General features: G+C 42.0%; 2 protein-coding genes, 1 non-coding gene and 1 pseudogene across 6 annotated transcripts; 2 read left to right on the top strand and 2 right to left on the bottom strand.

Moving 5' to 3' along the window:
• Positions 1-31,103: 31,103 nt before the first annotated feature.
• Positions 31,104-31,160, bottom strand: LOC116374263 (U7 small nuclear RNA). The gene has a single exon (XR_004210132.1). It is a non-coding gene; the product is annotated as a U7 small nuclear RNA (small nuclear RNA).
• Positions 31,161-50,531: 19,371 nt separating this feature from the next.
• On the bottom strand, positions 50,532-66,428 carry LOC109891374 (WD repeat-containing protein 1-like). The gene is made up of 15 exons (XM_020483861.2): positions 66,184-66,428; positions 65,321-65,442; positions 65,018-65,108; positions 64,467-64,614; positions 63,592-63,772; positions 59,151-59,228; positions 58,056-58,136; positions 57,141-57,374; positions 56,548-56,635; positions 55,978-56,134; positions 54,798-54,885; positions 54,518-54,628; positions 54,019-54,192; positions 53,611-53,755; positions 50,532-51,435 (listed from the first exon to the last, which is right to left on the bottom strand). Exons 1-15 carry the CDS (start codon positions 66,197-66,199, stop codon positions 51,329-51,331), a joined length of 1,821 nt encoding a protein of 606 aa, XP_020339450.1. The 5' UTR covers positions 66,200-66,428; the 3' UTR covers positions 50,532-51,328.
• Positions 66,429-68,042: 1,614 nt separating this feature from the next.
• LOC109891375 (isocitrate dehydrogenase [NAD] subunit beta, mitochondrial-like) lies at positions 68,043-78,803 on the top strand (annotated as a pseudogene).
• Positions 78,804-79,791: 988 nt separating this feature from the next.
• LOC109891373 (receptor-type tyrosine-protein phosphatase alpha) lies at positions 79,792-143,151 on the top strand. Of its 4 annotated transcripts, none has more exons than XM_020483860.2 (23): positions 79,792-80,245; positions 117,958-118,004; positions 118,271-118,361; positions 118,578-119,001; positions 119,206-119,226; positions 121,617-121,701; positions 122,669-122,742; positions 123,337-123,473; positions 125,457-125,547; positions 126,311-126,387; positions 128,632-128,668; positions 128,828-128,925; positions 129,291-129,410; positions 129,730-129,896; positions 130,111-130,246; positions 131,953-132,099; positions 132,450-132,543; positions 132,675-132,751; positions 134,689-134,823; positions 136,260-136,385; positions 136,787-136,938; positions 137,020-137,155; positions 139,551-143,151. In XM_020483860.2, exons 4-23 carry the CDS (start codon positions 118,710-118,712, stop codon positions 139,623-139,625), a joined length of 2,277 nt encoding a protein of 758 aa, XP_020339449.2. In that variant the 5' UTR covers positions 79,792-80,245; positions 117,958-118,004; positions 118,271-118,361; positions 118,578-118,709; the 3' UTR covers positions 139,626-143,151. The 4 variants fall into 4 exon arrangements, with proteins under 4 accessions (XP_020339449.2, XP_031681476.1, XP_031681477.1 ...); XM_031825616.1 differs by having other exon boundaries at positions 129,255-129,410; XM_031825617.1 differs by having other exon boundaries at positions 80,110-80,245; positions 118,276-118,361; positions 129,255-129,410.
• Positions 143,152-144,179: the final 1,028 nt, after the last annotated feature.

The raw sequence follows: 144,179 nt of genomic DNA, 5'->3' as shown, positions 1-144,179 counted from the left end.
TTACCATTCAGCCATCAGATTTGCCACCAATGCTCCTTATAGGACACATCACATAACTCTATACTCCTCTGTAAACTGGTCATCTCTGTATACCCATCACAAGACCCACTGGTTGATGCTTATTATAAAACCCTCTTAGCCCCCCCACACACACACACACTATCTGAGATATCTACTGCAGCCCTCATCCTCCACATACAACACCTGTTCTTCCAGTCACATTCTGTTAAAGGTCCCCAAAGCACACACATCCCTGGGTCGCTCTTCTTTTCACTTCGCTGCAGCTAGTGACTGGAACGAGCTGCAAAAAAAACACTGATACTGGACAGTTTAATCTCCATCTCTTCTTTCAAATACTCAGTCATGGACACTTTTACTGACAGTTGTGGCTGCTTCGCGTGATGTATTGTTGTCTCTACCTTCTTGCCTTTGTGCTGTTGTCTGTGTCCAATAATGTTTGTACCATGTTTTGTGCTGGTACCATGTTGTGCTGCTGTCATGTGGTGTTGCTACCATGCTGTGTTGTCATGTGTTGCTGCTATGCTATGTTGCTGTCTTAGGTCTCTCTTTATGGGGTGTTGTGGTGTCTCACCTTGTCCTAAAGAGATTTACACGGTTATCAAGACGTCATGCCAGTGTAAGCCTACACAAAACACAGCCCTTATTTTAAGTGCTTGCAAAATCCACCATGGGAAAAATGAATGGTGGAAAAACAATTGCCAAAAACAGGATAAACCTCCGGAACAGAGGAGTGATGCAACTGGACTTCTCCTGAGCCCTCTGTGTTGTGTGCACACGGGGACAGTGCTCGTAGCCACACCCCAACACCCTGCTCACTGTCCCCCTTCCCCAGGTACAGACCTGGCAGGGCATCTAACAGAGCACAGGACTGCAGTCACAGCGCCAACAGGGACTCGCACAGCTCCAGGCCCGCATTGTACCTTCCCAGCAGGCTATAGGCAGGTGCTTCTACACCTGCATTGCTTGCTGTTTGGGGTTTTAGGCTGGGTTTCTGTACAGCACTTTGAGATATCAGCTGATGTACGAAGGGCTATATAAATAAATTTGATTTGATTTGAATTTGATTTGATGAGGTTATGTGTGTAGAGGAAGACAGGCCAAGGTTATTTCACTGGGATGCAGAGTCTGGTCTGTGCACTGATGCAGTGCATCTTCGAACACAGCCATGAGTATGTCAGGCTCTGTGCAGACGTTGAGTGGCATTCTCCCGGGGAGGGTGAAGGCCTCGGTGCTGACTGGCCGGGAGGGGTTGGAGTTAGCCGGGTCGTACAGGCTGTCCGACAGGCGGTCAAACTCCGTCACGTGGATGAAGGACAGCCAGACCAGCCAGACCAGACTAGGCAACTAGTCCAGGCCATTTTGGGCTTTGAAGTGAAAAATCTCAATTTCAGTTGTGATTATTTATATATTTTGGTCCTGTGTGCAGTTGTAAATGAAACAAACCAAACCAACACCAAAAAAATGGATTTGAACTTATTTTAGAAGAAAGAATCGTGCAAGGGTGCCAATATGCTGTACTTGACCGCAACAGTATATTGTGCTTAGCCCTGTATCACTGTATCATGCTGTAACCAAATTGCATGTTTATGATTAGTTATGTTAGTTTGACAGTCATGTCTTCTCTGTGTCTTTTAGAGCTTGGTAGTATAATCTAAAGGTACATTTTCTCAAAATCACCCTTATGAAACACATGGTTATTGTATTGGATTTTTGGCACTGATTCAATCACTTATCTTTTCTTATATACTTACTATATACACTATATATACACAAGTATGTGGACACCCCTTCAAATTTGTGGATTTGACTATTTCAGCCACACCTGTTGCTGACAGGTGTATGAAATTGAGCACACAGCCATGCATTCTCCTTAGACAAACATTGGCAGTAGAAAGGCCTTACTTGAACAGTTCCGTGACCTTCAACATGGCACCGTCATAGGATGCCATCCAAAAAGTTGGTTCGTCACATTTCTGCCCTGCTAGAGCTTACCCGGGTCAACTATAAGTGCTGTTATTGTGAAGTGGAAACGTCTAGGAGCAACAACGGCTCAGGCGCGAAGTGGTATGCCACACAAGCACACAGAACTGCACCGCAGAGTGCTGAAGCTCGTACAAATCGTCTGTCTTCGGTTGTCCAAACTGCTTCTGGAAGCAAAGTCAGCACAAGAACTGTTCGCCGGGAGCGTCATGAAGTAATGAATCACACTTCAACATGTCCCAGACGAATCTGGGATTGGCAAATGCCAGGAGAATGCTACCTGCCCCAATGAATAGTGCCAACTGTAAAGTTTGGTGGAGGAGGAATAATGGTCTGGGGCTGTTTGTCATGGTTCGGGCTAGACCCCTTAGTTCCAGTGAAGGGAAATCTTAATGCTACAGCAAACAATTACATTTTAGACAATTCTGTGCTTCCAACTTTGTAGCAACAGTTGGGGAAGGCCCTTTCCTGGTTCAGCATGACAATGCCCCCGTGCAGAAAGCGAGGCCCACACAGAAATGGTTTATTGAGATCAGTGTGGAAGAACTTGCACAGAGCCCTGGAACGCCGACTGCGAGCATCAGTGCCCTAACTCACTAATGCTCTTGTGGCTCAATGGAAGCAAGTCCCCGCAGCAATGTTTCAACATCTAGTGGAAAGCCTTCCCAGAAGAGTTGAGGCTGTTATAGCAGCAAAGGAGGGACAAACTCCATATTAATGCCCGTGATTTTGGAATGAGATATTCGACAAGCAGGTGTCCACATATTTTTGGTTATGTAGTGTGTGGTATAATAGTATGCCATTGATGAGCCATCTAAGAGTCTTGAGAATATGCTGGTTGAGACTATTTTTAGCTAGTTGGGGGATAATGGTGAGATTTCTCCAGCCTAGCAGAAAGAGCACTCACCAGAGTCTACCCCCATGACGAAACGACCAATTATGAGCATCTCGAAAGAGCCTGCCTACTCCCCCAGGGCCAACAACAGAGCAGCTATAACTGCAAAGCCGTTATTCAGGAGCAAGGTGCCCTTCCTAGAGAGAGAGGTGGGGAGGGAAAGAGTGAGATAAGGAAGAAAGGATGAGTTCAGAATAGTCACTGGTGGAATTTTTACTCCACAGAGCATTTTGCAATATTGAAACAGCTTCTTATGATCGAAGAAAAAGGATTAAATAAATGAATACACCTTATTTCCTTCAGTCAGTCAGTGAGACAACCTGTACACTTACCTCAAACCCTACAGCTCACTGAGCTTGGTGTCCTTGGATATTCATAAAAAACTGGTTAAAAACTATCCAGATTGTAGCTTTAATGAATTGACTACTTTATCATGACTACAGGCTGAAGATTTCTACTCTGACATTATTAATTCAATAAGCTAGACAAATGACCTCATCCATAAAGTAGCTGTCAATAAATGTATCAGGGTAGTTGAGATGTATTGTCAATGAATTCCAGGAGTAAACACACCACGTCAAATAGTTTGACAAAACAATGACGTCTGCACACTTTTTCATCTACACAGATGACAGTGAAGTATTTGTATAATTTGCCTCAGTGTCAATTGTGGCATGATAGCAATGACATGCAGAATCCTAATGTCAGGTGCAGTAGGATTGAATGCTATTACAATCCCTTCTGTGTAGATAAGAGAATAGAGCAGGGACGATAGCTCATTAGATTTGTCATGTCATTTCCCATGCCTGCTTTAATGCCTGCGCCTCAACTAGTGAATAACATTTTGCACACTTGACCAAGTCCATCCAATCTAATGACAAACAACACCACAGAAAAGGAAACAGTTCTTGTGCCTTTGTTTTGATGCATTTTTTGAGTGGGAGATGACATATCTCTGATGTGGGAGAAAAACATATCTTGAGTGGGAGAAAAACATATTTCTGGTGTCCCTTGATCTCTGCCTTCAAATGATCCCTTCTGAATGCACAAGTGCTCAATGCAACATTTTTCCCCAACAGTGGCTGAAACCGTCAGCCCATGATTACTTTTTATTATTGAAGTCACAGCTGCTTTAGTGACTTCCTTTTTCAAATAAAGCACATCTCTCCAAAATGTTTTGAGTTGTTTACAGTCTACATGACTGAACTGATAATGTATTGGGCAAAATGTTCAAATAAGGTGTATAAGCAGGTGTAATAACATCCTGTTCACTCAAATCTGGGTCAAGAGGACAGCAAATTCAATTAGAATTGGATTTATACACCCACTTCGTTGGAAATAAGAAATGTGGAGCAATTCATTAAATAAATAAAAATTAATAAAATAACAGCCACCTTTATTCACTTGGTAGAAATGAACGGAAATAAGACTCTCGTTTTTTTATGAATAATTCTCAAAGTAGGGAAAAGTAATCTTTTAATGAGGCTGAAAAAGGCCTTTGAAAGGCCGTAATGGATTCCTGGCGGAGGAAAGGGAAAGAACATAGAGGTTATCATTAGTCTGTTCTCTCATCACACCATGGGGCCATTTCATCCCATTAGTCAAATTAAACACAGTCACTGGGATTCCATAATCCTTCTTCAGTCTGTGGAACCACAGATATACAGTACGGTTCGTTTTCTTTTTTACTTCTGTGTCTGCAAGGGGAGATGTCGGAGAAACAGACTTAAGACACTGTTATTGAATGAATCGTCCAAATTTGACCATTTCATGGCCTACTGAATGCAATGCTTCCCTCACTTTATGTCACCCTTCAACACACAGAGAGTGTGATGTCTGCCGGTCTGCATATTATTCCACACAATTGCATACTATTTTCATATCGACAACTGGATGCACTGACAACACACAAAACAACTACAACACAACGAGGAAAAGTGAGAATTTCGTTTTCTGGTTATATCCCTTAAACAAATTAACAACAGTCCCCAGTGTCAGAAATATACTGTAAATCTCTTCATTACAATGGTCACTACCTCTATTTACCGTAAAGGATTTTCCACAAGGCTCTCATCCAACCTTTGGTATGAGGCTTGCTAAATTTCATCTGGTTAGGTTTCCTTTTCTCAACCTTACTTTTCCTCTCAAAAGGATGGAATTACAGTTGGAAACTCTCACAAATGTGCAATGTAGCACTTGTTAATCTATTAGCATCAAAGTCTTTCTGGCCGAACGGTTCTTTGAACACAAATACTCTGCCAAAAATGTAAATTGTCTGCTTTGCTGAATGCAATTCAAAGTCTCTGAGCCTCAAGTCAAGGACCGTTAAGTAACACACGAAAAAAGTCCCTTTTGTGCTACAGTATTGACCACAACATCATTTGTAACTTTTGTGCAAAAGAAGACTGCGATAGTGCATATCTTAGAAACATTACTCATGTTGTTGATTTATGCCTCTGTGATTTCATTTTCTACTCCATTAATTTGAGCCTTAACTTGTCTGTCTCAGAAAACGTTCTGTCCATTCTACACACAATATCAAATCATTTCTGAGGTTTTTTCAAAAAAAAAATGGTCAAAAAGCTTCTTAGCAAAGAGCAATTTCTCAAGCAAGAATTTTGAGTGGAGAGGGGAAAACTGAAAGATTGCTGTTATTGGCAGAGAGTTTTGGAACTCTTTCGTATTGGTCTATTAAGTAATTTTCTGCATGGTGATGCCATCATGAAAGGCCAGAACTCCCTCTCACCGATACAGGCTGAAATTTCAGGGGGTCTTTTCATAACAGTTCGTACACTATTATCATCATTTTTACAATTTCACAGTATCATTCCAACTTCATAGTGTGGAAATATACATAAAACACAAGAAAGAACATTTTTGACTGCACTGGACCTTTGATCTTTAAAAAACAAAAAGTAATCTGTATATCAAGGCTATCTTGACCTTCGGCGAGTCCAAGACCTTGATTTTGTTATTTTAATATGATGGTTTAGTTTGAACAAATTATTTGGGGAAAGGATGAAAAAGTTGCACTTGCACAGGCAGATTGACAGTCTGATCATTAGTAGAAAATTGATTCTTTGAAATGTACATTTGTTGAAGGAATGAGGTGAAAGTGGGTAGCAGGGGCATTGACACTGCAGTCGACGCACTGTCTGACAAAATGACACTGAGCACAACAATCCCTAACCTTGCTAACTCATCATACTTTCACCTAAATTAGATATGAGGGACTGGAATTGGTCTACAGATTTCTGAGAAAGAAAATTACTTTTCACCCCCAAAAACATGATGTTCCAATCTGCCCTTGAGTGAGAGAGCTTGTGTTGAAACTTTGTTTTCCCTAATAGAAGAACAAATAATTATCCTAAGTTTCGGTCGATTGCAAGGATTTTTTCCAGTTGATGATGTCCTATTTATTTCTAACTTCAATTTATATCTTCCTGGTATACTTAGTTAGCTAACGTATTGATCCTGCTTCCTGTCATACCTTCCGGACGAAAAAATAATCAGTCACATGTAAGCTAACAGACCCCCCTGCCTCCTTTACCCACATAAGCTTCCTTAGCAGGAAAACAGGTTGGTTCTTATTAACATTATTTGAGCAACCAGAAAAATCTGGTTGTGTTCTGGTTATAAAATGTCTTCTCTACCCCAAAACGGGTGTACAACCAGAAAATAACAATGTTAAGATGTCAAGTGCCATATTTTTCCACTGGGTCCATTCACATGGCCATCACACTTGATTTTCTCCGTTCCAATTCTGTCTAGACGCAACCTTTTAGTTTTCCTAATCGTATATTGCTGTCTCGTAAATTTACTCATTTTAGGCCATGCAGAAAGTAATCAACCTGTGTTTTAGTAGTCGTATGTTAAATGAATGTATTTATGAATCTCATCCTAAAGCTATTTATTACCACATGCAGTAGGCTTAACAGCTCATTCACTTAGCCCACAAATCACAGAGGGCAAACAAGGAATGATTGCTTGGCGATGTCAACACACCTCCAGAGTCTACATTATCGCTCTCCAACAATGTCAAGAGCTGCAATCGGACTCTCAAAATCATTACTGGCCGCAGTGCGCGACTAATTCCCAAGTGTCTGCACTGGGAAATCTGCTGTAGCTGCATTGCTATGAGCCACATAGAACGAGTTGCCAAAGTTAACTTTTGTTTGTGCTAAAGTAAACTTTTGTTTATGAACAGGCAGGGTTGAAATGACAGAATAAAGAGGAAAACCTTTACTATTCTAGAGGTTCATTATGACATTTAGAGAGTAGGCAATGTACTGTCACATAATACTGTCTGTGTAATTGACTTGGTTAAACTGGAGCAATGGAACATATAGGCTATAGGTAACTTACATTTACAAACCTTGATTCACTCTGCTAAACATTTCTGAATTTGTTCATTTCATAAAATGCTCATTTGCTATACTTTTTCCACAAATTGAGGAACAAAACTATAATCAAGGGTCAAGCGAAAGGAATGTCTCCTCCCACACTTTCTATGACGTCGTAAAATGTCTGGTGACAAATTCCCTGACCCGGCGTATTGGAACAATGAATATCACAATAATTCCCTGCTATTATTGTTGACACATGCACTAAACACTACCTGAATACAGTACTGCTTAATCATTACAAGGGGTTTTAAATGCTGGAGCTGAAAGGTGGATCACATGTTTGCCCCTGCGTCACGTACCATTTCTGTCAACAGGCCGTTAAGTCATGTTCAGCCTCACACCCACTAGTATCTCCGATGAACTAAGAGAGGGAATGGGGGACTGAGGCATGAAGCTGTACAGCTCAGTTAATGGAGGCTTCGTGTTAAATTGACTTTACACTTTACTCTTCCCGGGGAGGGAATATTGACTCAAAGTCTGTTTATTTTTGTGTGTGGCTATATATTTGTGTGGCTATATACAGTATTTATATGTGTAAACTTGCCCAATTTAGACTTGAAATGTGTTCCTCTCGCTCTCCGAACACATTATACAAAAACAACAACACATATTAAAACACATAAAGGTGCAGGTGTCTTACATACACTTGCTAACATACATTGGTCAAAACTGAAGTCTTCACACAGTCAGCGAAACAGAAGTGTATGTGGACCAAACTGTGAATCATTTTCATTGCTTTCACACAAAATGCATTCAATGACCACATCCTCCAAAATCCATGAACTCTTTTTGCATTCATACTCCACCACCTGCAAAACTATATATTTGTAGCACATGTTTTCAAATGCTAACACGCTGTTTCCAAAACTGTTAAAAACACATTCAAAACAGAATGATGGCAAATGTTGTGCATTTCTGCAGTAACCAGATTGAAACATATAGAAAATCTCAGCAGAATATTTAATCATTCCAAACACAGCTGATTGCAATTTCATCTGAAAGCCTACCCACGTGTCAGGTTTTTAGTCCCGTTACCAAACAGACAAAAGAGGACGGCTTCGGAATGATTTAGTTTGGAAACATGGCTCAAGGAAGACAGGTTGGTGGGGAAAGAAGAGTGGCAGGGAGAGGGAGACAGGTTGGTGGAGAAAGAAGAGTGGCGGGGAGAGGGAGACAGGTTGGTGGGGAAAGAAGAGTGGCAGGGAGAGGGAGACAGGTTGGTGGAGAAAGAAGAGTGGCGGGGAGAGGGAGACAGGTTGGTGGGGAAAGAAGAGTGGCAGGGAGAGGGAGACAGGTTGGTGGGGAGAGAAGAGTGGCAGGGAGAGGGAGACAGGTTGGTGGGGAAAGAAGAGTGGCAGGGAGAGGGAGACAGGTTGGTGGGGAAAGAAGAGTGGCAGGGAGAGGGAGACAGGTTGGTGGGGAAAGAAGAGTGGCAGGGAGAGGGAGACAGGTTGGTGGGGAAAGAAGAGTGGCAGGGAGAGGGAGACAGGTTGGTGGGGAAAGAAGAGTGGCAGGGAGAGGGAGAATGCGTGGCGGGCAAAGGAGGGCCACAATTATTGGTCATGTTGTAAACCATGGTCTCTCTTTGAGAGAGGCCGGTTTAAGGGTGCAACCAAATCTGCAGCTTTGAACAGTTGCATCAATAGTATGAATTTTCCACCAAAACAACAGGTGAGATGTGCATCCTTCAATGATAATTGAACGACATATTACAGTACAATACAGTATGTTCACATTTTTACATGTACATTTTTAAATATATTGATTGTTTTGTGTTTTTCAGAAGGATCCAAAAGTTGCCTCCTGCTGGAGGGAGAGGCAGAGTATTATCAGATGTGCAGGAAATTGCCATTGTTGACATGGTAATATAGAAAACAATAAAGACTTTTGAAGCAAATTGCTGCATTTCTGATTCATTATTGTTATATACTTTAGTACAGTCAATAAAGTGAAAAGTTGTTATTCTTATTTTATAATTTTCTGAGTGAGAATTGTTGCCAGTGTTATGGTCGAACAAGCTTATTTTGAGACATGCATGAAGTGTTTTGGTGGTTTGAGTGAGTTTGAGGTGAGATTAACTGTTTGGCAAAGATGCTGTTGGTAATGCAGACTGAAGAGTTTTTAAAAAGTGGTTTCAGTATTGACCGATGCTTGTTAGCGATTGAAAAAGTGTAATAGTGTAACTGTAATATGTTTTTTTTTTAATAATGTTTTGGTCATTCTTGTGTGTCCTGTCCTTGTAAATCATTGATGCATGCTGTGATAAAACAATTTCCCAAATTGGGATTAATAAAGTAAAACTCAAATTTACTCTATTCAACTCGCTCTCTCTCTTATCCTACAACCACCTTGGCCATTGAAGCAGATTACCAGCTTGTCTCTGGAGGCCTTTTGGTTTATCATCAGTGGATCCTATTTTGACAAACTCGCACACACAGTCAGGGCCTACAGGGATAATGAGGGGGAACAGCATGCAAGTTGGTCTAACACTCTGAATCTGAAAGTGTAACCAGCCGCCCCAGTGATTTATTTTGACTGTGTGCGTCCGTGCGTGCATCATGCGTGTCGGTCTGGACTATGATTAACTTAACTATATTGACTGATATTGACTGATTTGTGAGTATATGTGTGAAAGAGAGAGACAGCTAGAGAGAGAGACAGCTAATTGGATTTAGATACAGAGTGGGAGACCGAGACTATGTGTCTCGGGACTATCAAGCTGCTCAGGATCCAATTAGCAAACTAATTTGTGTATTTTAATTGGGTTCTGCAATAAATGAAGAAGGACGAATGCCAAAGCAGTCCTTTTGAGCTCAGAACCTGGAGTTATGAACAACTGCTCAGAATGCATGGGTGGCAGTATCCACTCACACTTGATGTGTTAAAATTCTGTAAAACATACAGGATCATTTTGATTATTTCCAAATTAATTAGATTATGACTGTAAACCTTAGTTACCCTATTCTTGAACCCTCTATGATAAGACCTACAGTGGCTTGGGAAAGTATTCACCCCTTTTGGCATTTTTCCTATTTTGTTGCCTTACAACCTGGAATTAAAATAGATTTTTGGGGTGTTTGTATCATTTGATTTACACAACATGACTACCACTTTGAAGATGCAAAATATTTTTTCTTGTGAAACAAACAAGAAATAAGACAAACAAATATAAACTTGAGCATGCATAACTATTTACCCCCCATAGTCAATACTTTGTAGAGCCACCTTTTGCAGCAATTACAGCTGCAAGTCTCATGGGGTATGTCTCTATAAGCTTGACACATCTAGCCTCTGGGATTCTTGCCCATTCTTCAAGGCATAACTGATCCAGCTCCTTCAAGTTGGATGGGTTCTGCTGGTGTACAGCAATCTTTAAGTCATACCACAGATTCTCAATTGGATTAAAGTCTGGGCTCTGACTAGGCCATTCTCTGATTGGCTTTAATTGCATCATGCACCTCCCTGCCCTGCAGAATGTTGTCACAGCCTGTGATCCTGAACAACTATAAACAAACCCTACAACTGTAAACAACCCTGCCTGCCTCCGTGACTAACTGGGCATCTTGTACATTTAAATGTTTCCCCTTAAACCACTCAAGTGTTGCTTTAGCAGTATGCTTAGGGTCATTGTCCTGCTGGAAGGTGAACCTCCGTCCCAGTCTCAAATCTCTGGAAGACTGAAACAGGTTTCCTTCAAGAATTTCCCTGTATTTAGAGCCATTCCTTCAATTCTGACCAGTTTCCCAGTCCCTGCCAATGAAAAACATCCCCACAGCATGATGCTGCCATGGGATAGTGTTCTCGGGGTGATGAGAGGTGTTGTGTTTGCGTCAAACATAGTGTTTTCCTTAAAGGCCAAAAAGTTCAATTGTAGTCTCATCTGACCAGAGTACCTTTTTCTATATGTTTGGGCAGGTCTCCCACCTGCCTTTTGGCGAACACCAAACGTGTTTGCTTTTTTGTTGTTGTTGAGCAATGGCTTTTTTCTGGCCACTCTTCCATAAAGCCCAGCTCTGTGGCGTGTATGGCTTAAAGTGGTCCTATGGACAGATACGCCAATCTTCGCTTTGTTGCCTCTCTGATTGATGCCCTCCTTGCATGGTCTGTGAGTTTTGGTGGGCGGCATTCTCTGGACAGGTTTATTGTGATGCCATATTCTTAAAAAATTTTCCATCTTTGGGATAGGTGTCCCTTCCACGCGACGGTTGAGCTAACGTAGGCTAATGCATTTAGCATGAGGTTGTAAGTAACAAGAACATTTCCCAGGACATAGACATATCTGATGTTGGCAGAAAGCCTACATTCTTGTTAAACCAGTTATGCATTAGGGGGCGCTATTAAACATTTTGAATGAAAAACGTTCCCGTTTTAAACAAGATATTTTGCCACGAAAAGATGCTCGACTATGCATATAATTGACAGCTTTGGAAAGAAAACACTCTGACGTTTCCAAAACTGCAAAGATATTGTCTGTGAGTGCCACAGAGCTGATGTTACAGGCGAAACCCAGATAAAAATCCAACCAGGAAGTGCCACATTTTTTGAAACCGCCTCATGCCAATGACTCCTTATATGGCTGTGAATGAGCTACGAATGAGCTTACGTTTTCCACGTATTCCCCAAGGTGTCTACAGCATTGTGACGTCGTTTTAGGCATTTCCATTGAAGAATGGCTGTAAGGGACCATATATAGCATGTGGTCACATGATGTCTCCCGCAGAAAATCTTGCGTAAAATACTGAGGTAGCCATTTTTCCAATCGCTTCTTATAAGAAACCAATTGCCTCGACGGATATATTATGGAATATTTATTTAAAAACACCTTGAAGATGGATCCTAAACAACGTTTGCCGTGTTTCTGTCGATATTATGGAGCAAATTTTGAAAAAAGTTTGGCGTTATAGTTGCAGCATTTTCCGGTCGATTTCTCAGCCAAGCATGATGAAGAAACGGGAGCTATTTCGCCTACAAAAAATAATATTTTTGGAAAAAATGAACATTTGTTATCTAACTTGGAGTCTCCTGAGTGAAAGCATCCGAAGTTCTTCAAAGGTAAATGATTTAATTTGGTTGCTTTTCTTATTTTTGTGAAAATGTTGCCTGCTGCCAGCAGAGCTAGCATAGCATTATGCCATGATAAACTTACACAAATGCTAGTCTAGCGTTGGCTGTAACGCATATTTTGAAAATCTGAGATGACAGTGTTGTTAACAAAAGGCTAAGCTTGTGTTTGAATATATTTATTTCATTTCATTTGCGATTTTCATGAATAGGAAAAGTTTCTAGGGGTATTTATGTCCGCTGCGTTATGCTAATGCATTTGAGGCTATGATTACGCTCCCGGATACGGGTTTGCTCGTCGCAAGAGGTTAATCTAACTGCACTGTCCAATTTACAGTAGCTATTACAGTGAAATAATACCATGCTATTGTTTAAGGAGAGTGCACATTTTTGAACATGAAAAGTTATTAATGATCAAATTAGGAACATTTGGGCAGTCTTTAATACAACATTTTGAACAGAAATGGAATGGTTCATTGAATCTGTAAAAACTTTGCACATACACTGATGACATCTAGTGGCCAAAATCTAAATTGCAACTGGGCTGGAATAATACATTATGACCTTTCTCTTGATGATGGTACAAAATAAATACAAAATAATGTTTTTTTCTTTGTATTATCTTTTAACATATCTATTGTGTTATATTCTACAACATTCCTTTCACATTTCCATAAACTTCAAAGTATTTCCTTTCAAATGGTACCGAGAATATGCATATCCTTGCTTCAGGGCCTGAGCTACAGGCAGTTAGATTTGGGTATGTCATTTTAGGCAAAAACTTTTAAAAAAGGGGGTGGATGGGTTTAATGGTGCTCCGTGGGATGTTCAAAGTTTCAGATATTTTTTTATAACCCAACCCTGATCTGTACTTCTCCACAACTTTGTCCCTGACCTGTTTGGAGAGCTCCTTGGTCTTCATGGTGCCGCTTGCTTCCTTAGTGGTTCTCCAGACTCTGAGGACTTTCAGAACAGGTGCATACATACTGAGATCATGTGACAGATCATGTGACACTTAGATTGCACACAGGTGGACTTTATTTAACTAATTATGTGACTTCTGAAGGTAATTGGTTGCACCAGATCTTATTTAGGGGCTTCACAGCAAAGCGGGTGAATACATATGCACACACCACTTTTCCATTTGTTTATTTTTTATTTTTAATATTTTGAAACATGTTGGAATGAATTGTTATAATTTTTTCACTTCACCAATTTGGACTATTTTGTGTATGTCCATTACATGAAATCCAAATAAAAATCTATTTAAATGACAGGTTGTAATGTAACAAAATAGGAAAAAATGCCAAGGGGGATGAATACTTTTGGAAGGCACTGTATAATACAGGACAGTCATTATAATGCTGCTATGATATTGACATAGTACTAGTAGGTCGGTGTCATAAGCCATACTGTATACAGCTGAAATTAGTTTTAGCGACTGATTTTACATTGTCAAAACACAAAAAGAGGGTGTGCTTATGCCGTATTTGGTAGAGAGAAGGCAGTTAACAAAGCCAGACAACATAAAAAGTTCAGACTTTGCTTCTACCAATTACTACTTTGTTGTGTGTGCCATTTTCTTCCCTCTATGATACAAGCCTGTAATCAAGGCTGACACTCTGATCTTTGGTTTTCTCAGCTTGTCCACAATAGGGCCAATTATCAGAGGAACCCCACTGTTCTGGGACAATCAGGAGGTGCCTCTTGGGCTTTCTTTCATACTCCAGTCTAATTACTCTATGATCTTTCCTGTTATCAAGGAAATCAAAAGGCATGTTTGCAACACTGTATCTAAATTAGCAGAGGGAAGCTGTTAAAAGTGGTAACACAGCGAATTACATAATGGTCTTTACAAGTTCCTCTCTAGGTTTAGTCACTGGCCCTTTATTGTGAAACCAATTATAAAGGTATGTGAATCATTGGAAATTGCCTAGAAATAGGCCTGAGTGACACAGCAGTCTAAGGCACTGAATCTCAGCGCTAGAGGCTTTCCTACAGACCCTGGTTCGATCCTGGGCTGTATCACAACCGGCTGTGGTCGAGAGTCCCATAGGGTGGCACACAATTGGCCCAGTGTCATCCGAGTTAGGGGAGGGTTTAGCCGGGGTAATCCATCATTGTAAAATAAGAATGTATAATTATATATTTTTTCATTGAATATCTGAAACATACAACATACTTGCAGTGAAGCTGCTCAACAACAACATCATACCAGTCATCCAACAGACTCCCATTCAGAACGACACACAGAAGCATCCAGGGTCAATGCCCTGCTCAAAAGGGCACGTTGACAGATCTCCCACCAGGCCAAAAAACGTGAACCCAAACCCTCCCAAAACCCTCCACAGTTCCCTAATAGCTGTCCCTCAACCATTCGAGACCGCTCCCACACACACCCCCCTCCCAAGAAGAAAAATAAAAATAAAAATGCAATTCATTCCATTTCCCACCCACAAGAACCCCCAATGCACCAACAACCAAGACAATGAACTAAATAGAAAAGAAAAAGACAGAAGAAAACAGCAAACAATGCAATTGTTGCTATTTTCTAACCTAAATAAATAAATACAGTGGGGAGAACAAGTATTTGATACACTGCCGATTTTGCAGGTTTTCCTACTTACAAAGCATGTAGAGGTCTGTATTTTCTTTTATCATAGGTACACTTCAACTGTGAGAGACGGAATCAAAAAAAAAAATCTGGTATGATTTTTAAGTAATTAATTTGCATTTTATTGCATGACATAAGTATTTGATACATCAGAAAAGCAGAACTTAATATTTGGTACAGAAACCTTGGTTTTCAAAAACAGAGATCATACGTTTCTTGTAGTTCTTGACCAGGTTTGCACACACTGCAGCAAGGATTTTGGCCCACTCCTCCATACAGACCTTTTCCAGATCCTTCAGGTTTCGGGGCTGTCGCTGGGCAATACGGACTTTTGGCTGCCTCCAAAGATTTTCCAGGACCTTGAGATGCTTCTTACGGAGCCACTCCTTAGTTGCCCTGGCTGTGTGTTTCGGGTTGTTGTCATGCGGGAAGACCCAGCCACGACCCATCTTCAATGCTCTTACTGAGGGAAGGAGGTTGTTGGCCAAGATCTCGCGATACATGGCCCCATCCATCCTCCCCTCAATACGGCGCAGTCGTCCTGTCCGCTTTGCAGAAAAGCATCCCCAAAGAATGATGTTTCCACCTCCATGCTTTACGGTTGGGATGGTGTTCTTGGGGTTGTACTCATCCTTCTTCTTCCTCCAAACACGGCGAGTGGAGTTTAGACCAAAAAGCTCTATTTTTGTCTCATCAGACCACATGACCTTCTCCCATTCCTCCTCTGGATCATCCAGATGGTCATTGGCAAATTTCAGACGGGCCTGGACATGCGCTGGCATGAGCAGAGGGACCTTGCGTGAGCTGCAGGATTTTAATCCATTATGGAGTAGTGTGTTACTAATGGTTTTCTTTGAGACTGTGGTCCCAGATCTCTTCAGGTCATTGACCAGGTCCTGTAGTGTAGTTATGGGCTGATCCCTCACCTTCCTCATGATCATTGATGCCCCACTGGGTGAGATCTTGCATGGAGCCCCAGACCGAGGTTGATTGACCGTCATCTTGAACTTCTTCCATTTTCTAATAATTGCGCCAACAATTGTTGCCTTCTCACCAAGCTGCTTGCCTATTGTCCTGTAGCCCATCCCAGCCTTGTGCAGGTCTACAATTTGATCCCTGATGTCCTTACACAGCTCTCTGGTCTTGGCCATTGTGGAGAGGTTGGAGTCTGTTTGATTGAGTGTGTGGACAGGGGGCTTTTATACAGGTAACGAGTTCAAACAGGTGCAGTTAATACAGGTAATGAGTGGAGAACAGGAGGACTTCTTAAAGAAAAACTAACAGGTCTGTGAGAGCCGGAATTCTTACTGGTTGGTAGGTGTTCAAATACTCATGTCATGCAATAAAATGCAAATTAATTACTTAAAAATCATACAATGTGATTTTCTGGATTTTTGTTGTAGATTCCATCTCTCACAGTTGAAGTGGACCTATGATAAAAACTACAGACCTTTACATGCTTTGTAAGTAGGAAAACCTGCAACATCGGCAGTGTATCAAATACTTGTTCTTCTTCTCATTTTGTCTGTCATAGTTGAAGTGTACCTATGATGAAAATTACAGGCCTCTCTCATCTTTTTAAGTGGGAGAACCTGCACAATTGTTGGCTGACTAAATACTTTTTTGCCCCACTGTATATATAAAATAAAATACAAAGGACATCAAGGACAATTAAAATCAACTGTATATGTTTGTGTGCACAATTGGCCCAGCGTCATCCGGGTTAGGGGAGAGTTTGGCCGGGGTAAGCCGGCATTGTAAAATAAGAATGTATTATTAACTGACTTGCCTAGTTCAATAAAGATTGGGAATGATATACATTTCAACATAACAGAGAGCCATAACTGTATGTTGAATAAAATATAAATGGGAGCAAGTCTCCCATGAAATTGTAACGGATTTCCTCCTCTTCGTCTGAGGAGGAGTAAGGATCGGACCAAAGAGCAGCGTTGTAAGTGTTCATGATGATTTTAATTAAAGAAAGCACTGAACACTGAATCAAAACAATAAACAATGACGTGAATTTACAAAACCTAAACAGTACCGTGTGGCCCAAACACTCACAAGGAAACAAACACCCACAAACCAAAAGTGAAACCCAGGCTACCTAAGTATGATTCTCAATCAGAGACAACTAACGACACCTGCCTCTGATTGAGAACCATACTAGGCCGAACACAAAAACCAACATAGAAAAACAAACATAGACTGCCCACCGCCAACTCACGCCCTGACCATACTAAAACAAAGAATAAAATAACAAAACTATGGTCAGAACGTGACAGTACCCTCCCCCCCAAAGGTGCGGACTCCCGTCGCAAAACCTGAACATATATGGGAGGGTCTGGGTGGGTGTCTGTCCGCGGTGGCGGCTCTGGCGCGAGACGTGGACCCACTTCACCATAGTTTTTGTCCGCCTCCTCAACCGCCCCCTTGGCCTCTTATGAGCGGCGACCCTCACCCCCGACCTCGGACTGGGGACCCTCGCCACGTTTCCCGAATGGATGGGAGATTCCGGCAGCACCGGACAGGCGGGAGACTCCGGCAGCGCAGGACAGGCGGGAGACTCCGGCAGCTCCGGGGTGAAGGGCGATTCTGGCATCGCCTGGCTGACGGCTCCTGGCTGACGGCTCTGGCAGCTCCTGGCTGACGGCTCTGGCGGCTCCTGGCTGACTGACGGCTCTTGCGGCTCCTGGCTGGCTGGCGGCTCTTGCGGCTCCTGGCTGGCGGCTCTGGTGGCCCCTGGCTGACTGACGGCTCTTGCGGCTCCTGGCTGACTGGCGGCTCTGGCGGATCCTGGCTGAGTGGCGGCTCTGGCGGCTCCTGGCTGACTGGCGGCTCTGGCGGCTCCTGGCTGACTGGCGGCTCTGGCGGCTCAGGACAGACGGGAGACTCTGGCAGCTCAGGACAGTTGGGAGACTCTGGCGGCTCAGGACAGACGGGAGACTCTGGCGGCTCAGGACAGATGGGAGACTCTGGCGGCTCAGGACAGACGGGAGACTCTGGCGGCTCAGGACAGACGGGAGACTCTGGCAGCTCAGGACAGACGGGAGACTCTGGCGGCTCAGGACAGACGGGAGACTCTGGCGGCTCAGGACAGACGGGAGACTCTGGCGGCTCAGGACAGACGGGAGACTCTGGCGGCTCAGGACAGATGGGAGACTCTGGTGGCTCAGGACAGACGGGAGACTCTGGTGGCTCAGGACAGACGGGAGACTCTGGTGGCTCAGGACAGATGGGAGACTCTGGCAGCGCTGGGCAGGAGGAAGGCTCTGGAAGCGCTGGACAGGCGGAAGCACCTGTAGGGAGAAGACAGAGAGACAGCCTGGTGCGGGGGGCTGCCACCGGAGGGCTGGTGCATGGAGGTGGCACCGGATAGACCGGACCGTGCAGGCGCACTGGAGCTCTTGAGCACCGAGCCTGCCCAACCTTACCTGGTTGAATGCTCCCCGTAGCCAGGCCAGTGCGGCGAGGTGGAATAGCCCACACTGGGCTGTGCTGGCGAACCGGGGACACCATGCATATGGCTGGTGCCATGTACGCCGGCCCGAGGAGACGCACTGGAGACCAGATGCGTAGAGCCGGCTTCATGGCACCTAGATCGATGCCCACTCTAGCCCGGCCGATACGAGGAGATGGAATGTACCGCACCGGGCTATGCACACGCACCGGGGACACCTTGCGCTCCACCGCATAACGCGGTGCCTGCCCGGTCCCTCTCGCTCTCCGGTAAGCACGGGGAGTTGGCTCAGGTCTCCTACCTGACTTAGCCACACTCCCCGTGTGCTCCCCCCAATACATTTTTGGGGCTGCCTCCCGGGCTTCAAGCCGCGCTGCTGTGCTGCCTCCTCATACTGGCGCCTCTCCGCTTTCGCTGCCTCCATCTCTGCTTTGGGGCGGCGATATTCCCCTGCTTGTGCCCAGGGTCCCTTGCCGTCCAAAATCTCCTCCCAAGTCCAGGAGTCTTGTGTTTTCGGCCGCTGCTGCTGCTGCCCGTTACCACGCTGCTTGGTCCTCTTGTGGTGGGTGTTTCTGTAACGGATATCGTCCTTTTCGTCTGAGGAGGAGTAAGGATCGGACCAAAGCGCAGCGTGGTAAGTGTTCATGATGATTTTAATTCAAGAAAGCACTAAACACTGAATCAAAACAATAAACAATGACGTGAATTTACAAAACCGAAACAGTACCGTGTGGCCCAAACACTCACACGGAAACAAACACCCACAAACCAAAAGTGAAACCCAGGCTACCTAAGTATGATTCTCAATCAGAGACAACTAACGACACCTGCCTCTGATTGAGAACCATACTAGGCCGAACACAAAAACCAACATAGGAAAACCAACATAGACTGCCCACCCCAACTCACCATACTAAAACAAAGAATAAAATAACAGAACTATGGTCAGAACATGACAGAAAGTCTGTTTAAAGTAGCCTCACTTCCCAGCCTTATATCAACACTATGATTTTTTTTCTGTGGTTTGGTTCCATTTAGAATACATGGTTAAATCTCTGATAAAACCTGGTACAGGCTGTCTTGGAGGAAAAGTGATGTTGCAGAACTATACCTTGGTGATGTAAAAAACTAAAACACAGTTAGGATAACTTCAACCCAAGCTAGGCTAGACAATAGATAATCTCAGTTAACTCAAAACAAAAATCTCACGTAATTTGGTCAGATGCTCGATTATGTTTTTTCTGATGCATAGGTTTATTAAAAAGCTGATGTGTTTCGAACTAATTCGGTCTTTGCCAAACTTGCCTTTTTCACTTGCTTCAGTCTGCTAAATTCTAACTATTTGTTAAACCTCAAAAGAGCTCCCAATGGACAGGGAGATTATTTTCTCAACTTTCCTTCTGTAGATTAGATTTCATTAGAAGAAATCAAGAAACGTGGAAGAAACCTTCCAAAGGAACATTTGTGGGAATCGTGAACATTAAAAATCCACATGAAAGGACATTACGTTCAACAATAAAGTGCATGTAGCTATTAGACTCTATTAGCATTCATGAAAGGAAGTGAAAGGAGCTCAAGGGGGGTGACTAACAGGACAGGGGTAACAAATTGGCAATCCTCATTAAGTACCACATCATATGAATGTGGGTACAAACCTAGAAGCCCACCGGTAAGCCCATTTGGTTATCATGGACAGAGATTATATAATGCTCGTTGATGGTATAAGGGTAGATCATGAGTTGATTAATCAGGTGAGTGTCAAAAGATAAGATATTATCCTTGCCCTTTTTGTGGCCCAAAAAAACTATGCATGGGGCTCATGGTTTATAGATTTTTGAAGAGTGCCAACAAGGTTTCACAGGTGATAAATCAATGTTAGATGGCACCTTTAGCTACAGGAGTACATCCGAATTGATACAATAAATCTCACTGGTGCAGGAGCGTTGACAGCAGACAGGTTGTAACCATAGAGATAAGTGGTTTCCTTTTTGTTTCAATGGAACTGATTGTCAAGGAGTACAGAAATCCATTACCTTAGTGTGTGTGTGTGTGTGTGTGTGTGTGTGTGTGTGTGTGTGTGTGTGTGTGTGTGTGTGTGTGTGTGTGTGTGTGCGTGTGCGTGTGCGCGCGCGTGCGTGCGTGCGTGCGTGCGTGCGTGCGTGTGCACACGTTTGGAGAGATGTGGCAGCCCCAATTAACCAAAAAACTGTGATGATTACTGAGCTTTGTCCAATTACTTTTTTGAAGTGGATGGATGGGCAGTCTGATCTGGTCTAATCCCAAATGGCGGGATTCCCTTTAGATTTCAGTGTAAAGCTGAAAGTTTTACACCTGTACAGTAATGGGCTAAAAGTTGAGCCATTAAAGTACAGCTTGTCTTCATGGTTTATAGGTTTTCGAAGAGTGCCAACAAGGTTTCACAAGGGAGTACATCCGAGGTGACACAATAAATTGACTCACCAGTGCAGGAGTGTTGACAAAAGACAGGTCGTAACGATAGAGATAAAATGAGCCAAGGGCACCGAAGAAGGCTACATTCACCAGACAGGCTGTGATGCGCTGTGGCTAAAAATAAAGACACACACAAACCACATGAAGCCACTTCAGAGGTCATGTCATTGCACAGTTGCATTTCATGTGCATGTACAATCCAATCAAGGTCATGGTGAGACACAGGGCTATTCTGTCAATGAAAATCCATGTATATATTTGGTCCAGGGCCTCCCCCATATGTCCTAGAGCAGGGTTTCCCAATCTGTCCTGGGTGCACGTTTTCATTTTTTGCCATAGCACTACACAGATGATTCAAATAATCAAAGCTTGATGATGAGTTGGTTATTTGAATCAGCTGCATAGTGCTAGGGGAAAAACCAAAATGTGTGTGTGGGGGGGGGGGAGACTAGAACATTGCACTATTATATTACTGTCACTGTGACAGAATGCAGTGTATCTCCATAGGATGATCAAACTTGGCAGCTTTTAAAAATTTAACCAGTTATAGCTAAATATAGTACAGTTATAGCTCTTCATTATGTTGTTTTCTCAATTTAATCAGTCAACCATTACATCACAACCTTTTGGTTGCGTATTCATTCTGGGTAATCCACTCCTCACAGCCATATTAGAAATCCCCATAGAGATTAAACAACTAAAAACTATACATAACAATGCATGTGGATAAATCACTCTTTTGATTATAGCACAGGTACAATAGATTTGTGGTTATATATTTGTCAACAAATCAAACAAATTACAAGGTTTCTCACAGTTATCTGATCAAAAAGTGAAACCCCAGAGAAATCTTAGCAGGAAAGCAAATCATTGCCCCTCTCTGTTTTTGGCTGAATGCATTTCCGACACCTTCTTCAACTCCAAGACCAATACCCATCTAGTGTATGTGCAGAAATGTATCTGAATCTCAGGAGGATGAAATGAGGAATTACATCCGAGGTACAAATGTAATGTACTATTCCCCAGGCAACCGGCCTCTACTGTGGGTGACTCAACAAGACCAGTGCAGTACAAAGAGCCTTTGTCAGCATCACACTACACCTGGGGAAAAAGGGAGGAAGCGAAGAAAAGGGAGAAGAGGGGTTGGCCATGAAGAGGGGATAAAGGAGGACCACTAACAAGTGCGCTTGGGCTAATCTTTCAATTGGATCTGACAGAGACTTTGTAGGAGTGTATGGAATATAGAATCCCATTACATTCTAATAGTTGGTTTAGAATCTGTTAATGTGTTTTTCCACATTACAGTGAACTCATTTCTTGTGAAAATGTTGCTTAGTTTTTGTGGTTACAACTGAGTTAAGCTTAGGGAAATTGTTTCACTGCAACATGGGAATACATTTTTCAAATAAAAATAAATAAACTGCTTGCTGAGGGAGAGAAATTCAAATACACTATATATACAAAGTATGTGGACATACAGTACCAGTCAAACGTTTGGACACACCTACTCATCCAAGGGTTTTTCTTTATTTGTACTATTTTCTACATTGTACAATAATAGTGAAGACATTGAAACTATGAAATAACACATATGGAATCATGTAGTAACCAAAAAAGTGTTAAACAAATCAAAATAGATTTTATATTTGAGATGTTTCAAAGTAGCCACCCTTTGCCTTGATGACAGCTTTGCCCACTCTTAGCATTCTCTCAACCAGCTTCATGATGTAGTCACCTGCAATGCATTTCAATTAACAGGCGTGCCTTGTTAAAAGTTCATTTGTGGACTTTTAATGTGATTGAGCCAATCAGTTGTGTTGTGACAAGGTAGGGGTGGTATACAGAAGATAGCCCTATTTGGTAAAAGACCAAGTCCATATTATGGCAAGAACAGCTCAAATAAGCAAAGAGTAATGACATTGCATCATTACTTTATGAAAGGAAGGTCAGTCAATCCAGAAAATGTCAAGAACTTCAAAAGTTTCTTCAAGTACAGTCGCAAAAACCATCAAGCACTATGATGAAACTGGCTCTCTTGAGTACCGCCACAGGAAATAATACCCAGAGTTACCTCTGCTGCAGAGGATAAGTTAATTAGATTTACCAGCCTCAGAAATTGCAGCCCAAATAAATGCTTCACAGAGCTCAAGTAACAGATACATCTCAACATCAACTGTTCAGAGGATACTAAGTGAATCAGGCCTTCAGGGTCAAATTGCGGCAAAGAAACCACTACTAAAGGACACCAATAAGAAAAAGAGACTTGCTTGGGCCAAAAAAACATGATCAATGGACATTAGACCAGTGGAAATCTGTCCTTTGGTCTGATTTTTGGTTACAAATGCTGCGTCTTTGTAAGACGTGGAGTAGGTGAATGGATGATCTCCGCATGTATGGTTCCCACCATGAAGCATGGAGGAGGAGGTGTGATGGTGTGATGGTGTGGGGGTAGTTTGCAGGTGACACTGTCAGTGATTTATTTAGAATTCAAGGCACACTTAACCAGCATGTCTACCCCAGAATTCTGCAGCAAAATGCCACCCCATCTGGTTTGCACTTAGTAGGACTATGATTTGTTTTTTAACAGGATAATGACCCAACACATCTCCAGGCTGTGTAAGGGCTATTTGACCAAGAAGGAGAGTGATGGAGTGCTGCATCAGATGACCTCACAGCCAACAAGTGCTCAGCATATGTGGGAACTCCTTCAAGACTGTTTGAAAAGCATTCCAGATGAAGCTGGTTGAGAGAATGCTAAGAGTGTTCAAATCTGTCATCAAGGCAAAGGGTGGGTACTTTGTAGAATCTAATATATAAAATATATTTAGATTTGTTTAACACTTTTTTGGTCACTTCATGATTCCATATGTGTTATTTCATAGTTTTAATGTCTTCACTTTTATAATACAATGTAGAAAAAAATAGAAAAAAAGGATAACACTTGAATGAGTAGGTGTGTCCAAACTTTTGACTGGTGCTGTATCTTCAAATTGGTAGATTTGGCTATTTCAGCTACACCCGTTGATGACAGGTGTATCAAATTTCCCACACAGCCATGCAGTCTCCATAGACTCTGTGTTGTTGTTTTTGTCACACTGCTTTGCTTTATCTTGGCCAGGTCGCAGTGATAAATGAGAACTTGTTCTCAACTGGCCTACCTGATTGAATAAAAAAATAAAAAATAGACAAACATTGGCAGTAGAATGGCCTTAATGAAGAGCTCAGTGACTTTCAACATGGCACCGTAATAGGATGCCCACTTTCCAACAAGTCAGTTCATCAAATTTCTGCCCTGCCAAAGCGTCCCTGGTCAACTGTAAGTGATGTTATTGTGAAGTGGAAACATCTAGGAGCAACAACGGTTCAGCCCGCAAAGTGATAGGCCACACAAGAGAATAGGAACGCAGAGTGCTGAAGCTGGTAGCGCTTAAAAATCGTCTGTCCTTGGTTACACTCACTACCCAATTCCAAACTGCCTCTGGAAGCAATGTCAGCACAATAACTGTTAATCACGAGCTTCGTATAGCTTCACCATCTGGGTTTGGCGTATTCCAGGAGAACTCTACCTGTCCCAATGCATAGTGCCTGCTAACTGTGAAGTTGGGGGGAGGAGGAATAATGGTCTGGGGCTGATTTTTATGGTTTGGGCTAAACAGTAGCTACTACTAACAAAGGAGCTAAAGAATAATATAGTATAATGCTTCTAGAAAGAAATGGAAAAATGCATAACGGATATAGGGCCTAATTTCAGATTTGACAGTGTGTGCGTTCGTGAAGAGTGGAGAGTGGGAATAAATCCACATTAGTCACAGATTAAACATTTTTATGGCCTTTGTTCTTAACTTTTTAGCCACAGTTTATAGAAACACACTGTTTTCACACATGTAGACACTGGTTTGGTGCTGGAGATAATGAATACATTTTGTTGTTTTACAGCCTGAATTCAAATATTTTTCACCCATCTACACACAATACCTCATAATGACAAAGTGAAAACATGTTTTTACTTGAAAATGAAAAGCTGAAATATCTCATTTACAAAAGGTATTCACACACCTGAGTCAGTACAAGTTAGAATCACCTTTGGCAGCGATTACAGCTAAGTGTCTAAGAGCTTTGCACACCTGGAATGTAAAATATTTGCATATTTTATATATTATACTTTTTCAAATTCTTTAAGCTCTGTCAAGTTGGTTTTTGATCATTGCTAGACAGCCATTTTCATGTCTTGCCATAGATAATTCAAAACTGTAACTAGACAACTCAGGAACATTCAATGTCGTCTTGTTAATCAACTCCCGTGTATATTTGGCCTTATGTTTTAGGGTATTGTCCTGCTGAAAGGTGAATTTGTCTCAGTGTTTGTTGGAAAGCAGACTGAACCAAGTTTTTCTCTAGGATTTTGCCTGTGCTAAGCTTTATTCTGTTTTTACTCTAAGAAACTCCCTAGTACTTGCCAATGACAAGCATACCCATAACATGACGCAGCCACCACCATGCTTGAAAATATGAAGAGTGGTACTCAGTGATGTGTCATGCTGTATTTTCCCAAACATAATGGTTTGTATTCAGTACATAAAGTTAATTTCTTTGCCACATTTTTTGCAATTTTACTTTAGTGCCTTATTGCAAACAGGATGCACGTTTTGTAATATTTTTTATTCTGTACAGGCTTCCTTCTTTTCACTCTGTCATTTAGATTAGTATTGTGAAGTAACTACTAGAGGTTGACCGATTAATCGGAATGGCCGATTAATTAGGGCCGATTTCAAGTTTTCATAACAATCGGAAATCGGTATTTTTGGGCGCCGATTTGCCGATCTTTTTTTAATAATTAAAAAAAAAAAATTATACCTTTATTTAACTAGGCAAGTCAGTTAAGAACACATTCTTATTTTCAATGACGGCCTAGGAACAGTGGGTTAACTGCCTCGTTCAGGGGCAGAACAACAGATTTTCACCTTGTCAGCTCAGAGGATCCAATCTTGCAACCCTACAGTTAACTAGTCCAACGCAATAACGACCTGCCCCTCTCTCGTGGCACTCCGCAAGGAGACTGCCTGTTACGTGAATGCAGTAATGCAAGGTAAGTTGCTAGCTAGCATTGAACTTATCTTATAAAAAACAATCAATCATAATCACTAGTTAACTACACATGGTTGATGATATTACTAGATATTATCTAGCATGTCCTGCGTTGCATATAATCTGACTGAGCATACAAACATCCAAGTATCTAAGTATCTGACTGAATGGTGGTAGGCAGAAGCAGGCACGTAAACATTCATTCAAACAGCACTTTCGTGCATTTTGCCAGCAGCTCTTCGTTGTGCGTGAAGCACTGCGCTGTTTATGACTTCAAGCCTATCAACTCCCGAGATGAGGCTGGTGTAACCGAAGTGAAATGGCTAGCTAGTTATCTAATAGCGTTTCAAACGTCTCTCGCTCTGAGCCTTCTAGTAGTTGTTCCGCTTGCTCTGCATGGGTAATGCTGCTTCGATGGTGGATGTTGTCGTTATGTTGCTGGTTCGAGCCCATGGAGGAGCGAGGAGAGGGACGGAAGCTATACTGTTACACTGGCAATACTAAAGTGCCTATAAGAACATCTAATAGTCAAAGGTTAAGGAAATACAAATGGTATAGAGGGAAATAGTCCTATAATTCCTATAATAACTATAACATAAAACTTCTTACCTGGGAATATTGAAGACTCATGTTAAAATGAACCACCAGCTTTCATATGTTCTCATGTTCTGAGCAAGGAACTGAAACGTTAGCTTTCTTACATAGCACATATTGCACTTTTACTTTCTTCTCCAACACTTTGTTTTAGCATTATTTAAACCAAATTGAACATGTTTCATTATTTACTTGAGGCTAAATAGATTTTATTGATGTATTATATTAAGTTAAAATAAGTGTTCATTCAGTATTGTTGTAGTTGTCATTATTACAAATAAATAAATACAAATCGGCCGATTAATCGGCTTTTTTGGTCCTCCAATAATCGGTATCGGTGTCGGCGTTGAAAAATCATAATCAGTCGACCTCTAGTAACTACTATGTTATTGATCCATCCTCCATTTTCTCCTATCACAGCCATTAAACTCTGTAACTGTTTTAATGTCACCATTGACCTCATGGTGAAATCCCTGTGCGGTTTCCTTCCTCTCTGGCAACTGAGTTAAGAATGCCTGTATCTTTGTAGTGACTGGGTGTATTGATTACACCATCCAAAGTGTAATTAATAACTTCACCATACCCAAAGGCATATTCAATGTCTGCTTCTTTTTTTCTCCATCTACCAATAGGTGCCCTGGTCTTTGTGATTGAATCTGTGTTTGAAATTCACTGCTCGACTGAAGGACCTTACAGATAATTGTATGTGTGGGGTACAGAGATGAGGTAGTCATTCAAAAACCATGTTAAACACTATTATTGCACACAGAATGAGTCCATGCACCTTATTATGTGACTTGTTAAGAAAAAATGTACTCCTGAATTTAGGCTTGCGTTAACAAAGGGTTGAATACTTACTGACTCAAGACATTTGAGCTTTTCATTTTTAATTCATTTGTAGATATTTCAGAAAACATAATTGAGATGACATGTAAACATATGAAACCATGACCCACATTTGTGTCAGGATCACCCATAAACTCACACATGAATGATTGACAAAAATGTATTGTGATAAGCCACCATGTGACAAGCCATAAAAAAAGATATTACTTATTCTGAAAGATCCTGAAATTACCCACTAACCTTTTCAGGGTGAGAGTCTATTGACTTGCCATTTTGATCTTGTGATCTGGTTCAACATTTTCAATGTTAGGTTCCATTTCTTACTTATAAGACATTGTAATATAAATGAAAAAGTCACATTACTCTCACAGAAGGACATCCATTCAGGTCCAAAATGATTAACATCCGTGATAAAGATCAACAAAAATGACTGTATAAAATAGAGGTCGACCGCTTAATCGGAATAGCCGATTAATTAGGCACGATTTCAAGTTTTTATTTAAAATCAGTATTTTCTGGGCGCCGATTTCCGATAAAAAAATAAAAATAAAAAAAATGTATAGCTAGGCAAGTCAGTTAAGAACAAATTCTTATTCTCAATGACAGCCTAGGAACAGTGGGTTAACTACCTGTTCAGGGGCAGAACGACATATTTGTACTTTGTCAGCTTGGGGGTTTGAACTTGCAACCTTCTGGTTAATAGTCCAACGCTCTAACCACTAGGCTACTCTGCCGCCCCATGAGGGAGGAGGATGTCTTCCCTGTAACGCACAGCCTTGACATTGCCTGCAATGGCAACAAGCTCAGTCCGATGCTGCTGTGACACACCGCCCAAGACCATGACAGACCCTCCACCTCCAAAATCGAAGTTTAAACCCTTTACAATGCAGATCTGTGAAGTTATTTGGATTTTTACGAATTATCTTTGAAAGACAAGAGCTGCTGCTGAGTTAACTTTTTTTCTCAAAAAGGTAGAGGTCCAAATTATTGGCACCCCTATTTTTAATACCTCACCTTGTGAGGATAACACCACTGAGCCTTTTTCTAAAATGTTTTATGAGTTGGAGAACACCTTGGGAGGGATCTTATACAATTCCTCCAGACTTAATCTTTCCAGATCCTTGATATCCTTCGTCTGATATCTTTTGTTTTCATTTCATCTGACCAAAGCACCGGTTCCAATCCAAGTGCCAATGGCGTTTAGCAAACTCCAGACTTGTTGGATGAAATTAAAATAGAGCTCTTTGGCCACTCACACCAGTGGTGGGTTTGGTGTTGAAATGAGAATGCATGAGCAGAAAAGAACCCTACTGTAAAATATGGTGTTGGATATTTGATATTATAGTGCTATTTTGCTTCCCCTGGTCCTGGGGGCTCTCTTTAATTTCAACAGCATCATGAACTTTAACCAGTACAATGATATTTTAACCAAAAACCAGGTTGTCTCTGCCAGGAGGCTAAAACGTATCTTCCAGCAAGACAATAACCCAAGCACACATCAAAATCCACATAGAAAGGGTTAATTGGCCACCAAGTCAACATTTTGCAATGGTCATCTCAGTCTCTGAACATTGAAAACCTGTGGTTTGAATTGAAGAATGCGGTCCATAACCACAGACAAAGGATATCAAGGATCTGGAAGGATTCTGTATGGAGGAGTGGTATAGATCCCTCCCAATATGTTATCCAACTCTTTTTTTTAAATCATTTTTTAAAGGCTCAGTGCTGTAATTCTCGCAAGGTGGGGAATTGAAAGGTAAAATATAAATATATATATATATATATATATTACATGTTAAACAACATCTCTTTCTCTGAGCAATTGTATTAGTTCACAATTCTATAATTTACCTCAAAACTGTTTTACATACAATATTGCTCAGTATTTAAATTGTTTATTTTACACAGTAAATTTTTGCTCATTTTTATCAAGGCTGTCAATAATTTCAGACCCTACTGTATGTATGGAGACAAGCAGTATGGTAAGGAAACTTATTTTAGGGAAACTAAACATGGGAGCTTAAATGTGGTGGATGAGTGCAATATTAGGTGCAAAAAGTTTCTATTCAATCAAAGCTGGAAGTTTCCAGGTGAAGATAAGCTACAAGCATGCACAATTTAATCAATGTTCTTCTAAAATAAATTATTAGTATGTGCAAGAGGAACAAAAAGAAACTCAACTGAATACTAAACACAAACATGATCGATCACAGCATGGGCTGAATAAATAATATTTAGCTTCCCTCATCCTGGAAACGTCAAGAAGACATTTTTGATTTAACATGATCTGTAGTAGTGGACTGATGATGATCCATATCACACTACCTAAACTGCATTACACAGTTCTAAAAATAGCCAACTGAACCACACTGTCCTCTGTTACTCAGTGGTTGACAAGGAAAGGATGAAGAAATGGAGGTAAAGTAAGTCTGCCATCTGGTGGTTTACATTATATTTCACTTCTCACAGTTCCTTACTTTCTGATAGACTATGGGTGGAATTTATTCATTATATTGGGAGGTATAATATGACACCTCTCCCATGGGAGGTATAAGATGACACACCTCCAACCCTGCTTCCTATGAATTAATAATGGAAAAATGTATGTAATAAGTGTATCACTAGCCACTTTAAACAATGCCACTTTTATATGTTTACATACCCTACATTACTCATCTCATATGTATATACTGTACTCTATACCATCCACTGCATCTTGCCTATGTCGTTCTATACCATCACTCATTCATATATTTTTTTATGTACATATTCTCATTCATTCCTTTACACTTGTGTGTATAAGGTAGTTGTTGTGAAATTGTTAGGTTAGATTACTCGTTGAATATTACTGCATTGTCGGAACTAGACGCACAAGCATTTCACTACACTCGCATTAACATCTGCTAACCATGTGTATGTGACAAATAAAATTTGATTTGATTTGATTTGATATTACTTCACTGTAACCTGAAAAACTGCCATCTTGTGGGACGTTGGATTTTGATGCACGCCCACAGCTGTCTTAACACCCATGCTTATAAACAGCCTTGCATGTTTATTACAACTCTAAATGCAAATCGCTTTACATTGATACTCAGACAATAATTATTAACTGGATATAACGTAGGCTACTGTACGTCCCGTCTTCAAAACCCTGACAAGACTATTATTTAAGATAAGCGACAGAGGAAATACTTCAATATCTGAAACACTGTCTAAATATATGATAAGACTAGGAAAATAACTATGCAGTTACTTTGAAGAGACTCTGACCTACCTTAAACATAGAGGGAATGAGAGCCAATGGTAGCCATGTTAAATCACTCAGGAGGTTGAGTTACATGCATGGTGTATCAAATTAGGAATCAGCCCATCAACTGTATTAGAAAACCATCACTATTGGACAATTCAACATTATTGTAATTCAACATGTCTATGCATATACATATACATAAACAAGAATTGCAGTCAAATACAATCGAATATAACTGTATTGGTTTGTTTTACTGCTAAGATACCAGCTGGACTCAATTTTCAGAATGAGGTATGAGTTTTTAGGCTATGCACAACATTGGCACAATGTGGGCACAACCACATGAAAAAATACTATAGTATACTGTAGTATTACTATATTTATGTACTGTATTATTTACTATAGTGTTTTTGCTTTATTAGCTTTGACATAGAAGTAGGGGCTTTCTCCTTGAGGACACCTACTGGACAAATACTAAAAGAGCTAATGTAGTGTTTTTGCAGACATTACTGTAGTATTTACTACAGAGGTTTTTTGTAGGATAATACTGTAGTATTTGTTATAGTATTCTACAGTATACCACAAAATTAGATAGTATGTACTACACATGACAGAGGGATTCTACAGTGTGTAGTGTATTCTACAGTGTACTACAAAATTCTATATTAAGCCCTACCCGATCGAGGTACAGTGCCTTGCGAAAGTATTCGGCCCTCTTGAACTTTGCGACCTTTTGCCACATTTCAGGCTTCAAACATAAAGATATAAAACTGTATTTTTTGTGAAGAATCAACAACAAGTGGGACACAATCATGAAGTGGAACGACATTTATTGGATATTTCAAACTTTTTTAACAAATCAAAAACTGAAAAATTGGGCGTGCAAAATTATTCAGCCCCCTTAAGTTAATACTTTGTAGCGCCACCTTTTGCTGCGATTACAGCTGTAAGTCGCTTGGGGTATGTCTCTATCAGTTTTGCACATCGAGAGACTGAATTTTTTTCCCATTCCTCCTTGCAAAACAGCTCGAGCTCAGTGAGGTTGGATGGAGAGCATTTGTGAACAGCAGTTTTCAGTTCTTTCCACAGATTCTCGATTGGATTCAGGTCTGGACTTTGACTTGGCCATTCTAACACCTGGATATGTTTATTTTTGAACCATTCCATTGTAGATTTTGCTTTATGTTTTGGATCATTGTCTTGTTGGAAGACAAATCTCCGTCCCAGTCTCAGGTCTTTTGCAGACTCCATCAGGTTTTCTTCCAGAATGGTCCTGTATTTGGCTCCATCCATCTTCCCATCAATTTTAACCATCTTCCCTGTCCCTGCTGAAGAAAAGCAGGCCCAAACCATGATGCTGCCACCACCATGTTTGACAGTGGGGATGGTGTGTTCAGGGTGATGAGCTGTGTTGCTTTTACGCCAAACATAACGTTTTGCATTGTTGCCAAAAAGTTCAATTTTGGTTTCATCTGACCAGAGCACCTTCTTCCACATGTTTGGTGTGTCTCCCAGGTGGCTTGTGGCAAACTTTAAACGACACTTTTTATGGATATATTTAAGAAATGTCTTTCTTCTTGCCACTCTTCCATAAAGGCCAGATTTGTGCAATATACGACTGATTGTTGTCCTATGGACAGAGTCTCCCACCTCAGCTGTAGCTGTAGATCAGAGTGATCATGGGCCTCTTGGCTGCATCTCTGATCAGTCTTCTCCTTGTATGAGCTGAAAGTTTAGAGGGATGGCCAGGTCTTGGTAGATTTGCAGTGGTCTGATACTCCTTCCATTTCAATATTATCGCTTGCACAGTGCTCCTTGGGATGTTTAAAGCTTGGGAAATATTTTTGTATCCAAATCCGGCTTTAAACTTCTTCACAACAGTATCTCGGACCTGCCTGGTGTGTTCCTTGTTCTTCATGATGCTCTCTGCGCTTTTAACGGACCTCTGAGACTATCACAGTGCAGGTGCATTTATACGGAGACTTGATTACACACAGGTGGATTGTATTTATCATCATTAGTCATTTAGGTCAACATTGGATCATTCAGAGATCCTCACTGAACTTCTGGAGAGAGTTTGCTGCACTGAAAGTAAAGGGGCTGAATCATTTTGCACGCCCAATTTTTCAGTTTTTGATTTGTTAAAAATGTTCCAATAAATGTCGTTCCACTTCATGATTGTGTCCCACTTGTTGTTGATTCTTCACAAAAAAATACCGTTTTATATCTTTATGTTTGAAGCCTGAAATGTGGCAAAAGGTCGCAAAGTTCAAGGCGGCCGAATACTTTCGCAAGGCACTGTATATTACAGTGTGTAGTATAGTATTCTACAGTAAACTGTAGTATTTTTACATGTGGGCAATGCGGGATGAATTATTGGCCCAGTATCAGCAGCCCATATCTGGTTAGGGCTGCCCTCACTTTAACTCAATGAGCCCATACTTTGGATCTTTTATTAATTTTATTTTATTAGGATGCCCATTAGCCATCGCCAATGGCGACAGCTATTCTTACTGGGGTCAGACACATAACGAAAAAGACATTACAGGCAAATTACTTTACCATTTACATACAGTTAAAAACATTAACATGCAGTGTGTGTGTGTGCGTGTGTATCTATCAGTCACATATACATGTCAGTATAAACACACAAAAAGTAGGTCATATGGGGAGAGGTGTTGTGTCGTGAGGTGTTGCTATATTTGTTTTTTTGAAAGCAGGTTTACTGTTCGCTTGCGCTATATGAAATGGAAGGGAGTTCCGTGCAATCACGGCTCTGTATAATACTGTACGTTTCCATGAATTTGTTCTGGATCTGGGGACTGTGATTTAAACAGTGGAGACTGCTGAGGGGAGGACGGCTCATAATAATGGCTGGAATGGAGTCAATGGAGTGGAGTTACCATTCCATTGACTCCATTCCAGCAATTATTATGAGCCGTCTACCCCTCAGGAGCCTCTACTCAGTGGTGATTTTAGCATGTCTCACAAAAAAATGGTTTATGCATGCCAGCAAAGCCACTACACAACACAATACTAAACAATACATAAATTGCACTATAATCATGACAAAGGCTGCCCAAACTGTTAGGGCCTACAGTACATAAAGCTGTCCCAACAGCAGATAATTATTTTCAGCACCATGGAGTGAATCCTTACCACCGCTACACCTGGCTATCAGCGGAGCCTTGTCTGACATTAACGAGCGAGCTGGCATGCATAAACCATTTTTTTGTCAATATAACTATTTGTTCATCACTTTTGAAATGTACAGCGACAGAATTCACAACATGGACCGCTCTTACAGTATTCTCCCTTAACACCAAGTCAGAACCATATGATAAATATAAGAGGACAATGAAAGCTCTCTTACAATATTCAATGATGACATTGCTCTAAAACAGGATATAAGCTACATGTGCACCACCAATTCAGAACAGTAGGCTAAGTTATGAGGGGGGCAGGGACCAAATTATTAGGGTGAGGCACATTGGCTACTATCGGCTTAAAAAATAACTTACACTTAGTATTACTTTCTTAGCTACAGCATACATATCTCCCTGGCATATTACATAATTTATGCAGCTGCACACAAAACATTTCTGGACTCACCGTTGTGCTTTGCTCACTTGAACAGGAAGGTGGCATGGCGGTCCTTCTTGTGGGAAAATTTGTCATGAAACTTTGTCATCAAAGTCTGTCAGTCGCTGGATTTGTAGTGCTTTCAAGACAACTGGGAACTCGGAAAAAACAAGGATGAATAATGACATCAGGGATCTTCAGGTCGGAGCTATAGAAAGAGGGCCGAGTTCCCAACTTGGAATTCCGAGTTGGATGACCATTCAAAATAAATGTTCCCAGTCTGAGATCATTTTTTTCCAAGCTCCCAGTTGTCTTGAACTCACTGAATTCTGAGTTCTGAGTTTCCAGTCGTTTTGAATGTGCAGAAGTCATGCTGAATTGACAGCATAGCCAATTTATTCAACCTTTTAAGCTTAGAAAAGACACCCTTAAACCCAGAAATGGACCACACACCCTCTCTACGAATAGCATGGGAAGCAAAATAGTGACTGCTTTGCATAGTTTGCACTAGGGCACTAATTCCATCTAAACCACTCATTGTTGAATTTGCGATTTCCAACATATGTCCAATGGCCGATAAGCACCGATACATTTTATCTATAATTTCACTTCAGATGACAAGGATTGAAAAGGATTTGCCAGTAGATTTTGCAGTGACGTAGTGTCCTCATGAGTGACAGAACACTGAGCCAATCACAGCACAACTAGAGAAAATTACCAACCCCTACACTCTGTATTTTCTGCTGACTACCCCTCCACCACAGAAAACACTGAACTAGGCTGAAACACCTTCATTTTGGAGCTGTCTTACTCAAGAAAGCAAAAAAGAGACCATGTTTGTATGCGGCTTTATTAACTCAAATAGCTATTTTACATTGTTTGCGCAAAACAGGCATCAAAAAATAATACAAAAATAGATTTTTAAGCTAAAATGATGGGTCGCCACTTCTAAGTTGGTGTAATGTGTAGCTTGTTCTTTATTAAATGCCTTTATTATGGCTAATAATTAGACTAAGGAAAAGCCCGTAACACTTCATTAAGAAAACACAAATAAAGTGTTACCAAAAAGTAATTTGGCACAGAGACTGTACCACAGCAAGCCACAAAATACAATTTAAGACAAGAGGTTATTTTATAGGAAATCTGATTTGTTAGTAACAAGGGCATTTTTTCAATAATGCAGTGCTCAAGGCAAGTCTAGGTCCAAGAGGCTTCTAAACAGCTTCTACCCCCAAGCCATAAGGCTACTGAACATCAAATCAAATGGCTACCCAGACTATTTGCATTGCCCCCCCTCCCTTTTACACTGCTGCTACTCTGTTATTATCTATGCATAAGTCACTTTAATAACACTACCTACATGTATATATAACCTCAATTACCTTGACTAACCGGTGCCCACTGACATTGACTCTGTACCGGTCCCCCTGTATATAGCCTCGCTATTGTTATTTTACTGCTGCTCTTTAATTATTTGTTACTTTTATTTCTTATTTTTCTTTAGCCAACCAGCTCAGGGAATGGGGACCAGTGACCACCACATGATACTAATTTAGCCATCCGCTACATCTACTTTGTCCAGGTTAACAGAATATTTATTAGAAATGCTAATGTGTGCACTAGACGCATAGCGATGGACATTAGTCCTGCCCACAAAGGGGATTCAGAAGCGACAAACAGCTGCAGTTCAGGCTCTTCCTAGGTGGCATTTTCCATCTGTCTGAAAATGTATAATTTTATATAAATATTTGTTTTTGAAGGCAGTCTGAGATAGCATTTAAATGAGTAGTTTTTTTACATCTTGATGTTAGATTGTTTCTCAGCCTGAAAGTATAGGCCACGAGAAACAAATTCATGTTTCAGTTCTTTAAAGAGCCACCACAAACTTCAGCTAACCTTAGCCACCAAAAGCTAACAATCAATGGGAGTGATGGGGGCATGAGAGCATGTTTAAAAAAAGGTTGTCCAAATCACCTGAAATCAATTCATATTAACAACATATTTGGTTTGATGTTACTTAAAATGTGATTTGACCATTAAAAAAAGTATAATAATACATGCTCATATGCCCATCTCTTCCATTGATTGTTATCTTGTGGTGGCTAAAGTTAGCTGAAGTGTGTAGTGGATGTTAAAAGAGAAGGAACCATTGATTACAATTTATCCAGGCCCATGGACCACTTTCAAGGTGAGGAACTATCTAACATCAAATTGTAAAATCATGAACTATAACGCAAAAATCTTAATCGTTGCACAGTAATATGCACAGTAATATCTATAAAGATGGAACAAGATGGACTAGACTGGGCCTTTAAACCAAAAATATACTGCTGGTAAATGTTCAAGTACACATGTAATATCACACCCAATAACAAACCTAATGTAATATCATATGTCAATACTTTTGCTTGATTTAGCCTAGCTCGAGTACTTAAAAGTTGTCACGCCCTGGCCTTAGTTATCTTTGTTTTCTTTATTATTTTGGTTAGGTCAGGGTGTGACATGGGGGAATTATGTCTTTCGCCTGGTCTAGGGTTTTTTGTATGTTTAATGGGGCTGTTGCCTTTCTAGGTAGTTTATAGGTCTATGGTTGCCTAGATTGGTTCTCAATTAGAGGCAGCTGTCTATCGTTGTCTCTGATTGGGAACCATATTTAGGCAGCCATATTCTGTGGGTACTTTGTGGGTGATTGTCTTCTGTCTTTGTGTCTTTGCACCAGATAGGACCGTTACGGTTTTCACCTTTATTGTTTTGTATTTTGTAGTGTTCTCATTTATCGTCTATATTAAAGATGATGAACACTAACCACGCTGCATTTTGGTCCTCCTCTCCTTTAACGGAAGAAAACCGTTACAAAAGTGTTTACCAAATATTATGCATTTGATCAAGGACTGTATAGTACAGGTTTTAAACAACCTCTGCAGTAGTCAAATATCCTACAACCAAATCAATAAATATACGTCTCGAAAACATGACCTTTCAGAGACCAAACCACCTGAAATACATTCATAATTTGGTGGGTGCTTATATCTGTCCTATTTTACATGTATGAGTGTGTATTGATATGCATGCTTGAATTGGAAATAGTTTTTTTCCATATACCATATCTGAGAGTGGGGTCGCGAACAGGGTCTTCCATTATCAACGGCGACCCTGGCGCAATTAGGGTTAGGTGCTTTCGGCTCAGGGATTCAAACTAGCGACCTTTCGGTTACCATCCCAGCACTTACCGCTAGGCTACCTGCCGTCCTTCATGGAGATATTCAGATGAATACCCTCTACTAAACCACTTTTGCCAGTGTTACCACCCAAACAATCAAAGCCATAGTCAAAGGTTAACAAATAGAAAATCCAACTGAATACAAATACAGCCTCTAAAATCCCCATGCAATTTTTCAAGAATCAGATAATAAATGCATTCTCTATATTAGCAGAGAAGGAATGTGATGTCACCGGGTTAAAAGTCTCTTTCCCGGGGGCATATACACAAGGAGGGAACCTAATACTGACCCTTAAAACTATCCTCCTTGCAATTACAGTATTTGAAATACATTTGAAAACCTTAGAAGTGATTTAACAGGCACCGACTGAAAAAAAAATTGTGTAGCACATGTGAGGTCCTGTAAATGATCAAACACAAATGCACAGTATGGAAGTGTGAAAATCAAAAGTTGGACATTTCCATGTAAAAAGCCCCATAAGCACTAATGTGAAGTTCATAGGAGCACATCAAATTTGGTGTCAAATGAAATTTAAGAGTCTATATTTGAGAAATGATGGTGCACATAAGCAAAGGCTTTGATGTTTCTGGTCAAATGGATGGAAAAGTGTTCTTAGAAAACATCTAGCAGAAAAAGAGAGAGATACATCAACACAATGTTGACGTAAAGACTCCTGCCAACTAATGTCAATATTAGTTTTTGTTAAGGGAATTTTTATCAATAATGACTAATTATGTATACATTTCAATCAGGACTGACTAATCAGAATACTATTATGTTACTGTATATGTACTAATCAGAATACTATTATGTTACTGTATATGTATGAATCTTCTTTTTAATCCTAGTACTGAATATAATGTGTGTAAATATAATCAAGAATTAGAACAATGACTGTCTGTTCCTTGGTAGAAATGAATGAACTATATCGCCAGACTGGCTAGAATGCTTATCTACACTGGCTGGCCTTGGCTCTAGGCGAGGTGGGAAGGCTTGAGAACTATAGAGCCTTTCTACCAGTGTCAAGAAGAGACGGAACATTTAGAAAATGCTGACGTCATTTTCAGTTTATAACCGGTGGTAAAATGTGTAAGGAGCAGTACTCTCGTGAATAAAATCTTCTGTTTGACTTTAAGACTGGGCTCTGTCCATTTTTATAAAATAAGGGTCTTACAAATCCTTATGAATTGACAGAGTGTTACATTTTAATTGGGTGTTAAAACATAGAGCAATTTCATTCCTGCAACAGTTTTACAAAAATTATTTGCCTTCTGTATGTTCTGTAAGAAAGTGTCTTGTCATTATGTTACCAAAAAAACTCAGATCCTAGATATTTTCTAATTTCTCTCCCTCATGAGGGAGGATAATGACAGTTCACAGAAGTAACAAGTAAAGGTAGACCTACCAATTGGTGTTTTACTGCAAAGAATTGGGTTTATGATTTATTAGTGATTAAAATGAGTAATTCTGTTACCAAATATCCCTATTCTTTGCACTTTAACAATCATTTACACCAAACATTGTGACCAAACAAATAATGACTACACATGGCATTAATTTTAAATAAAGGCATCTTTATCAAATTGTTGCACACATTAATTGTGCAACAATTAAGGAAGTGGATGGCTGCAAACTTTCTACTATTAAACTCGGACAAAACAGAGATGCTTGTTCTAGGTCCCAAGAAACAAAGATATCTTCTGTTGAATCTGACAATTAATCTTAATGGTTGTACAGTCGTCTCAAATAAAACTGTGAAGGACCTCGGCGTTACTCTGGACCCTGATCTCTCTTTTGAAGAACATATCAAGACCATTTCAAGGACAGTTTTTTCCATCTACGTAACATTGCAAAAATCAGAAACTTTCTGTCCAAAAATGATGCAGAAAAATTAATCCATGCTTTTGTCACTTCTAGGTTAGACTACTGCAATGCTCTATTTTCCGGCTACCCGGATAAAGCACTAAATAAACTTCAGTTAGTGCTAAATACGGCTGCTAGAATCCTGACTAGAACCAAAAAATTTGATCATATTACTCCAGTGCTAGCCTCTCTACACTGGCTTCCTGTCAAAGCAAGGGCTGATTTCAAGGATTTACTGCTAACCTACAAAGCATTACATGGGCTTGCTCCTACCTATCTCTCTGATTTGGTCCTGCCGTACATACCTACACGTACGCTACGGTCACAAGACGCAGGCCTCCTAATTGTCCCTAGAATTTCTAAGCAAACAGCTGGAGGCAGGGCTTTCTCCTATAGAGCTCCATTTTTATGGAACGGTCTGCCTACCCATGTCAGAGACGCAAACTCGGTCTCAACCTTTAAGTCTTTACTGAAGACTCATCTCTTCAGTGGGTCATATGATTGAGTGTAGTCTGGCCCAGGAGTGGGAAGGTGAACGGAAAGGCTCTGGAGCAACGAACCGCCCTTGCTGTCTCTGCCTGGCCGGTTCCCCTCTTTCCACTGGGATTCTCTGCCTCTAACCCTATTACAGGGGCTGAGTCACTGGCTTGCTGGGGCTCTCTCATGCCGTCCCTGGAGGGGGTGCGTCACCTGAGTGGGTTGATTCACTGTTGTGGTCATCCTGTCTGGGTTGGCGCCCCCCCCTTGGGTTGTGCCGTGGCGGAGATCTTTGTGGGATATACTCAGCCTTGTCTCAGGATGGTAAGTTGGTGGTTGAAGATATCCCTCTAGTGGTGTGGGGGCTGTGCTTTGGCAAAGTGGGTGGGGTTATATCCTTCCTGTTTGGCCCTGTCCGGGGGTGTCCTCGGATGGGGCCACAGTGTCTCCTGACCCCTCCTGTCTCAGCCTCCAGTATTTATGCTGCAGTAGTTTATGTGTCGGGGGGCTGGGGTCAGTTTGTTATATCTGGAGTACTTCTCCTGTCCTATTCGGTGTCCTGTGTGAATCTAAGTGTGCGTTCTCTAATTCTCTCCTTCTCTCTTTCTTTCTCTCTCTCGGAGGACCTGAGCCCTATGACCATGCCCCAGGACTACCTGACATGATGACTCCTTGCTGTCCCCAGTCCACCTGGCCATGCTGCTGTTCCAGTTTCAACTGACCTGAGCCCTAGGACCATGCCCCAGGACTACCTGACATGATGACTCCTTGCTGTCCCCAGTCCACCTGGCCATGCTGCTGCTCCAGTTTCAACTGTTCTGCCTTATTATTATTCGACCATGCTGGTCATTTATGAACATTTGAACATCTTGGCCATGTTCTGTTATAATCTCCACCCGGCACAGCCAGAAGAGGACTGGCCACCCCACATAGCCTGGTTCCTCTCTAGGTTTCTTCCTAGGTATTGGCCTTTCTAGGGAGTTTTTCCTAGCCACCGTGCTTCTACACCTGCATTGCTTGCTGTTTGGGGTTTTAGGCTGGGTTTCTGTACAGCACTTTGAGATATCAGCTGATGTACGAAGGGCTATATAAATAAATTTGATTTGATTTGATTTGATTAATTCTACGATGTGTGCACGCTCTTAGATTTATATTTGCAACATTATCTTAAATCAGACAAACCATTTCAGTTTCTAGCAGCTTTCCTGGTGTCTTGTGTGCAGCATGGTGGCCAGATGTGATTGTTAGAGGGCTAGCTGCTAATTGGCATGTCCTCTCATCCTGAAATGTGGGGACGTGATGGGGGGGATTTCCCCAGTTTAAAATGTTATGCTATAATTCTATTTATAAAATAATTATATTTCAAACTAATCATGATAAGGGTAATATGTATGCTTAAAATCCTGTTTCTGATAAAAAAGGAATATATCCTCAATAAAAAATGATGTGCATCTTTGTAGTCCACCTGCCTCAGATGTGGGACTGGCCACTCCCTTTATTTTCTGTGTTCTAACTTTATGACTTCAATTAACCCTTGAGTAGTGCTGGTTCTGCTATGTAGACCTCAGTTATAAAAAAATTCTATGTTTGAGGTTTTAGAACATTTGTACTTTTATTGATTTACAGAATTGTAAGTACTTTTTTTACTATGCTTTTTTCTCTCTCTTTGGGTAAATAAAACTCCTAATATTTGCACCCAACTCAGTTGTCTCTCGTTGCCTGCTAGGTCATCCCTTACATATGATGGCAGTGGTGGGATTTGAACTAACGCCTCCAAAGAGACTGGAGCCCATCAGGCACCAGGAAAGAGCTGCAAGAAACTGTTACTGTAATTGAATTATTCCAATATGTTTTCATTAATTGAATTCCCTTAATCTATTTTATGAGAATTTGTAAGATTCTTGTTTGCATAAAATAGACGGAGACCAGTCTTATCAATAATAGGTAACAGAATTTATTCTCGGAGTGCGCTGCCACGTTACCACGAGAAACAGTTTATATACAATAACATGATGTAATTTCATTGCTTCTAGAATGAATCCCCTCCACCCGACCTAGAATTAAATGAGTTTAAAAGTTCATTCCAACTCACTAACACACTCACAGGTCACACAACGTAACTGAATTAACTCTTGTCCCCTCACCATTATCGATCACCACTTAGCAGACAGTTCTAATTAACAGAAAACCTAAGAATGCACTCACTGCCTTATCTAAAACACCCCAGAGCTAAGTTCCGTCGGTTCAACCATAGGTTAACGACCCTATCTGCTTACTTAATCCACAACCCATTCCTCCCTGCCTAGTTGGAATGGTGTTCATTAACTTGAATTACTCCTTGTCCGTGTCACATTATCCCTTCTTATGAACTCATATTGTTAAACAGATATAATAAAACAGAGTATAAGTTCACTTAGTTGCAGTTCTATTTAAAATTAGGATATTGTTTAGTCATTTATTCATAATATTCCTAACAGAAACTCAAATAGTAAATCATAGAAAACAGTTTGTTAGGTAAATATATGCAACAATTTAATAAAGATTTATTTAATATTTCAATTGAAAGCCATGCAAATGAAATGTTAAAGTGCAAAGGACAGGGATATTTAGCTGTACATTACGTGGCCGTCACAGACACACACTGGCCGATAGGTTTGACTGCATGTGGCTCCCTCCCCACAACATGTCATACACTGCTCAAAAAAATAAAGGGAACACTTAAACAACACAATGTAACTCCAAGTCAATCACACTTCTGTGAAATCAAACTGTCCACTTAGGAAGCAACACTGATTGACAATAAATTTCACATGCTGTTGTGCAAATGGAATAGACAACAGGTGGAAATTATAGGCAATTAGCAAGACACCCCCAATAAAGGAGTGGTTCTGCAGGTGGTGACCACAGACCACTTCTCAGTTCCTATGCTTCCTGGCTGATGTTTTGGTCACTTTTGAATGCTGGCGGTGCTTTCACTCTAGTGGTAGCATGAGACGGAGTCTACAACCCACACAAGTGGCTCAGGTAGTGCAGCTCATCCAGGATGGGACATCAATGCGAGCTGTGGCAAGAAGATTTGCTGTGTCTGTCAGCGTAGTGTCCAGAGCATGGAGGCGCTACCAGGAGACAGGCCAGTACATCAGGAGACGTGGAGGAGGCCGTAGGAGGGCAACAACCCAGCAGCAGGACCGCTACCTCCGCCTTTGTTCAAGGAGGAGCAGGAGGAGCACTGGCAGAGCCCTGCAAAATGATCTCCAGCAGGCCACAAATGTGCATGTGTCTGCTCAAACGGTCAGGAACCGACATCCACAGGTGGGGATTGTGCTTACAGCCCAACACCGTGCAGGACGTTTGGCATTTGCCAGAGAACAGCAAGATTGGAAAATTCTCCACTGGCGCTCTGTGCTCTTCACAGATGAAAGCAGGTTCACACTGAGCAAATGTGACAGACGTGACAGAGTCTGGAGACGCTGTGGAGAACGTTCTGCTGCCTGCAACATCCTCCAGCATGACCGGTTTGGCGGTGGGTCAGTCATGGTGTGGGGTGGCATTTCATTGGGCGGCCGCACAGCCCTCCATGTGCTCGCCAGAGGTTGCCTGACTGCCATTAGGTACCGAGATGAGATCCTCAGACTCCTTGTGAGACCATATGCTGGTGCGGTTGGCCCTGGGTTCCTCCTAATGCAAGACAATGCTAGACATAATGTGGCTGGAGTGTGTCAGCTGTTCCTGCAAGAGGAAGGCATTGATGTTATGGACTGGCCCGCTGGTTCCCCAGACCTGAATCCAATTGAGCACATCTGGGACATCATGTCTCGCTCCATCCACCACAGACTGTCCAGGAGTTGGTGGATGTTTTAGTCCAGGTCTGGGAGGAATCCCTCAAGATACCATCTGCCACCTCATCAGGAGCATGCCCAGGCATTGTAGGGAGGTCAAACAGGCACGTGGAAGCCACACACACTACTGGGCCTCATTTTGACTTGTTTTAAGGACATTACATCAAACTTGGATCAGCCTGTAGTGTGGATTTCCACTTTAATTTAGAGTGTGACTCCAAATCCAGACCTCCATGGGTTGATAAATTTGATTTCCATTGATAATTTTTGTGTGATTTTGTGGTCAGCACATTCAACTATGTAAAGAAAAAAGTATTTAATAAGAATATTTCATTCATTCAGATCTAGGATGTGTTATTTTAGTGTTTCCTTTATTTTTTTGAGCAGTGTATAATATAACTTACAGTACTATTTTCATAACCTTATCTATCCTACCCTGTCTTTCTAAGGTCTTCAAAAGCCAAGTTAACAAACAGATTACCGACCATTTCGAATCCCACCGTACCTTCTCCACTATGCAATCTGGTTTCAGAGCTGGTCATGGGTGCACCTCAGCCACGCTCAAGGTCCTAAACGACATCATAACCACCATCGATAAGAGACATTACTGTGCAACCGTATTCATCGACCTGGCCAAGGCTTTCGACTCTGTCAATCACCACATTCTTATTGGCAGACTCGACAGCCTTGGTTTGTCAAATGATTGCCTCGCCTGGTTTACCAACTACTTCTTTGATAGAGTTCAGTGTGTCAAATCGGAGGGCCTGTTGTCCGGACCTCTGAGAGTCTCTATGGGGGTGCCACAGGGTTCAATCCTCGGGCCGACTCTCTTCTCTGTATACATCAATGATGTTGCTCTTGCTGCTGGTGATTCTCTGGTACACCTCTACGCAGATGACACCATTCTGTATACTTCTGGCCCCTCTTTGGACACTGTGTTATCTAACCTCCAGACGAGCTTCAATGCCATACAAATCTCCTTCCGTGGCCTCCAACTGCTCTTAAAAGCAGGGAAAACTAAATGCATGCTATTCAACCGAACCCTGCCTGCACCTGCTCACCCGCCAGCATCACTACTCTGGACGGCTCTGACTTAGAATACGTGGACAACTACAAATACCTAGGTGTCTGGTTAGACTATAAACTCTCCTTCCAGACTCACATTAAGCATCTCCAATCCAAAATTAAATCTAGAATTGGCTTCCTATATTGCAACAAAGCATCCTTCACTCATGCTGCCAAACATACCCTCATAAAACTGACCATCCTACAGATCCTCGACTTCAGTGATGTCATATATAAAATAGCCTCCAACACTCTACTCAACAAACGGGATGCAGTCTATCACAGTGCCATCCATTTTGTCACCAAAGCCCCAAACACTACCCACCATTGCGACCTGTACGCTCTCGTTGGTTGGCCCTCACTTCATTCTCGTCGCCAAACCCATTGGCTACAGGTTATCTACAAGTCTCTGCTAGGTAAAGCCCCGCCTTATCTCAGCTCACTTGTCACCATAGCAGCACCCACTCGTAGCACCTGCTCCAGCAGGTTTATCGCACTGGTCACCCCCAAAGCCAATTCCTCCTTTGGTCATCTTTCCTTCCAGTTCTCTGCTGCCAATGACTGGAACGAACTGCAAAAATCTCTGAAGCTGGAGACTCATATCTCCCTCACTAGCTTTAAGCACCAGCTGTCAGAGCAGCTCACAGATCACTGCACCTGTACATAGCCCATCTGTAAACAGCCCATATATCTATCTACCTACCTCATCCCCATACAGTATTTATTTATTTATCTCGCCCCTTTACACACATTCATCTTCTGCTCATCTACCATTCCAGTGTTTAAATTGGTATGTTGTAATTACTTCTCCACCATGGCCTATTTATTGCCTTAACTAGTTATCTTACCTCATTTGCACTCACTGTATATAGACTTTTTGATTTCTTTTGTTCTGCTGTATTATTGACTGTATGTTTTGTTTATTCCATGTGTAACTCTGTGTTGTTGTATGTGTCGAATTGCTATGCTTTATCTTGGCCAGGTCGCAGTTGCAAACGAGAACTTGTTCTCAACTAGCCTACCTGGTTAAATAAAGGTGACATTTATAAAATAAAAACTTTTTTTTTTTAAACGTACTACTTTCATCTGAAATAAATTGCAATTACTGTAGTAATTCTGAATATACATTAAATATATCGATGTGATTGCAAATAAGAAATGTTATTTTGTAACCGTGTCAAATCCACTTACATAAATGGTCATAACACATACCAGTGTAACAGGGTGGATAATCCCTGTTACTGATAGCCTGTTTAAGTATTTGTTAGGACAGCCATTCTGTGTTGAACGTGATCGGTATTCCATTATGTTTGTTTTCCTGTTTGCAGATTAATAATCTGATTGAGCACACCTGTGCCCCTCCCTATAAATGAGGGGCACATTGTGTGCTCTGAGCACAAGTTTGCTGTCAGTGTTTTATAGAATTGTTTGTCGAGCATCATTGTTAAAGCCCCCATGCAGACTTTTTAATTATATTTTTAAATCATCACTCTCTCTAATAAATCAATGTTTATTTCATTTAAATAACTTAAAATATATGTTTAATTATTTATTTCCCTGAGCCTCAGTTTGCCATCACAATGCTCAGTCTGATCATGTGGGCATGTTGATACAAATGTAAATATATTTACATACACAGCCCTGATAGGCAGGTAGGATCATCTATACTCTAGAGCAGGGGTATTCAACCATTACTCTACGACACTCAAACTCAACTCTGGACCTCGAAGCCAGTTCCACTGCATTTTTTCAATGTCCAATCATCTTTTATTTGAAGGGGTTAGCTTGGTAGGCGCTAGATCCCTCAAACTCAACTCTGGACTTCGAAGAGTGATGTAGACCTGGCACACCACGTGGGTGCAGTTAATTATAAGGTAGAACAGAAAACCAGCAGCCTACAGACCTCATACGGTAAGAGTTGAGTAACCCTGCCCTACAAGGTTCGGAGCCTGCTGGTTCTGTTCTACCTGATAATTAATTGTACCCACGTGGTGTGACAGGTCTACATCAGTCCCTGATTAGAAGGGAACAATGAAAACAAACAGTGGAACTGGCTTCGAGGTCCAGCGTTGAGTTTGAGGGCTCTAGAGCCTACCCCGCTTACCCCTTCAAAAAGGAGGATACATATGCAAATAAAAGATGACTGGTCATTGGTCGGAATAATCGGATCAGATTGATGTCATGCTGTGGGCCAAAAACTCCACCCACCTGAACAGGTATATGTTTTTTTTCTCTCCAAATGCTCTTACACTTGAAGGGCATAAGCATCCTTTTCACAATTTGAGTTTTCAACATCAGTGTGTAAATATCATTACAAAAAACTGGTAAATCACATTTGACTGGACTACCGCTTTAAGGTATTTATTAAAGTAAATTGTGGTTTGTATCTTGGTGTGGCATCTTGGAGTCTTACTTCCCCAGCAAGAAAACCCAAATTGTCAAACAGAAGGGGGAACTAACAAAGAGTCCATGACAACAACCAAAACTTAACAGGTGGGGTTCTGCAAGACACTCATGGGGGTGTCCACCGAAAGTTGACTAGCAACAACAACTGGGACCTAAAAGACACCCACTAATTTTGTCCAAGAAGAGGCAAACAAAAGAAAAACCCACACCAAACTTCAAGACAGGAAGCAAACCAAAAAGTGGAGCAAAACAAAAACAGGGAAAATCAGACAAAGGTTAACCCTTCACATCTCTCAAGACAACTGGAGCACTGGGCCAGCCCAGGTGAAACACCTCCCCACTAACAAGATGACATACCGGCACAGGTGTAACACATACTGAGGAGGCTTCCAACCTCTAACTATAAATGGAAAAACCGAAGCCCAGAACAAGTCCAACAAGGTAAAGCACAACCCTATTGAATTGTTTGTTTCTTAATACCTATACTCAAAGGCGAAGGCTAACACTTTGTATAGAACATTTGCTTATTTTTGCTTATTCTAACTTATTATTGCAGCGTTGTATGGCTTCTCATTGTGTGCCGTTTGCTGTGCTATATACAGTGGGGCAAAAAAGTATTTAGTCAGCCACGAATTGTGCAAGTTCTCCCACTTAAAAAGATGAGAGGCCTGTAATTTTCATCATAGGTACATTTCAACTATGACAGACAAAATTAGGGGAAAAAAATCCAGAAAATCACATTGTAGGATTTTTAATGAATTTGCAAATTATGGTGGAAAATAAGTATTTGGTCACCTACAAACAAGCAAGAAGACCTGTAACTTCTTCTTTAAGAGGCTCCTCTGTCCTCTACTCGTTACCTGTATTAATGGCACCTGTTTGAACTTGTTATCAGTATAAAAGACACCTGTCCACAACCTCAAACAGTCACAATCCAAACTCCACTATGGCCAAGACCAAAGAGCTGTCAAAGGACACCAGAAACAAAATTGTAGACCTGCACCAGGCTGGGAAGACTGAATCTGCAATAGGTAAGCAGCTTGGTTTGAAGAAATCAACTGTGGGAGCAATTATTAGGAAATGGAAGACATAAAAGACCACTGATAATCTCCCTCGATCTGGGGCTCCCCGCAAGATCTCACCCAGTGGGACCAGGAGGACTGATCCGTGTAAAGGAAAGAATGAAGAGGGCCATGTATCGTGAAATTGAGTGAAAACCTCCTTCCATCAGCAAGGGCATTGAAGATGAAACGTGGCTGGGTCTTTCAGCATGACAATGATGCCAAACACACCGTCCGGGAAACAAAGGAGTGGCTTAGCCAGTCTCCAGATCTCAACCCCATAGAATATCTTTGGAGGGAGTTGAAAGTCCGTGTTGCCCAGCAACAGCCCCAAAACATCAATGCTCTAGAGGAGATCTGCATGGAGGAATGGGCCAAAACACCAGCAACAGCGTGTGAAAATCTTGTGAAGACTTACAGGAAATGTTTGACCTCTGTTATATAAACTTTGCTGGCAATGACAAAGTATTGAGATAAACTTTTATTGACCAAATACTTATTTTCCACCATAATTTGAAAATAAATTCATTAAAAATCCTACAATGTGATTTTTCTGGATTTTTTTTCCTCATTTTGTCTGTCATAGTTGAAGTGTACCTATGATGAAAATTACAGGCCTCTCATCTTTTTAAGTGGGAGAACTTGCACAATTGGTGGCTGACTAAATACTTTTTTGCCCCACTGTATGTAAACTTCTGACCCAATTTGTGATACAGTAAGTCAATTAAGTTCTATAAAATCTAACCATTTTTGGAAAAATTACTTGTGTCATGCACAAAGTAGATGTCCGAACTGACTTGCCAAAACTATAGTTTGTTAACAAGAAAATTGTAGAGTGGTTGAAAAATGAGTTAATGACACCAACCTAAGTGTATGTAAACTACCAACTTGAACTGTACACATGACCTCACACAGTTCCAACTCCATCATTAAGTTCGCTGAAGACACAACAGTAGTAGGCCAGATTACCAACGACGAGACGGCCTACAGGGAGGTAGGCACTCTTGACAACATGGTGCCAAGTTTAACAACCTCTCCCTCAATGTCAGCAAAGCAAAAAAGGAGGAACCAGGCTGTGCATGTCCCCATCTTCATCAACAGGGCCATCGTGGAGAATTCATCAGTGTGCATCTCTCTGAGAAACCAACAGTCACCTTCACCACAGACACTGTGGTGAAGGTGGCATGTCAACAGTTCTTCAATCTCAGGATGCTGAAGAAATTCAGCCTTGTGTTTTAGGTTATTGCTGCTGAAAGGTTCATTACAATTGGCGTCAGGTGTCGCAGGACGGCCAAGAAGATCATTCGGGACACCAGCCACGGCCTGATCTACCCGTTTCCTTTACTCAGACACGGGCAGTACAGGAACATCAGGGTGATACAGTGACGTCAGAACGTATTCAGTTCCTTATTTTGTGTTAGAGACGGAATTTAACATTTATTCAATTAAGATTGTATAGGCTATCAAAGAGGAAATGTGTTTTGGGCTGTTAAGTTACTACACTTCGGATGGTGTATCAATACACCCAGTCACTACAAAGAAACAGTCATCCTTCATAAACTCAGTTGCCAGAGAGGAGTTTTAAACCAGTTAGAGTTAAATGGCTGTGATAGGAGACAACGGAAGATGGCTCAACATTGTAGTTACTCAGGCCTCTCGAGTAGCACAGTGGTGTAAGGCACTTCATCACAGTGCTAGCTGTGCCACTCGAGATCCTGGTTTGAGACCAGGCTGTCGCAGCCGGGAGACCCATGGGGCGGTGCACAACTGGCCCAGCGTTGTCCGGTTTAGGGAAAAGTATGACCGGCCGGGATGTCCTTGTCCCATCGGGCTCTAGCGACTGCTATGGCAGGCCGGACGCATGCATACACATCGTCAGATGTATCCTTGTTGCGGCTGACTTCCGGGTTAAGTGGGCAGTGCTGCTCGTTTCGGAGGATTATATATTTAAACTTTAACTATGCAAGTCAGTTAAGAACAAATTCTTATTTACAATGGACGGCCTAGGAACAGTGGATTAACTGCCTTGTTCAGGGACAGATTTTTACCTCGTCAGCTCAGGGATTCGATCTAGCAACCTTTCGGTTACTGGCCCAATGCTCTAACCACTAGGCTACCTGCCGTCCCAGGGATGCACAACTCTTGACCTTCGCCTCCATACAGGAGTTGCAGTGATAGGACCAGACTAACTACCAATTGGATACCACAAAATTAGGGAGGAAAATTAAATAAAAATCCTAAATATTCAGTCAGCTGCACGCAGAGACATAGAAATGGTATCAACAATTAGTTGACAGAAACTCGCAGTATTAATTTAAACATGAGTAGCACGAAATGGACATGAGTTGCTAGAAATTAGTAACGTTTGTTTTATTGTCATTAATATCCACCCTTAGGAAAAAGTGGATGCATCACAAAAAGAAAAAAAGTAAAAAGTGTGAGACGGGAACATCGTGAGCAGTACAGGAGCTTCATTGAATAGACAGCATTTTGATTGTACACATGATTCATTTCTTTCTTGTTTTAAGTTCCTACTATTGCTTCCCCAATCACATTTGTTCCAACTAGAAATCATTCTGAAAGACATTGACGTTATGGAGTCAAAGAGGCAAAAAGAGCTAAATACCCACTCCCATACAAATGGTAACATCAACCTCGACTGAAAACATGAACTAACAGGCAAGCACAATCGGAGGGCCATTCATTCGCAACTCAATCCCATTCAGGAATGTAACTGAAATATACCTCCATTGTCAATAAGGATAATTCCCCCCCCATAAATGTTGTCATTCCCAGTTAACAGAGTTCAGATGAAACAACTCTCCAACCACGCACAGGCATTTCAGTTTGAACTGACATAAGGCTGTTGCCTCTGGAATGTTGAGCTTACAATTTGTTTCCTTGACCAGAAAAGCTTGATATCAATGCAGCTATTTGGGTTATTTTTCTTTGTTCGTGCATTAGTGAACCATTTAAAAGAATCAAAGAAAAAGACTGCGTTGGGATTCTTGCTTTAGATAAGCTTTTCTCTGCAGTGACTGACAATTTCAGGGGTTGCTGACAAGAGACCAATTAGATACATACAATATTATATGAGTAAGAGCGGTCTACAGTAGTCCTTGTCCCTAATGATCCGTTCTTGTACAGATCAGAATTTAAGAGTCCACTGCTTGATGCTGGCGTCATGAGAGGTGGTCACTAGCGTGTGTTCATCTATCCAGGCCAGGCCACTGACATGGTGCAACCTGTGGGCATCTGTGGAAAGGGATGAGAGAACGTAAGTGATGTCATATGGCTAACATTTAAAACATTGGGAGTAAATATACAGTATGTGTTGCTGCTAAAAACTTGAGCATGTGGTTTTCCACTGGAAAGTGTGAGCATTTTAATGTATCCCTAGAACAGGGGTTCTTAAACCTTTTTAGCCTGGGACCTAAATGAGATATTCTGTGTTTTCCTGGGACCCAAGCTTAGGAAAATATGCAACTATAAATAAAAGTCAGTACATTTCATTGCCCTTATGCCTAAAACAAAATGGAATATAGACAAAAACAACAATGAAGTTAAATAAACATGAATAGATATTTACATCGGTATTATCCACCATTAAAAACACTTACACATTGTCTAGGTTGGAACTGTTGCTGCTAAAATAAATCATTTTCATTCTGAACTGGAATAAAGAGATCGATCACATCACAGATGTACAACAGAACACACAGGCTCAGTTTGATAGGGTTGCACTAAGTAACAGTACAGATGAAAAATGACCTGGCCTCTTGTACATCTTACTGTAGAAAATGTTGAAAGTCTAGGTTGGAACTGTTGCTGTTAAAATACAATACATATTTCTATTCTGAACTGGAATAAACTGATTGATCACATCACACAGATATAGACAACACACTGAGTCCTAATGAGAGGTGTGGCTGGTTGAAGTTTTCAAAAAGCATGTATATTCTGGGCTCTGTTTTTGCAAGTGCAACACTGAGGTCATACTCTTCCTGTACTGGTTTTTAAGTATGTCAGAGTTGTGAACCCTGACTCACATAGGTATGTGGTGCCAAACTGGATCAGAACATCTACTGCTTTCTCAGTCAGGCAGGAGACCACTTCCTGCTGTAGATGAACAATCCACAATTGGGTGTTTGCCTCAAAAAGCATCTTGCCTTAGTTTATTCCAGTTAAGAATACAAATTGTATTTTAACAGCAACAGTTCCAACCTAGACTAGTTTAAAATAATTTCTACAGTAGGCCTGATCATTTTACTTCCGTACTGTTACTAGGGTTGCACTATCAGCAACTAGCTTGCTTTGGTGAATGTTAGCTACTACCTGTGTACAAGACCAGGGGATTGTTTGAAAAGAGAAACTCACAGCTACGATGAGTTTGTACTCCCTTATTTGTGCTCATCACCTGTTATAAAATTACAACAATGCCTTGCTAGCAGACTTAAATTTTCCACTGTCGAAGCACTGTTTCCTGAAGCATTCTGCCGGGTTCTTAAAGAACTCCCTGGGTTTACCATCATGCTGTAGATGTTTGGTCAGGACGTGTCGTTTTATTAATTTGTTCGTTTTGAGAGCCATTACTAAGCACTTCACCGCTCAAAACACATTGTGGGAGCTCCTCGTTATAAGTTTGTATGAAAGGGAGAGAAACTCATCACTGTATATCCGTTTCATAACGATTGAGCTCAGTCAGAACTTGTGGCTAGCATGAGTCCATTTCATAACAGCGGTGAGTGATGGCGAGTGGGAATGACAAGTCATGGCTGACAGCGCTGCAGTGTCGCGGAGTGATCAAGAAAACTGCAGGGGAAAAAAAATGTGATAACCCGTGAAGCACACGGGCATCCCCCTCTCACTCGCGCAGCTGCCAAACTGAGCAGAGACCGTAGATGCACTTGGCCAAATCAATTCCAATAATTAATTAAATAGTTATAAATTTACTCTGACACATCACGACCCACCATTAACAGGTACATACTTTAAGGCTGCCCTAGAATGATGGTCTGGAAGATACTGCCATCTAGCGGTGGTGAAAATAATTACATTTGGGAACATTGGGGAAATTCTGCAGTAATGGTACTACAAGATACCTCCCTCGCCAGTTAGCACACACTGAAAATTTGATTTTTAAAAATTATCCCAACAGCCCCCCCCCCCCCCCCGTACTTTTTGTAATGTTAACATTTGTTGTCCTGACAAATCAAACTACCAGCTCAAAATGGTTGCTACAGAAAGATCAGCAGTTTAAAACCCCACCCCTGTCGAGAGTGGCAACACATTATCCAAGCAACATCTTCAGTTTCCATGACTTCAAATATCTGAATACGATAACAAAGAGAGGATTTAAATAACTCCAGACACTTCTCTCTGTGGGTGTGTGTGTGCCACCTTCTCTCTGACAGCTATTTTGGCCCTCACCTGGGATCTTCAGCCTCTTGTCTGCATCATTCACTGTCCAAACGTAGACCATCATGTCCATTCCACCGCTGGCAAAGTGCTCATTGTCAGGGGACCAGGCCAAGGTAACTACTTTAGCGTGGTGTCCATAAAAATCATTTTTGACCTGTAGGAGGGGGATAAACAGAAATGGATACAGAATCCAACATGTAACATTAAGTCTCCACTCATACTCAAATTGATGGGATGATTGTATGCATTACCCTACCCGACTGATATTCACAAACCCAAATTGCATTTGCTGTTCATCGGGCTTTAGGAATATATTTATTGTACATAATTTGAGCATTCAGGACAATCAATATGGGACATGTTAATAGGTTATTTTTGCAAATTTTGCTTGAGATGGATGCGTGGGAGACTGCATACCGCGTAATCATCCGCCACGGTGAAAACTGTGACGACCTTCTTCTCATCAGTGACAGCCAGGTAGGCTCCGTCTTTGGAGTAGGCCATGTCTGTGACTGGCCCTTTGGCCTCCATGCTCTTCCCCTCATCCTTCAGAGTGTTGCCTTGGACAGAATACAAGTGGACCTTCCCATCCTGCCGGGAGGAGGGAGAGAAGTGTCAAAGAAATACTATGGACAAGGGGAGGAATATTGAGTAGTTAGATCCAACCCACACCTAAATAAAATCAGCAATCAGTTGAACAGTGTCATTCCCTCAGTTTCATAGCACTGGTTAATAGAGCAGAGTGGCTGTGGATCCAACTTCTTGGGATCTTTAGTCAGCTGCACCAAAAGTCTGGAGCTTCTGCGTATCACATGAAGTGCATGTGTATAATCAGGCTATTCAGGAAAACTGTCATTGATCCAACACTAAGCTATAATAGTTCCAGTTCAAATGAAGTTGCTATATGTAGACTTACTGCGCCGCCCACTGCCGCAGTGCTGCCTCCTGGGTGGATGGCTCCTGCTTCAGGCTCGTAGTCCAGACTGTCCAGCATGAACACCTTCTTCTGGTCCTTCAGCAACACCACCTGACAACCACAGATTCAGTCAATATTAACACTATCCAGAACAGACAATTTAATGGTGTCACCCATATATGAATGACACAAAATACTTATTTGTGTTGACAACACTGTCTACCATACTATGATGCCTGAGTGACATGAGTTGGCACACATTAGGAGAGGATTTTGTTACCTGTCCAATGCACACGGCCAATGTGAGCCCCCCTGTTGCTACGGAAACATGTTTAGGCTGGACGTCCATCTTTACCAGGTTGGAAGCACTGCAAAAACAAACTGTTAGTAACCACATTTCCAGCCACAAGTATGCGAGTAAAGTTCTACCCTTTTGTCTACTGCCGTTGGACAAAATAAAATATTGAATTTAGCCATAATCTCATGTAGACTAGCCTATCAGCACAGTCTACCTGTAAACTGTTGGCTAGAGTGCACAAGGCAAGATCAGAGTGGGAACATTTGCTATTTAATGCAATAGTAGAGTTGAAAATGTGACAGAAACACACTTCAGATTTGTATTCAGTACATGAAAACTTAAGTGAAAAAGTACATTGTGTGCACTATCATGCAGTTTTTTCTCTGCAATTCAGTTTGGTGGGGGGGGGGGGGGGGGTTGAAATCAACATGTCAATAGATTCACTATTAACTGAACATACCCTTTCTCAGAGGTGTGGGCTCGAGTCACAAATTTGACTTGCAACACGACTTTAACACCAATGACTTGGTCCCACCGATGCCCTTTCCAATATCATTAATAGTGTTCAATCAAATGGATTTATAAAGCACTTTTTACATCAGCAGAAGTCAAAAAGTGCTATACAGCAACCCAGTCTAAAACCTCAAAGAGCAAGTAACGCAGCTGAAGCATTTATACCTAGAAAGGCAGGAACCACACTCTTCTGCCTATGCCAGGTAGAGATAAGAGTACATAACCATTAAGGCCAGATCGTTAAGGACATTCAAACGGTCATAGATGATCAGCAAGCTCAAATAATCAGTGGTTATAGAGGGTGCAACACATCAGCACCTCCAGAGTAAATGTTAGTTGGCTTTTCATAGGCGAGCATTCAGAGGTCAGGTGAGAGCAAGAGGGTTGAAACAGCAGGTCCAGGACAAGGCAGCATGTCCAGTGAACAGGTGTCAAATATACATGTCACTATTGGTTTATGAATGAACACACCGAAAGTACGACATCACAACAGCTATCTTGTCCAATGACAAAAAGTGAATCTCATAAGGAAGCAGTATTATTACAAAGCTACCCTCACTAGAGATAAGAGAGAACTGATAAATATTTCAGTGAAATCTGTATTTTAATCTCATCTTCTACCTTCAGTATAGAACACTTCTGGACCCACCTGTATTCTTTCTTTGTCACGCTGGTGAAGCGGACTGTGTCATCCATGCTGCAAGTCACCAGCTGGTCGGCCTCGTCCACTACCATCTTGGTGACAAGGTTGCTGTGGCCCTTCCCTGAGAAGCAGTTGTTCTCCCCGGTCTCGGCATCCCAGTAATGTGGAAGCCACAGTTAAGGATTGTCTGACTGACACCAGGAGAGGGCAGCAGAGCAGATCTTAACTAACACAAGGGACCATAACATTGGTGGTGTGGGCCTCTTGTTAAACTAACAGATGGATACAAGGACATTCGTAACAGTTGTGCAGTACATTTATGTAATGGAATATAAGCAGCCATTATATTTTATGTGAGTCTTCATTAGGTGCCAATGTTGCTACTGGATTATGAATACACAAAGCTTTGACTATTAGCACTTGGGGGAATTTATTAGGCTCCTTGTGTTCCAAATGCCAACCACCTAGATAAGCCCCATTCATTCAGGGGAAATGGCCTGCGCAGAAAGCACAGTTCATCATTAATATGCCTCAGTGTTGACACAGCATGCCTTCATTTTCCCAGTGAAAGGATATTGATGTGCCCGTCATGGCTGCCAGAGTAGATGTAAGCCCTCCCCTTGTTTTTGTGAACGGTCAAGGACTGAATGGATTTGCTGTGACCCTGTAAGGCACATAATGTGAGAGAATTGTTTAGCACAGTCAGTTAAGAACATTCATTCTATTTGACTCAAGTGTCGCAGTTGTGATACTTTCAGTTTTGGCACGAATTCAGCATTTCCAATCATTGTGCAATTTCATGGGACTCTAGCAAACTGTCAAAATTTACTATTTAATTTTGAGGAATGCTGACAACCACTTGTATGCCATCTCCTTTCCTGTTACTGAACTATGTGCTTGTGTTGAGTAACAAGTGACTTGAAGACAACTTTAAAGGAAGATTATGTGATCAGGATAAAGATAATGTTTGTAAACAAGCTAAGTCAGCTAGGGACCGTTTCTGGGCAGAGCATCAATATCAGGAGATAAGCCTGCCAGTTGTGTCCAAATTGTAAAAAATATTAAACACCCTCAAGCCCTGACCCTCATTCCCCAAATCTAAGATGTGTTCAAACTACACCATACTGCATTCTGAAAACCCTGTAATGAGAAAGAAGGTTTAGGCTTACCTTGATGGTGCGGAGCGGCCGGTCGGGGTTGCTCTTATCCAGGTAGTTGATGTAGCCCGACAGGGATATGCTGAGCAGGTGGTCCTTCTGCCACAGGCAGCCCAGCTGCTGGTCCATGACGTCGGCACCCATGTTGAAGGTGGTGAGGGCCATGCTGGTGCCCACATCCCACAGCTTCACAGTCTTGTCACCCGAGGCAGAGATGAGCTGGGAGCTGTCAGGGCTCCAGCTCACCTGAAGGAGAACAGAGGGAATGAGTGGACCCAGGGTGACAAATAGGCATCACATCACTGTCGGTTATCACAATGCTTTCAGAGGAAACCTGTGCCGCTGTAGTTTCTCTTTGGTAATGCAAAATGTACAGTCCCAAGCATTTTATTAAGCAGATGGCTAAGTTAATCACTACAGTCTTCCTGAGACCTGAAGTAGTCACACTGGAACTAGACATTCCAACACTGCATTGCAGTGTATGTCATGTTGTGGGTTAGAATCCCAGTTCAGATATGCCAGTGATGGAATACATTAGATACAGTCTAATAATGTTGTGACACTCAATCACCAATTCAAATTCCTAGAAATCAAATATTGTTGGGGGCATGCAAAGTGAAAGTGTTTTAAAATGCAGTGGGTACAAGAAAGTTTGACTTGGTTTTCACAGGAACACATTGCACTTCTAATTTGAAAAGGAAAGCATTAATTTAGTTTGTTTACGTTCAAGCCTCTCTAGCAACTGCATGGCAGCTTTAATCTTGACTGGGTGTTCACCCCTTAGCAGTGAAGCCTGACAAGTTATGCTGAAGAGGAAAAAGACTGACGATTCCATTCTCAGCAGGCTAAAGTAAAAACCCAATGCCTACATGTCTCAAACCACCAGGCAAAGTTGAACAATAAGAGAAACTCTGTCGAGATACTTACGGCATAAACTCCTCCTTCGTGGGCCTTCGCTCCACCCAGAGCCCCAAGCTTCTCGCCAGTCTTTCCGTCGTATAGAAAGATCTAGGAAAACAGGGCAATTTGACAATTCTAGTAAGAACCAGTACTGTAGGGTAAAACACCCATCTGTCTACTACTGCCCTCCAGTCAGCAATTATTGTCAGTTCACTGGAAAGTATCTGACATTAATGTGCTGAGTTACAGCTGTTTTCTACTATACTTGTAATCCCCCTCCACCACACACGTTCACTAAAATATACTGAACAAAATTATAAACGCAACATTCAACAATTATGAGTTAGTTTATATAAGGAACTCAATTGAAATAAATAAGGCCCTAATCTATGGATTTCATGAATGGACAGGAGCACAGCCATGGGTGGGCATAGGCACACCCAATCAGAATTTGTTTTCCCCACAAAAGGGCTTAATTACAGACAAAAGTACTCCTCAGTTTCACCAGCTGTCCGGGTGGCTGTTCTCAGACGATCCTGCAGGTGAAGAAGCCAGATGTGGAGGTCCTGGGCTTGCGTGGTTACACGTGGTCTGCGGTTGAGGCCAGTCGGGTGTACTGCCATTATCTCTAAAATGACGTTGGAGACTGCTTATGGTAGAGAAATGAACATTAAATTCTGGCAACAGCTCTGGTGGACATTCCTGCAGTCAGCATGCCAAATTGCACACTCCCTCAACTTGAGACATCTGTGGCATTGTGTGACAACCTTGGAGTGGCCTTTTGTCCCCAGCACAAGGTGCACCTGTGTAATGATCATGCTTATTGATATGCCACACCTGTCAGGTGTATGGATTATCTTGGCAAAAGAAGAAATGCGCACCAAATTTGATAGAATAAGCTTTTTGACCGTATGGAAAATGTCTGAAATGTTTTATTTCAGCTCATGAAACATGGGACCAACACTTTACATGTTGCATGTATATTTTTGTTCAGTATAAAATACAATTCTAGAAGAATTAAGACAGGCTGTCAATGTTCTACCAACTGTGGTGGGTTCTGAGACCACCTTAGTGATGCTGGGTCCCTGACCATGGAGCAGCTCTGGTAGCTAGCGGACTCACCTGACCGTCAGCGCCAGCCGTACAGAAGCGGTTCCCGTCTGGAGAGAAACGCACGCAGTTGACAAACCGGCTGTGGTCCTAGGATGGGGTAGGGGATTGTTAGAGACTTGAGCTTTTCCAAAAAGGACTATTAACTATTGATTTTCTGGTTAATTTAAGAAATCAACATTTGTATATTGGTTGTTGTCTATCAATTATACTGTCAAGTTTAAGTCTCTTGAAAATATTGCAAGTAATTTGACAGTTACCTGACTAACTCATTTAGCCAGCTTTCTACAAACGCCTTTGAAAAAAAAGAGAATATACAGAACCATGCCCCATTCAAAAGAAAATGCAGAACCAAGAACAGATATGGTTCACTCCAGACCTAACTGCCCTTGACCAGCACAAAAACATAATGTGGCGGACTGCAATAGCATTGAATAGTACCTACGATATGCAACTGTTCAGGGAAGTCAGGAACCAATACACGCAGTCAGGAAAGCAAAGGCTAGCTTTTTTTTTTTCAAGCAGAAATTCACATCTGGAAGCTCTAACTCCAACAAGTTTTGGGACACTAAAGTCCATTAAGAACAAGAGCACCTCCTCCCAGCTGCCCACTGCACTGAGGCTAGGTAACACTGTCACCACTGATAAATCCATGATAATCAAACATTTCAATAAGCATTTCAACAGCTGGCCATGCCTTCCTCCTGGCTACTCCTACCCCGGCCAACAGCTCCGCCTCACCCGCAGCTACTCTCCCAAGCCTCCCCAGCTTCTCCTTCACCCAAATCCAGACAGCAGATGTTCTGAAAGAGCTGCAAAACCTGGACCCGTACAAATCAGCTGGGCTAGACAATCTGGACCCGCTCTTTCTAAAACTATCCGCCGACATTGTTGCAACCCCTATTACCAGCCTGTTGAACCTCTTTCATATCGTCCAAGATCCATAAAGACTGGAACGCTGCCGCGGTCATCCCGCTCTTCAAAGGGGGTGACACCCTAGACCCAAACTGTTACAGACTTATATCCATCATGCCCTGCCTATCTAAAGTCTTCGAAAGCCAAGTTAAAACAGATCACTGACCACGTCAAATCCCACCGTACCTTCTACGCTGTGCAATGCGGCTTCTGAGCCGGTCACGGGTGCACCACAGCCACGCTCAAGGTACTAAACAATATCATAACCGCCATCGATAAGACAGTACTGTGCAGCAGTCTTCATCGACCTGGCCAAAGCTTGCGACTGTCAATCATCATATTCTTATTGGCAGACTCAGTAGCCTCAGTTTTTCTAATGACTGCCTTGCCTGGTTCACCAACTACTTTGCAGACAGAGTTCAGTGTGTCAAATCGGAGGGAATGTTGTCCGGATAACAAGTAGTAGCTCTACTTGCACTTCATAATCTGCTCATTTATCACTCCCGTGTTAATCTGCTGAATTGTAATTATTCCCTCCTAAGGCCTATTTATTGCCTACCTTCTCATGCCTTTTGCATACACTGTATATAGACTTTATTTTTTTCTACTGTGTCATTGACTTGTTTATTGTTTACGCCATGTGTAACTGTCACACTGCTTTGCTTTATCTTGGCCAGGTCGCAGTTGCAAATGAGACCTTGTTCTCAACTAGCCTACCTGGTTAAATAAAGGTGTTCTCAAACTAGCCTACCTGGTTAAATAAAGGTGTTCTCAAACTAGCCTACCTGGTTAAATAAAGGTGTTCTCAAACTAGCCTACCTGGTTAAATAAAGGTGTTCTCAAACTAGCCTACCTGGTTAAATAAAGGTGTTCTCAAACTAGCCTACCTGGTTAAATAAAGGTGTTCTCAAACTAGCCTACCTGGTTAAATAAAGGTGTTCTCAAACTAGCCTACCTGGTTAAATAAAGGTGTTCTCAAACTAGCCTACCTGGTTAAATAAAGGTGTTCTCAAACTAGCCTACCTGGTTAAATAAAGGTGTTCTCAACTAGCCTACCTGGTTAAATAAAGGTGTTCTCAACTAGCCTACCTGGTTAAATAAAGGTGTTCTCAACTAGCCTACCTGGTTAAATAAAGGTGTTCTCAACTAGCCTACCTGGTTAAATAAAGGTGTTCTCAACTAGCCTACCTGGTTAAATAAAGGTGTTCTCAACTAGCCTACCTGGTTAAATAAAGGTGTTCTCAACTAGCCTACCTGGTTAAATAAAGGTGTTCTCAACTAGCCTACCTGGTTAAATAAAGGTACAATTTAAAAATACATTTAAAAAAATACAGAAGGGACAACCTACTTCTGGAGGAATTTCAGATGTTTCGATACAGAAGGTTCCCTTTTCAACACCCATATAGTAGATCTCATAAGTCTCAATTATTGCGGAGTGAGGTCATGTGCTTAGAGTATCTGTTACAGAGGAGTACAAATTATTTTCTTTTTAGGGTGGATCACGTTGAATTGTAGTAGGTTTTAATTTCTGTAATGTATTGATTGTTGTTTCTCCACCCCCACCCAATATTTTTTGCTAAATTAGCCTAATGGGCCTAAAATGTGTATTTATAAGCACTAAATGTGTATGGACTTGGCCCAAGACCACAAACAGTGACTGGTGGCAGCCTGTAGCAAACCCTAGTCCAGACACATCATCCCAAAACTGCAAAAAAGCTGACTGCTCCAAGGCAGGTAGTTTGCTAAGCATAATGCACCAAAACATTTTTTGAAAAGGATACTTATTGAATAAGTTGGTCGGTCTGTACTGACCTCAACTTGCAGTTGACAACATGTGAAAGTACATAACACTGATCCTGAGAACCACTCAAAAAAAGTAGTCAAGAATGTACAGTGCGTTTGGAAAGTATTCAAAACACTCAACTTTTCAAGCATTTTGTTACATTAGACTTACTAAAATAGATTGCAATCGACACACAATGACAAAGCAAAAACTGATTTTTATCAAAAGTATGCAAATTTTAAAATTAACTGAAATATTACATTTACATAACTATTCAGACCTTTTACTCAGTACTTTGTTGAAGCACCTTGGCAGTGAGTCTTCTTGGGTTTGACGCTACAAGCTTGGCAAACCTGTATTTGGAGAGAGTTCCTCCCATTCTTATCTGTAGATCCTCTCAAGCTCTGTCAGGTTGGATGGGAGCGCTGCTGCACAGCTATTTTCAGGTCTCTCAAGAGCTGTTCGATCAAGTTCAAGTCCGGGCTCTGGCTTGGCCACTCAAGGACATTCCGAGACTTGGCCCGAAGCCACTCCTGCATTGTCTTGGCTGTGTGGGTCATTGTCCTGTTGGAAGGTGAACCTCGCCCCAGTCTGATGTCCTGAGCATTCTGGAGCAGGTTCAGCAAGGATCTCCCTTTACTTTGCTCTGTTCATCTTTCCTGACTAGTCTCCCAGTCTCTGAAAAACATCCCCACAGCATGATGCTGCCACCACCATGCTTCACCATAGGGATGGTGAAAGGTTTCCTCCAGACGTGATGGTTGGCATTCAGGCCAAAGAGATCAATCTTGGTTTCATCAGACCAGAGAATCTTGTTTCTCGTGGTCGGAGAACTTTAATGACTTTTTGGCAAAATCCAAGCGGGCTGCAATGTGCCTTTTACTGAAGAGTGGCTTCCGTCTGGCCACTACCAGAAAGGCCTGATTGGTGGAGTATATATTTTTAGGAATATAGTAAAGTACAGACTCTCAAAAATGACTTAAGTAGTAATTTACACCACTGGGAAGCCATACATTTGTTGACCATGGAACGTATCAGTGTGTGTAGGAGTCAAGCCAACTTGGGTTTCTTTTAAAGTGCGAAAGGAGATTTTGACATTGTCTCAGTCACTTGGCTCATGATGCGGAGCTGCTGATGACAGTCTGGTTAACATGCTGCTGAATTTCTCCCCCCCCCCCCAAAAAAAAAGCTGAGTATTTCTGATGAGGCTTTAAAGTAGGGCTGGGAATTACCAGGAACCTCATAATAGGATATTACCACGATACTTTGGTGCTGATACGATATGTATTGCGACTCTCACAAGTCTATGTATTGCAATTCGATACTGCACACTGACTTGATGTTATTGCTCACCATATGTCTGCTGCTGAGTGACGAGCGAGCCATGAGAAAGTGAGTTTTGATTAGTCATGGAAATAAAGTGCTGAAAACAAATTAGCTCACTGTTTAAAAATAAGATGGAGAGCAAACTATCAAGGACAAATACTGGAATTTTGGTGCGGGTACATCCAACTAATATTGGATGTACCCCCCCCCCCCCATCTAATTTAAAGAGGGTTCCAGAACAGCAAAGAACACTCTGTAGTGAACATATTGACAATATTGTAGTCAAGGTGAACTACACTCTGCTCTTGGGCCTATGCATTGACAGTTTATTTGGACCACTTGACCTTTTCCATGTTGTATCTTCTAACCTTATTCTAAAAAGGGAGGCCAGAGACACAAGTTGAGACTCATTGAGAAAAGGCCACTCACTGTGCTTGAGAACTTGAACTTGAAAGGGGGTCCCTCAAAGAAGGCCCCACAGTTGTCATCACTGCCGGTGATGAGGCGGTAGGGGCGAGTCTGCTTGATGTCCACGCTGTTGATGATTTTGGAGTGGCCCGAGATCTCGCCCACTGAGGAGCCAGTGTCCCACAGGAACACAGCCCCAAACCTGTAAGGAAGAACACACACATTTACAAAGTTGGACAAGACATGATGCAATGCAAAATGTGCAGCGATTCACTAGATAGAAGCAAATCATTCATAATTCATAAGTGCATAGATGAAAGAGACAACCTTATCCAAGTTTTAGGAGAGTTATGAAAGTCTTGGGTGAAGGGTGTTTTTGAATTAATCTTCTGACGTCCGGATATCTCATTTTAAAGGGGTTCAAGCAATGTCTAGTAATTTAATTTTCAATTCATGTCAGATACTGGAATGTTTACAACAGGGTTAGTCACTAGAGTTGAGAGCTTTTGCCGCAACATGCTGGGAACATGTTCAGAGGACAAAACGGGAGGAAGCAATTGAACAAGAGGCATCACCTGAACATACCCACTAAGAATGTTAATTTTAGTTTCAAAAGAGTTTGGCATATGCCTAACTGAACACAACCCTGATTCAGCTGATCATGATTCTATAATTTATGGACATGTTATTGCTGATGTGGAACAAAAACCTGCACACCCCATAACGCGTTAACAGCGGACATAAAGCTTATGCAATCCTCTATGACGTACAACCATTGTTCACCAAAGTGTAAATGCTGCACTGTTAGCAGGACCAGAGCTCTTATTTGGAAGATAACGGTACAGGCACCATGTCACAGTCCTGCATGTGGTCTAAACTAGGCCCTACAGACATACTTCTCACGTCCCTCTCCCACACAAGCAATCCTTTTGCTGTCCTCAGTCCAGGCGATGTCCTTGATTTTGCCCCCAAAAGGCTGGTACTCGTACTTCAGAAGGTGCTCCTTCTGGGTAGTGTCCCAGATACGGATCTTACCAGACACATCTGTAGGAAACATATTTGAACGTTGTAGATTTGGCATCACGACCATAAAAATGATCTCTGCCCATTTGGCTTTGTGCAAATGAGATGTTCTCCACAGAAACCACATGCATGAGAAGACCAGGTACCGGTCTTGTCACTATTCACAATTATAACAAATCCATTGACAGATGAGATCCGAGTGAATTTGAAAAAGCATTCACGTTTCATGATAAGACATAATTTATTAGGATCCCATTAGCCAACGAAAATATAGCTAGTCTTACTGGACTCCGACAACAAAAAAGCCAGGACAAAAAACAAACATACTACAATTAAAATACATTAACATGTAGTGTCTGTGCATCTATCCGTTACACATACATGTCAGTACATACACACAAGTAGGTCATAACTATCTAGCTACCTCCAGACGCAATGTAGAAGCCACTGGGAGCATACTTGGCAACAGTAACTTGATGAGGGTGCTCGGTGTAGATGTCAGCTATGGCAGGGTTCTGTCAGAGATGAAGGCAAAACTTGAACATTAGTACAGGTTCTCACACACAATATAGACTGGGGAAGAGGTTAAATCCTTTAATAAAATCTGACCAGCCCAGTTGACACGTTTTACTGTACATGAACACACCCAAATATAGGCCTGTGAGTTTCAGGTTATCAGCTGCCAACAATGTGTCAAGTGATATGTCCATTAGATTTAAAGAATTACATCTATGTTCCTGATGATGACACTCTTCCCATTGGTGTAGAGGAAGTTGTTGCCTTTGGGATCTCCACCAAGGACTTTGGCAACTCCTCGCTCCATCTGCGGGAGGCTGGCAAATACATGCTCTGTGTGAACGGCAAGGAAAGGTGTATTATTAATAATAACAACATCATCTAAGTTAGTCTAGGCATTGACCTATTTGGTTGGTAATTTTTTTTCAAAAAACACACATTAAGACCAGCCTACAGCAACTGTAAAAACTGACAAATCAAAACTACACTTCAATCAATTAATACAAACTAAATTAGACTGTTGCTTGTATTATGTATGATGCCAGGCCTCTGAAATGCATAGCAGACGCCCTGTAATAGCCGTCTGTCACAAAGACAATAAATAAGTCTTCATGTACCTCTGCTTTTAGCTGATACATTAACTACACGTTAGCAGATAAGTGTAAAATATGCATACGACTGTGTAGTGTTACTAAAATCACCCACACTCAGTGACATGTCAACACTGCGTTGCATATTTCGTGCAGAAATCGAGTGCCATATTTCCTTCAAACAATTTCAAAACAGAGTAGGTTCCCTTGCAAGCTCCATCCAATGAGAGGAAACTCAATTATGAATACGTGGCTATTTACCTAGTTACAGAAGAACTTTGGCAGGGGTGTGATGTCTCAAGACAAGAAATGTGATTGAAAATGCAGAATGGGCGAGGTTAGTGCTTACACACGTAGTTACAGTAGCTAGCTAGCTAACGTTAGCTGTTTCTCTGTGGTGAAGCACTATTTGTACTAAGGGAACGATTAAAGGTCCATCTTTAATGTATATTATTTCAAAAATGAAACTAATAAAACTACTTACTCAAATCATAGGTCATATTCGCAGATTTTGTATTAATTCCTCCGATGAATGAAACGCCAAACCTCCCTTATCCACCGGCAGTTCTGGACTCTGCTAATCGCACAAACACGGAAGCGAAGGGCACTCTCCGTATGCCTGGCTTTGCCCATATATAGTAAACTCAGCTTCGACGCGAGCAGCTGTCGCCCACTAGACTTGCGCTTACTTGCCTGTCGAGGAAATGACGTTACCTTGAATAGTCAAGTAATTCAAGAAGATACCCAACAAGGTAAATAAAGGACACTTTGCCCCAGAGGTTATGGAATCGATGTGATGACAAATAGGTAAAAATAACTATTTTAAAACCTAACACACTTATACAGCTATGCAAACATCAGCACTGGGTGTGGGGATGGGGGATCCCCAGCACAGGCGGCTGGTGGCACCTTAATTGGGTAGGACAGGCTCATTGTAATGACTGGAACGGAATTAATTAAACGTATCAAACACATGGTTTCTATGTTTTACATTTGAATCATTTAGCACAGGGTTTCCCAAACTCAGTCCTGGGCCGCGAGTCCTGTTTCTAAATGTAACGGATGTGAAACGGCTAGCAAAGTTAGCGGTGGTGCGCGCTGAATAGCGATGGGTAACGATGCTTCGTGGGTGACTGTTGTTGATGTGTGCAGAGGGTCCCTGGTTCGCGCCCGGGTATGGGCGAGGGGACGGTCTAAAGTTATACTGTTGCATAAACACTACCTCATTGATGTGGATGCTACCATGATTACGGATAGTCCTGAATGAATCGTGAATAATGATGAGTGATGCACAAATATCATACCCCCAAAACATGCTAACCTCGCACCATTACAATAACACGGGAGTTTAGTTTGATGTAATCATTGCGTGTTAGGAATATACTAAACTTTTGACCTACTTTAAATACGTGAATTTGTCCCCCTAAAATGGGGGGGGGGGGGGGGGGGCTATGTACAAAGAGTGCTTTCATTTCTAAACGGTTCACCTGATATGGACGAAAATACCCTCAAATTACAGCTTTAAACTCATAGTCATTGTATCATTTCAAATCCAAAGTGCTGAAGTGCAGAGCGGTCACGTGTGTTTGCAAGGCAGATGTCCCGAGTTCGAGCCAGGCATGATGAGCCGGATTTGGGGGAAGTGGTACTCGCTAAACAAGCAGCGTGATGTCCCTGGCAATTGTTATGTGACCCGGATCTGCAGTTGCGTTCAGATCAACCGCGAGTTTGGGGGGTGAATGTAGTCGATGGAGTTTTTTAAAACTCATTCCTCAGCCTGAAATGTCGCCCCTTGCACCTTTGACGAAGGCTTTGTTCGGTGGCGCAATGTGTTGTAAATGCTTTAGGAGGGCGGTCACATGTGTTTGCCAGGCAGATGTCGGAAGTTTGAGCTAGGTGTGAGCTGGATTGGATCGGGGGGAAGTGGTTCTAGCCAAGCAAGCAGCGTGACTTTCTTTACACGCAGACCGATAAAACAGATTCCTGCTTGTTAGCTTTCCTGGAGCAGTGCAATAAATCAGGCTCTGTTGGACCCTAGCGTGGCGGGTTCAAATCACGCCTCCCGTCTCAGAATCTTACACGGGTACTACATCATGCATTATTGCAACCCTCCGGGATTAGTGGCAGGGTTTCTGTAACCACATCCACCTTGGTCTCAAAATCTGTGAAAAATGACAAATATTTGCCCCTTCTAAAGAGATCTCCTTGGCCCTACTAATTTGACTGAACTGTCTACTCTGCTGAAGTTGACAATATTAGGACGAACTGCAACTCCAATCCACTAGGTGGCGTCTGTATCTCGCTCACATGGTTGCTCAGTCCAACTATTCCACCAAAGAATAATCAACGTTTCTAGCCTGTAAAGACAAAGTTAATTTCCTCCACATTCTCGTTGGTTTGGTGATCACGTTGGCTGCTGCCAACGGAGGGAGCCTTGTAACTTTGATCAAGGTTAGTCGGTAGATAATGTTTACAGCCATCAAATTGTGGACAAATTGTTTCGTGTAAAATCCTTCGTTGTTGCTATTGGGGACAGCCGTTTTATTAGAAACTGCTTGACATACATTCATTTAATCACCAATGCGATAGGAGGATTATGATGATACCTGGCGTTAGCTAACTTGGCTAGCTAGTAGCTACTGATATAACAATACAAATCTTTGACACTAACGTTATCTGTGATTGTGTGTTATCAGCTTCAGAAATACAGTGTCAGCTAGCCTAAACCTAATTTTTGCAGCCTGATAAACCAATTGGGCTGTCTTCTGATACGAGAGACTGGCGTAAAGTTAGCTCAAATGGATTATTATAGCCTGTCGCAAAAACGTTCTGAATTACGCCCCCCTTATCCTAGCATCAAGGTACATGACACTTATTCAGAATGTTCTTCATGCCTGAACACGGTCCAGTTTTATTTTAAAAATCCAAAAATCAAATTTTATTTGTCACATACACATGGTTAGCAGATGTTAATGCGAGTGTAGCGAAATGCTTGTGCTTCTAGTTCCGACAATGCAGTAAAAACCAACGAGTAATCTAACTAACAATTCCAAAACTACTATCTTATACACACAAGTGTAAAGAGATAAAGAATATGTACATAAAGATATATGAATGAGTGATGGTACAGAGCGGCATAGGCAAGATGCAGTAGATGGTATCGAGTACAGTATATACATATGAGATGAGTATGTAAACAAAGTGGCATAGTTCAAAGTGGCTAGTGATACATGTATTACATAAAGATGCAGTAGATGATATAGAGTACAGTATATACGTAGACATATGAGATGAATAATGTAGGGTATGTAAACATTATATTAAGTAGCAGTGTAATTGGTGGGGGTGGGGGGGGGGCATGCCTCTGGTCTAAGCAACCCCCATTGTCTTTAAGTTGTATTGACACGGTGATGCCATCAGATGAGACATTCAGATAATGCATACTTTCTATGGTAGGCCTAATTTACTATTGTGTCCTGTTCTAGGGCCTGACTGGCACTGGCTCGCGGTGGCAGCAACTGGCTGCCCGGCCCCACAGTATGACCGCCTGTCTGGGTGTGCCCGAGGCGCCGACGGCCCGCGCCGATGCCACCTTCACGGTCACCGTGGTGTCCAGGGATGGAGTGGGACCTGAGCTGATGACTGCTGTCAAGGAGGTTTTCAAGGTATGTACATTATGGTGGCTCCTTTTCTCAAGTCTGATCAGGAGAGGTGATGTGTCTAAGGGTGTTTTTCAAATATGAAATTTGGTTTCCTGCAGCATTAGTGACAATGTATATTCTACATGGCATTAGCAAGCTAGCTTGTTTACAATTGGCAAAAAGTTCCACGTGACTTGCGCTGCTGTGTCACAATACCTGGTACTCTGGTCCTGGACCTTGAACCCGCTACTCACCAGGTCAATTATTTGTTTCAGCCAGGCTCTGTTTGTGTTTCACATGTGCTTTATAGCATGTATTAAGGTACCAGAATCCAGATCACACAGAGATATGTGAAAGCGCCATAAGAGTGCATTGGTGTGGGTGTCTGGTCCCTCTGTTGACATTTACCTAACTAACTCATCTCCTTGGCACATTCCACTCCAAATATCCTATTACTTTGCTTTCACCACACCTTACCCCCAATCTCATGAACCTCTCTTGGTGCCCCCCACCCAAACACTCAAGACCAGATTGTCACTTTTCTGCACACGGTAAACACTCACAGTATGTTGCCCATGTGGGAACGGAGCCCACTGTCTTGATATTGCCTGCACCATGCTTCAAGCTTGCTCTGAGCTCAATCCAATATTTTCTGTGTTCATTGATAACTTAAAAATTTGTCTTGTATATTCAGTTATTGTAGCCCATTCGCTCACTCCTTTATTCATTCATCTGCAATATGTCCATCCTGTTTCTCATCCCTTTGTCTTATCTCCTTGTTTCTAGCCTTAAACCTGCCTTTCCATCCCCCTCCAGGCGGCTGACCTCCCAGTGGAGTTCGAGGAGTTTCACCTGAGTGAGGTGCAGCACATGGACAGCAACGAGAAGCTGCAGCAGGCGTTAGCCTCTATGAAGACCAACAGGGTGGCCATGAAAGGTAACCGACTTGTCTTCTCTCATTTCCTATGCAGGAGATTTGCTTCCACTTGAATGCTTTTATCAGATCAGTGTGTTCTGACTGGGTTTTATTTTCTCTGTCTGTGTGTAGGAAAGATTAACACCCCCGTGGAGTTTAAAGGGGAGCTGGCTGGCTTTGAGATGAAAATCAGGTAAGGCAATATTAGATCTAACGCTGCCACAATTCTTACTGGAGCAAGCCAACACAATCAATGAATATTGTAAGGTTATGGGAACTAGTGCATGGGGTCCTCAACCACTATTTGAGAAAGTCCAGTCACACAAATTTCCTAGGTAGCAAAGGTCCGGATGGATATTGTCTTTATTGACAGAGCATCAACCCCCCCCCCCCCCTTTCGCTACCCCAAATTGTTCACACCCCCTTTTGTTGGAATGAAAAATGTGCAGTTCAAAGCGAATTTCCTGCAATTCTACACATTTTGCCATGTCTTATGTGTGTTATATGATACCTGAGTACACAAAATCAATGTGGGCACATAATCTGGGTGTGATAACTATATTACAGATATCTTGCATACCTAGGTAACATGGGATTCGTTTATCAACTGGGAGTTTCTGACAGGATATAGCTCTCTAAGGTCTGTCAGTTCAAATCAAAGTTTATTTGTCACGTGCACCGAATTCAACAGTGAAATGCTTACTTACAGGCTCTAATCAAGTGCAAAAAAGGTGTTAGGTGAACAATAGGTAAGTAAAGAAATAAAAACAACAGTGAAAAACAGTTGCGAGGCTACATACTGACACCGGTTAGTCAGGCTGATTGAGGTAGTATGTAGATATGGTTAAAGTGACTATGCATATATGATGAACAGAGAGAGTAGCAGTAGTGTAAAAGAGGGGTTGGTGGGTGGTGGCGGGACACAATGCAGATAGCTCGGTTAGCCAATGTGCGGGAGCACTGGTTGGTCGGGCCAATTGAGGTAGTATGTACATATGTACATGACTGTATAGTTAAAGTGACTATGCATATATGTTAAACAGAGTAGCAACAGTGTAAAAAAGGGTTTGGGGGGGGGGGGGGGGGGCACACAATGCAAATAGTCCAGGTAGCCATTTGATTTACCTGGTCCGGAGTCTTATGGCTTGGGGGTAAAAACTGTTGAGAAGCCTTTTTGTCCTAGACTTGGCACTCCGGTACCGCTTGCCATGCGGTAGTAGAGAGAACAGTCTATGGGTCTTTGACAATTTTTAGGGCCTTCCTCTGACACTTCCTGGTGTAAAGGTTCTAGATGGCAGGCAGCTTAGCCCCAGTGATGTACTGAGCCTTACACACTACCCTCTGTAGTGCCTTGCGGTTGGAGGCCGAGTAATTACCAGCCAGGATGCTCTAGATGTTGCAGCTGTAGAACCTTTTGAGGATCTGAGGACCCATGCCAAATATTTTTAGTTTCCTGAGGGGGAATAGGCTTTGTCGTGCCCTCTTCACGACTGTCTTGGTGTGTTTGGACCATTCTAGTTTGTTGGTGATGTGGACACCAAGGATCTTGAAGCTCTCAACCTACTCCTCTACAGCCCCGTTGATGAGAATGGGGGCGTGCTCGGTCCTCCTTTTCCTGTAGTCCACAATCATCTCCTTTAGTCTTAGTTACGTTGAGAGACAGGTTGTTATTCTGGCACCACCCGGCCAGGTCTCCGTTAATAACATGAGGAAAACTGCCCATGCACTAACCAATTTTGAAATTGCATCTTGTGCATTCTATTACATCTTTCAACCATATTCATTTGAAGCCTGACTTGAATTCCCTTAGATTTCTTTCTTGGTATTGACCCCGTTCTGGTTCCGGGCCACGGTTCACATGTTGTATGGCTGTTCTAGTGTGTGCGTGTGGCTGGCTGGTTGGCTGATCTCATTAATGAAGCTCTCCTGAGGCGTAGACTGGACCTGTTTGCCAATGTGGTTCATGTGAACAGCCTTCCTGGCTATAGCACCCGCCACAACAACCTTGTCATTATCCGAGAGCAGACCGAGGGAGAGTATAGCTATCTGGATCACGAGATACATCACATATTGCCATGCAACCAAACAATGGGTGTGTTTTTATTTTAGCTCAGCTAGGGTGCCAGTTAGGTGGATTCTATTTTTCTTCCAATTTTAGGACATTTCATTGGTAGTGCTGAGCAATTAACTGAAATCTGTTATTTTTAAAAACAACTAATGGACTAAATTATTTAACCCCCCCCCAAAAAAAAATCTAATAATAATAATTGTGAGCTTAATGTGCACATTGCACAGTTTCTCTAGAGATAAATCAGATCAAGCGCAAAACAGTTGTTGTTTCCAACAGGCCAATATTTGACATAGTTTAGTACAGAAAACATGGTCATTAACTGCAATGACCATAATCCATTGCGCTCCTACTTGTCCGGTCTGTTTCTTTTACGCCTGCTATATTAGGTTAGTGTGGCACAGATGCAGAGAGGAGACAGAAGAATGCACGATTAAGAGGGATAGAGAGCAGTTGCTTAGATCATGTATTTTCAGGTAGATACCTCTAAGTGATTTGATAGTTGGTATTCAGCCGTCATAAAAGTATGCCTTATTTACTTTGAAGAACTACTAAAATAGTGTTTTTGTCAGACAGCATAGGCAGCAGCACTATAGAGGGGAGATGATGACATGGAATGAAATAAGTCATCAAATAAAACATGTAATAGACACAACTGATATTTTATTAAAGTTATGTGAGTAAATGGTTAATAAGTGATAAGCAGTAATGGGCAGTCACTACCATCATTGTACTTTTATTCATTGTTTTATTCTGTGTTACAGCAGTCAACCCACATAATGCATACTGATATATATATTTTTATTATTTAACCGAAACCAAACCGACTTCAAAAAGCATTAATTGGTCAGCACATCGAGGGAAATCTCCACTCACCCTGTGGGGTCTGGCTAGCTAAAGTCGATTGACCCGGTCCTGATGGAAATCTTACTATGTTTTTGATTAGTTTGTTGTATGACTAATACACATTGAAATCATGCATGAGGCATTGTACACTGGAAAGAACACGACCACATATGACCACATATGTAAGCGCTCTAACAACATGGTCAAACCACGGTCTGATGGAAGTTTGTCCTGATCTGAACTCTGTGCTTTCTGTCTCTCAGAGTGTGCCTGGAGTGATCGAATGTCTGAAGATTATCACCAGGGAGTTTGCCTTCGACTACGCCACCAAGAAGGGTCACGGCAGTCCACAAGGCCAACATCATGTGAGTCTTGGTGGCAAAAACAAACCTTTTTTTAAAGGCTTCTACACATCTATCCAACTACAGCCAAGGATTTTGTCTCCTTCTGCCTTTCTACAGGAATCTTGCAGATGGCCTGTTTCTACAGTTCTGTGCCGAGGTGGCAGAGCTGTATCCCAAGATCAAATACAACAACCTTATTATAGACAACTGTTGCATGCAGGTACGCCCCACCTCTCTCTCTCTCACTCTTACTTACTGCTTCTCTCTCTCTCTAGCTGGTCCTGAACCCATACCAGTTTGACGTGCTGGTGATTCCCAACCTCTATGGCAACATCATTGACAACCTGGCAGCTGGGCTGGTCGACGGGGAAGGAGTGGTCCCAGGAGAGAGCTATAGTGCAGAGTACGCTGTGTTTGAGACTGTGAGTGTCCAGGAGTCTGCCTGAGATCCAACTTAACCAGTCCGCTGCAATCATACACTAATTACATTGCAGACCCAAGCATAGATAAAATGGCCTGAGAAATGTAATGGCCTCCGTCTCAGGGAGCACGACACCCCTTTGCCCAGGCTGTGGGCAGGAACATCGGCAACCCCACGGCCATGCTGCTCAGCACTGCCAACATGCTCCATCACCTCAAGTGAGTGGGCACTGCTTCCAATGGGATTTGTGCGTGGGTGTGTGTGTGCACTAACCCCAACTGACTGTTTTGTGATAGCTTGGAATACCACTGCAACATGTTGTCAGATGCTGTCCGGAGGGTCATCAAACAGGGCAAGGTAATTGTGTGTGACGATATTGTATCAACACTATTAAATCCTGTTGGTTTGTGTGCATGTATTAATTCTACAGTTGGATGGGAGAGCACACGGTTGGGTCTTTGCAATATGTATATGAATTTTGTACGTCAAATCATGGATGAAAAGTGGAAAAACAAACTCTGATCCAAACAATTTAATGACCCTCAAATTGCATTTGTCAATGAAAATACACTTAAAAAGCAATAACCCATATCCTGGTGTGTGAGTGAGCCTTTTGATGGTGCATGTTGACGTGGGTGGAATCCTGTACACCACTCTGTGTCCTGCTGTACATTGTTCTTGTAACTGTAGAAACTGACTGGTAGCAAAGATGGACTAACTGTTGTCTGCGCTCCAGCCCGTATTAGGACTAATAGCAGCAGCTCTAACCCTAACTAATTCCATGGTTCCTAGACGGGTGCATGGTCAACACACAATCTATGTTTTTGCAGAGTGAATGTGGGAGAATGGTTTCTGTTCACTGAAATAGTGTAGGTATTATGGTCTGATAATTTAGAGAAATGGTGGTAGCTTGATTGAAAGTGGAAGGACTTGTGATCTGAATTTGTGAAGTATAGTGTTTGTCAATTCACTAGAGCAGGGGTGGGAAACTCTACTCCTCAGCAGCCAAAGGTGTGTCATACTTTCCCCTGTCCCTACAAAACGCATGTGATTTTAAACTAATTGCGTTCTAAACTGAAGATCATGATTAGTCGATTATTGGGGTGCAGTGTCTTAGCTGGGGCCAAAGTGTTACACCAATCAGGCCTTGAGGACTGGAGTTTCCTATCCCTGCACCAGTCTGAAGTACCCTCCACTTTTTCCTCTCCTCCTCCTATTCCCTTGCACCCTGTGTGTGTGTGTGTGTGTGTGTGTGTGTGTGTGTGTCCCAGATGCGGACCCGAGACCTGGGCGGTTACAGCACAACCGGGGACTTTGTGCAAGTTGTTGTGGGGAACCTCCGCCACCGACCCGCGTACTAAAGAGGTCCTGGTCCCCTGAACAGCCCTTTACCCTGAACTGGACGGCCAACCAAATATAATCTGGATATATTGAACCCCATAATCGCCATATATCTCCTAATAACTTAGCCACAACTGTTTTGCTCCCTGTCCCACAAAACTAATTCTCCTTACATCACCCTTGGCAGCTCTTGTTCCTCTTCTCCGCTTTTCACATTCCTCATAACACGCTCTGCATATCCTCTGAGGGTTTCTGTTTCTCGATTTGGACAAAGCAAATCATTTTCTGCATTAATCTTTTAAATGAATTGTTTGACCAAATTGTCCATTTATGCTGCTGTGACCTTCTCTATTTTCTCCCAGTCTTTTCCTTGCTGAACACTTTCTCAAACTCCATGTCAACCAGTTCTTTTGTAGTTCCTCTGCTGTTGGATGCACTCTTCTATCAGCTCTACTACCTCTATAGTGTTCTCTGTATCTGTCGGCTACCACCACCTCTTTCCCTTTACTCTCCTACTCTGCCTTCTCTCTACACTGTTTCCTTGTTTGTGTTGTAGACATGCGTGTTATTTTATATTAAATTGATCACTGCTAATCTAGCCTTGCAGTGGTTGATCAAGCTGGTTTTGTGCCACGATGACAATTTACCAACACCAAAGCCGTAGTCACGTCAAGAAAACCTGCTGTAGTTACTATATAAAAACTGGACTGTTTCTCACAAACACACACCGCCACTCGTAAAATCAGCGGGATGCAGAGGTCATTCCTGTGAAGGGAGACCATTTTCAGTGTTTACAATCAATGTTTTCACATTGTTGCGTTAGCAGGGATGCTAACAAGCTGAACTGTGAAATGGGCTAGCTTCACTGAACCCTATTGACTCATACTCAATTCATAATCACGAGTTACTAAAAATTAAAATGTCTTAATATTCTGTCCACTGTGTATGCTGTAAAATTCAGTGTATCGTAGAGGTCACTATCTTGGGAGCCCTTTGCTTTAGTTGTGACCTTGGATCCATTGTGTTTGTCTATTCAGTCAAAGCTAAGCTTTTTCATCATTACATTTCACAAACGAACAAGCCATTGTTACCTGAGCCTATGACCTATGAGTTCACAAGGGAAACCATTTGATCATGTCAGACTAGTGACTTTTCTGTTTTTGTACTGTATGTGCTATATGTCCGTTCCATTATATATTGGTTATGATGATATCAGAGTGGTGGCATTGCTACTGGTGACTTCGACAGGCATATATTGGTTTTTGGCAAGACACTACATGACCAAAAGTATATGTGGACACCTGCTTGTCGAACATCTCATTCCAAAATCAGCGGCATTAATATGGAGTTGGTCCCCCTTTGCTGGTATAACAGCCTCTACTCTGGATGTTGGAACATTTCTGCAGGGACTTTTTTCCATTCAGCCATGAGCATGCTGAAACAGGAAAGGGATTTCCCCAAACTGTTGCCACAAAGTTGGAAGCACAGAATTGTCTAAATTGTATGCTGTAGCGTTTAGATTTCCCTTCCCTGGAACTAAGGGGTCTAGCCTGAACCATGAAAAACAGCCCCAGACCATTATTCCTCCTCCACCAAACTTTATAGTTGTTGCTATGCATTGGGGCAGGTAACATTCGCCGAACCCTGATTTGTCTGTCGGACTGCCAGATGTTGAAGCATTGATTTATCACTCCTGAGAACACATTTCCGCTATTCCAGATTCCAATGGCGGCGGGCTTTACACCACTCCAACCAACGCTTGGCATTGCGCGTGGTGACCGTAGGCCTGTGTGCGGCTGCTCGCCCATGGAAACCCATTTCATGGAGCTTCCGACTAACAGTTTTTGTGCAGACGTTGCTTCCAGGGGCAGTCTGGAACTCTGTAGTGAGTGTTACAACTGAGGACAGGCGATTTTTGCACGCTTCAGCACTCGGCGGTCCCACTCTGTGAGCTTTTGTGGCCTGCCACTTTGCGGCTGAGCTGTTTTTCCTCTTAGACGTTTCCACTTCACAATAACAGCACTACAGTTGCCCGGGGCAGCTTTAGCAGGGCAGAAATTTGACGAACTGACTTGCTGGAAAGGTGGCATCCTATGATGGTGCCACATTGAAAGCCACTGAGCTCTTCAGTAAGGCCATTCTACTGTCAATGTTTGTCTATTGTGATTGCATGGCTGTGTGCTTGATTTTATAAACTTGCCAGCAACGGGTGTGGCTGAAATAGCCGAATCCACTATTTTGAAGGGGAGTCCACATACGTGTATGTATATGTGTGTATATATATATATATATGTATGTATATGTATGCATGCATGCTTCAAAGTGCTGTTTTGGGTACATAAAAGTGAATGTATAACTTGTTATAATGGTTATGGCTATAATACTGGTGTTATAATATTGGATCTTTGAACTAGCACTTGATAACACCAGGCTGTATCACTTCCGGCTGTGATTGGGAGTCCCATAGGGCGGCGCACAATTGGCCCAGCATTGGCCGGGATAGGCAGTCATTGTAAATAATAATTTGTTTTTAACTTGCCATTGTTCCCTAACTGTTACAATGGCTGATGGACCTTTTGTTGTTTTTAAAGCGATCATCATGGTCAAATACTAAAGAAGATAGGCCAACATGCATTTTATTCTATCTCTAAAGGGTTAGAGTGAATATGTATGTAAGGCTTGGATGAGTGGTGGCCCAGATGTAATGTTCTAAATCATACCAGGATGATTTCTTTATTTTAAAAGTTACATATCAAACTTGATTGCTGACAAACAAAGCATTTTGAGACTCAACAATGGATTTATGAAACAAGTACAAAAATATATTCTTGGGGTGTAATTTTCCTTTAAGTTGCTTCAAAATAACCTAATCTTCACCTGTATTCTGTTTGAGTTTGGTGAATAAGGCTCTCTTACACACTATGTTTGTATGTGTCATGTTTGTATGTATTTGTGAGGGCCTGTGTGAATGGACCGTGTGTGTGTGACACTACTTTTATTTGTGGCAGGTGCACACAGGAGACCTGGGAGGCTATGCTACAAGCGACGAGTTCACCAGAGCTGTCATTGCCAACCTAGCCATCTGAGCTGTCCTCATACTGGCTGCTTGTAAACACAGACTTTATTTACCTTCTGTCAAACTAATCTCGCTGTATTGACACCCACACTACAAATTAAATTCTCCAGACCGTGTGAAATGACAGCTTACACCCATGGGAGTTTACTCAAATATATGTCAAATAAGTACAATTTAAATAGAGGAACTGCTACATAATTGAGAAACCAATATAGGGACCGCACATTCAGTCTTATAAGCAGGACCAAAATAAGACTGTTTTCTTATGTGACAGTAGTTCTATAACACTTGTAAGTCACATTCCATATTCTGTAGCAATGTTCTTTCTACTTAACTTCTTCAATGACTGGATCATGTACTATATCAGTATTAATTTTTTTATGTATTCTCTACAATGAATTATTGACTTGTTAATTCATTAACTGTAATAAACATATTACTATATCTGAAACTCTGCTGTATAGAAAATCGGTCTTAACATATACGTGTTGTATTTGAGTGATGTTAGTGTAGACAGTAATGTAATTTGTATTGCATAAATATTGAATTGCAACAGTGTGACGCTGGGTTTAAAATAGTTCTGAACCTCCAGTAAAATCAATAGTCTTAAACATTTGAAGGTGATCTGGAAGTGAGTTCCAGAAATGACACCTTTTTAGAGAAAGGAAAAAAGCTGATTGGGACATTGCTTTTTTTAGATCTCAGAACTTGTAAGTTTGGCAGAGAAATATTCGTAACCTAGTGGCTTTGGTAAAGCCTCTTCCAGCGTTTGGTCAACCAATGGTTGGTTGGTCCTCCCGAGTCCTAGACCAGTGGTTCCTAACTCCGGTCCTCGAGTACCCCCAACAGCACACGTTTTTTTTTGTAGTCCTGGACAAACAACTGACTCAACTCATTGAGGGCCTGATGAGTAGGTGACAAGTTGAATCGGGTGTGCCTGTCTGGGACTGCAATAACAATGTGTACTGTACTGTGCAGGCTTTTGTTCTAGCACTATACCTGACCTGATTCAACTAATCAATAGAACATCAAGTCTCAACACTATCACAACTGGCGGTGATTTGGAGTCCAATAAGGCGGTGCGCAATTGGCCCAGCGTCGTCCGTGTTTGTCCGGTGTAGGCCATCGTTGTAAATAACAATTTGTTCTTAACTGACTTGACTCGTTAAATAAAAAAATATATACATTGATCAGTTGAATCGGGTGTGCTACTGCTGGGCTCAGTGGGCTGGAACAAAAGCCTTTAACCCAGGACCAGGGTTGGTGACCACCACTGGCCAATGTTGACAGAGGGCCAACTAAATTGGATCGTGTGCCCCGGCAGCCTATGGGAAATTAATAAACCCGTCCAATATTCGACTTTGTGTATGTGACAGAAATGACCAGATGGTTGACTCGTGCTCTTCTGGATAGGGATGCTGTTTACTCCGTCTCGTGATGGTCCGCCAGATGTCGCAGTGGCACCGTGGAGGAGGGGCCTGGCCTGGGAATTCTCTGCTTCCCATTCCTCCTATTGCAGACGCAACATGGCGGACTAGAAGAGGCGGCGACTCCCCTGGATGCAAGGAATAAACTGGGATTCACGTCCCCCTATGCCTCGAGGAAGACGGAGAGATACAAATGTGTTATAGAGACCTTCGGTAACATTGAGGAATGTTTGGGACCGTTCTAGTCACTCGTTAGGATAAACAGACTTGCGATCTTTTGCCTCCAAATTGTCTGTCCCAGATCGTTCCTATCACTGACACAGCCCCCCCCCCCCCCCCCCCCCCTGCACACACTCTTGGTTACTGGAGTGTGGAGACGGGCCGGTGTTGAGAACGTGTGAAAAGGAAGAAAGGAATTTCACTACTGTAGATATTCAGGATTGTATTACACCAAACGGGAGTCGTGGTGAGTTTTGTTTTTATTCTGCTGTAAATTGTCACTAGTTACGGTGAAGCGTGTTTCATTAAGTTGTAATAATGTCTGGCTACTTGTCACACAAATAAGCACTTTTGGATTGACCCTTATCATTATCACAGTTTAGTATTCCACGGCTAACATCGTTTCGGTGATGAGAGAGATACGGCGGAGAGGGAAGAGGTTGTTTTTGTATAACGTTCCATGGGTATCATGGGAGCGCACCCAATTATATGTTTGTAGCGACACGAACATTTACAGAATGAGCTTGGAGTAAGGGAGGAAACATTTTGCGAAGGGGGAGAATATGCCACAACATACATTTTAGATTTCCAGAGTGTGAGCGTGTTCTGTGATCGCATAACGTTACATTGTTTCCATGTCGCATTGTTACAATCGGGGGTCCAGTGCGTTCTAACTGAAAAGTACATATTGATCAACGCTTTGTTGCTAAATGTTTAGAGATGGTGGGGGTGTAACCCGGGGCTGGGGTGGGGGGGATAGGGAGTTTAGTGGGAACACAGCCCAGGAATTAGGTCGCTTTAGACAGACAGGCCTTCAAATCACAGCACACATTTACATTTTTTTATATCAAGTATACTGCTTTACTCTGCCTCGCTCTCCATTTCCTCTTCTGATACTAATTATTCTGGCTTGACTGGACCTTGAGGTTACTTAGTCTAGCCTAAATGTAGTTACGTAATATGAATCTTAACTAATTGTGCACTGGTGTCACAGCTGGTGACCCCCTTAACCCTGGTAATAACTATAATGTATAAACATGGCTTGTGTCCCAGGCAGGCTTATTTCAAAAAGTTTGTTTCAGTGCAAGCCCTCAGTGTTTACATGCCGCACACTGTATAGTTGGTGTGCTGTGACAACTCCCTCAATGATTCTAATCAATACAAGTTCATTAGCATGAAAAATACATTTGGCAATGCAGGAGTCATCAAGGAATATGTTCCACATTTTGTCTGCTGACCTTTTGAAACCATTGATTTCATGAAGGTGGAGGCCACTTTCATTTGATGCATCATTAGGCATGACTGCAAAAAAGGCTTGAGGCCCTAGTGGAACTTGAGTGTATATTTAATTGTCTTGTAGTGCTGAGCGATGAGTGCTTTTTGAGCTCGGTTTTGGTTCCACATTTTTTATTACATTATTAAGTGCATTATGTGGGTTGAATGGTGTAACAACACAGAATAACACAATTAATTAAAGTCCCATGAGTTTCAAGTTTTAATGTCATGTGTACAAGTACAGTGAATGCCTTTCATGCAAGCTTTAAACCCAAGGATGCAGTAATCAATGTTTTACTAAAAATAACATAAGGTAGAACAAAAACACAAGAAATAAGAACTCGAGAAAGTAAGCTATGTACAGGGTCAGTTCCAATACCATATTTACAATTTGCAGGGATACTGGAGTGATAGAGGTAGATATGTATCGGGGTAAGGTGACTAGGCATCATGATGTACGATAAACAGAGTAGCGGCAGCGTAAATTAAGATTGTATGTGTGTAGAGTCAGTATAATTGTTTGTGTTGGAGTGTGCGTGAGTTTGTAGAGTCCTGTGCGTGTGCATAGAGACCGTGCAAGGTCCTGGATGGCGAGGAGTTCGGGCCCAGTGATGTACTGGGCTGTCCGCACCCCCCTTTGTAGAGCCATGTGACGGTAGTGACTGCCCATTATGCTTATCACTTATTAACCATAATTTATTCACTTTAATATAATACACTGAGTGTATAAAACATTAAGGACACCTGCTCTTCCATGACATAGACTGGCCAGGTGAAAGTGATGATCCCTTATTGATGTCACTTGTTAAATACACTTCAATCAGTGTAGATGAAGGGTATGAGACGTGTTAAAGAAGGATTTCTAAGCCTTGAGACAATTGAGACATGGATTGTGTATGTATGCCATACAAAGGGTGAATGGGAAAGACAAAAAATCCATGTGCCTTTAAATGTGTTATGGTAGTAAGTCACACTGGTTCGTGTCAAGAACTGCAATGCAGCTGGGGTTTTATGCTCAACCGTTTCCCATGTGTATCAAGAATGGTCCACCACCCAAAGGACATCCAGCCAACTTGACACAACTGTGTGAAGCATTGGAGTCAACATGGACCAGCATCCTTGTGGAATGCTTTTGACACCTTATAGAGTCCTTGCCCCAACGAATTGAGGCTGTCCTGAGGGCAACTAAATATTAGGAAGGTTTTATTAATGTTTTGTTGTGTATAGTACTTTTGCTTTATTTGTTAACTTTATTTAATTCCTAGTCATCATCTCATCCCTATAGAGCTGCTGCCTATGCTGTCTGACAAATCACTATTTTAGTAGTTCTTCAAAGTAAATAAGGCATACTTTTATGACGGCTGAATACCAACTATCAGTCACTTAGATCACGTATTTTCAAGTAGAGGCACATTCTATGTATAGGCCTATGTCCGACACATAAAATATGGCCTGCTGCACATAGCCTAGCCTGGACCTTTTATTATCAAAGCTACATGTATGCTCACTGTCAGCCTCAGCCGGGAACATGGATAACATTCTCAACAGCTTGCAAAAGGGAAGAAACTAGTATTTGGGTCAAGATGGAAGTAGGCCTATGGCAGTGTTTGGCGTGCCTTCATAAGTGAACTGAGCTGTGTGCAGCTGTGTCCACCTGGAGTGTGACTCGTCATGTCTCTGGACTGCTTCAGGTTGCATTCCCCTGCTCAGAGGTTTCATCCATCAACCAATGGTTGCATGCCACATCATCGACTGACAGTTTGCTATAACATGACGTGGTTAGCTGATCCTTAAAATACCTATCCAGGTATTGTAAGATCTGGCATGCATTAGCAACACCTGGGCAGAGGAACACACCCTCTAAAAACTATTTTTATTTAGAATAAGGCCCATATTAGAAAAAATTCTCTGCACATTTATCGATATGCCAAATCAAACTTTATTTGTCACATGTACTGAATACAACATGTGTAGACTACCGTAAAATGCTTACTTACAAGCCCTTAACCAACAGTGCAGTTCAATAAGAGTTAAGAAAATATTTACCAAATAAACTAAAGTAAAAAAGAATAAATTAACACAATAACGAGGCTATATACAGGGGGTGTGAAACAATGCCTAATTTATCTTAACCATTACCGATAACAAATCCAAATAGCTAAATTGCCCCTTGTATATTTTGGCAATAAAAAAATAAGTTCCATTTTAAGTTTTAATTGATTGAAATCGTAATATCAACTGGTTATATTATATTGTGGAACCTCAGCAGTGGCACTTTCTCGTAGAAGAAGCCTATGGCTCAGGGCTCTGCGCTAACCTTTTTTTACATGGAGCATGTGTGTGCCTAAGATTTTTTTTTAATCGTTGAACTCCTAACTTTTTGAGGCATTAGAGCCAGAATCCATCATTTTTCTAGGTGCCCCACCCCCCACCCCACCCCCACGCACTGGAAAGCCCTACTATGGCTGTGCAATGGCATCGCCTTGTTTTGTTAATTTAATAGACAAGATGCTCTTATTTCCCAAGCCCTTATCACAGTCAAGACACACCTATTTTAAGGTTAAAAAACATGCTATAATAGAACAGAATAAAATGTAACAGTGCGAAGTGAAGCGCATCTTGCGTCTGGAACAGTTATTCTCAGTGTTATCATTTGAAACTTGGGTCAATTTAGTGAGTTGAATTGCAATTTTCTTCAGGGCTATAAACCTAAATCTGTCATGTTTTCGATATACAGATGTTTGATTTAGTTCATTCTGCCTGTTCTTTGGAATTTTCTAAATGGGTTAACAATTCCACATTGAACACTGCATGGGGATGAATTACATCCATGACACCCATTTGGTGAGTAGGACTAGGCTTAATGATTCTGAGGAAAATACGCTCTTTGTCTTTTTGTCTTTTTGTATATTTTCAGTTTGAACTTGTCTGTTTAGGGGGTTATAACCTATGCTACCCAATTCTAAATGGCAGTTTGCAAAGTAGGGTCGTCACTAGTTTGCACAAAGTCATAAACCCTGTCTATTTCTACAATTTATCATCTTAAAATCAGATTTTAAACCTAACACACACTAACCACTCTGGCAATTTTGACTTTGTGTTTGTGGTAACTAGTTACAACCGTAAAGTAGCATAAGCTGAAAGTAAACGGACACAATTATTCCAAACGTGCAGCTCTTTGTTGGAATACATATTTCCCAACTTCAATCAACCAGTCCATTTTAAATTTGTGATAAAGCTGTTGTTATTTGGCAAAGAATGTCACTTGTGTATCCGATCAGTTACAGTGCCTTCAGAAAGTATTCATACCCCTTGACTTATTCCACATTTTGTTGTTACAGCCTGAATTCAGAATTGATTAAAAAAGCAAGCATTTTTCACCCATCTCCACACTATACCCCATAATGACAAAATAAACATGTTTTTAGAAATGTTTGCAAAAGTATTTTGTTTTCAATACAATCTCTTTTACATAAGTATTCATACCCCTGGGTCAATAAGGGTAAGTAACAACACATCCGTCACACTGATCATCAACATGGAGGCCCATCAGGGGTGTTTCCTTAGTCCCCTCCTGTACTGCCTGTTCACTCATGACTGCATGGCCAGGCACGAATTCAACACCATCATTAAGTTTGCCGATGACACAGCAGTGGTAGGCCTGATCACTTACAACAACGAGACAGTCTATAGGGAGCAGGTCAGAGACCCGGCCGCGCGGTGCCAGAACAACAACCTCTCCATCAACGTGATCAAGACAAAGGTGATGATTGTGGACTACGGGAAAAAGGACCGAGCACACCCCCATTCTCATCGACGGGGCTGTAGTGGAGCAGATTGAGAGCTTCTTGTTCCTTGGTGTCCACATCACCAACAAACTATCATGGTGAAGAAGCCACGACAAAGCCTATTCTCCCTCAGGAGACTGAAAACATTTGGCATGGGTCCTCAGATCCTCAAAAAGTTCTAGAGCTGCACCATCGAGCATCCTAAATGCTTGTATCACTGCCTGGTATGGCAACTGCTGGGCCTCCGACCGCAAGGCACTACAGAGGGTAGTGTGTACGGCCCAGTACATCACTGGGGCCAAGCTTCCTGCCATCCAGGACCTCTATACAAGAAGGTGTCAGAGGAAGGGCCTACAAATTGTCAGACTCCAGCCACCCTAGTCATAGACTGTTCTCTCTGCTACCGCACAGCAAGCGGTACTAGAGTGCCAAGTCTAGGTCCATAAGACTTCTTAACAGCTTCTACCCCCAAGCCATAAGACTCCTGAACAGCTAATCAAATGGCTACCCAGGCTATTTGCATTGCCCCACCCCCTTTTCTATGCTGCTGCTATTCTCTGTTTATTATCTATGCATAAGTCACTTTAATAACTCTACCTACATGTACATATTACCTAATTTACCTGGATTAGCCGGTGCCCCCGGACATTGACTCTGTACCGGTACCCCCTGTACATAGCCTTGCTATTGTTATTTTACTGCTGTTCTCAAATTATTTGTAACCTTTGAAGAAAATGTTACATGACTCTTATTTTAACTGCATTGTTGGTTAAGGGCTTGTAGGTAACCTGTTGTATTTGGCGCATGTGACAAATACAATTTGATTTGAATTAATGTTAGAATCACCTTTGGCAGAGATTACAGATGTGAGTCTTTCTGGCTAGGTCTCTAAGATCTTTCCACACCTGGATTATACAATATTTGCACATTGTTATTAAAAAAATTATTCAAGCTCTGTCAAGTTGGTTGTTGCTCATTGCTAGACAGTCATTTTCAAGGCGATTTAAATCTGCTATGTTGTTGTCTTTGTTCTCTCTTTATGTAGTGTTGTCTCTTGTCGTGATGTGTGTTGTCCTATATTTTTATTTAATTTATTTTTAATCCCAGCCCCCGTCCCCACAGGAAGCCTTTTGGTAGGCCATCATTGTAAATATATATATTTTTCGTTAACTGACTTGCCTAGATAAATAAAATTTAACTTTAACCAGACCACTCAGGAACATTTAATGTTGTCTTGGTAATCAACTCCAGTGTAGATTTGGCCTTGTGTTTTAGGGTATTGTCCTGCTGAAAGGTGAATTTGTCTCAGTGTTTGTTGGAAAGCAGACTGAACCAAGTTTTTCTCTAGGATTTAGCCTGTGCTTAGCTCTATTCAGTTTCTTTTTATCAACGACAACAAAAAACTCTTGCCGATGACAAGCATACCCATAACATGCAGCCACCACCATGCTTGAAAATATGAAGAGTGGTACTCAGTAATATGTTGTTGGATTTGCCCAAACATAACACTTTGTATTCAGAACAAAGTTAATTTCTTTGCCACATTTTTTGCAGTTTGACTTTAGTGCCTTAATGAAACAATATTTTAATTATGTATGGGCTTCTTTCTTTTCACTCTGTCATTTAGGTTAGTATTGTGGAGTAACTACAATGTTGATTCATCCTTTGTTTTCTCCTATCAGAGCCATTGAACTCTTAACTGTTCCACCATTTACCTCATGGTGAAATCCCTGAGAGGTTTCCTTCCTCTCTGGTAACTTAATTAGGAAGGGGGCCTGTAGTGCCTGGTTGTATTGGTACACCATCCAAAGTGTAATTCATAACGTCACCATGTTCAAAGGGATATTCAATATCTGTTTTTATTTTTTGCCGATCTACCAATAGGTGCCCTTTGTGAGGCATTGGGAAATCTTTGTGGTTGAATCTGTGTTTTGAAATTCACTGCTCGACTGAGGGACCTTACAGATAAATTGTATTTGTGAGATACAGAGATGAGGTAGTCATTCAAAAATCACGTTAACTTCTTATGGCTAGGGGGCAGCACTTTCACATTTGGATGAAAAGCGTGCCCAAAGTAAACTGCCTGCTACTCAGTCCCAGTTGCCAATATATGCATATCATTAGTAGATTTGGATAGAAAACACTCTGAAACTTCTAAAACTGTTTGAATGATGTCTGTGAGTATAACATAACTCATATGGCAGGAGAAAACCTGAGAAATATCCAACCAGGAAGTGGGAAATCTGAGGTTTGTAGTTTTTCAACTCTTGGCATATCGAATACACAGTGTCTATGGGGTCATTTTGCACTTCCTACGGCTTCCACTAGATGTCAACAGTCTTTAGAACCTTGTTTGATGCTTCTACTTTAAAGGAGGGGGGAATGAGAGGGGATTGAGTCAGAGGTCTGGCAGAGTGCCACGAGCTGGCCATGCGCATTCACATGAGAGGTAGCTTGCGTTCCATTGCATTTCTGAAGACAAAGGAATTCTCCGGTTGGAACATTATTGAAGATTTATGTTAAAAACATCCTAAAGATTGATTGTATACTTCATTTGACATGTTTCTACGAACTGTAATATTACTTTTCGGCTGAACATTTGCCTGGACCTGCCCGAACCAAAAGGAGTTATTTGGACATAAATTATGGACTTTATGGAACAAATTTATTGTGGAACTGGGATTCCTGGGAGTGTATTCGGATGAAGCTCATCAAAGGTAAGTGAATATTTATAATGCTATTTCTGACTTCTGTTGACTCCAACATGACGGATATCTTTTGGGGTTGTGTTGGTCTCTGAGCGCCGTACTCAGATTATTGCATGGTTTGCTTTTTCCGTAAATTGTTTTTGAAATCTGACACAGCTGTTGCATTAAGGAGAAGTTTATCTTTAAATCTGTGAATAACACTTGTCTTATCAATGTTTATTATGAGTATTTCTGTAAATTGATGTGTCTCTGTGCAAATTCACGGGATGTTTTAGAGGCAAAGCCAAATGTAAACTGAGGTTTTTGGATATAAATATGAACTTGATCAAACAAAACATGCATGTATTGTGTAACATGTTGTCCCAGGAGTGTCATCTGATGAAGAATATCAAAGGTTAGTGATTCATTTTTATCTCTTTCTGCTTTTTGTGACTCCTCTCTTTGGTTGGAAAATCGCTTTATGCTTTCTGTGACTAGTTGCTGACCTAACATAATGATATGTTCTGCTTTTGCCGAAAAGCTTATTTGAAATCAGACACTGTGGTTGGATTAACATTAATTTAATCTTTAAAATGGTGTCTAATACTTGTATGTTTGAGAAATGTGAATTATGAGATTTCTGTTGATTGAATTTGGCGCCTTGTAATTTCATTGGCTGTTGGCGAGGGGTTCCGAGACAGGTTAAACACTTATTGCACACATGCAACTTATTATGAGACTTTTTACTCCGGAACTTATTTAGGCTTGCCATAACAAAGGGGTTGAATACTTTTTGACACAAGACATTTCAGCTTTTAACTTATAATTAATTGGTAAACATTTAGGAAAAATCATTCCACTTTGAATTTATGGGCTGTTGTGTGTAGGCCAGTGACACAAAATCAAAATTGAATCCATATTAAATGGCTGTAACACAATAAAATGTGGAAACGTCAAGGGGTGTGAATACTTTCTGAAGGCACTGTAGATACGTTTTTATAGGCATTCATTTCTGTAGACTTTAACGGGAGCTCAGCAAGCATGTGTAGAGGAAGAAGTCGGAATGCAATTTGAGTGTGAGACGTAGGGGAAAGGGAATTTATGGAGAAGATTGATTGATTCTTGGCTTGGTTTCCTTTTTGTTGTGCCCCACAAATACACATGTACAAATGGAACACTAGAATCAAAGCAAATTTGATTCTAGTGACCAAATAAAAAAAGATCCCTGGTTAAAGATCGAGTTTTGACGTCCGTTCGAGTACTTGATTACTCATGCCTATCCCTAGTGAGTGGTTGCACCGGTCTCACCTCTTCACCAAGTTCAGCTTGTCATGTTTTTGATTATTCAAGTGCAAAGCAGAAGCTGCTCACTTCGCTCTGACATTGACTCGTCATACCTGGACTTCCCCTAGCGTGCCGACAGGCCTGCCCTGACATCAGGTGGTCATGTCTGGGCTCGTCACTGCTCCTCACAAAGTGGTGTCTAGGTGTAAGAGCAACTGGGCCTCATCTAGCGTCTTTGCAACAGTTGGGAGATTCATGTCAATATTTAGGGAAAGCAATTTGGTTCTACCATGTCTGAATGTATTAGAGGTGGCTCTCATAACTTTGTTAATTTAGCTTAGTATTTCCATGAGAACACTGAAGATGTAGGCTAGGCTACTTTATAAAGGACAGCCTGTACAATGTTTTGTTTTGGTGGGTGTTTGAAACTATCGGGTATAGTATGCTGGGAAATTTCACAATCCTGACACAATACAGTTTCAAAAAAAATACTTTAGGTTGGGGCGGGGTGGGCATTGGTGGGGTGGGAGGCAGACAGACCGATAATCTGTTTCCACCAATGTAACACATGGAATACAATTTCTCAGTGTTACTGCATTGCTGAATGCTGCAGCAAACATGTTCAGAGATGTTTTAAAAAGTTGTGCTATACTGTAGATGTAGGCTAATGTATTATTTTTTATGTTCTTTTGTCAGTGCAGTTGTGGCCTATATTTCAGTACTATAGTGATTGAAAGTGGTGGAAAGATGAAAACAATTGCCTACTTGGAGAAACAAGAGAATCTTTCTTGCCTCCCACTTTCCCCTAAATATGTGTAGGATAACACGGTATGCTGGCATAGGCCTAGCTAGTGAAGCAAATAATATCAGATCCTTCAGCAAATCTTTATCTAACAACTAGGGATGAGTGTTGTCTTTACAGTCCTAGGACCGTTTCTAGTGGCCCAGAGTATAGACACAGGAGTAGGTTCATTTCCATGTGAAAGGACCCATGAGCACAAACACGTGAGGAGGCTATATTTTGTAGAAACTCAATATTAGGAAAGTGTTCCTAATGTATATTCAGTGTATACATTATTCAACCATTTTCCATCCTAAAAATGAAGAATAAGCAAAGGCTTTGATTTTAACGGATGGAAAAGGGGTCTTAGAAAACATCTAGCAGAAAAGTCTTGAAAGGTGTTAGAAATGCATCAAAACACAATAATGTTGAAATCTAAGATCTCTGCCCGCTAATACCAATACTTATATTTCGTTTGGAATAATGTTTTCTACCTTCTGTAAGTTTAAGAAAACGTTGCCTTGAGCCTTGAAATTCCGTCACCAAAAATATTTAAGATATTTTCACATTTCTCTCCCTCATGAGGGAGGATAATACAAGTTCACAGAAGTAACAAGTAAAGGTAGACCTATCAATTAGTTTGTTTTTACTGATATACATTTTGTTTGAATTATTAATTGATTAAAGCCCAAAATTCTGTTTCCAAATCGGTAACAGAATTTCCCAAAAATCTGTAACTGAATTTCTGCAATTGAATTGGCTACAATGAGAAATCATAGTAGTCACAAACCACAGTTGGGTCACCAGCTACTGTCCTCCCTTCCACCTGCATACTGTTATGATCAGCTGATAACTGTTTTCTTTCTGTCATCTGGTGGTTTTAAGTGAGTGTGTAAAGTCTAGATAAACCCCCCCCCCCCCCTCTCTCTCTCTCTCCAATTAATGTCACCTTTCCCAGCTCTAACTGACACCTACCAATGAGCCACGTCTTTCCATTTACTGTAACCAGCATCCTCACCCACTAAGCACCGACCGACACCTGACAACCATGGACGTTGATAAAAAGTTAACATTTGGTCAGTCCGCCCTGGCCTAAATTTCAACGTCTATAGACGTCGTTTTTTTGTTCTGTCCGTAACCAGCCGTGATTTCCAGTCATAGACTTCTTCTATGTTTCACAAGTTTGGACAGCACAGTAGAGTACAGTAAATAGAACTAGAGTATAGTACATTGAGTTCAATACAATACACAGTAGAGCACATTAGAATACACTATAATGTATTGAACTATACTCTACTGTTCTGTAATGTACTCTACTGTCCTCCACTGAGCTCTACTGTGCTGTACTTTATGTCCAAACAACAGGGTTTGGCCGTGGGGGCTTTACTTTTCCTCATCGCGCTCTAGCGACTCCTTGTGGCAGGCCGGGAGCCTGCAGGCTGACTTCGGTCGTCAGTTGAATAGTGTTTCCTCTGACACGTTGGTGCAGCTGGCTTCCAGGTTAAGCTGGCGGGTGTTAAGAAGCACAGTTTGGCGGGTCATGTTTCGGAGTCATGACTCGACCTTCACCTCTCCGAGCCCGTTGGGGAGTTGCAGCAATGAGACGATACTACCTTTGTGTACCTATTTAGGATACATAACCATGACCAGAATGACATTTATATCCATAGTTATGCATTTCTGTGTAGTAAAGATCAGGGACCCATGATGAAATTCCATTACAGCAATTCTGTTAGTGTGAATACAATTAACTTAATGTAGTTCAATAATCAAGCTTTTTTTTTCCATGATTGAAACCTCATTCTTTCTGCAGACATCTTTTGAAGCAGATGTTCACACAAAAAATTGTGAGATTTTACAGAAATTCTATTACCATACTTTGCATCGGCATAGTTCTTCCAGTAAATGTGTTTTTGTAAAATGTTCAGTGTAAATTGTTAAAAGTAGTAATTGTGTCTAGAGTGAGAAGTAGGGTTGGTCGATATCCAGATTTCCATACCTTCATACCGTGCCTGTGCCATCCTGGGTATATACGGTATTACTGGTAGTGCACAATTCTCATAGCGGCTATAGGTAAATGCTAACAAGTGCATGCAAACATTTACTACTAGGACAGACAACCCAGCTCGTGAAGTTAGGCAACTATCTCAAAACGCAGTTTGCAGCACGCACAAAACAAATACTATCAAATACTATCCAGGAGGGGATTGTCTGCTGTTACCAATGAGTTTGATCTTGCAAGCTAAAGTTAGCAAAACATAGGTGGAAAGAGTTTAGTTGGCACATCTTAGATATATAGTTAGCGTAATAGTTATATATATATATATATATACAGTTGAAGTCAGAAGTTTAGATACACTTAGGTTGGAGTCATTAAAACTCGTTTTTCAACCACTCCACAAATTTCTTGTTAACAAACTATAGTTTTGGCAAGTCGGCTTGGTCATCTACTTTGTACATGACACAAGTAATTTTTCCAACAATTATTTACAGACAGATTATTTCACTTATAATTCACTGTATCACAATTCCAGTGGGTCAGAAGTGTACATACACTAAGTTGACTGTGCCTTAAACAGCTTGGAAAAATCCAGAAATGTATGTCATGGCTGTCAATGACAGCCTAGGATCAGTGGGTTAATTAACTGCCTGTTCAGGGGCAGAACAACAGATTTGTACCTTGTCAGTTCGGGGGTTTGAACTTGCAACCTTCCGGTTACTAGTCCAACACTCTAACCACTAGGCTACCCTGACATCATTTGAGTCAATTGGAGGTGTACCTGTGGATGTATTTCAAGGCCTACCTTCAAACTCAGTGCCTCTTTGCTTGACATCATAGGAAAATCAAAAGAAATCAGCCATGACCTCAAAAAGAATTTAGGCCTCCACAAGTCTGGTTCATCCTTGGGAGCAATTTCCAAATGTCTAAAGGTACCACGTTCATCTGTACAAACAATAGCATGCAAGTATAAATACCATGGGACCACGCAGCCGCCATACCGCTCAGGAAGGAGACTAGTTCTGTCTCCTAGAGATGAACGTACTTTGGTGTGAAAAGTGCAAATAAATCCCAGAACAACAGCAAAGGACCTTGTGTAGATGCTGGAGGAAACAGGTACAAAATTATCTATACCCACACCAATACGAGTCCTATATCGGCATAACCTGAAAGGTCGCTCAGCAAGGAAGAAGCCACTCCTTCAAAACCGCCATAAAGCCAGACTATGGTTTGCAACTGCACATGGGGACAAAGATCGTACTTTTTGGAGACACGTCCTCTGGTCTGATGAAACAAAAATAGAACTGTTTGGCCATAATGACCATTGTTATGTTTGCAGGGAAAAGGGGGAGGCTTGCAAGCCGAAGAACACCATCCCAACTGTGAAACACGGGGGTGGCAGCATCATGTTGTGGGGGTGCTTTGCTGCATGAGAGACTGGTGCACTTCACAAAATAGATGACATCATGAGTTTGGAAAATTATGTGGATATATTGAAGCAACATCTCAAGACATCAGTCAGGAAGTTAAAACTTGGTTTCAAATGGGTCTTCCAAATGGGCAATAACCCCAAGCATACTTCCGAAGTTGTGGCAAAATGGCTTAAGGACAACAAAGTCATGGTGTTGGAATGGCCCTCACAAAGTCCTGACCTCAATCCTAGATAGAAAATGATAGAAAATGTGTGGGCAGAACTGAAAAAGTGTGTGTGAGCAAGGAGGCCTACAAACCTGACTCAGTTACACCAGCTCTGTCAGGAGGAATGGGCCAAAATGCACCCAACTTATTGTGGGAAGCTTGTGGAAGGCTACCTGAAACATTTGACCCAATGTAAGGGATTTCCTCCTCTTCGTCTGAAGAGGAGAGGCGAGAAGGATCGGAGGACCAATATGCGGCTTGGTAAGTGTCCATGGTTCTTTTAATAAGAAATACTTAACATGCTGCTGGTGAGTCCCTGATCCACCTCTACGCAGACGACACCATTCTGTATACTTCCGGCCCTTCTTTGGACACTGTGTTAACAACCCTCCAGGCAAGCTTCAATGCCATACAACTCTCCTTCCGTGGCCTCCAATTGCTCTTAAATACAAGTAAAACTAAATGCATGCTCTTCAACCGATCGCTACCTGCACCTACCCTCCTGTCCAACATCACTACTCTGGACGGCTCTGACTTAGAATACGTGGACAACTACAAATACTTAGGTGTCTGGTTAGACTGTAAACTCTCCTTCCAGACCCATATCAAACATCTCCAATCCAAAGTTAAATCTAGAATTGGCTTCCTATTTCGCAACAAAGCATCCTTCACTCATGCTGCCAAACATACCCTTGTAAAACTGACCATCCTACCAATCCTCGACTTTGGCGATGTCATTTACAAAATAGCCTCCAATACCCTACTCAACAAATTGGATGCAGTCTATCACAGTGCAATCCGTTTTATCACCAAAGCCCCATATACTACCCACCATTGCGACCTGTACGCTCTCGTTGGCTGGCCCTCGCTTCATACTCGTCGCCAAACCCACTGGCTCCATGTCATCTACAAGACCCTGCTAGGTAAAGTCCCCCCTTATCTCAGCTCGCTGGGCACCATAGCATCTCCCACCTGTAGCACACGCTCCAGCAGGTATATCTCTCTAGTCACCCCCAAAACCAATTCTTTCTTTGGCCGCCTCTCCTTCCAGTTCTCTGCTGCCAATGACTGGAACGAACTACAAAAATCTCTGAAACTGGAAACACTTATCTCCCTCACTAGCTTTAAGCACCAACTGTCAGAGCAGCTCACAGATTACTGCACCTGTACATAGCCCACCTATAATTTAGCCCAAAAAACTACCTCTTTCCCAACTGTATTTAATTTTTATTTATTTATTTATTTTGCTCCTTTGCACCCCATTATTTTTATTTCTACTTTGCACATTCTTCCATTGCAAAACTACCATTCCAGTATTTTACTTGCTATATTGTATTTACTTTGCCATCATGGCCTTTTTTGCCTTTACCTCCCTTCTCACCTCATTTGCTCACATTGTATATAGACTTGTTTATACTGCATCATTGACTGTATGTTTGTTTTTACTCCATGTGTAACTCTGTGTCGTTTTATCTGTCGAACTGCTTTGCTTTATCTTGGCCAGGTCGCAATTGTAAATGAGAACTTGTTCTCAACTTGCCTACCTGGTTAAATAAAGGTTAAATAAATAAATAAAATAAATAAAAACTCACGCCCTGACCATACTACAGTGCCTTGCGAAAGTATTCGGCCCCCTTGAACTTTGCGACCTTTTGCCACATTTCAGGATTCAAACATAAAGATATAAAACTGTATTTTTTTGTGAAGAATCAACAACAAGTGGGACACAATCATGAAGTGGAACGACATTTATTGGATATTTCAAACTTTTTTAACAAATCAAAAACTGAAAAATTGGGCGTGCAAAATGATTCAGCCCCTTTACTTTCAGTGCGGCAAACTCTCTCCAGAAGTTCAGTGAGGATCTCTGAATGATCCAATGTTGACCTAAATGACTAATGATGATAAATACAATCCACCTGTGTGTAATCAAGTCTCCGTATAAATGCACCTGCACTGTAATAGTCTCAGAGGTCCGTTAAAAGCGCAGAGAGCATCATGAAGAACAAGGAACACACCAGGCAGGTCCGAGATACTGTTGTGAAGAAGTTTAAAGCCGGATTTGGATACAAAAAGATTTCCCAAGCTTTAAACATCCCAAGGAGCACTGTGCAAGCGATAATATTGAAATGGAAGGAGTATCAGACCACTGCAAATCTACCAAGACCTGGCCGTCCCTCTAAACTTTCAGCTCATACAAGGAGAAGACTGATCAGAGATGCAGCCAAGAGGCCCATGATCACTCTGGATGAACTGCAGAGATCTACAGCTGAGGTGGGAGACTCTGTCCATAGGACAACAATCAGTCGTATATTGCACAAATCTGGCCTTTATGGAAGAGTGGCAAGAAGAAAGCCATTTCTTAAAGATATCCATAAAAAGTGTTGTTTAAAGTTTGCCACAAGCCACCTGGGAGACACACCAAACATGTGGAAGAAGGTGCTCTGGTCAGATGAAACCAAAATGGAACTTTTTGGCAACAATGCAAAACGTTATGTTTGGCGTAAAAGCAACACAGCTCATCAACCTGAACACACCATCCCCACTGTCAAACATGGTGGTGGCAGCATCATGGTTTGGGCCTGCTTTTCTTCAGCAGGGACAGGGAAGATGGTTAAAATTGATGGGAAGATGGATGGAGCCAAATACAGGACCATTCTGGAAGAAAACCTGATGGAGTCTGCAAAAGACCTGAGACTGGGACGGAGATTTGTCTTCCAACAAGACAATGATCCAAAACATAAAGCTAAATCTACAATGGAATGGTTCAAAAATAAACATATCCAGGTGTTAGAATGGCCAAGTCAAAGTCCAGACCTGAATCCAATCGAGAATCTGTGGAAAGAACTGAAAACTGCTGTTAACAAATGCTCTCCATCCAACCTCACTGAGCTCGAGCTGTTTTGCAAGGAGGAATGGGAAAACATTTCAGTCTCTCTGTGCAAAACTGATAGAGACATACCCCAAGCGACTTACAGCTGTAATCGCAGCAAAAGGTGGCGCTACAAACTATTAACTTAAGGGGGCTGAATAATTTTGCACGCCCAATTTTTCAGTTTTTGATTTTTTTAAAAAGTTTGAAATATCCAATAAATGTCGTTCCACTTCATGATTGTGTCTCACTTGTTGTTGATTCTTCACAAAAAAATACAGTTTTATATCTTTATGTTTGAAGCCTGAAATGTGGCAAAAGGTCGTAAAGTTCAAGGGGGCAGAATACTTTCGCAAGGCACTGTAAATAATGACAACACAACGGAAATAAAGGTCAGAACGTGACACCCAAGTTAAACAATTTAAAGGCAATGCTACCAAATACTAATTTGAGTGTATGTACACTTCTGACCCACTGGGAATGTGATGAAAAATAAAAGCTGAAATAAATCATTCTCTACTATTATTCTGTCATATCACATTCTTAAAATAAAGTGGTGATCCTAACTGACCTAAGACAGGGAATTTTTACTAGGAATAAATGTCAGGAATTGTGAAAAACTGAGTTTAAATGTATTTGGCTAAGGTGTATGTAAACTTCTGACTTCAACTGTGTATAAATAGCGGATAAACATTTAGTAATGAATTTCATACAAGTGTATCACCTCACTTAAATTGTGCTGCAGAGATGACTACCTCCCATTTTGCTAGTTGTGCTTCTTTTGTAAACAAACACGCGTGACTTGCTCTCAAACCATTGTTTTGGGAAACCTAGTACCAATAAGCTTCATAATGGAAAAAGCTTCATTATTACAAATGATCTAATGGGCGAAATGATGAACACGATCTGCTTTATCGATTTATCTATTGCACAAGTTGACTGCAGGTATTTATTTAAAATGTACTAATATTCAAAGCCCCATAAAAACGTCACTTACCAGATTGCCAACCAAATGTTAACAAGTACTAAGGAATCCTCATAGAGAATGCTAATGAACACGGTGTGAACATCTTGTACAGTTTCTGAACTAAACTATACAAGTATAAAAGTAACAAACAAAAAAATGATACTCACAGTTTGCTGATATTCTCTGCTGTTACCAAGCGAATGCTTGATTTTGGAAGAACCTTAGCTAGACAGCGAACTAGCTACTAAATTAGCAAACCAAATGCACAACTGCAGATTTTTAACTTAAATGTTTGCCAGCTAGATATCTTATAACTATTAATTGTTAGTTCCATACTGTACTTAGATTTGGCATCACTGGGGCCAGGCTTCCTGCCATCCAGGACCTCCTACACAAGGAGGTGTCAGAGGGAGGCCCTAAAAATTGTCAGACTCCAGCCACCTTAGTCATAGACTGTTCCCTCTGCGGCCGCACGGCGAGTGGTACCGGGGCGCCAAGTCTAGGTCCAAAAGGCTTCTTAACAGCTTCTACCCCCAAGCCATAAGACTCCTGAACAGCTCATCAAATGGCTACCCAGACTATTTGCATTGTCGTCGTCCCCCCCACTCCCTCTTTTACACTACTCTGTGGCTATTATCTATGCATAGTCACTTTAACTCTACCTACATGTACATATTATCTCGACTAACCAGTGCCCCCGCACATTGACTCTGTACCGGTACCCCCGCCCCTGTATACGGCAGGTAGCCTAGTGGTTAGAGCGTTGGGCCAGTAACCGGAAGGTTACTAGATCGAATCCCTGAGCTGAGAAGGTAAAAATCTGTCGTTCTGCCCCTGAACAAGGCAGTTAACCCACTGTTCCTAGGCCATCATTGTAAATAAGAATTTGTTCTTGACTGACTTGTTAAATAAAGGTAAAACATTTTTTTTATAAATACTCGCTACTATTATTTTACTGCTGCTCTTTAACTATTTGTTATTTAGATTTTTTACTTCTCTACTTTTTTCTTACCTGTGTTGTTTAAGTAAACAAACATTTCACTGTAAGGTGTACCTGCTGCACGACAGTGAGTGATTCACAAGGCTCCTGTCATCTTTGTGTGCTTGTAAACAAACACCATGTGACTGGGGACCAACTTGTGCAATACATTAGGATATACATTTTCTTTATATCCTAATGTATTGCACAAGTTGACTGCAGGTATTTACTTAAATGTATAAATAAAACAAATTAAAAGAAATCGTTTCAACGCTCCCATGGCTTTTTCCAAATACGGCGGTCTACGGTATACCTCCCAAGCCTAGTGAGAAGGAAATGCAAACTTTGGGAGGTGGAATTGAGGTACAGTAATGGTAGTACATGTGCAATGCTTAACTATCTGAAAGGGATGTACTATGACACCCAAACCTTTGCTTGCAGCGGCATTGTGAATTAATGTGGAATTTTATTCATTTTACTTATCGTTTTAACGGAAAACCCCCCCCAAAAAATGTCAGTTTGTCAAATCCCTGTTCTTAGCAGAGTTCCGTTATCGTGGAATTGCCCGTAGCAGCTAATTAAAAAAGTGCACCTTGAGTGACAGTTTGACACTACAGTGGAGCTATTTTCATTCATTAGGCCCATCTTCACTGCTCCAACATGCACTGTCAACTTGCATGTTTGCTCCAGAATTGAGGCCTATTTAAAGGTTATGAAATAGTGATGGTCTCATTGACAGTAGCACTTTTTTTTCTGGGGACCCAAATCACTGACATAAACTCGCTTATGGACTAAAGGTGTTCAAAATTGACAACTGGTACTAATGATGTGAGCATGCTCGTTCAGCTAGCCGAGTTCAGCTAAATGCAAGGCCGAACTGAAGCATGTTGAGTCTTAAGTCACACAATAACTGACTAGAGGGGAGGTTTCTAGTATGGTATGTAGGTTTATGTCTACAGTGTTCTTCAACCATTATTTATGGTGGGTCGCCCATCTCACCTAGGTCAGTTGACTGCCGCCAAGTTAGGCTAGGCCTCATGATTTCAGTGGAAAAGTTATTTGGTGTCATCTCTTCAGTAAAAATTAAAAAAAACTGATGTCACAGAGAGGATGTAGAGCAGCTCTGGTTCTTTAATGAGCCTGGGATGGGTTTCTTATCTTGCATAGCTAAGGGAGTGTCATGGTCTTAGCAGAGGTTGGTCAGTTTTCCCAGTCACATAGGCCTGGAGCTTACGGTTGGGGCTAGTTTTTTGAAAATATAATGTATACTTGATTTGGCGCACTGGGTAGACAGGTGAAATATTTCAAAAATATTTCCAGCTTGCTAACGGCACTCAGGTCGCTAATGCATTCAACTGAAATGTGTCTTCCACATTTAACCCAACCCCTCTGAATCAGATAGGTGCGGAGGGCTGCCATAATCGACATCCACGTCTTCAGGGAACAGTGGGTTTCTCATCTGAATGATGAGGATAATTGGGATATTATTTATTTTTTTAAATCAATGTCGGAAGTATCATACTTTTAAAACTCACCGTTACATTGTTTTACGTCGCTGTGATCAATCAATTTAAAGAAGTTTGACAACATGTTGACTATCAGGCTGTGCAGGCAGGCTGCTCCTTCTTTGTTGTGAGGCTTCTCACAGAGCTCACCAGGGGCCTCTAGTCTGCCCACATCACACAGGTTTAAACTGAGTGGAAAACATGGTTGTTGGAATCTTGTTTCAAAGCCAAACACAACAGCAGCCAAGTTCACTCTACTCTACTGAACCTTCTGTTATAGTTTTGTGTGCAGGGCAATGCATGGCAGCCCGCTGCCTCTACATTGGGCTGGTAGAGTGAGTGAGTGTGGGTTGTGCGGCCTTCAGCTCTCCTCTTGGCCCTACACCACGCTCACGGGTCACAGTGGCTTTGGAGGAAGGCCGCTGCCTAGTGCCACCACATCCTCTCCTCTGTGTGATGTGGGCAGACTGTGTTGGCCCCTGGTGAGCTTTGTGTGAAACCTCACAACAAAGAAGGAGCAGCCTGCCTACACAGCCTGACTGAGTCAACATGTTCATTCACTCACTGGGATGAGTTTGTGCTTGATCCTTCGAACCGGACATGATCGAGCTCACGCAAGCTTCGGCTGACGGACACTAAGGTTGCTCTGCACATTTCGCCTTGACGCTAGTCCTGGATCCTCCCCTCCATTTGGGCGATTTACTGTCTCATGTGAATGAGGTGAGTGAACACAGTCACAGAGCATACTAGGAGGCGTATTAGCCCTACAAAGGGAAATCCAGAGGATTGTGGGTGACGCATGTGGTGTTGAGGATGTATAATCCGTGGTCTGTGTTGGGGGTGAGGGAGAGTAGTCCTCTCAGCCCTTGGCATGGCCTACTTTAGCCACCATGAAGAGGGGCATTCAGAGTATTCTTGTCACAGCGGACTCCCTCAGGACACAGGCAGAGTATTAATATGCCATGAATGGGGACAGACAGACTGTCCTTATCTCTCCCCGCGATGACTCGTGAAGCAGTGCACCCTCAAGTGAGAGCGCAAACTTCTCCTTACTCAATCTGTGGAATGGGAGAATACCCAGACATCCTCCTCACGTATTTGCTTGCCTTGCTGGCGTCATTCCATCAAGGACGTTGGGCTTCTTATCGCTGAGGCTCCTGGCAAGTTGTTCTGACAGTCTGAGCTACCCACCCTTGATGAAGTAGAGTTGATGGCATTTGGCGCGCATGTACCCTTATGAGCTGGTTTGCTGGAGCTGTAGAGGGTGACTCAGTCATGTAATTGTAATTCGGTATCTTTTACAACTGCACAGAATGAAACATGACGTTAGAGAATTAGGTGAAATCCACTGAGAATGACAGCTCTGCTCAGATTGATGTTATAAGGTGCAAACGTGACAGGAAGAAGAGGATCGGCAATCGGCGATCAATGTGGGCCTGCTTGTTATGAGCATAGATTAAACCCAAAGCCGATGGGAACAAGTGGGAAGATCTAACGTACCACTAAAATGCATTGTGGTTTAGCTGTTTTAATTTTATGATGATATTTTGAGGGTGGATGGACAAATATGAAACAAATTGTAAAATGCCCCTTTAAAGATGCACTGTTGGCTAAAATTCTAATAGTTCAAAGAGTAAAAGACACAAAAACAAGACTTAATGTGAAGCGTAGAAATTACGCACATATAACAGATCTACCACTTTTTTTCAAGGGGTGTGTCAGCTTTAATATTGCGGAAAGATTCTTGCTTCCATCAATGTAATTGTCTGCATCATTTCCAATCCCCTATATATTTTTGGGGTTAATATCTATATCCATATGCATACATTTCAAAAATATATATATATTTTACCTTTATTTATACAGGTTTTTTCTCATTGAGATTTAATCTCTTTTCCAAGAGAGACCTGGTCCAATAGCCACGGGGGAACAACGTTTCAGACAAAACAACTTCCATACATACACGCGTGTTAGTGTATGTATGTATATGTGTGTGTGTGTGTATGTATGTATGTATGTGTGTGTGTGTGTGTGTGTGTGTGTGTGTGTGTGTGTGTGTGTGTGTGTGTGTGTGTGTGTGTGTGTGTGTGTGTGTGTGTGTGTGTGTGTGTGTGTGTAAAATAACTTTTTTTTCATCTCTTAACACCATCCATTTTGGATTTCTAGATCTACCACTTCTTAGACTTGCTTTCAATGAGATGACAGATCTATAACTCACATTTCTATAGGATTTTGTCAGGTCATACCAAAAAGTTACATATTGCAGCTTTAAGTAGCCTAAATCTCTCACACTATGAATCAAATACCACGAGGAGGAACAGAGGCCGCTACTGAGGCCTGTGTGTGGGATATCCACCTAAAGAGACTACGTCGGAGAGTGGATAAATCTCTTTTACCCACCGTTCTATTGGCAAATGTACAACCACTGGAGAATAAACTGGATGAGCGCTGTTTGAGATTATCCTATCAAGCTTTTCTGAATAACTATAATATCCTGTGTTATATTGGTAGATATAAATCTAGCTGGTTTTTCTATACACCGACCGGCAGGACAAAACATCTGTGTCGTGGAAGCTGAGGGGGGGGGTTTCTCTTTGTTAACAACAACTGGTGAGTGATCTCTAATATTAAGGAAGTCTCAAGGTTCTGCTTGCCTGAGTTAGTGTGGTCTACAGTTTATCATGAGCTATTTTATTTACCAAGAGTTTTCATATTTTTCGTAACTGTCTATTTACCACCACAAACCACTGCTGGCTCTATCCAAGGCTCAGTCAATCGTTCACAAAACAGAATGCAGCGCAATACGCGACTGAGGAAAGAAGAGACAACCAATTTACTAGTTCCAGCCTCAGCACGCGCTCTGGAAAGGCAGCATACCAGTTACAGCGGCACGTCCCCTGAATGATAACGAAGAGGTAGGTGAGAAGCCTGACCATGGAGATGGGTGAGAAGGTGATGAACTGTACTTCATGAGTTGTAAACTAAAAACAACTGGCATTTGGAAAGTTTGAGGTGAGGGAGCAAGTGTGGTGGAACAAGAATTGTTAGCATTGTTAAGTATCTTGCTAGCTGGATAAAATTCTCCGTTAGCTAGCTAGAGAAATGTTGAGCAACATTGACCAACTCATCTGATCAAATAATTGAGTTTATGGTGTGAAAATTAGCTTGCTAATAAAGTCAGACAGCCAACGTTAGCTAGCTAACGTTACAACATCAGATGAGCTGACATTAGCAACCTCACCAATTCACTATAATATTAACTGGTGTACGACTCCTTGCCGTTCCTCAAGTTATAACTCGTTAGTTGCTTACTGGACCCTGGCAATCTGTGTGAAATGTTAACTAGCTAACAAACTAACCACTAACTAATCTTATCCCTCTACAGTATGAGAATTAAGGGAAAATGAAACGTTGCTTCTTAAACAAGTGGATTCAGGGATGAAGTGTTGCTGGAGCTGGGCCTGCCTTAAGCTGGATGCCACTATAGAGGTGAAAGGAACACCACACGCTTTCCCTCTTTGTCACTTTACTGGCATATTGTAGAACAGATGTCCACAGGTAGAACATGTACAATGTAATAATGTGCAGTGTAGCCCAAATATTGTTTTTGTTTTTCATGTTTCAGTGCAACAAAAAAAGTGTCATCTTTTTGGGCCCTCACCAGTTTGCATCCCTGTGCTAAAGCTGCAACATAATTTCAGCCATTTAGTTTCTTACTTTCTTCTGACTGAGTAGTTCTGTTACCGAAATCCCTAATTTGTTAAGGAAAAACATTCCCCTTTCCTTCAACCCTTTCTCTCTTTACGTGTAACACGTAGCATGCATGTGACAAATAGTGCCTGATATACAGCCCATCATAATCATATCAATAGATTGGTTATTACAAACTCTGGACACAGTAACACGTGAAAGCAAAATGGATGCGTAGGATGTGAAAAATAACCTTGAAACAGGCAAATGTTTACTGGTTGCTCAGGAGGGAAAGGGGGAAGTCAGATCAATGACCTGAATCCAACAGAGAATCTGTGGAAAGAACTGAAAACTGCTGTTCACAAATGCTCTCCATCCAACCTCACTGAGCTCGAGCTGTTTTGCAAGGAGGAATGGGAAAACATTTCAGTCTCTCGATGTGCAAAACTGATAGAGACATACCCCAAGCGACTTACAGCTGTAATCGCAGCAAAAGGTGGCGCTACAAAGTATTAACTTAAGGGGGCTGAATAATTTTGCACGCCCAATTTTTCAGTTTTTGATTTGTTAAAAAAGTTTGAAATATCCAATAAATGTCGTTCCACTTCATGATTGTGTCCCACTTGTTGTTGATTCTTCACAAAAAATACAGTTTTATATCTTTATGTTTGAAGCCTGAAATGTGGCAAAAGGTCGCAAAGTTCAAGGGGGCCGAATACTTTCGCAAGGCACTGTATATATGTATATATGTGTATATATATATATATATATATACACACACACTCAGTACCAGTCAAAAGTTTGGACACACCTACTCATTCAAGGGTTTTTATTTATTTTTACTATTAGAATAATCGTGAAGTCATCAACTATGAAATTACACATATGGAATCATGTAGTAACCACAAAAGTGTTCAACACATCAAAATATATAATTGAGATTCTTCGACGTAGCCACCCTTTGCCTTAATGACAGTTTTGCACACTCTTGACATTCTCCCAACCAGCTTCATCAGGTAGTCACCTGGAATGCATTTCAAATAACAGGTGTGCCTTGTTAAAAGTTCATTTGTTTAACTTCTTTCCTTAATGTGTTTGAGCCAATCAGTTGTGTTGTGACAAGGTAGGGGTGGTATCCAAAAGATAACCCTATTTGGTAAAAGAACAAGTCCATATAATGGCAAGAACAGCTCATATATGCAAAGAGAAACGACATTACATCATTACCTTAAGACATGAAGGTCAGTCAATGCGTAACATTTCAAGAACTTTGAAAGTTTCTTCAAGTGCAGTCACAAAAACCACCAAGCGCTATGATGAAACTGGCTCTCATGAAATCCGCCACCGGAAAGTAAGACCCAGAGTTACCTCTGCTGCAGAGGATAAGTTCATTAGATTTACCAGCCTCAGAAATTGCAGCCCAAATAAATGCTTCGGAGTTCAAGTAACAGACACATCTCAACATCAGCAGACTGCGTGAATCAGGCCTTCATGGTCGAATTGCTGCGAAGAAACCACGACTAAATGACACCAATAAGAAGAAGAGACTTTCTTTGGCCAAGAAACACGAGCAATGGACATTAGACCAGTGAAATATGTCCTTTGGTCTGATGAGTTCAAATTTGAGATTATTGGTTCCAACCGCCGAGTAGGTCAACGGCTGATCCCCGCATGTGTAGTTCCCATGTGAAGCATGGAGGAGGTGTGATGGTCTGTGATTTTTATTTTTAATTCAAGGCACACTTAACCAGCTTGGCTACCACAGCATTCTGCAGTGATATGCCATCCCATCTGGTTTGCGCTTAGTCTGACTATCATTTGTTTTTCAACAGGACAATGACCCAAAACACACCTCCAGGCTGTGTAAGGGCTATTTGACCAAGAAGGAGAGTAATGGAGTGCTGCATCAGATGACCTGGCCTCCACAATCACCCGACCTCAACCCAATTGGGATGAGTTGGACCGCAGAGTGAAGGAAAAGCAGCCAACAACTGCTCAGCATATCTGGCAATTCCTTCAAGATGGTTGGGAAAGCATTCCAGGTGACTACCTCATGAAGCTGGTTGAGAGAATGCCAAGAGTATGCAACGCTGTCATCAAGGCAAAGGGTGGCTACTTTGAAGAATCTCAAATATAAAATATATTTTGATTTGTTTAACAAATTTGGTTACTACATGTCTTCACTATTATTGTACAAATATTATATATATTTCTTTATACAAATGGTAAAAAAATAAAGGAAAACCCTTGAATGAGTAGGTGTCCAAACTTTTGACTGGTTGTGTGTGTGTGTAGAAGACTTAAACAGTTGCATGCATTGGTGAATAGTGGTTTATTTATTTTTTGGGCCTAACTATTCAAAGCTCCCTTTTGTTATTTAATTTTAAAACTAAAATGCTTGTTTGCATTTCAGAGCATGCATGTCTCGTGTAATGGCATGAAGGAAGGATGCAACTTAGCTCTATATTTCAATATACAGGCTAATGTAAGTTATGGTATTAAGACTAAACAGGATACGCTCTTAGGCCTACAGCTCAATGGTGGTTATAGAAGGATACTATACAAAGCCTGATAATGATAATGACATTACTTTTTATAATGATCATAATAATAATTGAAATAACAATAAGAAGGAGATCAAGAAAAAAGGAGAGTATAGGAGTGAGACCTGCGTGCATACAATTTTTCGGCCTGTTTGGAACAGTGTAAACTACACTAAAGAAATTCTAAATGATACCAGTCTGTTCTAGCGTTTATTAAAGCATTGCAAAGATTAAAAACTGCTGACTCTGTGAAATTGCTCTACCCAACATTTTTCTGTTGCATGAGGCTTGGTGCTCACGGAATCAGTATGCTAGTTAACTTTGCTATTATGCACATAGCAACGTAGGAAAAGTCACCAATTTACGGCGCACTGAAGATTGTTTCAGAACCATGGAGAGTGACCATATACAACGCGGGAGAAAGGGCCATGACAAGTGTCTTTACAGAGGGTAGTGCGTACGGCCCAGTACATCACTGGGGCCGAGCTCCCTGCCATCCAGGACCTCTATACCAGGCGGTGTCAGAAAATAGTCAGACTCCAGCCACCCAAGTCATAGACTGTTCTCTCTGCTACCGCACGGCAAGCGGTTCCAATGCACCAGGTCTAGAACAACAGGACCCTGAACATGTTCTACCCCCAAGCTATAAGTTAGTCCAGGTAGCTATTTGTCAACTATCTGCATTGACCCTTTTTGCACTAACTCTTTTGACTCATCACATACGCTGCTGTTATTATCTATCCCGTTGCCTAGTCACTGTATCCCTACTTATATGTACAGATCTACCTCAATTACCTCGTACTCCTGCACATCGAATCGGTACTGATACCCTGTGTATTTAGCCAAGTTATCGTTACTCATTGTGTATTTATTCCTCATATTTTTTACATTGTTAGGAAGGGCCCAAAAGGAAGCAATTCACAGTTAGTCTACACCTGTTGTTTATGAAGCATTTTAATCGAGAGCTTGGGACTATAAGGTTCTATCTGATTCTGCATTTTTGTAAAAATTGAGTTATTGACATAGCCTTGTTCTGTTCAATGTTCTCTACCTAGCCTATATAGTACTCTAAATATCCCAAATCATGTTGTTAAGTTCAAAAGAATACAATATCAAAATCGCTGACACCATTCAAACCAATGAGGGTTCTGAACTTTGAAGCCAATCATCTTTTTGCAGATAGAACCAAGTTTTAGTTCCAAGCTCTCGTATTGTTAAGAACTGCAAAGTAGGTATGTAAAGGCCAACTTTAGTCCTGCTGTGCCAACACTTCCTTTGACCGCCTTTCCTTCCAGTTCTCTGCTACCAATGACTGGAACGAATTGCAAAAAATCACTGAAGCCGGAGACTTATATCTCCCTCTCAAACTTTGAGCATCAGCTGTCAGAGCAGCTCACCGATGGCTGTGTACAGGTACAGTGAATCTGTAAATGGCACACCCAACTACCTCATCCCTATATTGTTATTTATCCTATTGTTCTTTTGCACCCCAGTATCTCTACTTGCACATCATCTGCACATCTATCACTCCAGTGTTAATGCTAAATTGTCTCTATGGCCTATTTATTGCCTTACCTCCCTAATCTTACTTCATTTGCACACACTGTATATAGATTTTTCTATTGTGTTATAGACTGCAAATGTACAGTCAATCACAGTGCCATCCGTTTCGTCACCAAAGCCCCATATACCACTCACCACTGTGACCTGTATGCTCTCGTTGGCTGGCCCTCGCTTCGTATTCGTCGCTAAACCCACTGCCTCGAGGTCATCTATAAGTCTTTGCTTGGTAAATCACCACCTTATCTCAGCTCACTGGTCACCATAGCAGCACCTACTTGTAGCACGCGCTCCAGCAGGTATATTTCACTGGTCACCCCCAAAATCCAATTCCTACTTTGGCCGCCTTTCCTTCCAGTTCTCTGCTGCTAGTAACTGGAACGAATTGCAAAAAATCACTGAAGCTGGAGAATCACATCTCCCTCACTAACTTTAAGCATCAGCTATAAGAGCAGCTTACAGATCATTGCACCTGTACATAGCCCATCTGTAAATAGCCCATCCAACTACCTCATCCCCATGTTATTTTTTGTTTTTTTAATTATCTTTCCTCTGAACCCCAGTATCTCTACTTGCACATTCATCTTCTGCACATCTATCACTCCAGTGTTAATGCTAAATTGTAATTATTTCGCCACTACAGCCTATTTATTGCCTTACCTCCCTAATCTGACTTCATTTGCACACACTGTATATTGACTTTTTCTATTGTGTTATTGACTGTACATTTGTTTATGCCATGTGTAACTCTGTGTTGTTGTTGTTTTATAATAAGTATTAGCCTAGGCACAGTTGGTGCAAAAGAAAAGGATCAGAGGCTTGATAAACCACCAGCCACAGCTAAGGGGTCAGGTAGAAAACTCACTGTTTTGCGCAAAAAAAAGCAGCGTAAGTGCAGTGGTTAACCTCTGTTTCTGTCACACTTCATGCTTTTAAATATGAACGTTAACGCCACCACTGTTTTATATAGGCCTATGTGGCGCAGGGAATTATAAACCCAAAATGTAACGGATTATAAAATATCCATCACACACAATTACAATAGGCTAAACAACATGCAAAGGTAATCGTGTGTGAGGAATGTATCTTTTATAATGAACTGAACCACTGTCACACTTGGACAGGATCTTGTGTGCTTTTTGGGTCTTTGCTTATACGGTTAGGCCTAATGCACATTGGCATCGTTATCCTGCAGCGTCCTGATCTCAAGAAGCCTAAATCCAGCAAGACTTTTGCCGATTTGAGTTCAGGCTTGGAAGACATTTTCCCTGTAAGATTGAGCCTTGTGTTGGACAGGAGTGTATTGTTCATGAGGCAACAGTCAACACCAGTGACTAACATGCATGATGCTTTTGGAATATCTTGGCAATCAGATAGAATGCAGCGTTTGCACTGGATTCGCTGTTCTGAATAGAATGTGTATGTATGCACCTCTGTTGCTGTTTATAAGGAGGCACATGAACATTATGACGTTTGGGCCCGCGCCCTTCTGCACTTAAATACCTTACCTGTCTTACCGACAAATGCTGACGTTGAAATTAAGGCTTTTCTTTTAAATTGTTCACCTATTTTGATCCATTTGAGATCAGATGGCAACGTGAGGAAAAATACTGAAAAACAGGCCTTCGCAGTATCGAACTGAATGTGTTTTGTGAACTACTGCATTATAGCAATTGTGAAGGGGCTTTAACGAAGACCTTTTTTATAAGGAGCACGTGTGCATAAGTTGAAAAATGTAGGCGCACACAAAGAAATTTAGGAGCACAATGAGAAATATTTGAGATATTAAAGCTAGAATCCTTATCTATTTTTCTAGGTGCACTAGTGCTAAAAAAAAAGAGAACCCAGGTCACACAGCGAAATGTTTGGGTGCATACGTGAGTATAATGGTCGCATGCAGTAGAGCCCTGTGTGGCTATTAATGCAGTGACATGAAGGTTAGGCTAGTTATAAAACATTTTCTCCAATGTCGTCTAAGTCTACACTTATGTTTTATTTTTATTTTTTATTTCACCTTTATTTAACCGGGTAGGCTAGTTGAGAACAAGTTCTCATTTACAACTGCGACCTGGCCAAGATAAAGCATAGCAGTGTGAACAGACAACAACACAGAGTTACACATGGAGTAAACAATAAACAAGTCAATAACACAGTAGAAAAAGAGAGTCTATATACATTGTGTGCAAAAGGCATGAGGAGGTAGGCGAATAATTACAATTTAGCAGATTAACACTGGAGTGATAAATGATCAGATGGTCATGTGCAAGTAGAGATACTGGTGTGCAAAAGAGCAGAAAAGGAAATAAATAAAAACAGAATGGGGATGAGGTAGGTAAATTGGGTGGGCTATTTACCGATGGACTATGTACAGCTGCAGCGATCGGTTAGCTGCTCAGATAGCAGATGTTTAAAGTTGGTGAGGGAGATAAGTCTCCAACTTCAGCGATTTTTGCAATTGGTTCCAGTCATGTTAGGGCCGGGATGATCCCAGTATCACTTTTATTTTCCCCCAAGGCAAAAATGAAAACACGATGTAGACTTAACTCGTCGGTCCGTTAACCTGATATATGGAAAATATTGTGTGCTTGGAAAATAAATAAATGTCACTCGATGATAACATAATGATGTTTGTTTCCGATATTAGGACTGTTATCCTAAAGAAGAGAAATCCTCTTTTGTATTTTGTTTCCTTGCCACAATACTTAGTATTACCGCGTTTGTGGTTCGTCCCTGATTTGTGGTTCGGAGTCAAAACAATAAAACATTAGCCCTGTTGAACACCTTATTAGTCAGTCCTGTAGTAGAAGAACAACATATCTCTGCCTGAATTGTTTATCTCCCTGGAAATAGGGCGTTTGATGAGACAGCTCATCTCAGGGGGTTGCTGTGATGAAAATGGAGGATAATGCAGCAAGATATCAAAACATAGGAAGTGAGAAATGGGGCACTTTTGGAAAAGTTATGCACGTTCTGGGCCAAGCAGAACCAGGTGGACTAACATTGATAAAAATGTTTTTAGTTCTCATGAGCTGGCTAGAACGTTATAGACATGGCCTTAATCAATTGGATTTGCCTGTTTGGAACTAAGCATTAGATATCGGAAGATTGCGATCCGAAATGAAGCATTGAGAGGAAGCCACTGGACCACGTCTTTGTTCTCTGGGGTAGCAGAATATCTTGATCAGGTATAGCTGTCAACAAAGCTTTCGCAACAGGGAACTGAGCAAGAGGAGAACATTGTACGTTTGCTGTATAGTACAGAGTATCATGGCATACTAGGGTTAGAAGATGTTTGTGTTGTCAAACTTAGATTTTTTGGGGGGTGCTAGGCTATATTTACTATAAGCTTTGAGTGATGAGGCTGAATATTCTCATATGGATGGATGTGCATGATTCCGAGTCCCTCACATTCTACTGCTACTACAACCAGAGATTGTTCAGTAAGCTTTCTCTACGGTCTCTGCTACAAATAGGCCTATAACAGCCATCACTCCAAAGGGTGTTTTGTTCTCTTACTTGACTATAAAAGAGAGCAAAGAAAGCACTTTGTTGTTGTGTTGAGTGAGTGTAGCCTAGGTAGGCCTATGAAGTAGAAACACTTGACTAGTGCCTCTTGAATTAATAATTTCCTCTCTACACTTAAGTCACTGGGACATGCCTTTCACAGCACCCACACCTCTCTGTGGACACACACACACACTCAGAGAAAGGGTTTGGGGACTGCTTAGGTGGACAAAATACATCTATCTGGATCCCCATAGACTAATGCACTCAGACCTATAGATCAGACTGGTAGGCTACACTTGTACACTACACTCACTAACTGCATCAGTTTACTATCAGTTACGGAGCTACTAGCTCCGGTTAGCATCGGTGTGCTTCACCTCACCACCATAAACACGCCCAATCATATGGTGTCCAAAAAGGTCATTTAGGCTCCCAGTGTTGCAAGCCGATTTCAAGTGCAAAGGCTGATTCATACAAGACAGCTGATGCAACCATGCCAAATTTAAAGAGGATGCTGCTCTTTCAATCGGTCTAACATTAATTTATAGTCGCTAATGTTAATGGGGATGGTGGTGTCATAGCTGAATCATTGGTTGTGAGGATGGTTGTTCTGTGGGTCAGGTGAGGGGAGGCTGGGGCATTCGACAGGAAGAGTTAAAGGGTCAGAGGCTGGTTTTGGATGAGCAAGGGGTTTAGGGGACTAGCAGGCAGACAGACTGCAGGGGAAGGAAGCAATGGTCTAGGCTCTTGCTGTTTTACGACTTTCCTGGAGTCTGAATCAGCAAGAGAGATGGTCTACCTGGGAGGGAGAAAAGCAGATAAAAGGCGATACATTTTTTTGTCTGCTTTCCATGCTTTGTTTCTGCTCGTTAAGTTATTGTGGCAACTTTTAAATGAAGCAAAACGCCATTTTAAGAAGGACGGAAATTTGCTCAATAAAATTTTAGTATGAAATGCATAATCTACTATATTAAGTGTGTTTAGTGTCTAGGCCTCTTTGTCGGTATGTTGGTTGTTTTCCTTTTAGTTCTATCCTGGATTCAGCTCTGCAGTGATTAGTCTGCTTTAAGAGCAAAGTCAAGTGAAACACTCACAATGCACAAGGCCACTATTTAAATTTAGAAACACCTCTTTTAAATTTAGCACAGGGATGAACCCTCATTCTCTGTACTTGTTTAGGGATAGAAAACGGCAAAAGTCAAACAATTACGTTTACATTTTAGGAACGGTTAGGGTTAAGTGCCTTCCTTAAAACTTCTTAGGGCTGCAATCCCGTTAACGGGATTGATATGACAACAGCCAGTGAAAGTGCAGAGCGCCAAATTCAAACAACAGAAATCTCAGAATTAAGATTCCTCAAACATACATGTATCTTATACCATTTTAAAGGTAATATTGTTGTTAATCCCACCAAAGTGTCTGATTTCAAATAGGCTTTACAGCGAAAGCACCACAAATGATTATGTTAGGTCAGAGCCAAGCCACAGAAAAACTCTGCCATTTTTCCAGCCAAAGAGAGGAGTCACAAAAAGCACAAATAGAGAAAATGAATCACTGACCTTTGATGATCTTCATCAGATGACACTCGTAGGACTTCATGTTACACAATACATACAGTGGGGCAAAAAAGTATTTAGTCAGCCACCAATTGTGCAAGTTCTCCCACTTAAAAGATGAGAGAGGCCTGTAATTTTCATCATAGGTACACTTCAACTATGACATACAAAATTAGAAAAAAAATCCTGAAAATCACATTGTAGGATTTTTAATGAATTTATTTTCAAATTATGGTGGAAAATAAATAACAAAAGTTTATCTCAATACTTTGTCATTGCCAACAAAGGGTATATAACAGAGGTCAAACGTTTTCTGTAAGTCTTCACAAGGTTTTCACACACTGTTGCTGGTATTTTGGCCCATTCCTCCATGCAGATCTCCTCTAGAGCAGTGATGTTTTGGGGCTGTTGCTGGGCAACACGGACTTTCAACTCCCTCCAAAGATTTTCTATGGGGTTGAGATCTGGAGACTGGCTAGGCCACTCCAGGACCTTGAAATGCTTCTTACGAAGCCACTCCTTTGTTGCCCGGGCGGTGTGTTTGGGATCAGTGACATGCTGAAAGACGGCGTAGTGTGTTACTGATGGTAGGCTTTGTTACGTTGGTCCCAGCTCTCTGCAGGTCATTCACTAGGTCCCCCCCCCCCGTGTGGTTCTGGGATTTTTGCTCACCGTTCTTGTGATCATTTTGACCCCACAAGGTGAGATCTTGCGTGGAGCCCCAGATCGAGGGAGATTATCAGTGGTCTTGTATGTCTTCCATTTCCTAATAATTACTCCCACAGTTGATTTCTTCAAACCAAGCTGCTTACCTATTGCAGATTCAGTCTTCCCAGCCTGGTGCAGGTCTACAATTTTGTTTCTATTGTCCTTTGTCAGCTCTTTTTGGTCTTGGCCATAGTGGAGTTTGGAGTGTGACTGTTTGAGGTTGTGGACAGGTGTCTTTTATATTGATAACAAGTTCAAACAGGTGCCATTAATACAGGTAACGAGTGGAGGACATAGGAGCCTCTTAAAGAAGAAGTTACAGGTCTGTGAGAGCCAGAAATCTTGCTTGTTTGTAGGTGACCAAATACTTATTTTCCACCATAATTTGCAAATAAATTCATTAAAAATCCTACCATGTGATTTTCTGGATTTTTGTCTTCTCATTTTGTCTGTCATAGTTGAAGTGTACCTATGATGAAAATTACAGACCTCTCATCTTTTTAAGTGAGAGAACTTGCACAATTGGTGGCTGACTAAATACTTTTTTGCCCCACTGTATATCTTTTGTTCGATAAAGTGCATATTTATATCAAAAAATCTCAGTATACATTGGCGCGTTATGTTCACTAGTTCCAAAAACATCCGGTGATATTGCAGAGAGCCCCATCATTTTACAGAAATACTCATTATAAATGGCGATGAAAATACAAGTGTTAGACATGAAAATATAGATACACTTCTCCTTAATGAAACCGCTGTGTCAGATTTTAAAAAGCTTTACGGAAGCAAACATGCAATAATCTGAGTACAGCTTTCAGACACCAAAGCAGCCAAAAAGATATCCGCCATATTGGGTAGTCAACATTAGTCATAAATAGCATTATAAATATTCACTTAACTTTGATGATCTTCATCAGAATACACTCCCAGGAATATCAGTTCCACATTAAATGTTTGATTTGTTCGATAATGTCCATCATCATTTTTGTCCAAAGAGCTACTTTTGTTAGCACATTTGGTAAACAAATCCAAAGTCATGAAGCGTGTTCCCTAGTTGCAGACGAAATGTAAAAAAATTCTGTTATTGTCCGTAGAAACATGTCAAACGATGTATGGAATCAATCTTTAGGATGTTTTTAACATAACTTCAATGATATTCCAACCGGAGAATTCCTTTGTCTTCAGAAAAGCAAAGGAATGCGGCTACCTCTCATGTGAAATGCGCGTGACCAGCGCGTGACTGCTGGCAGACCTCTGACTCATTCTTCTCTTATTCGGTCTCACTTCACAGTAGAATCCTCAAACAAGTTTCTAAAGACGGTTGACATCTAGTGGAAGCCTTAGGAAGTGCACTCTGGGCACCTTTCATCCAAGCTACTCAATACTGCCCCTACAGCCATAAGAAGTTAAGGGCAGATCGACATATTATTCACCTAGTCGTCTCAGGGATTCGAACTAGCAACCTTTTGGTTACTGGCCCAACACTCTTAACCGCTAGGCTACCTGCCGCCCAGGCGTGCTGCAAAGTCATAAAACCACCCATTTGAAAAAGATAGCAGTCAGAGTGCAGTATAACTGCAGTATGCTGCAAATACTGCGTCCAAAATACCAGTCGACTGCAGTTACTGCACATTTACTGCAGTTTCAAAACTGTCATATTTTTTGTAAGGGCAACTATTAATACATTTTCTCTTCTTAAAATCATATTTTAAACCTTACTGTCACCTTAACCACACCGCTAGCCTTAGCCCTACCCTAACCTTTTAATTAAGGCCAACACGCTAATTTTTGTTCAATTTGTATGATATAGCCAATTTTGACTTTGTGGCTGTTTTTATCTAGTGGAAATCCAAGTGTAGGCTACAGAGAAAAGCTGTTTGGCTCAGACTACTCACGAATAGGAAGACATTTGCAGCAGGTGTTTCTGATTAATAAACATTGCCTTGCTGGTGGCTGGTACCATTTTAAATAAAACCCACCCTGAAACAAAACGTAGGCTGAAATAAATGTGCTTGTCATCTCATAGGAAAAGACATTTAAGACTCATGGTAACATCCGAAGTCACACATTCAGATTTGGCACTTCAAGCCCAAATATCATACTTTGACTTACTGATGATGACTTATTGACTTGCGTCGATGTGCAACATAATGGGCAAGCTCTGGCCGTCGTCTATCAGCTCAAAAAAGTGCATTTCTACCGGTGTGGGCATTTAATATCATACATTTGATAGTGGATGAGTAGGCCAACAGGTCCCCATTTGGAAGTGTCCAACTGATTGAAGACCAGGGCTGGGAAATACTGCTCTAAACTGTAAGAATCACAGCCTTTCCCCCTAGATAGAAGTGGCACAGCAGCTGTTTTTTGCACCCAATTCGGAGGTTCTAGCAGCAAATTCCTGATAACCAGGATTTGTGTGTCTGTCTGCAGTCATCCCTGTGCGTGTGTGTGTGGCTAGATTGCAATAAAGAGAGCCAGACGGGCTGGATTATTCCTGGGTCAGAACCATGGGATTAGGCCAGGGATTATCACAGCTCAGTCAGTAAAACCGCACCCAGACGACTGGTGGGATAACATTAGACAGTCAGCCCACCATGCCGGCGCTCTCTAGGCCCTTCCCTACACACACATTTCAACTGAATCCCCTTCATTGTTGTTTGAGGTGAGCCCCACTGCAGTCAATGCAGAAAGCTATTACACAATACAAGCAATTTTGCCATGTCCAAATTCAAAATCTGAAAAAATTGTCTCAATCCCGACTCGTGGGTCCTTCGCAGTCCCTAACTTCTCGATTTATTTTCAAAAGTAGGTTAACTATGTCCCATCTTGCACATAGGACTAGGCCCAAGCTGAAATGCATACATAACATACTTTTTTCCCAGATTCCGTTTCCTTCACCGTGTCCCACTATGTGGTCGTTTATTATTCATGCACCACCTGGATACGAGACACATCCAGAACAAGAGGGAGAGAGTGACGGGGATTTAGCACACAGAATGGTGGGCTTCTATGTGCGTCCGGTGGCTCAGTTGGTTGGAGCATGGAGCTTGCAAAAATGGGGTTGTGGGTTCGATGCCCGCATGGGTCATAGTAGATTTAGGCGATATGGCCTAAAAAAATCAAATTTTGAATGTATTTATTTATTGGTGGGCTATTTACGATATATACACGACATGGCATAAGTATGTGCTGCTCGTCGAACATCTCATTCCAAAATTAATATGGAGTTGGTCCCCCTTTGCTGCTGTAACAGCCTCTTCTGGAAAAGGCTTTCCACTAGATGCTGGAACACAGCAGCGAGAACTTGCTTCCATTCAGCCACGAGCATTAGTGAGGTCGGGCACTGATGTTGGGTGATTAGGACTGGCTCGCAGTCGGCGTCCCTATTCATCCCAAAGGTGTTCCATAGGATTGAGGTCAGGGCTCTGCAGGCCAGTCAACTTCTTCAACACCTATCCCAACAAACTATTTCTGTATGTACCTCACTTTGTGCACGGGGGCATTGTCATGCTGAAGCAGGGAAGGGGCTTCATCAAACTGTTGCCACAAAGTTGGAAGCACAGAATTGTCTAGAATGTCATTGTATGCTGTAGCATTAAGATTTCCCTTCACTGTAACTAAGGGGTCTAGCCCGAACCATGACAAACAGCCCCAGACCATTATTCCTCCTCCACCAAACTTCTCAGTTGACACTATGCATTCGGGCAGGTAGCATTCTCCTGACATCCGCCAAACCCAGATTCGTCCGTCGGACTGCCAGATGGTGAAGCATGATTTATCACCCCAGAGAACCCATTTCCACTGCTACAGAGTCTAATGGCGGCGAGCTTTACGCCACTCCAGCTAACGCTTAGCATTGCGACTGGTGATCTTAGGCATGTGTGCGGCTGCGCGGCCATAGAAACACATTTCATGAAGCGCCCAACTAACAGTTCTTGTGCTGATGTTGCTTCCAGAGGCAGTTCGGAAGTCGGTAGTGAGTGTTGCAACCCAGGACAGACGATTTTTACGTGCTTCAGTACTCGGCGGTCCCGTTCTGTGAGCTTGTATGTGTTAAACTAACTGTAAATCACATTATTTAAAAGCTGCTGCTAAGTAAGCAGATAAAATAAATTATGCAGGCATTGTTTGATAACCTAACCGCAGAATATGTAGTGCATTCAGTATTGTTTTTTTTTAAACTGAGGAGATGGTCAGATATTTTGGGGATAAATCACACCTAGCAAGTTTGGGATCAGTCAATCCTTCTGGGAAAAATATTTGACCTTGACCATCCCTAATTAAAAAGGCAGAGGATGCGCACAGTACAACAATGTGATGAAGTGTGAATATTTCTGCCACCCACATACAGGAAAACGGTTCCAAGTAAATGGCATTATTACGTGTTCCACCACCCATGTTATTGACATTATATCATGTCCATGTGGGCTGTGCTGTGTAGGTAAAACCTCTCATTCTCTCAAACAGAGAATCAGGGAACATAAAAGTTTAATCAGGAGAAACGATCGCAAATGCTCTGAAGACGGCCGTGAGGCCAATACGTAAGCTTATTAAAGATCAGTGATACTATCAAGAGCAGTGTGCGGTTCTAACAGTGTCTTCCTTTCTGTTTGGATCCAGGACCACACTGTGCGAATGAGTGATTGATGCCAACTTCGCTTCTTAAGGTAAGAGGTCAACTCCTTGTTCCACTCAAATCATGATAATAAATGCATTTAAGAAGTTTTATATTCACTTGTAAAAATTTATATATCAGCCCCCATACCCCCCCCATTTTTTTTTTTTGTAAGTACCTACATTTAGTTGGATTATACTGTAAAAGTAATCACCCAGGATTAGCCTCCAGTTACAACTACAACACATCTGGATTAATAATCCAATAATCTGTTTGCACTGTGAAAGGGTAATAAGGCATGTGCCCCGATTCTCCCAGGGCAGTATGGGTGTGTGTGTCCTGCTCCTGTTGCTCAGTGTGGCCCTCGGGGTCTCCATCTCGGCCCAGGTACCACCTCCCACCCCCACAGGTAAGAAGGACCCACATGACGTCATCACCTGAACAGCCGGATCCCACCGCTGACACCATTTGACATATTCAACACTATTGTTTACTGCACCTCTCATGAAGCTGCAAATTGACTCAACAGAAATAGCCTAAATAATCTGAATATCTCACTCTCTCTCGCTCCTCTCTCTCTGTCTTTCTTCTCTCTCCTCTCTCACACCTTACCTTTAATCCCTAGGAGGTCCAGTCCCCACTGCCAAATCCAAGGACCCTCCCGCCACCACCCTCCCCAATGTTCCCTTGACAACAACCATCGCCCCCCCCTCCTCCCCCTCAAACAACCACAGCCCCGAAGGTTGCCGCACCAACAATGACAACTACCACAACCGTGGATGGTGTCATATTGACTGCAGGCCCCAGTGGTGCCACCCCTGCGCCCGTCCCCCCTCCACCACCCCCTGGCCCAACTGAAGCCCCCAAAATCCCCACAGGGGTGAACTCCACCCCGCAGCCACCCCCTGCTCCAACCACAATCAGTCAGGTAGGGGGTGGGGAGAATGGGACCTCTGTTCCAGAGACTCAGTCACCAGACACCGCCACCAACACAGACACAAAACCAACGGTGGAAGCCACGTCGGCCACTAGCGGTGCTACTGTTCCAGGTGTGTGTCTGTGTGTTAACTGTATGTTGGTTGCAGCACTTTGTGACATCTGCTGATGTAATAAGGGCTTTATAATTACATTTGATTGACATTTGATTGATAGTGGAGTGTGTGAGAGTGAAAGTCGAGAATTTAAGTGCGGGGGGGGTTGTTGTATGTTTGTTTTAGGTTTGATAGTAATGACTCTTGTTTTATCCTCCTCAGGTGGTGGAGAAGAAGACACCGGTAAGACTGTGTGTGAGGTTTTGATGTCTCATTACAATGGCATGCCAAGCGTTCATACAACCGCGCTGACAATTTATGATAGCATGACAGATGTCATAAGCAGTCGTGGTAGCGATGTGCCAATAATTTAACTGGCCTGTCGAACACACGCAGTATTCAAGCCCTCCAGTATCTCTCCTCTGTCTGTGGTTTCTGTCCGTCCTCTATGCCTATGAGACATTGAAATTAAATGGACCGAATAGTCCCTCTTCTCAGTTTCAATTACCTTCCTAACAATGTGGTGCAGCACCATTCAATGTGTACATTGTCCCTTAGAGAACACTAAAAATTCCACAGAATAATGAAAAATGAACAACAATTAGCTGAAATAGCCAAGATGGCAGTTTGAACCACATGAAATCAAATGTGGCCCATGTGGCTCAGTTGGTAAGAGTAGCTTAGTGCTAGCAATGCCAGGGTTTTGGGTTCGATTCCCACTGGGATCACTATCACTTACTGTTGATTTTATCCAACCTGCAAAACACCAGTCTCAACTTCAACAGTGAAGAGGCGACTCCGGGATGCTGGCCTTCTAGGCAGAATTGCAAAGAAAAAGCCATGTCTCAGACTGGCCCCCAAAAAAGATTAAGATGGGCAAAATAACACAGACACTGGACAGAGGAACTCTGCCGAGAAGGCCAGCATCCCGGAGTCGCCTCTTCGCTGTTGACGTTGAGTCTGCCAGTGAAGCTGCCAGTTGAGAACTTGTGAGGCATCTGTTTCTCAAACAAGACACTCTAATGTACTTGTCCTCTTGCTCAGTTGTGCACTGGGGCCTCCCACTCCTCTTTCTATTCTGGTTACATGGAATAGCCTTAATTTCTCAGAACAGGAATAAACTGATGAGTTTCAGAAGAAAGTCCTTTGTTTCTGGCCATTTTGAGCCTGTAATCAAACTCACAAATGCTGATGCTCCAGATACTCAACTAGGGTCAGTTTTATTGCTTCTTTAATCAGAACCACAGTTTTCAGCTGTGCTAATATAATTGCAAAAGGGTTTTCAAATGATCAATTAGCCTTTTTAAAATGATGAACTTGGATTAGCTAACACAACGTGCCATTGAAACACAGGAGTGATGGATGCTGATAATGGGCCTCTGTAGATATTCCATTAAAAATCTGCCGTTTCCAGCTACAATAGTCATTTACAACATTCGCAATATCTACACTGTATTTCTGATCAATTTGATGTTATTTTAATGGACAATAAAATGTAAATGTTGGTTGTTTTTTGCTCTAGGACACCCACAGACCTCACATGACTTGTCTTTTGGTAGTGAATCTGTTATTCTATGCGTTTGTATTGGCTAATACCAGTAAGGCCAAAAATAATTTCTTTAAATTATTATTTAGAAAATGTATCCTTCAAGGGGTCTTGAAATTCAAAATCAAATAGCTAAATGATCCTTAGTATGACCTTATTCATACAATGTAATATAGCTTAGTAGATCCCCCTTCCCCCTGGCTTAGACTCTTAATAGTTAATAACGTCTCTATAACAACGGTTAATGACGTCTCTATAACGATGGTTAATGACGTCTCTGTAATGACGGTTAAGGACCTCTCATGTCACTGGGATGAAAATTTTACGTAAGACATAACGAAGCTGCCCAGTTTAACTGTCACCATGATGTCCTTAGTTAGGAGCTCCTGTAATCAGTGTAGAAGTCACAAAGCAGCCAGAGTTGCATATAGCCTGTCTAACATGTTTACCATTAACCATATTAAATAGAATTGTTTTTCTTTTCAAATACTTAATTTGTGCACTTGATCAAGCTTGCTTAGCGCAAAGTGCCAACCCAAACCCAATTTGTCACTCCAGACAGGCTCAATCATTTGTCAAATCAGTCAAATACAGTTTGAACACAAGCCTGACGCCAGCCTCCTGTTTTGTAGCCTATCATGTGAATTAAATAGTGATGTATCTACACTCTCAAGGACAGTGTCCACATGTACGCTCAGCACGGTTATTTTTCTTAGAGAGCAAACCAAATATTACCACACCAGCCACCTTCCCCATCTTGCTTTTGTAGGTACTGGGAATGAAAGAAGTTGCCTTGCCAAAGGGAATCCCAGTGCTGACATGAAAATGTAGGCTAGTGAACCGGCAACCAGGGGGTTTCTGGTGTCTCTTGTGCCCGGCCGCCACCTACTACCGTTGTGCCCTTGTGCGAGGCAATGTGCTCCAGGGGCGCTGCTCTGAGGCTGACCCTGTGCTGCTCCCAGCCTGTCGTGTGTTTGTGTGTTGAGTCTTGTAATGTGACCAACATAAGACAAGTAGTCATTGTACAATGGATAGATACACTTTTTTTTAAATATGTTGTGAATTATCTCTCTCCTGTCTCTCTCAGATGACACACCCATCATTGCGGTGATGGTGGCTCTGTCGTCCCTGCTCGTCATTGTCTTCATCATCATCATCCTCTACATGCTCAGGTCAGTCACTCACTCAGGTAAAAACCACCCACGCCGCTAACCCTGACCCACACCGCTAACCCTGACCCACACCGCTAACTCGGACCCACACTGCTCACCTGGTTCCTGTTCATTAGAGCACACGGTAACAAAACAATTTTCAACAAAGTGAGAGAGAGTTCAGCTAGTACCTTGGCTGAGTTCAGCTAGTACCTTGGCTGAGTTCAGCTTGTACCTTGGCTGAGTTCAGCTTGTACCTGTCCTTTTCAAATGTTGTCTCCCTGCTGAACACAACCATGGGGTGGGTTCCCTGAAAGCTTTGTGGCAAAAATTACGACCATGCCCCACAGCAGTGAGAGAGTCAGAATGGTTCAATCTTATGTTTGACAATCCATCTTCTTCGTTTGAAGCGAGCAAAGTGCTCAGAATTAAGCCTTTTGCTGTTCTGCAAGGGGCCTGGGTCTATACTCTAAGTCAGGGTGAAAATAGTGCCGCATTAGCTACGAAGCTTTAGGGGGACTTGCCCCTGGGTCCTGTTCATGAGGCACCAAAGAGAAAAAAACGGACTGACACCGGGAGGGCTTCCTGAACTTGTCCAATAAAAAATGCTTGTTTTGTCCAAAAATAAACAAGTACTATTGCTATGGTGCGCCATAATGAATACATCCCTGGTTTTCTGCCTGACAGAAGTGTCTTCAGCCTCATCTCAGGCTGGCATATTTAAACTGAAAAGAAAAGTGTGTAGAGCATTACAATATTGAGACATGAGACCCACGTAAAACGCTAACTGTCTTGTACACACAAACCTACTCACACAATTCATTACCGTTTTTAAAGGGCAGAGCAGGAAATGGCTTTCTTGTCACCTTTCATACACTCACACCCTATTGAGGACTATTGATGAACTAAGTGTTACAGACGTTACCATGGCAATGGCAGTGTGTGTCATTCTGGATATATCTATTCATGTATGTCGTGTGATTGACAGGTTTAAGAAGTACAAGCAGGCCGGCAGCCATTCCAACTCCTTCAGGCTGACCAACGGTAGATCAGACGATACAGGTAAAATCACTGTAGTTGTGTGAACACACGTTTTACCTGTGGTAGCACAAATACAGGGACTTGTAATCTATATCATAGCCAACTTTCTGCATTGTTCTCTGTTTGGATAAGATCACATTGGTTTTGTAGTCATTTACTGGTTCTCGGCCTATGCTGTTGTTCCACTTGTGGTTCAGTAGCAGCGTTGGATTGGTTTACAGCGCCCCCTTGTGGGCTTTTGTTACAGAACAGACAGTCCGTTTGGAGACATTGCGTGTGCAGATTGGAATGTAATGTTTAGGACATGTAATATATAATATATTTTTCTACAGTGTATTGATTTAGTTTATAATCATTGGTTGGTGAATGTGTCACTATCTGGCTCTTACAACAGGTTTTTGTTATTGTATTTTACTGTAAAAGTTATTGAAATACTATGTATAGTGTATATAATTAATTGTATTTGTATAATTTATTGTTGGCAGTGTCACAACAAAGGGTTTATGTCTCTATCTTTCTGTCTCTGTCTATCTCCTGTGGAACTCTCTCAACCCATTCCTTCCCTCCTCTCTTTCCTCTCCCTCTTCCCTCCCTTCCTGCTTCCTGCTCTTGCAGAGCTCCAGAGTGTGCCACTATTGGCCCGTTCACCCAGCACCAACAGGAAGTACCCTCCCCTTGTTGTCGACAAGCTGGAGGAGGAGATGAATCGTCGCATGGCTGACGACAACAAGCTCTTCCGGGAGGAGTTCAACGTATGAAGTCCTTATGCACGCACACACATATATATATATTCTCATACTCTCACACGTACTCACACATTTACATTTATACACACACATTTTAGTCGTCTATGGGCCATATCAGGACAATGGGCAGATCGTCCTTGCAACTAGAACCCTCTATGTTTGTGATTCTAGCTACTGACTCAGATTGGAGAGGTACTAACTTACACAGAGCCTATGGCTGTGTTCCAATAACTTACACAGAGCCTATGGCTGTGTTCCAATAACTTACACAGAGCCTATGGCTGTGTTCCAATAACTTACACAGAGCCTATGGCTGTGTTCCAATAACTTACACAGAGCCTATGGCTGTGTTCCAATAACTTACACAGAGCCTATGGCTGTGTTCCAATAACTTACACAGAGCCTATGGCTGTGTTCCAATAACTTACACAGAGCCTATGGCTGTGTTCCAATAACTTACACAGAGCCTATGGCTGTGTTCCAATAACTTACACAGAGCCTATGGCTGTGTTCCAATAACTTACACAGAGCCTATGGCTGTGTTCCAATAACTTACACAGAGCCTATGGCTGTGTTCCAATAACTTACACAGAGCCTATGGCTGTGTTCCAATAACTTACACAGAGCCTATGGCTGTGTTCCAATAACTTACACAGAGCCTATGGCTGTGTTCCAATAACTTACACAGAGCCTATGGCTGTGTTCCAATAACTTACACAGAGCCTATGGCTGTGTTCCAATAACTTACACAGAGCCTATGGCTGTGTTCCAATAACTTACACAGAGCCTATGGCTGTGTTCCAATAACTTACACAGAGCCTATGGCTGTGTTCCAATAACTTACACAGAGCCTATGGCTGTGTTCCAATAACTTACACAGAGCCTATGGCTGTGTTCCAATAACTTACACAGAGCCTATGGCTGTGTTCCAATAACTTACACAGAGCCTATGGCTGTGTTCCAATAACTTACACAGAGCCTATGGCTGTGTTCCAATAACTTACACAGAGCCTATGGCTGTGTTCCAATAACTTACACAGAGCCTATGGCTGTGTTCCAATAACTTACACAGAGCCTATGGCTGTGTTCCAATAACTTACACAGAGCCTATGGCTGTGTTCCAATAACTTACACAGAGCCTATGGCTGTGTTCCAATAACTTACACAGAGCCTATGGCTGTGTTCCAATAACTTACACAGAGCCTATGGCTGTGTTCCAATAACTTACACAGAAACTATGGCTGTGTTCCAATAACTTACACAGAGCCTATGGCTGTGTTCCAATAACTTACACAGAGCCTATGGCTGTGTTCCAATAACTTACACAGAGCCTATGGCTGTGTTCCAATAACTTACACAGAGCCTATGGCTGTGTTCCAATAACTTACACAGAGCCTATGGCTGTGTTCCAATAACTTACACAGAGCCTATGGCTGTGTTCCAATAACTTACACAGAGCCTATGGCTGTGTTCCAATAACTTACACAGAGCCTATGGCTGTGTTCCAATAACTTACACAGAGCCTATGGCTGTGTTCCAATAACTTACACAGAGCCTATGGCTGTGTTCCAATAACTTACACAGAGCCTATGGCTGTGTTCCAATAACTTACACAGAGCCTATGGCTGTGTTCCAATAACTTACACAGAGCCTATGGCTGTGTTCCAATAACTTACACAGAGCCTATGGCTGTGTTCCAATAACTTACACAGAGCCTATGGCTGTGTTCCAATAACTTACACAGAGCCTATGGCTGTGTTCCAATAACTTACACAGAGCCTATGGCTGTGTTCCAATAACTTACACAGAGCCTATGGCTGTGTTCCAATACTTCCTGATTCCCTTTCCCGTTCTTCCCTTGTTTGCTTTATTTTGGTGTCCAGCAGAGCTGGTTTTGGGAATAAGAATATCACCCATAGAAACGCATCACTGGGAATTCAGCTAATATCACTGTTACCTGTCTGTGTGTCTAATGCGCTCTGTGTCCAGGCGCTGCCGGTGTGTCCCATTCAGGCGTCGTGCGACGCGGCCTCTAAAGAGGAGAACAAGGATAAAAACCGCTACGTCAACATCCTGCCATGTGAGTCCTCAACATGGTGCTAAAGCCTGATTCAACCTTTGGGAGCGTACTGTGCTGGCTTGTATGTTTCCTTTCCAGTACTGTTCCAGCATCTATGGTGGATGCGTAACACCGCCAGTATAGCTTGGATCAGTTCGGCCCAATAGTCTGAATCGGGCACTAGTCTGTCATATTACTCTTCCTGGAACAGACTTTAAATGAGCTACATTTAATATTTTAACCATAATTCTTTTTTTTAAGGACACTGCTTAATAATGCCTAACATCTCATGGTGGCTTCTTACCATTTGCAAAGATGTAATACTTTCAGAAGAAAGTTATTTGTTTCTGTCCATTTTGAGCCTGTAATCAAACCCACAAATGCTGATGCTCCAGATACTCAACTAGTCTAAAGAAGGCCAGTTTTATTTCTTCTTTAATCAGAACAACAGTGTTCAGCTAAGCTAACATAATTGCTAAAGGGTTTTCGAATGATCAATTAGCCTTTTTAAAATGATAAACTTGGATTAGCTAACACAACGTGCCATTGGAACACAGGAGTGACGGTTGCTGATAATGGGCTTCTAATGGACATTAGCAATGTCTACACTGTATTTCTGATCAATTTGATGTTATTTTAATGGACAAAAAAATGTGCTTTTCTTTAAAAAAAACAAGGACATTTCTAAGTGACCCCAAACTTTTGAACAGTAGTGTAAATGTTACATGTAGCTCCTTTAAAACAGGCTGGCCATTCAGCTAATCAAGGTTCTGTTGTGTTTCAGATGATCACTCCAGGGTGCATTTGTCATCACTAGAGGGAGTTCCAGACTCTGACTTCATTAACGCATCCTTCATCAACGTGAGTGACGCCACAAGCCATTGGCATCAATGACAGGCTCTGAATTGTTTTTTTGTTTTTTTAGCTACTCCTTGGCCAGGTCTCCCTTGTAAAATAGGTCTTTTGACCTTAATTGAACTTCCTGGTAAAATAAATAAATAAAAGGTTGCCTTAGAATAGTATTTTTCATCACTCTCGCTCTCCGTCCCTCTCTCTCCTTTGTTCTTTCTCTCTTTTTTTACAAAATAAAAATAATTCATTTGTAGAACGCAGGTCCCACGCTAAATGCACATGAAGTAGAAACAACATCAATACATTAAAAAGTAGACTAACATCGATGATACAGCAGAACATTACCTAACAACGCAAGACCTGGTCATTAAACATCGATGATACAGCAGAACATTACCTAACAACGCAAGACCTGGTCATTAAACATCGATGATACAGCAGAACATTACCTAACAACGCAAGACCTGGTCATTAAACATCGATGATACAGCAGAACATTACCTAACAACGCAAGACCTGGTCATTAAACATCGATGATACAGCAGAACATTACCTAACAACGCAAGACCTGGTCATTAAACATCGATGATACAGCAGAACATTACCTAACAACGCAAGACCTGGTCATTAAACATCGATGATACAGCAGAACATTACCTAACAATGCAAGACAAGGTCATTAAACATCGATGATACAGCAGAACATTACCTAACAACGCAAGACCTGGTCATTAAACATCGATGATACAGCAGAACATTACCTAACAACGCAAGACCTGGTCATTAAACATCGATGATACAGCAGAACATTACCTAACAACGCAAGACCTGGTCATTAAACATCGATGATACAGCAGAACATTACCTAACAACGCAAGACCTGGTCATTAAACATCGATGATACATCAGAACATTACCTAACAACGCAAGACCTGGTCATTAAACATCGATGATACAGCAGAACATTACCTAACAACGCAAGACCTGGTCATTAAACATCGATGATACAGCAGAACATTACCTAACAACGCAAGACCTGGTCATTAAACATCGATGATACAGCAGAACATTACCTAACAACGCAAGACCTGGTCATTAAACATCGATGATACAGCAGAACATTACCTAACAACGCAAGACCTGGTCATTAAACATCGATGATACATCAGAACATTACCTAACAACGCAAGACCTGGTCATTAAACATCGATGATACAGCAGAACATTACCTAACAACGCAAGACCTGGTCATTAAACATCGATGATACATCAGAACATTACCTAACAACGCAAGACCTGGTCATTAAACATCGATGATACAGCAGAACATTACCTAACAACGCAAGACCTGGTCATTAAACATCGATGATACAGCAGAACATTACCTAACAACGCAAGACCTGGTCATTAAACATCGATGATACATCAGAACATTACCTAACAACGCAAGACCTGGTCATTAAACATTGATGATACAGCAGAACATTACCTAACAACGCAAGACCTGGTCATTAAACATTGATGATACAGCAGAACATTACCTAACAACGCAAGACCTGGTCATTAAACATCGATGATACAGCAGAACATTACCTAACAACGCAAGACCTGGTCATTAAACATTGATGATACAGCAGAACATTACCTAACAATGCAAGACAAGGTCATTAAACATCGATGATACAGCAGAACATTACCTAACAACGCAAGACCTGGTCATTAAACATCGATGATACAGCAGAACATTACCTAACAACGCAAGACCTGGTCATTAAACATCGATGATACAGCAGAACATTACCTAACAACGCAAGACCTGGTCATTAAACATCGATGATACAGCAGAACATTACCTAACAACGCAAGACCTGGTCATTAAACATTGATGATACATCAGAACATTACCTAACGATGCAAGACAAGGTCATTAAACATCGATGATACAGCAGAACATTACCTAACAATGCAAGACAATGTCATTAAACATCGATGATACAGCAGAACATTACCTAACAATGCAAGACAAGGTCATTAAACATCGATGATACAGCAGAACATTACCTAACAATGCAAGACAAGGTCATTAAACATCGATGATACAGCAGAACATTACCTAACAACGCAAGACAAGGTCATTAAACATTGATGATACAGCAGAACATTACCTAATATTACAGACACAGTCATTACACCTATTCAGCGATCAAACATTTTTCTCACACTCTTCCTCTTCTGCCTTCCTCTTGTTCACAGGGTTACCAAGAGAAGAACAAGTTCATTGCAGCTCAAGGTAAAGAGGCTACTCTAGCCACTGGGATAGTCTAATGTGGTGATTGCCATGTTAATATTACCACATATATCATTGCCTGTGCAAACATATAGGAAATTATTAAATCAATGATGATAATAAACCGTGGATTATAATATCTTCTGTCTCCCTCTCTCTCAGGGCCAAAGGAGGAGACGGTGAACGACTTCTGGAGAATGATCTGGGAACAGAACACAGCCACCATTGTCATGGTGACCAACCTGAAAGAAAGAAAAGAGGTAGGGGAGAAGGAGGGAAGAGCGGGGGAGGGGTGACAACAGGTGTGTTCAGGAAGGTGGAAGGTTCAGAATTTTTCAGATAGAAAGTTCATTAAAACAATTGACACAACTGCCTACTCAACATGAAATGCATTTAAAATATGTTATTCACAGTACAAAATCTATTGGAACTGTTGTGTAATGTTCCACCCTTCTGAACAGACCTTTACTAGGTCTTTCATAGTAGTTGCTATATGACGAAGATTGGGTATGTTAAGCATGTCAAATTTGCAATGTGAAAAGGCATATGAATGTACGACTATGAGTGTTTGTTTCTTTTCATTTGAAAGAAATCCATACAGCGGCAATCTCTCTGTGTGTCTCAGTGTAAGTGTGCCCAGTACTGGCCAGACCAGGGCTGCTGGACCTACGGCAACATCCGGGTCTCTGTGGAGGACATGATGGTGCTGGTGGACTACACCATCCGCAAGTTCTGCATCCAACAGGTACCCTGCTCTTCCCTTTTCCTCTCTCCTTCTCCTGTCTTCTCTGGACTTGTCTTCTCACCTCTTTCTCCTCGGGGACTGTTCTCTTTCCCCTTTCTTTTTCTTGTTTTGTTTTCTCCTCTCACAACACCATCTATCAAACCCATGTGATATGGTACACCAAGCAGGTACACTGATGGCAAAGCTCATGTGAAAATGTAAAAACAAAAAATAATTTGAAGATAACATTAGTCTTGAATAATGCTCCAAAACAGTTAAACTAATGGTGTCTCTGTCTCTACATCTACACCCCTCCTTCTCTACCTCTCGCTCTCTCTAGGTGGGGGATGTGGGGGGTAAGAAGCCTCAGCGGCTGGTGACCCAGTTCCACTTCACCAGCTGGCCAGACTTTGGAGTCCCCTTCACGCCCATCGGCATGCTCAAGTTCCTCAAGAAGGTCAAAACCTGCAACCCCCAGTACGCTGGCCCCATCGTGGTCCACTGCAGGTGAGTGTGTTATTGGTGTAGGTGGTTCTGTGACGCTTAGATGCCAAGCTAATGCCTAGGCTTAAGCTTGGTGGGCTAACACGCCCTAGGTTCAGTCACATACCACATACTATCTTTATGTGCGTGCTCTTTTCTGACTCTCTCTCTCTCTCTCTCTCTCTCTCTCTCTCTCTCCGTCTGCCTGTCTGTCTCTCCCTCTCTGTCTGTGTGTCAGTGCGGGGGTGGGGAGGACAGGTACCTTCATAGTGATAGATGCCATGTTGGACATGATGAACACCGAGAGAAAGGTGGACGTCTTTGGCTTTGTCACACGTATCAGAGCCCAGCGCTGCCAAATGGTCCAGACAGACGTAAGTTGAACTGACCACAACAAGCACTAACCACAACATTACCCTGACCCAAACCAGTACTCATTATTACCCTGACCCAAACCAGTACTCTTTATTACCCTGACCCAAACCAGTACTCATTATTACCCTGACCCAAACCAGTACTCTTTATTACCCTGACCCAAACCAGTACTCTTTATTACCCTGACCCAAACCAGTACTCATTATTACCCTGACCCAAACCAGTACTCTTTATTACCCTGACCCAAACCAGTACTCTTTATTACCCTGACCCAAACCAGTACTCTTTATTACCCTGACCCAAACCAGTACTCTTTATTACCCTGACCCAAACCAGTACTCATTATTACCCTGACCCAAACCAGTACTCATTATTACCCTGACCCAAACCAGTACTCTTTATTACCCTGATCCAAACCAGTACTCATTATTACCCTGACCCAAACCAGTACTCATTATTACCCTGACCCAAACCAGTACTCTTTATTACCCTGACCCAAACCAGTACTCATTATTACCCTGACCCAAACCAGTACTCATTATTACCCTGACCCAAACCAGTACTCATTATTACCCTGACCCAAACCAGTACTCATTATTACCCTGACCCAAACCAGTACTCATTATTACCCTGACCCAAACCAGTACTCTTTATTACCCTGACCCAAACCAGTACTCATTATTACCCTGACCCAAACCAGTACTCATTATTACCCTGACCCAAACCAGTACTCTTTATTACCCTGACCCAAACCAGTACTCATTATTACCCTGACCCAAACCAGTACTCATTATTACCCTGACCCAAACCAGTACTCATTATTACCCTGACCCACACCAGTACTCATTATTACCCTGACCCACACCAGTACTCATTATTACCCTGACCCAAACCAGTACTCATTATTACCCTGACCCAAACCAGTACTCATTATTACCCTGACCCAAACCAGTACTCATTATTACCCTGACCCAAACCAGTACTCATTATTACCCTGACCCAAACCAGTACTCATTATTACCCTGACCCACACCAGTACTCATTATTACCCTGACCCACACCAGTACTCATTATTATCCTGACCCACACCAGTACTCATTATTATCCTGACCCACACCAGTACTCATTATTATCCTGACCCAAACCAGTACTCATTATTATCCTGACCCAAACCAGTACTCATTATTACCCTGACCCAAACCAGTACTCATTAGTACCCTGACTCAAACCAGTACTCATTAGTACCCTGACTCAAACCAGTACACATTTTTACCCTTGACCCAAACCATTACTCATTACTCAGACTGCAACAAAATCGCATAACATTATAACCCTGACTAACACAAGATCACAACAAGATCACATAACATTATTACCCTGACCTGACTAAGACCACATTACCTTGACCTGAAATAGATCACACACTCATATCAATATACTATATGAACAGGTTTCCATTCAAATCTCAATACTGGCAGTGTTCAGGGTATGTGGTTATTTCCCATTTATGTTGTGTTGTCATCTGACTCCTCTTCTGGATGTATGATATGGGCATCACAAGTGCACTAAAAGTCTTATCGATTTCTCTTTCACCCACTCTCTATCCCCCCTACCCCCCCCCTTTCTCTCTCACCCCCCTCTCTCTCCTCCTCCTCTCTCTTTATCTCTTCTCCACCCTCTCTCTATTCCCCCTCCCTCTCCACAGATGCAGTACGTGTTCATCTTCCAGGCCATGCTGGAGCACTATCTGTATGGGGACACCGAGCTGGAGGTGACCTCCCTGGAGTCCCACCTGGCCAAGCTCTACGCCCCCTCCGCCGCCGGCTGTGGGGGCATGGAAGCGGAGTTCAAGGTGATTTAGTTTGCCTGGTACAATGGAACTAATGGAATAGTCCCAAAAGTACAAAGCTTAAGCAAGCTCACTTCAGCTACGCTTAAATGTTTGACAGCCTATCCGTTTGACTCTGGATCATATTTATTTAGCACCAAGCGGAAGAAATTGATACATTGAAATTGAAACAGGGAGGGACTACCTGAAAATGCTTGTTTTTGTTTTCCTTGCCACATGTTTTGCTTTGGTGTTGACCAATGAATATGACCCAGATCTAAACCATTGAAGTAGCACTCTGAGAGCTAAATTGTTAGTTGTGTTTTTTCCCCTGAGTGTGAGAGCCAAGCCAGTGGTTTTGTCTCCCCACACAGAAGCTGACTTCCATCAAGATCCAGAACGACAAGATGAGAACAGGCAACCTGCCAGCTAACATGAAGAAGAACCGAGTTCTCCAGATCATCCCATGTGAGTCACGGCTCCAAACCTCCCTGAGCTAATTCCTAGGCTTTAGCTCCACAGATTAATGCAGTCTGGTATTCAAACCTCGTCGGTCACATAACTACATGTAATGTAACCTGTTTGTTGGTGTCTCGTAGATGAGTTCAACAGAGTGATCATCCCAGTCAAGAGAGGGGAGGAGAACACGGACTATGTCAACGCCTCCTTCATTGACGTGAGTAGACGAAACAACTGTGAAACCGACACCATATTATGGCTCACTTCACCTGTGATATGAGTGTTTTTAAAATGAGACAAATTAACAAAACGTTAGCACAGATACAAGTTCGTCTTCACATAAAAGGTGACAAGATGGTCCCGTGTGACTCAGTTGGTACAGCGTGGCGCTTGCAATGCCAGGGTTGTGGGTTTGATTCCCATGGGGGACCAGTACGAAGATGTATGCACTCACTATTGTAAGTTGCTCTGGATAAGAGTGTCTGCTAAATGACTCAAATGTGAATGTAAGGAGATGCCTATCAAGAGATATGATAGTGATGATACAGTAGAGACCTTTGGGAAGGGTAGACCCCTAGTGTACAGAAACATCCAAATACAGACATCTACACAACACAGGAGCTGAGTCTAATACGGGCAGAAATGGATCCTATAGTGGTTGTTGTGTGTATGTCTAAGCTGCCGTGTGTGTGTGCCTATGTACAGTCCCAGTCAAAAGTTTGGACACACCTACTTATTCAAGGGTTTATCTTCATTTTACTATTTTCTACATTGTAGAATAATAGTGAAGATATCATAACTATGAAATAACACATATGGAGTCATGTAGTGACCAAAAATGAGTTTAGCAGATGTTGCGGGTGTAGAGAAATGCTTGGCATTCTATCAACCAGCGTCACCTGGAATGCTTTCCCAACAGTCTTGAAGGAGTTCCCACATATGCTGAGCACTTGTTGGCTGCTTTTCCTTCACTCTTCGGTCCAACTCATCCCAAACCATCTCAATTGGGTTGATGTCGGGTGGTTGTGGAGGCCAGGTCATCTGATGCAGGACACCATCACTCTCCTTCTTGGTCAAATAGCCCTTACACAGAAAGGAGGTGTTTCGGGGCATTGTCCTGTTGAAAAACAAATTATAGTCCCACTAAGCGCAAACGAGATGGGATGGCGTATCGCTGCAGAATGCTGTGGTAGCCATGCTGGTTAAGTATGCCTTGAATTCTAAATAAATCACTGACAGTGTCACCATCACACCACCTCCTCCACACTTCACGGTGGGAACCACACATGCGGAGATCATCCATTCACCTACTATACATCTCACAAAAACCCAAAATCTCACATTTGGACTCCTCAGACCAAAGGTGAGATTTCCACCGGTCTAATGTCCATTGCTCGTGTTTCTTGGCCCAAGCAAGTCTCTTCTTATTATTGGTGTCCTTTAGTAGTAATTTATTTGCAGCAATTTGACTCTGAAGGCCTGATTCACTCCTCTGAACAGTTGATGTTGAGATGTGTATGTTACCTGAACTCTGAAGCATTTATTTGGGCTGTAATTTCTGAGGCTGGTAACTCTAATGAACTTATCCTCTGCAGCAGAGGTAACTCTGGGTCTTCCTTTCCTGTGGCGGTCCTCATGAGAGCCAGTTTCATCATAGCACTTGATGATTTTTCAACTGCACTTGAAGAAACTTTCAAAGTTCTTAAATTAATGATAAACTGTTGTTTTTCTTTGCTTATTTGAGCTGTTCTTGCCATGATATGGATATCTTCTGTATATCACCCCTACCATCTCACAACACAACAGATTGACTCAAACGCATTGAGAAGAAAAAAAAATCCGCAAATGAACTTTTAATTGTTAATTGAAATGCATTCCAGGTGACTACCTCACGAAGCTGTTTGAGAGAATGCCATGTGCAAAGCTGTCATCGAGGCAAAGGGTGGCTACTTTGAAGTATCTCAAATATAAAATACATTTTGATTTGTTTAATGTTTTTTGGTAACTACAATATTCCATATGTGTTATTTAATAGTTTTGATGTCTTCACTGGTATTCTACAATGTAGAAAATAGTACAAATAAAGACAAACCCGTGTGTGTGCGTGTGCGTACACATCTAACCTCTGCGTATCTCTACCTGTGTCTGGCCCAGGGGTACCGTCAGAAGGACTCGTACATGGCCAGCCAGGGCCCGCTGCAGCACACCATCGAAGACTTCTGGAGGATGATCTGGGAGTGGAGGAGCTGCTCCATAGTCATGCTCACTGAGCTGGAGGAGAGAGGACAGGTATGGAGGGAGGACACAACAGAGAGACAACATGTAGAGAGGGATGGAGCAGTGTGAGAGGGAGCATGGAGGCCATAGAAAGGAGGAGATGGGCAGAAAGGAGAGAGCACAGTGAAGGATGGGGGCCATTGAACTAATCTGACGACAGTGTGTCCGCTAAGCTCAGTCATGCCAGTAAAGTATGTTATTACTGAGAACAATGATTGGAAGAGAAATGTCTCCTTATTGGTCTGTTTCCTGGTTCTGTCTCGTGATTAGAGGATCATTCTCTGTTAGTTTAAATACTTCCTGGAGCTGATTGCAGAGTGCCATCAGATCTTTGTCTGCCTCTCTCTCTCTCTCTCTTTGTTTATCTTTGGGAAAGGGGATACCTAGTCAGTTGTACAACTGAATGCATTCAACTGAAATGTGTCTTCCGCATTTTACCCAATACCTCTGAATCAGAGAGGTGCGGTGGGCTGCCTTAATCAACATCTACGTCTTCGGCACCCAGGGAACAGTGGGTTAACTGCTTTGCTCAGGGGCAGAAGGACAGATATTTACCTTGTCAGCTCAGGGATTCGATTTTTTATTTATTTTTTATTTCACCTTTATTTAACCAGGTAGGCTAGTTGAGAACAAGTTCTCATTTGCAACTGCGACCTGGCCAAGATAAAGCATAGCAGTGTGAACAGACAACACAGAGTTACACATGGAGTAAACAATTAACAAGTCAATAACACAGTAGAAAAAAAAGGGGAGTCTATATACATTGTGTGCAAAAAGGCATGAGGAGGTAGGCGAATAATTACAATTTTACAGATTAACACTGGAGTGATAAATGATCAGATGGTCATGTACAGGTAGAGATATTGGTGTGCAAAAGAGCAGAAAAGTAAATAAATAAAAACAGTATGGGGATGAGGTAGGTGAAAATGGGTGGGCTATTTACCAATAGACTATGTACAGCTGCAGCGATCGGTTAGCTGCTCAGATAGCAGATGTTTGAAGTTGGTGAGGGAGATAAAAGTCTCCAACTTCAGCGATTTTTGCAATTCATTCCAGTCACAGGCAGCAGAGTACTGGAACGAAAGGCGGCCAAATGAGGTGTTGGCTTTAGGGATGATCAGTGAGATACACCTGCTGGAGCGCGTGCTACGGATGGGTGTTGCCATCGTGACCAGTGAACTGAGATAAGGCGGAGCTTTACCTAGCATGGACTTGTAGATGACCTGGAGCCAGTGGGTCTGGCGACGAATATGTAGCGAGGGCCAGCCGACTAGAGCATACAAGTCGCAGTGGTGGGTGGTATAAGGTGCTTTAGTGACAAAAGCCCAACTGGCCCAACACTCCAACCCGCCAGGCTACCTTTGTCTGTCTGTCTGTGAGTGTCTGTCTCTTGCTAATATCTCCCTCTATCTACCTCTCTCTCGCTTTCTTCCCCCCTCTCTCTGTAGGAGAAGTGTGCCCAGTACTGGCCCAGTGATGGGGTGATGGTGTGTGGGGACATCTCCATCGAGCTGAAGAAGGAGGAGGAGAGTGAGAGCTACACTGTTAGAGACCTCCTGGTCACCAACAACAGGGTGAGGACAGAGGCCGCCTCGAAAAACACTAGCAGTCAACATAACCCATTCAAAAATCTACACGCACACCCCAAGCAAATGTCAACAAGATTTGATTAGTCACGTCTATGGGTCTTCAGTGTGTGTTTGTATGTGTGGGCAGTGTTTACCCCTTCACCCAAAAATCATAATTTTACATCATCTTTGAGAACCAATAACTGCCAAAATAAAAACTAGACAGACAGGGAGAATCGGAAAAATGTTCAGCATGGCATGGGTCGTCATAGATTTCTAATAATATTTGAGTCACTCAGATAGCGTAAGACTGCCACTACCCTGCTAGGCTAACTTTGCCACGCTGCTGAAACACTGGTGTTGGGCGTGTCTCTTCCTGTCTTACTCTTTCCTTTCTCACTCTTTAGGAGAACAAGGCTCGTACGGTGAGACAGTTTCATTTCCATGGCTGGCCAGAAGTGGGCATTCCCAGTGACGGGAAGGGCATGATCAACATCATTGCTGCTGTCCAGAAGCAGCAGCAACAATCTGGCAACCACCCAATCACTGTCCACTGCAGGTAACCTACACCTAATGTTTTAACAATTTATCATATCTTGTGTGTGTGCCTAACCACAGCTAACCTGTGTGTGTGTGTCAGTGCGGGCGCGGGGCGGACGGGGACCTTCTGTGCCCTGAGCACGGTCCTGGAGCGGGTGAAAGCTGAGGCCATCCTTGACGTCTTCCAGACCGTCAAGAGCCTCCGGCTGCAGAGACCCCACATGGTGCAGACACTGGTGAGGACATGCTATGTTACACGACACCGACATACATGATGCAGACTATTACACTATCTCAAATGGATGTTGCAGTTTCACCATTTATGGATTCCAGCTTTAATGATATGCGTTATAATAAGGCAATTATTCAACCTGAGTTTAGCCAACTGTACAATGCATGGGATGCACGTGATACAATTGCGAGTTGGAAGCTTAAGAACTCGCATTGAATAAATATGCCTTCCTGTATTTTGGAAATTTGGTAACCATGAAGTGCTTTGAAAGGCTGTTCATGGCTCACATCAACACCATCATCCTGGAAACCCTAGACCCATTCCAATTCGCATAGCACCCCAACAGATCCACAATGACTCAATCACCTTCCCACCTGGACAAAAGGAACACCTATGTGAGAATGCTGTTCATTGACTACAGCTCAGCATTCAGCACCATAGTGCCCAAAAAGCTCATCACTAAGCTGAGGACCTTGGGACTTAACACCTCCCTCTGCAACTGGATCCTGGACTTCCTAACGGGCCACCCCCAGGTGGTAAGGGTAGGCTACAACACATCTGCCATGCTGATCCTCAAGACAGGGGCCCCTCGGGGGTGCATTCTTAGTCCCCTCCTGTACTCCCTGTTCACCCATAACTGGCAGTGTGGTGCCAGGACAACAACCTCTCCCTCAACGTGAGCAAGACCAAGGAGCTGATCATGCCCTACAGGAAAAAGAGGGCCGAACACACCCCCATTCACATCGACGGGGCTGTAGTGGAGCGGCTCGAGAGTTCAAGATCCTTGGTGTCTACATCACCAACAAACTATCATTGTTCAAACACACCAAGACAGTCGTGAAGAGGGCACAACAACATCTTTTCCCCCTCAGGAGACTGAAAAGATTTGGCATGGGTCCCCAGATCCTCAAGTTCTACAGCTGCACCATCGAGAGCATCCTAACTGGTTGCATCACCACCTGGTATGGCAACTCCTCGGCATCCGACCGTAAGGCGCTACAGAGGGCAGTGCATATGGCCTAGTACATCACTGGGGCCAAGCTACCTGCCATCTAGGACCTATATACTAGGCAGTGTCAGAGGAAGGCCCCAAAAAATGTCAGACATCTCTCTGCTACCGCACAGCAAGTGGTTCTAGACTGCCAAGTCTAGGTCCAAAAGGCACCTTAACGGCTTCTAGCCCCAAGTCATAAGACTGCAGAACAATTAATCAAATGGCGACCTGGACTATTTAAATTGCCCCCCCCCTTTGTTTTTGGACTCGCTGTTTATTATCTATGCACAATCACTTTAACCCTACCTACATGTACATATTATCTCGACTAACCTCTACCCCCACACATTGACTTGGTACTGGTACCCCCTGTATATAGCCTTATTTTATTGTTACTTTTTTTGTAAATATATAAATATACTTTTTTATTTAGTAAATATTTTCTCTTTATTGAACTGCATTGTTGGTTAAAGGATTGTAAGTAAGCATTTAACGGTAAGGTTGTATTCGGCACATGTAACAAATAACATTTGATTTGAAAATAGCAATTGTCCAATAACTATGCTTCAAATGTTGATTTCATACATTGTGATGTTTATTAAAAAAATTGGCAGACACTCTTAACCAGAGCGATATCGACAGTTTTTTTCACTTAGTCGCCTTGGGGATTCGAACCAGCGGCCTTTCGGTTACTGGCCCAACGCTCTTAAGTGCTAGGCTACCTGCAATTTTTTATTTAACCTTTTATTTAACTAGGCAATTCTTAATTAAAATGGTGGCCTACCCCCGGCCAAACCCGGATGACACTGGGCCAATTGTGCGCCGCCCTATGAGACTCCAAATCACGGCCGGTTGTGATACAGCCTGGAATTGAACCAGGATCTGTAGTGACGCCTCTAGCACACCTCTAGCACTCGGGAGCCCAATAATGACACGTCATGAATGTCGCAAATGTTCAGATAAGCATGAGATTCCCTTTATTCATCCTATTCATTGAATATCGGTTGAATTATGGGCCGATACCGATATAGCAGTAAACGGCCAATATCAACCAACAATATAGGTTTGACTCCATTTCTACCATACCAGCTTTGTTGTCAACAACAAATGTAAACACAAACAAGATTATATGAGCTCATCAACGAGCTCTTGACTCACCACGTCAGAAACTCACCTCTGTCCACGTTTTATTTTTCCCCCATATTTCTTTCCTCTTTATGTGATCTCCACCATATAAGATACTTCACATACACAATTTTCTCTACTGTCTTTTTGGACAGCATTTAAAACACAACTTTTTCAGTGAGTTTTGCAATTCCATTTGTGTGCAAATGAATTGATCTTGGTTGTGTATTTAGTAGTATCCTTTTGAATCATTATTGTGATGTTCTCCTCTCTGTTTTAGGAGCAGTACGAGTTCTGCTACAAAGTGGTCCAGGAGTATATTGATGCCTTTTCTGACTATGCCAACTTCAAGTAGGGACAGACCCACACAGGGGACGGACATCCATATACAGTCATAAAAACAAAGCAAACACACGTGTACCTGACGGAAGCAAAGAAACTGGTCACGGCTTAGATGACTGGACAGCCTGTGTGCAAGAAGGAAAATGGAAGGGAAGTCTTGTGACAGAGCAGAGTGCAGCGCTGCAGTGTACCGGAGGGAGGGAGAGAATATCAGAGATGCCTTCTTGAATATTTTGTAATATTGATCTTGTTAATACGGCCCCTTTGTCCCAATCTTGCCCCATCCAGACATCCCCCCCATCATGTACATATACTTAGCCTGTCACATTTTGTTGTTTTGTTTTTAAGACCTTTTTTGCTGCAATTTTAGGGTGACATTTATAATGTATTTTATTGGTTTATATAAATATATATGAATATAAATCGGACACTTTAGAGGCTTATGTCAAAAGTTGAGAATTGAGGGAATGATGTTGGTGTTTTTTTATTTCTCTTGTCTTTTGTTTTTTACGGTTCAGTGACTGAGACTTACGTGGTTGATGGCTTCATCTGATTCAGGCTGCAGCTTAAAGCTGATAGGTCGACCTCAGAGGAATAGATTTACACAGCCAATCAGAATTCTTCTGTTCACACGAACGCACACACGCTACAGCTGGCCAGGAGCACATCCAGAATTGGCCACGATGGCTTTGCTAATCACATGGTCCAAACTCTTTTGACTAGTTTTCCATTGAGTTCACAGTTCACACAGAGGTCAATGAATCATGGCAGGACTAAGGGCGTAGCTAGCCACATATCTCCAACATATTGTGGCTTTGCTGTGTTTGTGTTGAAGGACCGAGGAAACGCTGTAATTTAGGGGGTCTTGCACATGCTGGGTGTCACAGTGGATTATATGTGTGTAGAACGTTTAGGGAAGTTTCCCATACTGAAAATAAATCAAATATCAAACGTCAAATATATTGAAATGTAAGGAGCGTGTTGAAGATTTGGCCAGCAATGCATTCAAAATAGCCTTTGCATAATAATGATGAGTATGAGGTCGATATGTTGCCACAATATAATGATTATTTCAGAATTACCCTGTATAAAACTGTTGATTTTGGGTGTATGTCCATATATCTCAACATATAGTAACCATGCAATTACTGGGCATTTCCTATCCTTTGTTGCATCATGGAAAATATGTATGTTTTCATATTTAATTGCTTACAGTTGGAATGGGGGAAAACATTTCCTATCTATTATTTACGTGTCATTCCATTTACTTGTTTGTAATCTATTGGGCATATTTTTTTTCGGTATAGGTTGGTTGAGAAGATGGCGTCAAAATGTGAAGATCCCTCTCTGTTTTTCAACTGGGGCCTGTTCAGGGTGATGAAACATTACAGAATGTTCAGATAGAAATGTATTGTGTAGAACATATATGGTTGTCATATAGAATAGAAATTGTCAGCTCTTCATTATATTTCTATCTGCACCATTTAGAACGTCTTTCTGTTTTATTGAAATAGAATTCAACTCCGATGTCACATACTGAGAATGTGTTATACTTTAATGCTGTTGCTTTGATACTCCCACCCTCAAATGGATAAATTGTTCATTTTAATGTTGAAATGTGTGACATGATGGAATGTTTGCAGCGATTTTTTTTCTCTCTTCAGAATGGCTGCCTATAAGGACAGTTTGGCTAGAAACACATGCTGTGGGTTTGTGGATGAGGCCACCCTCGGGCGTACCTCAGTCTTCAGTTGAGATTGTAATGCAAGATAAATGATGTCAGTTAGCTAGCAACAAGGTTGAGGTCAATTCCATCTCTGCTTGGTCAACTCAGGAAATGACTTAAAGTTATCGGAGGGGGGGGGGGGTCCTGTACAGGTTCTTTCAATGTATATACAGTTAATTTCAGTTTGTCTACTTAGTTGGTTGAGTGCAAATGGAATTGACCCCGCCCCTGGTCCGATAGCCAATCACAGCTACTAATTGCCCTCAAAGGATTGTAATAAACCGCGTGTGCGTAAGAGATTCTCACCCACTTCGCCACAAACCCAACCACCCCACACACTTGATATCTGCAAGGTTTGAGTGTATGAGGGGTAACTGACATGAGGTTTTAGCTGTCAATTGTGATCTGGGATTATTGGTCAATTATAAGAGCTGCCATTTTGATCCCAGTTTCTTCATTGGTCTGTGGAGTTGACAGCACAGGAGGCTGCTGATGGGAGGATGGCTCATAATAATGGCCGGAATGGAGCAAATGGAATGGCATCAAACACCTGGAAAACATGTATTAAATAGAATTCCCCCAATTCCGCTCCAGCCATTCCCACAAGCCCGTCCTCCCCAATTTAGGTGCCACCAACCTCCTGTGGTTGATGGGTATGCTAGACAGCCATGAAGATCTGCCAAGCCTAGTTGATGCCAAACGCATTCTCTTATACACAGATGGCCCTATTTGTCCGGTCATAAAGGTGAACCGTTGTTTTGTCATTAGGATATAAGGAAAGCCCACAGTCCGTAGAAAAATACCTGCACAACCTATTGTTTAGGAGTTAGAATGGATTGCTTTAGCTTCTCCCTTTTCCATATTTTTACAGGTCGAAAGGAAGGAGCACAATTCAACTCCGTCGTGATTGAATCATATGGGATCAGGAAATTAGAAATAGTATCTGAAACTCTACCAAAAAAAGCACCAGTATTGACAAATGCTTGTACTATTTGCGCCAAAATAAAAATCAGAACCGGTGATGCAAAGGCCAGATGAGTAACATGACCCTGAGATTCCCTCACAGTTTATTCCCTTCTGATTACAGGATTTCTGGGGGGGGGGGAGATTTTAGTCTTTAAAAAAAATATTTTGCAACCCTGATGTCAGCATTGAAGAGGCCTTTTTAAAGACTGGTTATGGCCTCTAGTTCTGACTAGTTCTATTAGGTTATATTAGGTTAAACCACAGGACATAGATAGCTAGGTAGAGATCTTCAAACCGGATGTCTCACTTAGACCAGTCACTTTAAAAAATACTGTCAATGTCATTTCAGACCGTGTTCCATTCCAAAGCATCTCAAAGGCCCGTGTGTTACAATTGGTGCCATTTTATTTTCCTTACGGATGTTTGGTTATGTTGGATCTTAGTAATCGTCAGGGTGGGCGTTGGTGAGGAGAGGCTTTAAGTCTTCTTTTGAGCCAGAAGTTTTGCTGAATGTAATCACCTGTCCCCAACAACACTGTGCCAACCCCCAACCCTAGTGACTTAAGGCTTTACTCTAGAAAGTGCCTCACAGGTTGATTTATATAGAAAATATGTTCACTGCACCTCTCCCTCAGTGAGTTGATTGAGTGTAGGTGTATAGACTCTTGGTAAACCAGTATCATCCTACAGATTAGTACATCTATTTGGCCCCTTCCCACTACTATTTTTGAGCCATTGTAGATAACTTTATCGACAAAGCACCTCTGTACAAAGCCCCAAAGCTGTAGCTGACCCTTGGCTTTGTAACACTGAGACCAAGATCAGGGCCTTTTATTATCCTGTTCAAGTTCATAATCCACCAGCCTCCTTTCCATTTCATGCTGTAACGCCGGGTTCCATTCCAATCAAACTCCATGCTTTGTTTTGAACCAGCTTTGTCTTGGCTCCATGTCTTCATTCCATTCCACTGTGTGCTGGACCCTTGACTATTCCTTCATTATGTCCCCTAGGCAGGTCCTCTACCTAACCTTCCCCTACTATAGTGGGTAAAATACATTGCCCTGAGTTATTCCAACCACAAATCACAATGACATTGTTTACTGATTATTACAGAGGACAGCCAGGTGCATCCGGGTCCTTGTTCCACACCCCTGCTGGCTGCCGATAGAAATGTGATGCAACATCCCAGTAATGTAATGTCCCTGTCTGAGCAACAGGACACACCTTCCTTCAGAGATGGAGAAAGAGAGCTAGACAGAGTGGGGCTTCTTAGGGTTCAACCAGTCTCTCTGTCTCTCCCACCTCTAAACCTGTCTATCCCAGCCTTAAACCAGTCTCTCTTGCACCCCTAAAACTCTCTCACCCCTAAACCTGTCTCTCTGGCGACCCCACCTCTTAAACCTGTCTCTCTCTGGCGACCCCACCTCTTAAACCTGTCTCTCTCTGGCGACCCCACCTCTTAAACCTGTCTCTCTCTGGCGAACCCCACCTCTTTAACCTGTCTCTCTCTCTAGCGACCCCACCTCTTTAACCTGTCTCTCTGGCGACCCCACCTCTTTAACCTGTCTCTCTCTGGCGACCCCACCTCTTTAACCTGTCTCTCTCTGGCGACCCCACCTCTTTAACCTGTCTCTCTCTAGCGACTCCACCTCTTAAACCTGTCTCTCTCTGGCGACCCCACCTCTTAAACCTGTCTCTCTCTAGCGACCCCACCTCTTTAACCTGTCTCTCTCCTCCTGATCCTGTTTAGCTGTCCCTTGGATGTCTGTCTCTCTCTCTGTCGGTCTGTCTATTTCACTCTGTAGGTCTGTCTCTTTCTCTCTCCTCTCTCTCCTTTCTTTCTTTCTTTCCTTCCTTCCCTTAATTAACTCATAT

This window comes from Oncorhynchus kisutch, linkage group LG5 (genome assembly GCF_002021735.2).
Source record: "Oncorhynchus kisutch isolate 150728-3 linkage group LG5, Okis_V2, whole genome shotgun sequence".
NCBI lineage: Eukaryota > Metazoa > Chordata > Actinopteri > Salmoniformes > Salmonidae > Oncorhynchus > Oncorhynchus kisutch.
The sequence above is the reverse complement of the archived record's forward strand: the minus strand, read 5'-3'. Positions and strand labels throughout refer to the sequence as shown.

Excerpts from the sequence above, each read along its gene's own strand:
- LOC109891373 (XM_031825616.1), top strand. The coding sequence starts at position 118,710 with ATGACAACTACCACAACCGTGGATGGTGTCATATTGACTGCAGGCCCC. Across the intron at positions 128,669-128,827 it reads CAAGTTCATTGCAGCTCAAG|GGCCAAAGGAGGAGACGGTG; the intron begins GTAAAGAGGCTA and ends CCTCTCTCTCAG. Across the intron at positions 136,386-136,786 it reads TCCTGGTCACCAACAACAGG|GAGAACAAGGCTCGTACGGT; the intron begins GTGAGGACAGAG and ends CTCACTCTTTAG.
- LOC109891374 (XM_020483861.2), bottom strand. Across the intron at positions 54,193-54,517 it reads CTGCGGCAGTGGGCGGCGCA|GATGGGAAGGTCCACTTGTA; the intron begins GTAAGTCTACAT and ends TCCTCCCGGCAG. Across the intron at positions 51,436-53,610 it reads CAAGAGGCTGAAGATCCCAG|ATGCCCACAGGTTGCACCAT; the intron begins GTGAGGGCCAAA and ends CCCTTTCCACAG.